This window comes from Centroberyx gerrardi, chromosome 22 (assembly GCF_048128805.1).
Source record: "Centroberyx gerrardi isolate f3 chromosome 22, fCenGer3.hap1.cur.20231027, whole genome shotgun sequence".
NCBI lineage: Eukaryota > Metazoa > Chordata > Actinopteri > Beryciformes > Berycidae > Centroberyx > Centroberyx gerrardi.
In genome coordinates, this window is record NC_136018.1 from 12,813,556 (window position 1) to 12,957,734 (window position 144,179).

Genomic DNA, 144,179 nt, shown 5'->3' on the forward strand with positions numbered 1-144,179 from the left:
TGGTGTACTTTTCCATCTATGCTCTCAAAAACCACATTTACTGTCATAGTTGCATTTAAATCTAAATAAATGTGTCACCTGTCATAACTGTACACAATGGGAGATGAGGCTAAAACATAAAACTCCTTCCTTGCTACATGATAGACCAGCAGGATGGTTCATGCCTGGCCTGAATTTTATTTATTGTATGTTTGTTTATTACCTCCGCCAAGGAGGTTATGTTTTCAGTGCCGTTTGTTTGTTTATTTATTTGTCTGTTAGCAGGATTACGGAAAAACTACTGGCCCGATTTTCATGAAACTTCGTGGAAGGGTGTAGCATGGGCCAAGGAAGAACCCATTAAATTTTGGAGCGGATCCGGATCCGACTCACGAACAAGCAATAATAGTACGAACCTTGGCGGAGGTCTGCGCTCTCCGAGTGCCCTTCTAGTTATACATATTGCACTGAAATATCATCTGATTGTTATACTTCTCTGGTATTATGTGGTTTGTTTTTTTTCTGAATACATTTTCTTCACTTCCATGATAATGTTGGTTTTCCAATGAATTTCCATAGTTCAACCTGCCTAAAGCAGACTGAATGATAAAGGCCTGTGTTATGAGGACCATTCAAATTGAGATTTTTTTTAACTTTTGGTTGAATAAGGACTCCACCCAAGACTGTTATCATTTGGAGAGGAAAATGTTATTCTTTGTGCTTGGTTTTCCACTCTATTAGTCTGTCCACAGCCCGGCTGCTGTGTACAAAGCTCTCCTCAAAGTCATAAATTTAATGATCTGTCAGATCAAAAGGCTAAGCTTATGCAGCATTCACTTGTTTACAGATTGTCGGCTTATGGATGTGCAAATAAATCAAAGTGAGAGATAACGTCAAAGTGATGTATGTCGTGTGCTACTCAATACATCTTTGAAACTTTATGATTCAACAAAAGATTAAAAAAAAAACACATAGGCAGTTGGAAAGTTAAGCTTATTTATATAAGTGCGTGTCATTTAAGCAAGATAGATGTTCTTCCTGAGTCGCTCCCGGACTGGCGACCATTTCAGCAACAACTCATTTAGGGGCTGATACACATAGATGCCACAGGGCTTGTCTGGGGAAACCTGGACTAAACATAGGAAAAGGTATAGCAGTTAATAAAAAAATGATAGTGAATAAATGAAATTGCACCAAAATGGACTGACATTATATAAATTAAATGTTCCCTGGACTGTGTTGAATTCCAGTGATGCAAAATAAGCATCAAAGCACCACAGCAGTTCACTTTTTACTGGATATGTGGATGGAGCCGCATCAGATATTTTCATCAGCTGATCTCAACACATCAGTAATTAGAACCTCAATTGCAGATCTGTTGTTTTGCCCCATTCTGTTTTTAATGCGTGGTACTTTCCTATCCATATATAAGTGGGTATTGTATAGACCTTGGTCAAAGAGTAATACTTCACTGCTTAGAATACTGGGCTGGATGGGCTGGATTTCACATATCTAGACTATTCTGATAGCGTTAGGTAAGTGGTCATTCACAAAAAACAAAATATAGATAGACAGCCTTGTTTTTAGCTAGACCACCATGCATTTTTGAATTTATCCAATGGGGTTTTGAAAGGGCCTCATAAGCCCAGGGGTCAAAGAATTTTCTCTACCCATAGAGGACCATGTAATCCTTGAAGTGACTTTAAAACATGAATATCACCAAAATGAGAGCCATCTAAAAGACAACTAATCTTAAACCACATCTCAAGTGGCATTTCCTGAAAGATCCAAGGACGATTTCGGTATGTGTCTACTGCTGCAAAGTGGTGGTTAAGGGGCAGTGACATATAAAACCAGAAGCAGCAAAGTTCAGGCTCAATGATTCCACCTGACATGTCGTTTGGTCGAGGTCAGATCTATATAACCTGATGATCCCGCCAAAACACCATACTGATTTGATGAGAGGAGGCTCTTTATTGGGGAAACAAACTGAATGTCAGGTACAGCACTGTGGCCAAGCAACAGCATGCATTATTCAGAGGATCGAACATCGCTCCTTTCTACTTCTATTTCGCTTATGCTTGCTGAACCTTTTCCTGAGTCGCCCGAGAAGCAGATTTTCCCACTCTCTTTTTCTCTCAGCCCTGAGGAGTATCTCTTTGAGTGGGAGTAAACCCCTCTTCCAGTCAGAGTCAAACTAGCTCAGGCTTGTGACAGGAAGGTTGTCAGTTTGAATCCCCAGACTGGCTTGGAAAATGTGGGTGGGGAAAGTGAAAGGAGTATAAATAAAGTGTATATATAACTGTTGTCCTGAGAAAACCTCATAACTACAGTTTTGGTGACTTTTAACTTGAGGGATTACATGTTGCACTATGGTTGAGAAAATTCTACAACGTTTGGGCTGTTAAAACCCTTTCAAACCCCTTTGGTTAAACTCAATCAAATCTATAGTGATCAAACTAAAAACTAGACTGTTTTTCTTAGTTCTTGAAGTTTAGTAATTCGTTTAGTAATCCATATTTAAATAAGGAAACAATACTGTAAGTAACATCTATAAGTAACAACTGTAAGTAACATAACGTATGTAAGCAACAATCCAAAGTAAACCAAGTAAACTTTTTTCCATAATACCCGCTCATACAGTCATGATACTATGTGCTGAAATTGTCGGCTGCATATTACTTTTGCTGTTGCAATGACCCAATTTCCATGTTATCACCGGTAGAAGACTGTGGTCGCACTGGGAAGCTCCCAGGTGTGAAAGTGTGTAACTGTATGAATGTGAGCGAAGATGTTGCTGGAAAAGAACAAGCATGCTCAGTCGACTTTCCCTGTTAAAAAGTAAATAAATAAAATAACTAGGATATGGTCTCCATTTCAGTCCCCTAGCTTCCTGTCTAATTATCTCTCCGCACTCCTCTAACTTGCCCCGGATCTCCCAGGCACTACACCACCTTCTTTGAATTATAATATGGCAAAGTTAGGAGTAAGTCTCGTGAGTGTAGACTCAACCAGGCATGCGAGGCGTGAGCATCTTCTCCATTACCCTTTAAAGACAAATCCTTCTGCAGCTCCAATGCCTAGAAGTGGTTCGATAGTTCTTCCAAGAGTGTGTCTCCAGATGGGTAAAATCAATAACCGTTTTTCGCACCACATTCATCTTGATGTTTGCATTTGCCTAATCAGCAATGGAAAAATCACTGGCACTCTGTTCAACCCTCATAGGCACTCAGTAATAATGCTGTGTGCTAATGCTAATCTGTTATTTCATACGCCCTGGTATTTTCTAGTGTGGACTGCCTGTTAATTGGCCATGCTGCCCCAATGTTTGCTTGCTAAAGCCAGCTTCGCTCCTCTGGTCTCTTCTTCATTTCTTTCATTCACAGAGATCCTCTACCACATTCCATAATTTGCATATTCACACATCACATTTATGAGCATCTTAAGATACCACCTATTCAGGCATGAACACTGGAAATACCATGGCTGTCTTAAACAAGAGAAAAATTAATGATATCAAGCCTATCTTCTTGCAATGTACACCTTAACCTTGCTGCCTTTATGCCTTATCACACCTGTTTTGTTTTGTTTTGTTAGTTGCTTTCTTTCTCTATTCGTTCATTGACCCCAGATGGCTCTCCTCGGGTGCAGAAGCATGTATGTGGTAATTACTTTGCTGCAGTATGAAAATGGGGCTTCGGGAATCATATCACAATTGACTGGGAATATGTCAGCTTGCTTCCTACCCAACAACATGCTCTATCTGCCTATTATTAGTTTTTAAATGAACATGATAACAGCACAGCAAACACCAAAATCAGAAAATAAAATCCTCTGCATATGCCTGTTCTTAATTTCCCCAGTTGTATGTGTGTCTTTGCTGAAAATTGGCTATAGATTACATTTTAAAGGGAAGTGTCAGAGAAACCAGCCTCACCAAGACTTGTTGACAACAGGCGAAATTGAACAAGGAGGAAAACATGATTGGAAGCATCAATGCTGCAGACAGAAAAAGAAAAACCATTATCGAGAATGATACTGCAGAATTGTCTGTGCAGCCGAGGATGGAAAACACAAAGCAAAATCATTTGATCCGATGGAGTCGCATGGGCACTGACACTTTTGCATGCTGCTTCAGAAAATATGATTCACATTTTTTTCCCCTTGTTGATCTATGCAAGGATTTACCACTACAGTAAAATCCCCAGTGCTGGAAGAAGAACTCCGTGTGTGCTCAGCCCAGTTTGGAAACATCATATTCCTATCTTCTGAGCTGTTTTGCCACAGTAACATCAGCACCTCCGCCTTTCACTAATGTCAGCACACAGTGGCACTATATTTCAGTTTTCAATCAGCTCTTTATCGTTAAAGTTAGCCATGGACCACAGATCTGTCTCCCTTAGCACCTTGAATGGCTCCACCGGTCACAGAGTCACACATGATCGATGCCTCCAGTTCTGCTCCTGTCGCAGAGGCTGCGCAAGGGTAACGACCAGACCGGGACCCTCTGAAAGACGTTTGCCTTTGTCTTGAAGACCTCCAAATCCCACACACCCTCAAATACACACACTGATACACTCACAGCCACACACACACACACACACACACATGAAAACACATACATGCACAAACACACACCCCTGCCCTCCCGCAAATCTGAGCTGTGAGTCAGCTGTTTGGAATGTGGCAACTAATGCAAGCACTTGATATGCAAGCATCTGCTTTGTGGCTTATCTCCACTGCTCAACTGTGCAGAGCAATCGCTGCTTGGCTGGCCCCACAAAAGCTTTCTCTTTTCTTTTTCTCTCCCTCTTCTCATCACTTTTACCCCGCCTTCCTTCTCAATGTGGTCTTCACTGGTTGCCTAAGGCTTCACTGCTCTTAATTGCTATTTTGGAAAGACATTATTGGAATCATTTCCAATTATGTCAATTGCGATCAAATGGATGATTTAGCACTAATGTGAATGACGGTCCAGTGCCACTCCAAATTGTGCAAGAGCTCAGGCAGCACTACTGATGAGATTGGAGAATGAGGGAAGAATGGAAGGAGAGAAAAGAAAACTCCTTTTGAATTGTAGTCCAACAACAATTAAGACTCCCAAGTAATCTCAGATCAAAAAACTATAAAACAATCCTGATCTTATTTTGCAATCATCTCTATGGCAGAATGTAAGAACCTATGGGCACAAATAACCATTTCTCTATAACAAGGCCATGCAAAACAGTTGATTGAAGGGAAGAGTGGTTATGATAGGGGATGATTACAATCACCTAAAGGTATGTTCAGTATGGATATAAGTATAAATGAATGTAAAAGCACAGTGTCACTAAATTGAATCGTGTGATGAAAATGCCATAAAGCTGTGCTGGTATGCACTAACTAACTTCTTTGCTTTCCATAGTGATGGAAAGTGTGCTGCAACTTCACAGATGAACCAAAGTGCTCAAGTTGAGTTGGTAATAAAGCTTAAAGCATTAAATAAAGCATTGGAATTTGATTTGTTCTGTAGGTCATTTTCAGTCAAATTTATAATGCTACTAAAATTCTAATTCTAAAAACTAGTCTCTGGCTGGCTGGCTGTCCTCGTCATCTGATGGTAAAACCACTAGAGCACCAGGTCTTTCATCCCATTGTGCAGGCAGCAGAGTTGAAATGTCACTGGGAGCGTAAGGAATGATCCAGCTCATGCAGTGGCTCAAATGAGATTTTGAAATATTAAAGTGCTGAAAAAAAAACGTTAAGGTTGAGTGGTGAGTAATGTTAAATGCCCGGGATCTGTTGAAATGGGTCAGGCTATGCATGTTTTAATCTTCTCCAGTTTTGTATAATGCATTCGATCTGATAATTATGAAAGGTCATAAGAATTCAACACCTCTGAGGACCTCTGTGGGGCTTGTGACCCATGTACCGTTTGATCTTTAGGTAGCAGTGGGCCTACATGCATAGGACTAATAACCTTATGTGATGAGGACAGCTGTTGTATTGAATGAGAAGTACATTATATCAAATCAAGAACAGAACAAAAAATTAAAAAGTAATTGTTTTGCACATAACTAGTGGCAACTAAATTGCCATTGGAATGTCACAACCGTATTAGGCAGAATGAGGTCTGGATGAACATATCTATTAAGAGGCAGCAAACAGGCAGCAGTCTGTCAGCACTAAAAGATAAAGAACCATGCTAGCCACCACCTCATTTTCAAGGATAAGATAAGCCAAAGTGGATCGAGCCAAACAACAATTTTGAGAAACCAAGTGCTATCTCTTCATATTACTCGCTGCAATGAGGCTGGAGCAAAAAAAAAACACACACACACATATATATATGTTTCTCTATCATTCAGTGCAAAGAACTCCTGCAGCGAAAGTAGTTAGAAATAAATAATGTCAATCTCAGTGTGTAGGGAGAAGGCGACCAGAGGATTCCTGTCAAAGGTCGACCTTGGGAGCAGAAGATTCAAAGCCCTGCCAGCTCAAATCTGACTTCTCACCTGCAGTATGCAACCCTCCTCTTTCATTACTGTGTAAAAATGGAATAATCAGGTCTATGTTACAGTATGTAGGCAAAAAAAATAGAACATTTATTTGAGTTGACAATTTAAGCCCAATCACAATGAACTCAAATGTCCACAGTGTCGTAGTAAAGTCTACATTTACCTCAGCAAATAAATCTGCTGATTTCCTGAAAGTTGCATTTTAAAATAATAACAAATCTTGTCTTTTTTTTTTTTTTTTCAGAAATATCCCACCCACCTAGTTTAGATGCATCAGCTTATGGTTCAATGTAGGCTGAGAAGCACAATATTTGCTGAGTAAACTGAAAATATTTCTATGCTGTAGCACCTGTATTGAATTTCTTTGCTGTTAAAACGATTACTATGGTTGAATAATTCACCCTGAAGTATGACTGAATTCACCCTGAAGTATGACTAAATAATGCTGATTATTATCATTAAATAGCACTGCAGAATTATTTTTGTTGGGGCTTTCTCAGCTTAACTTCCAACCTGCCTGAGGTGTATCTTTCTCCAGCAAACTCAAAGTGGATTCATTTTATTTTTGCCTGTGTACAGTTTTTGTATAACCTTTAAATACTTTTTTACACCCAGGCTAGCATAACAAGGAGAAACTATAGCAGACAAATGATAAGGACTGTTTGTCAGTTATTCCCAATGCGCAGCCACTGTATGACTTTTTATGAGGGCCTCTGACACCTTTCCTGATGCCCCACATCTATCATTTACGTTTTCTTACGCTCTCCAGCAATAATCTGGGTGCTTGGGCTGTCTGTATTTAGTTCATTCAATGTCATGTAAGGACAGGCAGCAATATTCACAGTGTAAGCATAATGTGAAAGTGGATGCTAAACAAAACTGGTGCCTCTCATGTAGCCCTCAGTATTCACTGTATTAAGGAATGCCCTTATACAGACAAGCATGCTGTCATAGTGTTACTTTCATTTGAAGGCCCTTAATATGCTTCACTCAAGTATGTTCTTAGGTTTCAGTGCAATTTCTTTCAATTATACTCAATTATGTATAACTCATTCTTGACTCAGCCCCCTCCCATGCGTATACCTGTCAGCTTTCTCTCTCTCTCTCTCTCTCTCTCTCTGTGTGTGTGTGTCTCTGTTCAGTGTCACTTAATTGTACTAGTGAGCCATTTGAGCACAGCCACGCCCAGCCTTTGGTTGCTAATTTTGGCCTCATTATAAATGTTTAATGAACAAATACATTCACAAACGCCATTAACTTCTCATACACACCCAAATGTCCCTCTGCTAATTGAAATGAGGCCCAAATTATAGTGGATGGCAATTTACCCCAGTGTCCCTTCCCACTGCTTGCACGGTGCAGCATACTACAATATAGTTATCTAGTGACTGTCAGGCATAGCAGTTGGGCCAGGAAGACAAGTGACACTGAGTACCTCTCTGGAGTCAGACAGAGTGTCTTTAGGGAGACTGTAAGTGTGGTTCAAGTGTGGTGGCTGGCTGATGCTGGCTGATAAATTGTTTGGTGAGATGTGGTCAATATGACTGAGGAGGATGCTGCTGTTCTTAACGGATCACTGTCAATGTTTCACATGGCATCTGCTGAAATAAAAGCAGGCCTTTTAAAAAGCAAAGACACTGACCTCAGAGATTTACTTTTGAAGTCGAATAAGACAATGAGCACAAGCTTCATATCAATCCATCTATGCCACATCCATCCCGTTTGACAATGGTGGCATGAAATACGAGCGCAGTCCAGCAGCGTGCGTGATTGATAATTGCTGTACTGTGGCCGCCTGCCTGCCATCTCCACTGTGGCCTGCCAATTCATCAGGCATCAGAGGCAGATTGGGCTGATGAGTAATGTCTGCGTCTGTGTGTGACAAACCATAGCTACGCATTCATTTCAGCCAGACAGCAGGCTACTTGGAAATCTGCCTTGTTAGTGAGGTGACAGTCCGGCTCTTGAATCTGGCAGCAAATGAGGACGCAAAAGGAAAAGAAATTGTTAAAAGTGTCTTCTACCTCCCCTAGGTCTGTGTCACTGTCTTTGTGACTTGTTTACCCCTCCTGCCACTTCAAACAGAGTCGTAAAGTTTTTTAGCTTCTCTGGATGACACTGGTGTTGCAGAAACACTGGCCTTTAGGGGGGAATACTGCCCAGTCTCAGAATTCACAAACTATTCCCGGGCCATAAACAGGTCAGTGTGTGTTTCTTGACATGAACAAGACTCTCTCAAAGAGGGAAACTAGAGTACTGAGACTCTGCAGTGTCATCAAGATACACTAGCTGGAGCAGCTATATTGACACATAGGATGTTTACTTGAGCTTTTCCACCCATATGAGCATGACAGTGACTCTGAACAAGAAAATGCATTCTACTCGTATATACTACACTTTCAGAAAATGCATTCTACTCGTATATTCTACACTTTGAAACCAACAAATCTTTTCTACCCCCAACAGAAAACTGTATTTTTTAAATGTTTTATGCATCTATTGCCATAAATCAGCAGATCAGCTGCTTTTGACAACCTCTCTAACCCACCAGCCTCTCGCTATACACACCATCCCCTCTGTTAATGAGGCACGGATATGCTCACTCTCTCACTGTTCTTTGCTGATTGACTGCCTATTTCCATTCCTCGTTCTAAGATAGGGTCTGTTATTAAGCAAATGAGTTGCTGCTCCAGTGGGCTTTGCCATCAGATAGCCGTGACTGAAGGTTAATGACAGTGTTGTTCGAGGGGAGAAAGGAGTACGGAGGGACCTCACCAAGCATGACGCCCTGCTGTGTACACGTGCCCTTTGACCCGCTGCCTTTGGGAGGTCACCCGTCGCATGCCCTGCCTCCTGGCTCCCATGGGTGCACGTTCTGTGAGAACAGACAGCACCAGATGCTCGGTGCTAAACAGAAACAACATCATTAATCAGGGTAGATAAAGGTGTCCTTAGTTTACTTTTCACTTCCAGGGTGTACATGGATTGTTTATTACAGTAATGTACACCAAGCAGCCCGGGCTAGCCGTCATACAATAAATTAGCTGGCAGGCAAGGCTAATGCGACTGAGAAGCAGAGCAAGCACAAAACAGTGAGGCTGACTTGAATGTCTGCGCCTAAGGTTGTTTTAAATTGAACACCTTGCTAGACTGCAGTTTGTTATACAATCTCACACTGTAGGTGAGTATGTCCCTGGATTGTATTTCCTGTTAATTCCCATTACAGTGTATGTCAGCAAAAACTGTAAAACTGATTTTTTGTGTAAAGATACTTTGCTGCTGGCAATATGGTAATTGAGTGATATGTAGTGACAGAACTTCATGACCTATGAGACAGAGTTGGGGTTGAAATATCTCTTGTGGGGCTCAAATTAATTGCTTTTCTTCTTTGATTTACTGTTACTGCACTGTATAACTTTCCCTCTTGTATTAATGTGTTGTTTAAAACTAACTACATTTAAGCCCTGTGTTGTTCAAGCCTTTTGCATCCACTCTGTAATTCAGTTTTCTGCTTGCATTCCTTTCTCTGTCAAAGCAAACCAACCAGCGACTAAAGAGTTTAGCTTTTCTTTGTGACAAATCCAAAATCCGTACCAAAAATCTTTTGCCGTAGGTTAATTGCTACGTTTGAAAAGTCGACCTCCTTTGCCAGTCTTGAATGAATCCTTTCTGTGTCTCCTGTGTACCAAACATAAAAAGAAGAAAAATAAATAGCTAGAATCCTTAGGGCTGGTAGTGCCAACAGACATTGTGGTTGGCTTAGTGCCCGGTTTCAAGAGAAGATTCTTTCATTTGCAGCAGGCTTTGCTCCCTCAACAGGGGGATAGAGGGAGGATATGGGGTGGATTTTCCTGTATTACACCAGAAAATCACTCTTTTAATTTGAAATCAGGGTGTTTTGTGTCATCTTTGTCTTCAGTTGAGAAATATGGCAACTGTCTTCAGATGAACAGCAGGATGTACAATGTATTCAATTGGTTACTTTATTAATTATGAGGTATGAAACACTGGTAAAAACCACAATAAGTAAACAGATAGCTAGAGGAAACACATGGATGCAGGACTTAGCACGGAGCAGACCTATTTTACTGTTGTATTGAATCATTTGATTCTATTCATCTCATTGCTTTGGGGATTATAGCTCATGTCCATAGCTAGTAGTGAATCATGCTTTTGTGAAATTACACTCCTGGGGTGAAAATTAAAATTTAAAAAAACATGGCTGATGTTTTAATGTGGAGATTAGTGGTTACACATGGATCATTGCTGCAATTTCTAGGAAAGAGACACTACTCTAGGCAATATTTTTTGATTTTATCAAACTCCATAAACCCTGCCTTAGGTAGGCCTACGCAAACAACTTACAGTAGATAAAGCACATTTAGGGAAGATTACCCTATTTATGGATTGTGAATGTTTGGATTACAAGACATTCTTTGTTCTATAGAAACTATATGCATCACAAATGGAGACCTAATTTCAATAAACATGGGAGAGTTCATGCCAAAATCTGCAGCACTATCTACAGAAGAGTCTTATTTAACAAAACCTCAGACTTCTGAATCTAACCGTCAACTGAATGGACATAATTTGCAGAAAGTACAGTGATGCAAATGTATTGCACTGACTGTGCATTGTTGTTGAAATGTCATTGTTGTTGCCCCACATCAGACTGTATGGAACATTGCAGTGTGAGCAGGACCTAAGCACCTGCATCCCATGTCCAAGTCCAAGTAAGCAGAATGTATCAAACCTAGAATAAGAATCATAATCATAATCAATTTTATTCACTAAGAACGATGGTTGCACAAGTAATTTGACTTGGTTAAGTCTGACATATTAGAAGACAGTTATATAATATGGGATTGACACACTTACAAATCTTATGAAATGCCACAGCGCTGGCCCTGATGCACCAGAACTGCTTTGTGGAAGGTAGTACATCAAACAAGCAGTTTCCCAGGTGGACAAGGTCGCCAGCAATCTTCTTTGCCCTTTTGCTTGCTCCAGCAGTGTGCTGATCAGCCAACAACCCTCCCAGCATTTCAAATGACATGTTGCAGTCTTGCCTTGGAGTGGGAGAAGGCAGACGTAGGAAGAACACCCTCTGTTGTGCCTTCTTGATTAGATTGGAGATGTTTCCGTCCCATTCGAGGGTGTTGTTGCTCCCCAGGAATTTGAAAAAATCTACTGGTTTCACAGTTGATTACCCGGGGGAGCTGAGAGTGTGGGCTCTTGCAGAAATCAGTCCTAATCTCCACCATCTTGAGAGTGTTGCTGTTGGCACACCAAGGCACCTATCCAGCCACCTATCTGTGGTGGATGGACCCGCCGTTGCCTTTGATTAGGCCCACTAATCACAGACTTGAATGTAAAAGCATGTCACATATGCATTTATCACCTACAGTATAAAGGATTGAATAAAACACCTCAACCTTTGTTTGTGTTTTCACAGACATGTTTCAAAACAAAAAGGCGTCAATCACTGATTGGTTCAGTAGCCGACAGTGTGCCAGAGGTACCATACAGTAAATAATGAGGTGCTGAACTGCTCACAGCTCATATCCTCACTCACATTTTGGACACGGTTGCCTTGAACTCCTACTCTGACATCATGTGTCATTATAGCTGACTGTCATTCACTAACCTGATTCATGAATAGAATACCACTGCAGTCAGTTTTAGTAAATTAAATAGCAGATATTGGCAGCTGTTACAGAAATGGATCTCAGATGCCTGGAGTCTGACAAATGAGAGCTATATGATTAAAGTTTGCCGATTGATTGCTTCACCATTTTACTTGATTTTACTCCCCACTTTGCTCTTTTATTACCATCTTATGACTGTTAAATGATACACAAGGGAAGGGCTTCCTCAATTCTCTTCACCTTTTTCAATTAGAAATTAATTATTTAGGGAGCTATCTCGGAAACCTTGCCACTCCGGTGTCTTTCATTGCCCATTCGATTAGTGGCTCATTTGTTCATTGGCTTGATAACGTTTAATAGAAAGCATCCAAAGATAGCTGAGTCTGCAACTCAGAAGTGAGCCTTTTGAGAAACGAAACCCCAAGGGTAACAGTTATGTCACAAGTTATTGCTCTTTTCTCCCTTTCCAGCTTAGTGGAGCTGAGATGGTCTAAACAACATCAGTGCTTTGGCTCACAAGTTCAAACATTTCATCTCCCAGTGAGCAAGAGGAGCAAGCAATTAGACCCATAAATAAGAGTGAAGCCCAAAACCAGAGGGACCCAGGCGGCCTATTTTGTTACTCCACTGGGTTCACAACAAGGTCGAGTGTTAAATATGCTCCAGTCAGTATCCTCCTCCCTGCGCTAACACCATGCTATTATCATCATCCAGAAATAGAGGAATTGTGGTGAGGAGCAAAATGGTAGTTTTCCCAACATGATTCACCAAAACACTGTAGTGTGAGAATACATGTACCAGAGCCATGGCAAGTGTGCACACACACACACACACACACACACCTACACACACCAACAGCAAATTATATTTAATGATTTATGTATAAGTTCCCATGAAAGCATGTTCTTCACTGTCGGCGTTGACCTATTTAGCATGCGCACTGTGGGCAATAAATAGTGTCAGTCTTATATTATTTACAGTGTCTCCAAAGGACAATTGTCAGCCGTTGTAACCCACCATGGTGTGTTGTTCCCAATGCATAATTTATGCTGTACAATTAAGTGGGATCAAGCAAACTATCTTGGCTATTCCAAATGTCTGTGATATTTGGGTTTGCACACTCAGAAGAGAGCATAAATTGGCATTGTTGATTAGGGAAGTTCAAATATGTGGAGTAGGGCATGAAACCTTTGCTTGAAAACACACCACTCTCTCATCCCTGATCAACGTTCAAAGTGAACATATTTCTGTATCTAATTCTCTTCTTATCTCTAAAGCTGTGCTCTTGCTCAGTCTTGTCTAGCATGTATCAAAAAGCAATTTCTTTTACAACTTGCAAGACTAATCAATTGAACCTCTCTTTTGTAATTCTTTTTCAGGTAGTTACTCTGGACTGCTGGCATTGACACCCTATCTGTTTTATCAGCACTCACAGCCCCTCTTATCTGCATCTGCTCAGACAGTGTGACAGCATGCGGTGGGATTTTATGAAGACTTCAGATTAAAGATGAGGTGAAGAAGAAGGTTAAGGTCAGTGCATGTTAGGGACACGTATACTTGTTTCAACATGCCCTACTTCTGACTGACCTTTATGGCCAGGAAGCACCTCTGCGTGTGTGTGTGCGTGTGTGTGTGTGTGTGTGTGTGCGTGTGTGTACAGTATATGTGCGAGTGTGTGCTTTCTGCTCTCTCCCGAAGGCAATGGCCCTTGGGAGACAGATACAGTGTCACAAGGGTCACTGCAGACCAGGAGGACTTCAACAACCCTTTATCATCGGGGATGGGCAAGGACGGACTAGGATATTACAAGGCCTAAAGCATTGTTTTTCTTTTCTCCTCTCTCTCTCTCTCTATCTCTCTCTAGTGTTTGTCATCCTATCCCTCTTTCACTTTGCCTTAAAGTTAGCTCATCTTTGTCCTTTCTGTCTGTCACTTTGACTATTTTTTTGTCTTTGTTTTTCCAGTGTGTGTGTGTGTGTGTGTGTGTGTGTGTATGTGTGCGTGTGTGTGTAGGTGTGCATGTGTGTGTGTGTGTGTGTGTGTGTGTGTGTGTGCGCCTGCGTGTGGTTACTATACTGTATGTCCAATCACATACATGCATGTCACACATGCTCACAAAACTGAACTTCTGCTTGGTCAAAAGGGAGTTGGAACAATCGCTGATGCTGCACAGATTGATAACAATGGTCAGACTGAGATACAGTCTCTGGTTCCTCTGTAACAGAGAGAACAATGGCAGGGCCAGGAGACAGGCAGAATAGAATAGAATAGAATAGAATAGCTAACTAGCCTAACTAGTCACTTGAGGATTAATATCAAAATATGAACCTTGCTAACTTCCACAGAGTGTGTGCAGGCTGGTATGCTTCATAATGTTTTCTTGTAAGTCACATATTTGTATGAAAAATGTGTAGTGCAGGCATTCTCTTGACCCTGCATTATATTAGCTCTCCCCTGCAAAAGTGCCTTTCCCTTCCTTTTCACACTATGTTCAATCCATTAAACTCCACAGATAGTTTCAGGAGATCGCGAACAAAAACATGTACGGCAATTTCATGGCTGTTGTATTTTCTCAGGAATCTCAATTAATTAGAAAGCATTTGAGTGTGAACAATTTCAACAGCATGGCTTGCTAAATACACTTCTAAAGCTGACAATTACTAATTTCGAAAACAAAAATAAAAAATACATGTTTGGATCTTGATCCAAATGTTATTGCTTGGTGGAGCTGTGATAGAAAACAATGGTCAACACAGAATTTATGCTTACCTCATTTCAAACTTTTCTGCTTTTATTTATTTTTTAGCAATGCAGAAAAAAATGACACATGAACAGGTTTCAGCACTCAGGCCTCAGTCTGCAGGATCAGTGGAAAGGATGGGAGGGAAAGTCATGTTTTTCTTCAGCAGAAGTGTGGTCAAGGGGCTCCAGCTTAGAAAGCATAGCTGGATGCCACTTGCGGTTAGCGTGTTGAATGATGAGTTCTATTAGTTAGCCAATTACAGGAACATTTGAATGAACAGCATACGAGTACAGAATGCCATTCATCATTTAGAGCTACAGCAACTCTGTAGGTAATAATGGAAATAACCATTCATCTTATAAGCCCTTGAGGAACAGTCATTTGTGTGTCCAACCTATTTCAACCTGTTGTCACCACTCTGCAATTTGCGATTTCATAGAGGCTTGCATTGAAATGAAATGACTGAGTGCTGTGAGCAGTATGTTAAAGTACAGAGTGACATCCCTTCATTCAGCTTGAAATGTGCACTTACAGGGGCGGATGAAGCATTGTCCATCTCTCAAGGGTTCTGCCTATCTCTGTTTCTTTCATTTTTCTCAAGCAGATTTATCCCATTGATTCCTCGTTGCACAGTGCCTTTCCCTTTCTCTGGTTGTAGTTTGATCTTCTCTGGAGACTTTGGTTGGTAATGAGTTCCTACTCCAAAATAAAATGGTGACTCACCAAACAAAGCTCCACATCTACAGTCTGATTCACTTTCACTGCTGACCCTTTCTGTTCCTGTGAGTGTGTGTAAATGAGTGTGTGTGTGTGTGTGTGTGTGTGTGTGTGTGTGTGTGTGTGTGTGTGTGTGTGTGTGTGTGTGTGTGTGTGTGTGTGTGTGTGGCTAGCGCAAAAGAGGGATGAGGAAAGGCACAGTGAGGTAACTTCAAATATATACTATGAGCCACACAGACATTTGTGGCTTTGTTATACTTCAGTTCAGCACACAGCTCCAACGTCAGCTATGAGTCAGCCATCATAATGACTTCAGACCTTCAAACCTCAAGGCAGGGAGGTATTTGTAACCTAGTTACTAGCAAGGCTACAGTGTATGTCATTTGTCCATGAAACAGTCTGCTCAGGAGGACTTAGTGTCCTTATGAAATGTTGCAGTCAGTCAGTAGAAACGAGAACAAAGTTCAGAGTTAATTTAATGTGTCTGCTTGAATACTATATAATTAACAGTTGTACAATGCATGAACACACACACACACACACACACACACACACACACAGAGAGAGACCAACTCAAGCATTTAATGAAATGCACAGTTACCAGGGATACAAGTAGACGCATACATTTCTCTCTATATTAAACCCACTGAATTTTTGAGTCTACAGAGAGACTTACTGGATCTTAACTAGAACATGGAATAAGCTGTGACACATGGTGGGAGGGTAGAACAATATACCATACAAACAAAAACTATGAGACATGGTATAATACAGAGGGTGCAGGGACAGTGAAGCAAAACTGTGGGAGCAATGCTAAGATCTGGCGTACAGAGAGATGCCAATGTGCAACAAATTAGTGCTTAGAAATACACACTGTGCTCTAGCAGGTGTACAGTCCTAAATACCTCCAAAATGAGGATAGTTTATGGAGCATTCTGGCTTTTAAACTGCATAACTTGTAGCTACTGACTGCCACTACTTTGTGGTGTGAGTGCATGTGTCCATATATGAAATGTGCACGAGTGATTGTGTGTGTGTTTTTGTGAGTGTGTGTGTGTGTGTGTGTGTGTGTGTGTGTGTGTACCTATGTGCATGTAAATTACAAGTGCCCTCACTCCAGGTCCTCTGGCCCCAATAATTTGCATTTGATTGTAGGGCTGCTTCACTCAACACGGAGGTGTTCAGCGGTAATAAATATGGGAGATGGATGGGAACACTCAAACTCAAATGAGTAAATGAAAAAGCCACTCTGCAGCTCCAACTTCTCTCCCACTTCTCTCTCACTTGGCCATAACTATAGTGCACAAGCATTTGCGTTCCTTCAATTGTCTCCTACAGCCAAGCACCTTTAAATGGATGTCAATAAGTCACCTTGTTATTTGAAGCACATTAAAGGATAATTACAGCTATTTTAAACCTGGGCCTTATTTTCCGAGTTTTTGCCATCATGATGATTGATTTTGTTCAAAATTTCATCACTTACTTCACTGTAGAGCTTTAAGTACTCCCAGGTCAGTTACGCTGCTGTCCAATACACACTCAAAGGGCCAAAGCAGTAATCTCCAACAGTTTAACACAAAGCGATTAAAACACGTCCTTTCAACACAATAACACTCACACTGCAATTACACGTTTTAAATAGCTGTGTTCGAACAATTATCACAACATTTCAGTTATAATAGTCCATTTCATACTTTTTTAGATTGCTCACACACTTGTTTACTTTACTGGCTGCCAGTTTTCTGCTGCGTTCAAGTCATATCGGAGGAAGAAGCGGAAGAACAGGACTTTACATGTTTTAATCATTGGAACAGTCACATCCAAATGTATAATTACGAATTTTAAATCAATCATAAGCAAACTATAGCAGATATTTGTCTGTTTTCGTAAGTACGGTTGATTGTATTGGTGTGAATAATTGATAATTTAGATTTTTCATACATTGGACTGCTGACATCACAACACTGCTTTGTTTACCATTTACATTTACACACTTCTGCAATTTGTGATGCCAGGTGGGAGATATCAGAGCCTGCAAAAAAATCTCACATATTCTACTTGTAATTACCACTAGGAGGTTGACGTAAACGGGTTTTCCTATAGTTGCCAGTTCGTATTTATAGAAAATCCACTATGACGTGAACACAGCATCAGAGTACTTCAACAGCGTACTTGTCAACTAGCTCAGGCTCGTTAAAATAACATATCTAATACCGCAATAAAGCAATGGATAATCAGAAATCTGATACAGACAGGTCCCATTGCAGTGTGTGTTATCGTGTTAAAAATATGTGTTTTAACCACTTTTTGGTATTGGAGAGCAGCACTACCAGCAAACTGGACGTATGTAAAGCTCTACAGTGAAGACAGTGGTGAAATTTTGAACACAATCAATCACCATGGAGGCAAAAACTAGGAAAATAAGGCCCAGGATAAAAATTGAAGGAATTATCCTTTAAGTCAAATGTGAAGCCTCCTCATTTCCCCTCTATTCTGTTGACTGAGAAACAGATGGCCGTACCTCTATCATAGCTTGACACAGTAATGGCCTCTTCTGATTCCTGTCATATCTCTGCCTTCATTTAGCAGTAGTCCTCTACCCCGTCAAGTGTTACTTTAAATATGAGATATCAAAGGACCTTTTTCCCTTTCTTTTTTTCGCATTTTTATTCTCCTTTCAATCTTACTATAATCAAATATACCAAATTACTGAATAGAAAATGGAGGACAAAAGCCAGAAAGATTTCTGTGCACTCAATACTGATTATCGTAGCTAATCTCCCCGAGTGCTCTGTGGGTAATATGTGCAATCTCCCGGACATTCACAGTGGCTTATTGGCTGCAAGTGACAGCGGAGTGCTGTTTTTCAAGGCTGTCGGGTCTGGAGATGTGGGGCGCTGTTTAATATGCATGGACTCACTAATTACACCCCCCTCTTACTCTAATGATGTGGCCTTGAGACTGGCATGTAGAGGAATAGGCGCACATATGCATGCATGCCAGTGCACACATATGCACACACATACACACACACTCTCTCTCTCTCTCTGGCTAAGCTTGAATCAATCTGAGTAACCCCTTGAGCAAATCAGTATGTTACCAGAAATTTGAGATGGTAGTGCGTAGGTTGGCACATCACATATGCCATTATAGATAAAACATGATTCCAGTCCATAAAACAAAAAACAACAACAAAAAAAATCATTTAATACTTGTAAATATCAGGAAAAGTACGAGTGTGTCGGTGCCTGTGGTGATCGTGTCAGCGTAACAAAACAAAACACAAGAGAGGTGTGTGAAGCCGAGACTGATTTATGGCATATTGAGCTAAAATAACTGAGGAGATGAGCGCGCCCCAAGAAAATCGTAATGTCAACAGTCACATCGACTGGGAAATCTGGGCTCGGGTACATAAGGTTCTCATGCGGTTACTCCTCCAAATGTTGGCACCGGGACACCGTCCTGGGAGGCCGCCTGGCACACTGTCACCCAGTGTCAGTGAATAATCTGAAGCCTCCCCTCCTACCTCCCTAATCAACCATCCATTACACCGCTGTCTGCAGCTCTCCAGGAATACACCGCCACAGCCCAAACACACAGCACACACTCTCTCTACACACACAATTATTTACCTGTCCATTCCCTCCTCTCCTACACATTCTCTTTCACATACATAGACACAAGCACATGCGCACACTCTCTCACACACTCTCACCTCCCTGTGTACTGCTGTTTCTCTACCTCACTGTCTCTCACACATACACAATAAATGCGCGCATGCACACACACACACACACACAAGTAAACACTCACTTCAATCCTCTCCAAAGGTACTGCGGGAGCTTGCTGTGGCTGAGACATGAAACACATGGAAGCAAAACATCCTGTTTGAGCCAGGGCAGACTGTCACAACACTGCAGCTATATTCTTTGATGAGCGCCCAGCTCAAATGTAGAAAAAAAAAAATGTGTTTCAGCAAAAATACTGCACATTCAGAAGCTTTTATATGGCACAGGAGGTGATTGCCTTGTGTGTGTAAAGTACAAAGCAAGTGAATAATTTACATAAGATGGAAACATTTTCCCCATTTACACATTGCGTTTGCGTTACCATGGATTGTGCTGGATCACCCAATAATGGAACAAGCTTTTTTGGGAGGGTGCAGAGATGCACTGGCAATTCCCCTAAGAGAGCTCAGACTGTAATTGAAAGAATGGCATCCAAATTGTTGCTCAGTCCTCAGCAGGGCTTCTGCTGCTGCACCGCAGAGATTCCAGCGCTGTGTGCCGTCCCGCGCCTAGCAGGGAGGGGAGATTACAGCGTTGCGTATGCTTTCCGAATCCGTATCTTAGCCCGGCTCTGCGGGTGGTTTTCACACCCGCAAAATGGATCAATTATCCAGTCACAGACACCCATCCACACCACTCTCATACAATTAACTCAGCCTGACACATGACAGGAGTAGTGAATGATTTGTGAACAGCTTCCTCAGTCATGAAATTGATATAATTGCATACCACCCACCCAGCCCTGTCCAAAAAGAAAACAAATCTGTTTTTTTCTATTTTAGTCTAGCTCTCCTTCAATTACAATAGAGCCCATCTGCGGATGCCACATGCTGTAAAAGTGGTGGCAGTGCTCCCTTCACTCTGGCATATGTAGGAATGTGCCTACCAAACTGTTTGGACTTAATTAGACACTTGTAAAGCTTCAAGGCTGAGATGCACCGTTGTTTGTACAGTCTCCAGCATTGACCTAATTGGCAAAGTCATATTCGTAACAAAGCGATATGCTCTGAATGTGAACGCCCCCCGTGGCTGTTCACATGATGGTTGACAGAGGAGCATGATGTTGCTTTAATTGCTGTTTTGTTCTGTGCTGAGCTGCAGAGGACGCTCAGCCTGAAATGAGGCAGGCAGGGAGACATTTAATAGACCAATGCCTAGACAGCATTTTTTTTTTTTTTTTGCTTTAGCTTCTCCTGTATGGGCTAAATTAAACTGTTCTCACATGAGGTTTATGCGCTACTGCATACGGAAATAGAAATGAGGTGAAATGCCTTTCAATAACGCTGCCTCGTCAGCTTTTCATATCTGAGATTCACAATAACAAGAGCGGCATTGTGCGCGGGTCCACGCATATGTACAAGCATGCACAAACACACACACACACACACACACACTCATAAACAGACATCCACGCACATACAGAACCACACACACACATAAGCGCATACACACACCACTGATGTATGGCTGTACCTTTCCACCTTGCTTTTGCAGGTAAAGCCGATGTAAAGAGGATACAGCCATCCATCCTGAACAGACCTCCCAGTGAGAGAGTCTGTGTGTGTGTGTGAGTGTGCGTGCGTGTGTGTGTGTGTGTGTGTGTGTGTGTGTGTGTGTGTGTGCAGATAGTAAAAGGAAAGAGAGGTATTGGAGAGAGAGAGAGAGAGAGACTCGGTGAAGGACACAGCTGGCTCAGCACTCTGAAACGCCACTAGCTAACCTCATGGAGCTATCATGGGCCGATCATCACACTGCCCCAAGAAGAAGTGCAAATACAGGAAACGACAATATCGGCTTTACTGCTTTCAACATGCTCCTTAGTATGCATTCATAAATGATATAGTCACATTGCAGCAATTACTTTTGGACAAAGTTTTCAACACAACTCGCATTTCCATTAGCATATGTTCGGCCAGACATTTTATTGCCCTCCTGGATTTTTTTATTGCTCCGGCAGATGTTCTAGTGGCTATCATCAAAGAGATTTATGCAAGCTGAATCCAGCCAAAGAGTCTCCAGAACTGAATAAACATTTCCCATGCCTGAAATGGACCGAGATTCCTTCTGTGGCTAAACAAGGTTTGGAACACTTACTTGATCCTATGATTTTGTCCCAAAAGTAAGAACTGTCTGGTTAAAACTGATGAATAAAACTATAACTGTGCATGCGTAATGCAGTTGAGAGTTCACTGTGTTGCTTAATATCTTAATAATGAACTTATTGACAACACATAAAAACAGGCCAATAATAAATAAGAACAAAGAATGAAGAATCCAAGAATTGTTACAGAAAGCAATTTTCTAAAAATGTGTTTTAAGAAGAGATTTAAAAGACCGAGTTGATTTAGGCAGGTTGTTCCACAGTATAGGGGCTCTGATGGAGAACAAAGGGTGGCTCTGGCCGAGCACCTCAGGGTGCGGTCTGTTTTGTACGGAGTTAAAATGTCAGCAACATAGCTGCGGGTTAAACTATGCTGTGCTTTAAAACTAATCAGTAAAATCTTAAAATCGATTCTAAAACTAACAAGCAGCCATCTGCAGGGAGGTAAGCAATGTATCTGATAATCCTATGCTGTCTCACTCTCTCTGTCTGTCTCTCTCTCCCCTTCCAGTAGATGCAGCATTTGTCTTTCTGTGTGTGTGTCCATGCGTCTCTGTATGCCTATGCGTTTGTCCATATGTTCGATTGTGTCCCGGTGTTCCTGCAGCCAAGATTGCAGTCAGTGATTGTGAACAGTAAGGCCAAGAGAGGCGGCTGACATATCATGCGCTCGTTCCCCCTCTGGGGCCCGCACCACTGAAGGCCATGAATTAAGCAGTAAACAGGTTGTTTGTTTGTGCCTAAACATTTAATTAGAAACCTCTAACTGCAAGCTTCCAAATCATCTCACAGATTCCCCAGTGGCCGACGCGAGTCCCCGGCCCCGCCTGTCTATCAGCATTCACCTATTGGAAGCGTTCGATCTTAAATGACAGCGATTCATTCTAGACAGGCGCGACTGGGGACCACCGAGGCGGCCGCCGCTGCCTCCTGGGGTCCTAATTGGAGCTGTCAATATGAAGCACAGAGAAACAGAGACACTGAGCCCAAGTCAGCAACAGTTACCCTTTTACATTTATTTACAGTCAACTCTCAAGTCAAACTGGAATAATTATTTCTCTCAATTATCAGGAGTATGACTGATTGTGCTTTAACAATCCAATCCAGAGGGAATTATAATATGACTATGAGTAGTAAGGACAATTACAACATCGGCAAACATTCATACGTTTACAATGAGTACAGCAGGACAATCCACAAATGATCTAATTCTCTCCCAAATTCCATGTTTACCTTTATCAATGTCTTTTAATTATAGTGCTGCACGTTCCATGTCTATAATATCCAAATAGTCATCCAACCATTTATAGACTGTAAATGTATTTGGGTCAAGCCTTTTCCAATTCAGGAGTATCATTCGTTTAGCTGCCAGCTATAGAAAAAGTGTAAAAAAAAAAAAAAGTCTATAATCATAGCATAACTATCAGTGAAGTAATACTGCCTGTATGAAGAGCCTTATCTCATGTCACTGCAGTCAGATCTCTATCACTAAGCTGGAGTGATAAGAACTAGACACCTCTCTGTGTGCCGCTTCACTGACAAACAGGGATTTTACTTTGAAATAAAACTGCAGTTTAGAAAAAAACACTTTAGTTATATGTTTAGTTTGTTAGAGTGGTGTGTTGCACCAGTGAGGTAACAGGATTTACTTAGAGATATTAAAAACACAATTAAGCACGTTTTGGTTATTAAACTACCAAGAAGATATTCCTTTACTGTCTGATATGTGAGTTTTACAACATAAAAGTTTTGCTCTCACATCACAGTAACCTCCAAGCAATGGGTATGTTCTATTAGAGAGCAACCATCTTATCTGCTACTGACACAGCACTATCCCCTTCCACTCCCAGGGGGTTCGGCTGCTTTCATGATGAGCTTTGGTTGAACGCTGAAAGGATTGATTAAAACACCAGTATTATGTGTCTCGGAGCACAATTAAGATCATTGATTTTCCCGAGGGCGGCTAGAAGGGATTTCTTCCCTCATTGATCGTTTGTCCATTCCAATTTGTTGATTATTTTAATTGATCTGAAGCATTGCTCTGATGACACTTCACCATGGTAACAGCGCTATTTACATTAGCCTCATCTCATCTGTGGAGGCCCAGGGTGAGAAATCTGAGACAGGATTAACCCACACACAAAAAAACAGAAAAATGAACACACACCCATACACATGCAGTACGCACACATGCACAAATGGCACAAACACACCTGCAGAATGAAACACTGCATCAGTCAGAATCGTGTTTGATTCACACACGCATACACCCATTAATGCTCACGCACACACACACACATACACACACAAACACATACAAACGCACATACAGAGTCAAAGGCTTTGCCTGCATGTTTTGTATTGCTGCAGCACAGTGTTTGTCCATACATACACACACACACACACACACCCACACACACACACACACACACACACACACACACGCACCAGTTGGATTTGAGTTGGTATGGGCCTGTAGAATGCCATCTACTCCCTGTGGTCCGCTGCTGGCTAAGCCTCTGTTAATTTCACTAACCACCTTGGACATCTTCTCCACAGTCATCATTAATCATCTCTCTCTGCTCTCCTCTCCTTCCCTTTCCACTTCTCTCCTCCTCCCTTCTCTCTCCTCCTCCTCCTCCCCTATGTCCCCTCTTCCCGTTTATTTTCCTCTCCTACACTATCTTGCCTTGTGCTCAGGCAGACATTACTAGGATACATTGAGTTGCATAAGAGCTGCACTGATGAGATAACACCAATAAGCCTAATGGTATAGGAATGCAATAAGGCTGGCAAAGAACCTACATATCAACAGCACAAATCTTGTAAAATGTGTTGAACACTGTTAACTGGAAAATACAAGCCATCTACACTTTGTATTTGTTAATGTAGCTGCTACATCAACGGATACAATTTAGGAGAATATACATATTGCCATCATAAAATGAGTTGTAGGCATGTATTGTAGTTGCCCTGTGTGTGCAGTATCATATCCTTGGACTGCAGAAGGTTAAAAAGAGGTCAACTCTTGCACGAAATAGCCTGGTGATAAGTAGCAGTAGGACATACACCTCAAACTAATCATTTACAACAATTTTCCATAACCCATTTTCTGCCTGAGTCACATTATAGAGTTCATTTGGTCTTCGGGTTGAATCTTTTCCTATAATGAAGGTTATTATTCATACTGAATGAATAGATGTGCTACAGTACACGGAATGGAAAAGCAGTTCATTAAGATGAGACAGAACACAGGGAGATAATTCTTATCAGTGTTTCATGAAGTCTACATGGTAGTTATGAGATTAAGGCAATATGGCAAGAGCCCTCTCCGGGATGAATTATTTAACTGCCATATTGCAACATTTGGACCGGCTCGTTACTCACTCATGAATCCATATGCCATCTTGTCCTTGTCATTAGAAAAAACATATTTGAACAAATCCTGATTTCAGTCAATGGGAAAATGGTTTCTTATGACATTTGCCATGATAATGGAAGAGAATGATCATTGTGGGACCATTCTACAGTACATATAGTATTTAATCTTTAAATGCACAGTATGTTACCCTCTGTATAACATGTTACCACTCTATTGGCTTTGGTTACATTGTGATGTCTTGGATTAAACCCATTTTTTTCACCACTTAATTTATTGCCTGAGTTGTTGATAATAGGACTAAATATACCCAATTAAACCATTTAATTCTGTATATTTAGTCTGTTTGTAATGTTTGAAAACACAGGAATAGATAGAAATACTATAAATAGACCTGCATTTTGAGTTATGAAGTAGTCAGACTCTTCAAGAACATATGTGAATATAGCAAAAAATATATCAAGGTCAAAAAAAATATTTTGGAAGACACGTCTGAGTGCGGCTGAACACAAAAGCAAACTTGTGAGATGGAAACCTTCAAAGTTTGTGTGAAACTTTTCTCTTTTACCTAGACAAAATCAGTTCCTCCATTATAGAAATTAACTGCTGTCCTATGTGCCATTGCCCCAGAAAACTGAATTTGTTACACATCAATAGCTTGACTCCACATATCAATGACCAGGTTAGGACTTCTTCACACCATACAGCTTCGACCCCAGTCGTGCCTGTAAGGGAGATGAGAAAGCTCTTGTTGGAGAGCCAAGTCATGTTATATAACCAATTTCTCATATTTCTGCTTCATGTTTGACTCCACTTTTTAGTTTGAATGAAAGCAAAAATGTTAAGGGATGAAATTCTCAAAAATTCCAGTAGTCTATCCCACGTAAAATGTCTCTCTTGTAACATCTATGGGGCTGACTGCAATAAGCCCCAGTTAACGATGGCAGGTCGCATTTAATTTTTGTTAAATCTCGCATGAGTTACGATCCTGCAAAGGCATCTCCTGATTTTTACCTCAGTTTTATTCTTCAGAACCAAAGTCTCCTTTTTCATCCTGGCTTACTTCCCCAAAGAGAGCAAGTACTTTACTATGACATTTTAAAAAGCAATTTCAATGATTGCGGTTCAACTGAGTGAAATGTACCATGCACACACACTGGTGACTGACAATGTGGAAACTCAGTGGGAGTGTTTAAGGGTGAGAGGATCCCAGCAGCCAGGCTCTGTCTCCAATGTTTGGAGGCCAGCGTAAAAGGTCATCTAAAACACATCGGCTCAGCACTACACAGAGCCCACCTGGCATTTCAGCTGAAATGATCTCCCTCCCTGCCATCAGTGTACAGTGGGGCTCCATGCACACAGGATGAGGACAAATAACACTTTTACAGAGCCGCGGTATGGAGTGAGAGAGTGTAAATTCTCAACAACTCTCAAGTATGGGTCACGGTCATCACCAGAAGGACCTCAACATATTGTGTTTGCCATTGCATTTCTAATACATGCAAATGAAATTCTCATTTTCAGTCCATACAATATACAAGCTGATCTACAACAGTGGTTCTCAACATGGGGTCCGGGGACCACCAGGGCTCCTTGAGGGGGTTCAGGGGGGTCCCCAGCAAATTAATGAATTGTTAAACTTTACCATTATTTAATTTATAAGAAGTTAACACAATTAGAGAACGTACAGTAGAAGAATGACTATTTTGATCAAGTTTCACTGTTACAATACAGATAGTCATGGAATTCTGGGCAAAATCATAAATTGGGGGTACTTGATATGAAAATGGTTGGGAATCACTGATCTACAACATTGTTTTGAAATACATTTGGTTAGAACCATGATTTGTTTGTGCACTGTAAATAAACACAGAGTCAACTCTGGGTCTGGCTTCACTCCCTGTACCCCCTGTGGTCGTTCGGTGGTGGGCAGACACTGGTGACTCGAACTCCCCCATCGGGGGTGTTGTGGCCTACAGAGTGACACTCCACAGTCTCCCCGGCACCCCCCACCAAGTGGCTAATGAGGTCAAATGACGAATTACATAGTCAATTTAGCCCAGGGGTCCGGGACTGTACACACAGAACAGATTGCAGAGGGTATAATGTTAGCCAGAATCCAGGACACCTACGAAGCGCCAAGTCACTGTTTCTCTTTTACCTAATCATACGGACAGCAAGAGTGAAGGAAGGGCATGCAGAGGAAAACGAAACAAAAGATCTACTGAAAAATGTTGTGAGTTCTCCCTGTGAGCAGATGTCAAAGGCATGGCCCTGTCATATTGGAAAAAAAGTCTGAAATGCCCTGTAACTAGAGCAGATGTCTGCAGAACAAGCACAGCAATGCAGTAGAAGTTTAGGTTCATAGACAGTGCAGCTGCCCCTCTTGGGCTGAGATTAATTGCTGGATGGATAAAGCCACTGTGATTGACAGATGAGTTGCTGCATTTGAATAGACATGAGAGAGTTGAATGTGGAGCACAGTTTCAAAGTAAAACAAGGGTTTTATACTTCGAAGTTTTAATAGAACTGTATGCTAGAACAAAACATTTTGACTTAGCTCATGAGCAGTCATCGGCCAGCCAGGGGCGGAAATTACGGGGGGGACAGGGGGGTCCGGACCCCCCCTTCCTGGGACTAACAGAGAGTTGTCCCCCTCAATATATCATTGTAAACATAACTATATAATTTTAAATAATATAATAATATGCATTGAAAGCACTTGTGCTAATTATAGACGCAAAACAATGCGTTTTTAAGTTTCGAAAGATTGCGTTCCCCCCTCATACGCCTCACAGTGGTTTGGTCCACTGCCTACCTGCCTCCCCGAACCCCCACACACACACATTAGCCCTCGGTACGAGTGTCTGTGGAGGATCTCTGGAAGTGTGTCAGTGGTGGCTGACCTCCAGTAAGAAGCTACTTTGCAAAGGTTAACTTAAAACAAAGGATGTGTCAGACATTTTTCTTTACTTCTACCACTCAATAGAATAAAACACATTCACAATTGTAACCAGACTACATTTTGTTCGCTCCATTACCTCGCGGTTGAATCTTGTGTGTCAACGTGTTGGTACGGAGCCGCGTCTCCTAATGCATGTGTGTGTATGGAGGCAGGAGGTCTATCCACAATTAAAATCCTCATAACTCACTGAATTTTCGACCGATTTTCAAGCGGTTTGGTTTGTTACAAATGCCAGACATGTATTTATGATACAGGATAGTTGGTTAAATTAAAATGCGGGTTTTCATACCAAAATACTTTATCTTTTGTAGATGGTAACAGTAATATTTCTATAATATAATATTTAAGATTAACTTACCCTATGTAATTAGGTTCTAAGTATATTATTTTTTTCTTACTGCATGTAAAATGGCTGCCACTATGTTATTTTGTTCATAATTTTGGAAATAAATGAAGACTTAATTAATAAAAAAGACATAATTACAACAAACATTATGTTAAATATAAGTAAGTTTCTGGCAGGCTTCATAGCGTTCTGGACTTTTACACATTGACAGCAAAACATTAGAGATTTGCTTTTTCGGGAAAACTAAATCTAATTAGGCATATATTAGCTTTAGTTCAGTTAATGGGTGTTGCATCTCACCTACTACTGTAAATAACCTGCATGCTGTGTGTGTGTGTGTGTGTGTGTGTGTGTGTGTGTCTATTTGTCAGCCAGTCAGTTAAAATGGCAGAGAAAAGAAAAACAGACATCCGATCATTTTTCAGTGCACCGAAACGCCAAGTAGAAAGACCCCAGGAATATCAAAGGCAATTTGATAAAATCTTCATAAGAAAGGAATGAAGTGCTTATGGAAATGTTTCATAATGGACCTCTATATACATTTAATACAACAGTACTTTTGGCGGCACCTTTGGTGTCCCCTTCAGGAATTGCTCTTGAGAAATTTTTCTGTTTATTGTCCCCCCCAACAGTGAAATGAAATATCCGCCCTTGCGGCCAGCATTATACTATACATTCATTTGCAGCAAACCCAGTCTAAAAATCATACTACCAATTTATATAGAAACTACAGCAACAACCCTGATGAAGAATATCATAGGTGTATTGTTGAAGTTCATAGAGAATCTGGTCTTGATCTGGTCTACTATGCATTCATGCTCTACTAAGTGCTCTATTGACAGATCTGAAGGTGTTATCTCCATCTGTAAATTTGATAATGTGAATAGGTAACAATGCATATTTGCCCCTTGGGAAACATTTCTGCACATTTGTTCCATCTTTACAAGTGATAAAGTGAGCAGTGAGCAGTAAGCAATGCACACATGCACGTTTGTTCTGTAAATACATTATTGAGGAGAGCCATTGCTGCACATGTGCACACTTGACATACATACAAACCTATCATCCTCTCAAGAAAATAAATGTGATGCTGTGTCTTTATCTACTAGCTGAATTATCTTCAGTAGGTTCTTTTGTTGTAATTATTTTTGTATTATCTTCAGTATATTCTATTTGTTCTATTCTTATCTACATCCTGTTCTTTGCTGCTGCTTCTTTGCTGATCCCCACAAGGATCATTAAAGTTTCATGTAATCCAATCTAATCTAACAAAATACAATAGCCTACTATTGTGCATGAAAAAAAAATGCCCCCAACCCCCACCCTTTACATAAAAAACCCAGTAACTGGACAATAAAGGGTGGCTAGGCTATAGGAGAAAATAAGAAACGGTAATCTAAGAACTTTGTTTCAAACTGTCTGTCCTGATATGTAATATAGCAAATGACCTTTTATCTGCCATATGAGCCTTGAAGGGAGAGAGACAAACACCTCAAATGCTCTGGATCAGTTTACGCACTGTAGGAAAAAATGCTGACAAAAAGTGTATCAATAACCTGCTGTCCAATTGGGACTCTTATTAACAAAATTGAATGCAGTCCACTCACCGTCAGGATTTTTTATTCTTTATTTAGACAGTGTAGAAGTAGCAAGGGAAAAAGAGTAGCGGAGACACAAGAGAAAGCACTGGCAAGATTCAATCCTAGTCCAGTGAGAGCACACATGTGATTCCATGGACTGGGGATGTAACCATATAACCTTCAATAGAGAAAGATACGGAACAAATTGCATTTGATATCAACTTTTTTTTTCCATAGTCACCTTAGGATTGTTTTCTCAACAGAATATGGGGCTGAACTGAGGGTAGATCCACAGAAGAAGCAATCCTCAAAATATTTAATTTGGCTTGTGACTGTTTTTACGATTAGCAGCTTTTAACATTTTTATGTTCGACTATAATTTCAAGGATAAGCTCTCCTTTGCTCTCAGGGACGCAGTGTACCACTTTTAACTCGAATAAAAAGTATTATGAGGGTATGCGTCACTGTGGCCCTTATATGCATAAAATGTATGATGTTTAGACTAGGTTTTAAAAGACTAGAACACATATGTGCCTAAAGGTGAACATGTTCTACCAGAGTGAAATGTAGCTTTAGGGCAGAGCTCAATGAAACACTAAGAACACTAAACGTTTTGTCACCCTTTCTTCCAAGGTTTTTTTTTATTTATTTAACCTTTATTTAACCAGGAGTGGAGTCTCATTGAGATTAAAAATCTCTTTTTCAAGAGTGTCCTGGCCAAGACAGGCAGCAGCACAGTTACACGGTTGCAGACATAAAACAAACATATAACAATTTAGAATGAAAACAAAGAACACATTTCATCAACATTCAAAACATCTACAGCCAGATGTGTTTGCTTCCAAGTCATTTAGAAACACTTTAAATGCATCCAGTGAGACCAGCTCCCGAAGATTCAGGTAATTTTGCAACTGATTCCAAGCAGAGGGAGCAGCATACCTAAACGCCCTTTTTCCCAGTTCAGTACGGACTTTAGGGACAGTTAGTAGGAATAAGTCCTGGGAGCGAAGACAATAACTTCCCATACTTTTTTGAAGGATGTAGATCCGTAGGTAAGATGGAAGCAGACCAAGAATAGCCTTATAAATAAGGATGTGCCAATGGTTAAGTCTGCGGGTGGACAAGGCAGACCATCCAACCCGAGCATACAAAGAGCAATGGTGAGTAAGGGCTTTAAAATTTGTAATAAATCTCAGTGCTCCATGATAGACAGTATCCAGCGTGTGTAGGCATTGCGAAGATGCATGCATGTATATAACATCGCCATAGTCCAGCACAGACATAAAGGTGGCAGCAACAAGTCTCCTTTTGGCCTCGAAGGAAAAGCAAGACTTGTTTCTAAAATAAAAACCCAATTTCAACTTCAGTTTTTTCACCAGTTGCTGAATGTGAGGCTTAAATGAGAGAGAATCATCAATTACAATTCCTAGATACTTGTATTGAGATACAGACTCAATCTCAGAGCCCTGAAAAGTGGTGATAGATGGGAGGTTCAGTGGCTTGGATTTTGCATTCGAAAACATCATGAGTTTTGATTTGTCGGCATTCAAAACAAGTTTTAAGTCACACAGGGTACGTTGTACAGTATTAAAAGCAAGTTGTAGCTGACAGAGAGCCTGGTTTGGTGTAGACGCAGAGCAGTATATCACAGTATCATCGGCATAAAAGTGGAAATTTGCGTTGGAAACATTTTGAACGAGACTGTTGATATATATAATGAATAGTAGTGGTCCCAGGACCGATCCCTGTGGCACGCCCTTGGATACACCAAGGGAGCTAGAAGTGATACCTTCTGCCTGCACGCACTGAGATCTGCCTGATAGATAATTTTTAAACCAACAGACAGTTTGTTCTGACAGTCCTACACTGATAAGTCTTTGCATCAGTATTGCATGATCCACAGTATCAAAAGCCTTAGATAAATCAATGAAAAGGGCTGCACAATGTTGCTTGTTACAGTCATTGTGATTACAGCTCCAACTATGATGTCACAACTTTTCAACTCTGACACCAATCCTGTCCGGCAAAGATGTTACAGTCATTCTGCTGGATATATATGATGTCATGCAACTGTTTCATTGCATATAACTGCCCATCCACTATACTGTATGATGTCACAGTCATTCCATAAAAAGGACACTTCCAAATGTATCAGGGTAATTTCCTTCGCTACTCCTAACATGGCTTCCATAGAATTTTGATGATGTCATGTAAATGAGCATTGTTCCATGTGACTCAGAAAGTTAGAATGTTTATCACAGCTGCCACTGGAATGTTCCAAATGACGCCGTTGCCATGGTAACACATCAGCTTTCTGAGACGCACACACCAAATTGACACTGATTTCCATGACAACATTATCAAACATTCAGTGGCAGCCATTGTACGTGTACCAGCCAAATGACCTTTCAAGAGGTCCGTTCTATCAATTCATTCTATGGATATAACTGTTTGGTCTACATGAAAGCCACAGTAGTCTTACTGCTATACATTTCCATTATACTTTGAGGACTAAACTGTTCAATTCAGTGCTATTTCATTAGATAGGCAAATGATTGACAGATGTGTTGCATCAGAATCAATCATTCAAATATAATGTCTTTGACCATGTGCCTATCTGACACTTTACACTTTTGATTATACTCCATAAAATAAGACAGTGTAATACATTTTTAATTGAAATTTTGAGAGCACACAGGCTTAGGATGGCATACTGTATTGCATCCTAACAAAAACACCTCAACAAAAAAGAAGCCACAGGTAGTTTATGGGCCGTCATCTGATGGAATTATTTTCCCACTGGCTCCAGGTGCAGGCTGAGGATAAAGGCAGTCGATCACCAGAGACCCAGACAGTTAATGTAGCATAAAGAGCAGCTCAAATATTTGCCCGTGGTCAGAGCGACCCATTCTTGTAAAAGGGTCCTGTTTAATGAACTACAAGGCGCCTTGAATGACAAATAAATGGTGTTTTTTAGGCCAACAAACTGCTCAATGCATCACTAATAAGGTTAATTTGAGTCCCACTGGGCAGAAGGCATTAGCCTAAGTGTTTATCCGCTTTAGCGCTGTCCCCTGTTAGGCTGGCAAAAAAGAAACAGTGCCGCTTGTGTCATTAGAATGACACTGAGTGAAAAGTGAATGCCCAATTTACTCATCAGGTCCAAGCAAAATCAAGATGAGGCAATCAAGGATTACTTGTTCGTTTGTACGTTACATGATAATACACTTGTTGTGGCTGTTCTTGTGTGTATTTCAAGTAAAGTTTATTTGCCTTGATTTTTGGGAAATCAAGTTTGAGTAACCAAAACAATTACATTGCTGCTGCTGAGCATGAAATAGATTTAAAAGACAATAAGCAATCATGAGACTTAATCGAAGATACAACTGCACACAAAGCAATACATTTGTCAGGTATTGATCTATTTACCAGTCTATTTAGTTATGTATGTATATATTTAATGTAAAATGTATGGTTGGCTGCCTGGATGTCCCATTTCCCCAAACTGAATACAATTACAAATTTAGGTGAGGCCGACACAGCACAATGGTTATCTCCGGCCGAACGATAAACTTCCTTAATTAAAAATGGCAGACTTTGAGAGAGCTGTTGAATGAATTATTTCTCTGAGATGCTCCCACTGCCTCTGTGCTATTCAGTCAAACAGACAGTTTATACATGCTGGAGTGCTAAGCTGGAGGCTGCTGTTCAATTCACCAGGGCTACTGTTGCATACAGTGAGCCAGATAAGCCTCATTTGAATAATTCCCATATAGCTCTGCTGCTTTATCTCAGAGTTTACCCATCAGAAACGTGTGGCGTTTTGGTTATAAAGTTGTTAGACGACACGGCGCCACTGTTAATCAATAACAAGCTTTGGGCACTTATATTTTGGTTCAGATATTATGGACATCCCCTCAGACTCTGTAAGATCTATAATAGGCTTTGCCTTTGCGGAGAAATTGGCATTTCGAGTTCTTTTCAGTCACGTCTTTGTTGTGTTTGTGAGAATTTGAAGAGGGCAAAGAGAAATATGCTACACAGTGGGTTGCAGGCTTTATAGGATTTGATTGTACAGTAGCAAGAAAGTGACTGGCTAAGCTTCAGTTCTTGTGTGTTGGGGGGTCTAAATCCCAAGTCCATTAAATCACTCTCTATGACAGATTAGCAGTAGCCTATTAGTTGAATAGAGTTCTGAGATGCCTATTTCCCCCATGTGTTCTCCTCAAAGTGACTGTGGCACCTGAAAAGACTGCATTACGTGCCACGAAACCAAACACTTTTAGTATCTGCTATAGAGGAGTGAGCAACGGGCCAATCTGCGGAACAGGATGTCATTAAGAGGAAGACATTAGAGATGATAGTAAGTCTTTATCTCAGAAATCTCAATAGGGTTGTGTACTGGAGAAAACACACACACACACACACACACACACACAGAGGGAGAGAGAGAGAGAGAGGGAGAGAGAGAGAGAGAGAGAGAGAGAGAGAACTGAGCAGACAAAGTGATTATACTCCGGTCTGATTTCATTCTCAGTCTTGCAAGTAATAGCATGGGCATGGCGTCGGTACGGAGGAGTATCCACCAGCATTCAATATTGGGCTGGTTCATGAACAGTATATCTCAAGCGAATCCAAATCATCCGGTGAATGCTAACCAGCACCATTAACATACACACAGAGGGACCGAGTCCAGCGGAGAGACGGCCTCTGCAGTAAGAGTATCTGAAGATGGATATTGTCTGCTGGGTGCCAAGACTATTTTCGGAGCCGGAGCGTCTGACTTGTCCCTGGGCACCCTCTGATCAGCTTTGTCATCAGGTGTGACAATGACTACACACTCGGCGGATGAGCGCGGATACAACCTGACAGCATCACACAGTACACACACCTCAGAGAAATAATGGCTCCCTCTCTCTCTCTCTTGAGGAAAAATAAATAAATAATAGCACCCTTCTCTGCCTCTTTCACTTGACCTCTCCATACATTTTCCAGAAAACTGAAATATGGAGAGCTATAAGGGGAAGGTCTGAGCTAAATCTGGGCGGATGCCATTCATGCTCACCTTGAAGTGGGTTGGCAGGTCTACTTCATAGTTACACTGCCTATTGCTGTATATAAGGGTAACTGCTGTTACATTATGAGGGAGCATCAGTTATGCCTTTGGAGCACAGCAAGTTCTATAAGATTATACCTCTGTTTATGTGTGTTTGATATATGTTTTTATACTGGTTAATGTTGAGGATAGTTACTTTATGTTCAGTCAACCCTAGCAAAAAAAGAACTATATTAATTCTATAATATATTTTTAAAAGTATACTATAGAAATATCACAGTAAAATGTTAAGTCCCATTATAATACTGTATGAATATTATAGGAGACTTTAAAATATCCATACAAATATCCATAAAGTAGTAGTAGGTCGCTATAAACTTAGCTGAGTACCACAGATAGACTATATGTCCCTATATATTTTGTGCATATAATAGGAATTTTATAGTGATATCATAGGAGATAAATACCATTAAAAAAAAAAATACCATAAAGTAGGACAGGGATATGGTGATTCTTCGTTGGGGGTAAAAGTTATTATAGGCTGTGTTTTTACCAGAACCAAAGGCATGAGTCTCAATGACCAAAAGCAGGATGAAGATGTTTTGATTCGGGTCTCTCTGCTTCAAATCATCAGTATATTTCTCTTCCAATCTGGACCACTGCATATTAACAGTAGAGCTCTGGTGTGTGCTAGTTCATTCTGTAGGTTCTCCGTGTTTGAACGTGCTAATAGCCCTCAGTCAGTCTGTGACATCTATCTGCTTTTGCTTGTTTCTTCCATTTCCTTTCCCATTGCCTTTTTTTCTGCTTACCTTTACATTTTCGTTGCGCGGCGACTGAGAGGAGCTGCTGAATTCTGCAACGTGCTTGCAGAGCGCATTGTTGAAACACACATACACGCGCGCGCACACACACATACACGGACGCACGCGCTCACACGCACGCGCGCACACAACCACCGTCTCCTCCTCTACTTTTTTGAGGTACTTGTTCGTTTGCATGGATGAAGTCGTGTCCTGGAGAAGTTTTCAGTACGTGCGTCAAAAGTGCGTTGAGCATTCGTGGCGCATAGGACTGCTCGCAGTGTTGAATGAACGGAAGGAGGAGGGAGATCATACATTAACTCTTGCTGGCTGCGGGGACTCTTCAGTTGACAGAAGACAAGACAGAGGGATGCTCTCAGAACAGCATTAACTGCTTTTTGAGAAACACAGAAAGGACGGATGAGACCCAAACGAAAATCCACTTAATCTTTTGCCCACCCTGCGATCTCAGGGATTTTTACGCACTGCAAAAGAGTGAAGATAACGCCGCAGAAATGTATGTTGCGTGGTTTTACATGCTTCTGAAGGACCCCCTCTCCTGATAAAGGGACCGAAGAGGAATAAACAAGGCTGTTAAAATATTTTTTTTAAAAGAATATTGCAAAGGTGGAGCGATCAGAGAAGGGCTGATGACGGGACTATTAATCCTTTCAGTGCATCAAAAGCACCAAAGGGTATTAGAAACGTTTGGATGGAAATCGGGCGAGTGTTTAGACCTGTTTTTGGTTTTATATGAAACTGGTGGTTAGTTGTTGTGACATCTCTGCAAGGAATTCCACATTTCTCATTCAAGATTTTACTGAGGAGTGAATTTGCTTTGTCATATTTTTTTTTTCCCCCTGAAAGGTTGTATGGTGTCCAAAAAGCGGTTTCCCGTTGTGCATTTCAGAAACTCTCACCTCAATCGTTTTCTCTTGAAGTATTCCTTAATCTAAATGGAATTAGTTGAGTCTGAAGCCCTTTGTGAAAGGAACAGACATGGTACATGGGCACAGCTTCCTTCACGGTAAGACACCCGTAACCATCAGCTGAAGCCTACTTGGCCAGGGCTTTTATTGCTTGCGTAATTTTACATGTCTTGCCCTTATGAAAAAGTAGAGTAATCCTCTGATGAATTCAGAAGGACAACACAGCAACACTCTAACTCCAACAGGAATATTTTAGTGGTTCCTTGGTACAAAATGGGGAAAAAATACCATAAAGTAAGATAAGTTCAATATACTGCAGCCTGCTGTGAACTCAATTGAGAACCACCGACGCACTATAAGTTCCTATAGGGATCATATTAAATATTAATAATAATAGTGATTTTTTTTTTTTTTGTTGGGAAATACCCACACAGACTTAATAAAACTGTTTGATGACCATATGACAGCCCTCCTCGATGAGATGTTTTGGTTTAGGGTCCATTAATTTATTCTGTAAAAGGCTTAGTTAAGGCTTAGTAAAGGCTTAGTAAAGGCTTAGTTAATATGCAAAATAAGATTCCAGTAATTCAAACAGATAATGTACTTGCACAAAGTTACAGTAGGCCCAGAGGTTATGTAAAAATCCACTGAACTATGTGGAGTTGGCTATCATCATTAGTGACAAGTTTCTGGAGCTCTATTTCCAGTTTGAATGTTTGAACTGTCTTAATTAATAAGGTACTGCTATGAATTGGGACACTTTTATGGATGCTTTGAGGTTACAGCCAGGACATGTATGGTATTTGATAGACTGACGTACATGCAGCAATCCAAAACCTGAAATGTGCTCCATGCTGACTCAACCCTCTCTCAGTTGAAATCAAGCTGTGTTCAAAAACAGAGAGAGAAAAATATGCGCACGTCACAGTTTTCCATCAAAAATGTATTGGTCTCTGTTTTGTTTTTTACAGTTGTTGCAAGTCTTCTCATACTTGGGTTGTCTGGAGCAACAAAGAAGGATACAGCAGGTACTCTAATCTCCTCCACCACCACAACACCTTTTCTTCTCAGGTAACCTCTCCTCCATGCTTCTATCTCTGACCTTTCATTCGCCAACATCTCTTTCAGTGAAGAACAATTCTGGAGTCAAGCCTGCAGGCCAATGTGGAACTTGGGTGAAAGAACCAGAAGGAGGGCTCTTTACTTCTCCCAATTACCCAAACAAATACCCCCCAGACACAGAGTGTGTTTACATCCTTGAAGGTAAATATTCCCTTTAAGCATACCTACATAAAAAAAAAAAAAGAAAGTTTGGTGATCCTGCTGTTTGGTTTCATTCCTCAGGTTATCCTAGGAGGAAAATCACAGCAACTAACTGCTTAGAGCATGATGAGATGTAATAGTTTAGCGGTTATGAAATTAGACAGTGAGTAGCTATTTGAGCCTGTTAATTTTTCACAATGGGAGATGATATTTGATTAATCAGCGCAGAAGATCAGGTTACGCGTAACAAGATTACCAAAATGAAACATGGAAGCTCAACTCTATTGAGAGACTGCCAGCTCTGGAAGTGTGAAACTACCAGGATTGGAGCTCTCTATTGAAGGGGCTGGCGTGCTGAAAATGAAACAAGTCGAATGTTCATCAATGAACGCATGATTAATATTTCACTCCCTGCTTTGTGATAGGTGGTAATTGTTTTTCATCTGATTCTCTGTGTCTCGCAGCCCCCCCAAGGCAGTGTATTGATCTACACTTTGAGGAGAACTATTCGATCGAGTCCTCTTGGGAATGTAAATTTGACAACATCGAGGTTCGGGATGGACCATTTGGCTTCTCCCCAATGCTTGGACGGTATTGCGGTCAGCACAACCCGCCCGATATCAGGAGTAGCGGCCGATATCTGTGGATAAAATTTGTTACAGACGGTGAACTGGAAGCGGTGGGATTTTCGGCAAGTTACAACTTCACTGCAGGTACATTTTTGTCTGTATTATTACTGCTTTTCCTAATTCATTTCTTTTTTTTTTTGTGAAGGTTTTCCATGCCATATGGCTTTAACAGCAAGGCTCTCAATGAATAACAAACATCATCTAGGGAACGCGGCCCTGTGGAGGCCTCTTGCAGTTTTATTGATTGTCTGTCCACACACACACTCATACCAAAAATAAGACTATTTCCATTCACAATGCACGGTTATTGTCTGTGACATACTTGTGGCCAGCTAGGCTGTTATTTCTCTGCTCTATATCTAGAGTGACTTGGAATAGTGACAGATTTCAGAGTTCAGCAGGACAACAGGGTTTGAAGAAGGTGAGGCAGTGTGGCGAACTAATCTGTATTGTCGAACACAATCTGGGCAATTATTGTTGTGTGTAAAACCTCGACTGTCTTAATTTGCCTCACCTTTGGTTGAGATCCCATTACTGAAGCAGTGTGAGGATTGACGACAAGGCATCAGGGCATAACCATGATTTAATATTCCTTCGCCTACCCTTGACTGGGTTTAATAACACTGTCAACTTTTTAGTGTGTTTGAGGCCTGAAAGGCACAGTGCCAGGAAACATGAAAGGTATGCCAATTTGCCTCCACATCTACTGCATATGAACCTCCAGGGGCATTTTCCACTGGAGATTCAATAGTGTGTCATTGTTGATATGATGAACCCTTATACATCGACCTTTCATCCAAAAAAACCCATTGACAGGCTACTGACAATGAAGCTGTTGAGGCGAAGAGTGAATACAGGGACAATGGTTTACCTCTAATGGCCTTGTGTGTGTTGTTATGGAGGAGTCGAAATAGTGAAGCTCTTCAAATATAAAGGGGAAATTATAGGGAAGAAATGCAATCTTTAGAGATGAAATCCAGAGAGGAATAAGGAGGATATCATCCATAACTAGTGAGCAGGGGTGGAAAGAGTTCCTACTCAAGTGGAAGTAGCTGGGAAGTGGAAGTTTAATTACTGGTGTGAAGTAAAAGTAGCTCATTAAATTGTACTTAGAGTAAAAGTTATACTTAAAAAAAAAACGTGTTACATGATCATTCCATTGCAATTCAACACATATTTTAAAGGAGTGTTAGGCATGGTTATGTGCTATGGAGATCGCAGTCAGTTAGCATGAATCTCTCTGTTGAGCATTCCAAAAATACGACTCTGAAATGCATGTCAATATTTGATCTGTGATTTTAAAATAATATATATGAAAATGCCCATCCAGATTAGTCAATAATGCCACTATATTGAGGTTTATTTTGCTATTACTAGGCTAGCAAACCAGGCAAATGCAAACCAATAACACTATACCTGGATAGATAGCTTTTTGGCTCATGTAAACTCAACTATCATGAATAAATGTGAGCCTTTAATATTATAGTCATCCACATGCTTGTGCAAGTTTGATGCAGATCCAGTTCATGATTGGTCAGTTTCTGATGCAATGCTTATGGAGAGTCTATAACCTTTGGTCTTTGTAATGGATTTGATTTAAAAAAGCAAGTATAATGCTTCAGTCAAAACATACTTAAGTAAAAGTAAAATTACTAAAAATACTCAAAATAATACAAGTGCACAAAAAAGCTACTCAATCACAGTACCGAGAGTAAATGTAAGCTATGACTTCCACCCTTGCTAGTCAGTAACATAGAATGTAGACCACATTTTTCTGTAATGTGCTAATGAAATATTGTTTCTTTAGTAAAAGAAACTGCTCAACCCTCTTGGGAGTCTCACTGAAAATTTGCTGAGAGGAAAGAAAAAAGCTCTGCCTCCCGACTTGATAAGAAATATCTGTGGCATATGATTTACATAATTAAAGGAGATAAAAGTCCTGAATTCACTCGACTTGATGCTCCAAAATCTGGCTATGTGAAAAGTGTCTCACATCTGCAGCTGCTCTGCTAACCATGCTAATTCACACAGCCCTCTGATGAATGAGAGGTGAGAGAGGAAAAGAGGAGAGGCAACAAAGGCGACATGAATCAGTTCCTCCGTCATTTTAGGATTGTAGAGATAAAATCCTTTATGAGATCAACCTCTCCTTCAGATTCTGCCAGTGTCCTTTCAGAGCCTCATGGTCGTGATGACTAATGCAGGTAGTACGGCAGCCGGTGAATGAAGAACCAGTGACTGGAATCTCACATTATCCTGTGTCATATCATATTTAGAGGTACTCCAAGGAAGCACAAAAACTCTAGAGGTGTATTCATTCAATTTGTATCTAGCAGCTGGCATCAGAGGAAGTAAGAAAAATAAAATACACCCAGGTGCCTCATAATTGGTTTCTGCTTGCGTCATACAACTTTCACAGCAGTCTTTTCACCACTTGACTTGTTTCTGCAAGGGTATGAAAACTCGATGGGGAGAAGAGTTTGATCAGCTTGATATAGATATATTGGAAAATCATAAGTAGAGCTATTGCAGACATCAGTTTCAACGATAAGACAATCAAAGCAGCTGTGTAGGGATTCTTGCAAGAAAGCTTACCAGGCAGTGGAGTCCATCTGGCAGGCTGCGTGTGTGGCTCACCTTAGTTACCTGACTGAACGAGCGTAGCTTGCACTGCAAACAGGAAATACCCATCTGCTGCCTAACCGTCCGCCTCTTCCTCCCGGGTGAATTACACTCACAGCTCATCCAGCCCCATTATATATTGCTTCTTTTTTTCTTCTGTTTAGAATGTGCCGCCCTCACTCTTTTAACACTGCAGTGGAAAATGATCATCACCACCTTACAATGTACTTGAACCTCAGATCTAAAGCCCAACCGGGAACTAGAGGATTAGGGATTAATTAATTGGGATGGTGAGGTATCAGTGGCATGCCAGTTTATTTTTGGACTAGTGGCAACTCGGACCATTTGAGACCATGAGATGTGTGTGGTATTGAGGCTGCACCATTATCATGGACACCCTACTTTCAGCAATGTGATGACAGTACATTAACAAGCTTCCTATATTTGTAGCACATGCGCAGTCACTTCCGCCACATTTTCATTATTCCTAGAGGACAGCGACAAAGCAAAAATGTTACAATGTAACAAGGAGTCTTATATGAAAAAGCAAGTGGAATACAGCATGCGTACAGGGAAAGTGACTGAGACGAGGAACCCTGGTGTGTGTGTGAGTATGTGTGTGTGTGTGTGTTGTGGGGGGTGGAGGTGGGGGGAGCAGCAGTCAGTGATACATTGCTCTTCAGGTCGTCCTAGGGCGGTATGACCTTTGGACCCTCTGGACTGGTAGATTAAGTGGCGTTTCAGCACAAGCAGCCCACGCCAGGGCAAATAAAAGCTGCGAGTTCTCCCCCTCTTGCTCCTTGCACTCTGATCATTGGCTGTTTGAACAGCCAGGCCTGGTGCTGAGGCAGATGCTGCTACACGGAGACTCAGGGACTGTCTGTGTATTTTCTTGATCCGAGGACTAGTGTGTTGTTTCAATGAAACACGGTGGTGAAATGAAAAAAAAAAAAATACTCTTGTGGCCCGTTTAGCTTTTCAGCTGCTTCTCTACATGCAAAGGAAATCTCTTTTGCGGGTTTGTGGCTGAGTTTACAAAGAAATTATGAAGACCTTTTGGTGATTAGGGGGGATTTTCTGTTGTTTGATGAAAAACGACATACTGAATTTGATCATTTGTAGCAATATGACTGTGAAGTAGAGATATTATTGTGAAATTTAATTTGAGTTTAGTAAGCTATTCAAATGTGTGTCTTCAACATAACAGTGGTTGTAAAGTATGGACTGTAGCAAATGCTTGATGACATTTCTTGGCCCTTTAAGGAAGCATTTTTCATTTCAAATATGAATATTACAGTATGCTAATTGGTGATTAATAGCACAATATAAATACTAATATTAATAATCAGTGTACCCTAGTGGATCATCTTGTTTCTCTTGAGGAATGGAGCAATCTAATGTAAACTGGTCAGCAGTTAAATGCATGGTCAGCATCCGCCACACCACTTCATGCTATGCAGCCTCATATCTATTACCTGCAGTGGCACTGTAATGTTTTCTACTATTAAGAATTCAGGCCATGATTAATGAAACTATAATCTAGATGGGACTTTGATTGATCTAAGTCACTTGCAGCCCTACCAAGCTCTGACTGGACTGAGAATCATTTTCGAATGAAATGAGTCTAATGGCATTTGAGATTATAGCTGGAATAGGATATATGGGCCTATCATAAAGGAGGCAGGTCCATGAGATTGAACTTAGATGGGTTCAAACTGGAAAATTGAAAATTGAACCGAAGGGATCGACTCTTAACTCTTGGTAGGAAGCGACAGAGTCAGTAGCCACTGCTGGGGTTGGACTAAAAGTTCAGTTTCTTCTCAGTTTCACATCTGTCTCTAAAGTCATTTAGCAGTGACGACGCCTGACATTTAAATGGTAGAGTCCCTTTTTGTTCAATTGCATCCTCTAATCTCTCCAAATAAAGTTTCTGAAGACATTGGCATTCACTAGTTTGGCAGAGTGAGAGGGATAATCACTCATGATTATTGCCATTTATTTTGAGACAGAAGTGGATACTCTCAACTCGAGTAATATGATGAGAGAGAAGTGGCAATAGGGAACCTGGCCAAACAATAGACTGAGGTGTGTAGACAGGGAAGGAGCGGCTGAGAGGAAGAATTGGGGCTCTTACTTTGGAGATGCATTTTTATGAACAGTTGAAGACTGAGATGAGCGGAAGAGACAGGAATAGAACAAACAATACACTAGTCTTTGGTTCATTGAATACTACAAGAAAGGATGGTTGACATACTTTTCATTTCAGTCAAGTATTTCATGATTGTCAGTATTTCAATAGTGCTTCATTCCGTACCATGGCATTTACTTTTCAATACACTGGGTGTATTTTTCTTAGAAAAGGAACAAAGAAAGATAGAGAAGGATGATAAAGTAGTGTCACTGTGGTACATGTGGCTCTCTGGTGATTCATCTGGTTGTTTTATTGTGATACATCTCAATTCCACTCTCTCAAACAATACAAATCTTGTCAAAATTGTGTCCCTCAGTGGTAGAGCACCTGAGGCACTGGGACTTAAAATTCATTTTCCAGGGCCCAGCACCGTTACGGCTTCAGATTCACAGAGGAACTCAAGGAGGGGTGGACAAAATTCATGAAGCCTCCTGCTGTACATCTCCTGGTAATTTCAGTGGTGATTTCAGTGAAGGGCACGCTTGCCCTAATGAGCTGCATACACACCATCACTCCTCATAAATCACAAAAACACCAAAAATGATCATCCTCCTAATGTTTTGCTCTAATGCTTATTCAATCTCATTAGTGCCCCCTACTGTGCCAGCCGTCTTGCCTGGGAGTTTTCTCCCCCGATTGTGCAACGCTGCTTACTGTTTCTCTGATTGTTACGGGTGTCTCTTCTCTCTGCTGGGAAAATGTGTAGGTGTCTACTACCCACAGTGTAGGGATGCTCTTCTTTTGTTTTCTCTCTGTGAGTGTTGGGACATGCCGGATGGGCACCTACAAGTTGATTATGTATAAAGAGGATGAACATAGAGTATATATGTATAAAGAGGATGAACATAGAGTATGTATGTATAAAGACGATGAACATAGAGTATGTATGTATAAAGACGATGAACATAGAAGTAATTATTTAATTTGTGTATGATGGACACTGGGGTGGATAGTTGGACTATAAACAGTAAGCTTAGCATGATTAAGCTTAGCAAAGGGGTAGGACCAAATAAGTATTTTACTTCTTGCTACTCCATTTCGGACATGAAATATTTATTTATTTATGTTGTTTATTGAGAATTTGTTGTATACGTTTACTGTTAATTTTATTGGTTATTCTTGTTTTGTTTTCTTATGTATGTGTATATATATATATTTTTTTTTTATTATTTTTTTTATTTTTATTTTTTTTTTTACATGTTCGAAATAAATCTATTCTATTCTATTCTATTCTAGGACTTGGGCAAAGAGAAAATAACGGAGACCCTGTTGGTGTTTGTTTTTCAGATGACTCATTTCAATATAAAAAAATGCTGATAGCAGTCTAGACCTGTGTTTGCAAAACAAGCTCCCTCTTTTGGGTTTCTGAGAACCTGGTCCTGTGCAGCCTCTTCTCTCACCTAGTTGTGTTAGCTGCCCACACCAATCTCATTTCAGAAGAATCCTCTGTGCTTGTATCTGGTGAGGAAGAATGACAGTTGCTGCGTTCGGGCTCGGGCTGAGAACACTCTCCCCTCTCCACCGCCTGTGTTTTAGCGAGACGAGATGGATGGAGCGAGTTAGCATTGCAGGCACACCTCTTGCAGCTGTGGAAGAGGTCGGTCGCACCCTCTCTCTCGCTCTCTGTCTCTTTCTCTCTCGTTTTCCCTCTAACTCTCTCTCCTTACTTCTCTCCCTGCCGTCTCTCTCTCTCTGAGGGCGGCGTATGAATGCAGGCATGCCGTTTGTGTACCATAGCATTCATGTTTTTTACGCTTTCATGATGACCGTACACTTGAAAACTCCAGTACTTGGTGGTGGCGCTGCAGGAAAATTCAGCTATGCAAATGCAGAGCCCCAACCAACAAGAGAAAACTCCCCCCGTAATCAGTCAGCGGTTACGGTTCCTCTTTGTTCAGCCGATCCAACGTAACTGCGATGCCGTCAACGTTGTTTTAAATTTCAGTTGGCGCACGACCACTTTGTCGTTCATTTCCACATTAAGCATGAACCAGGCTTTCTTCTCTTTCTGTCTCTGCCCCACCTCCACTCTCCTCCCATCCCTTCGCTCTCATATCGCCCTTTACTCCCACCTGCTTAGGAGAGAAGGCCCTATGTGCAGCACAGAATGTTCACCGGCTTATCAGGCGGCGAGCCCTCACTCGGGGGACGGCCAATCAGGGTTTATCACCCAGTGCAACTTAACTCACTATCTAGCAGGATGGCTGTTATTTACCTCCTTTGGCTGTGTCTCCCTCCCCGAGCCAATTACCCTGCAGATCAATCAGTGGCTCAGCCGGCCTCCTGCCTCCATCCTCCGTGGCAGTTTGTTAGCCGGGCCTGCTGTTCCACTACAGATGCTATGGGGGTCAGGGCACCGCACTCCGCTGTGGATGGGAGTCTGCAGTAATGTAAACCATGCTGTGTGCGTGGGTTTATTTGTGGCCTGGGGTGGGCGGGTTGTGCGTAAATGGGGGGGGGGGTTGTGTACCTGTGTGTGTAGGTGTATGTGTATCAGTGTAAATATGTGTCAATGCTCGTGTGTTGGCACATGTGTATTTGTGTGTGTCCTAGGCATCCTCCCTCACTGCGTTACCTCACTGTAACAGAATCTTGGCTGCTTTCCTATTCAAACCCCTGTGTCCTTTCCATGCTAGACACACAATGGAGCAATCCATTGTGTTTTCCCGCAGTGTTTGCCACACTCTACACATGATGCATATGGTCTTTGCACTCAGAACTGCATTGGAAATTAGCTGGGTTGTTGTGAGTGTTTTTTCTCCACTCCCTTCTTCTGTAGGCATAACAGCTCGCCCGGGGCTCTTTGTTTCATTAGCCTATCACCGCGGTGGATCCTCGGCTGTCATGCTGAGAGCCTGACTCTCTCCATTATGCCGTATTAGGCGGCAATGAGATTCACCTGTGTGTTTTATCTCTGCACACATTAAGGCCTCGCCCCACAGAATGTGTCTAAGAGAATTATTCTTTTAAGAGCTGATTGAAAAGGTCTGCTAATTTTTGGAAGGTGAATGAGTTTTGTTTTCTCATTGCTTCTGATTGTACCTCTAATTTCAAAGCTGGGACATCACAGAACAGATTGCTTTCCATGCTTGATGAGTTTTGCTTTTGTTTTCATCTTCTCATCAGTGGAATATTTCCATGGGGAGTTGGTGCATTAACATACTGGGATAGAAAGTCTAACAACGGGCTCAAAAGGAGTATGAATGACAAATGACAAATGTTCTTTTTTCATTATCTACACTTTGCCCTCCCATTTTCTTATGTTCACTTTGGCCATGGATTGGTCTCTGCATCCCCAGTTTATCCCCTCAGCGCAAATCTCTGATTCCACAGGAACCTAAATCACATTTGACATCAGGGTAATCTAATAGATAATGGCAAGCTTTTGTTTTGCTGCCGGGCGCATGATATCATCATTCGCCTACAACAATGAAAGACGGCAAGCCCATGATGGGATTATGAAATGGTGTAATCCATACAATGGTCACATTTCATAACAAGACAACAGATGTGGATACAAGTGCATGCCCACAACAATATATATCCCCTTGAAGGAAATGACAGTAAAATGAGTTGATGGTACATTTCATGAACTGAAAGTGCAGCATGGGTCATATACTGGCATTCCCATTTTAAGTACTACGGGGAATGCAATGTTAATGCATATCATTACCATAGGCTCTTGTAAAACCCATGACAATTGTTTTATGGTCTGCAACTGATTGTAATTCTCCAGCTTCTCTCCATCCAGTCCATCATATTTCTCATATTCTAGTGTTCCCCCGATGCAACCAAAGCAGGATCTATATAACACTGCAATATTGGATGCAGTGATAATGGAACAAAAAATGTATAGTGTAGAATAGTGTAGAATATTATTAAAATATGTATAGAATAGAATAGTTTCCTCCTGAATCAAGTGTGTGTCTATGGTGGGTTTAGGCAGGGTGCCGAGGTGAAGCCTGGTTTTGAGATGGAGGTGAATAAGTGTCCACATCTCTTAGCCTTTTTGCAGCTCATTCATAACCATGATGGCAGAATTCCCAGGCAGGTTAAGGCCCTGCTAAATTTTAACCTAGAAGGCCTGCTTGGTACTCATGCCTCCCTTTGCCTCCCCCTGCTTTCGCCCTGTCTGTGTGAGGGATAGCTATTACACCCAGAGGATCTATTATGTGAGCTTGCAGGCTGCTAAACAGCTCTAACAGGAAAGCTCAGGTTAGGTATGAATGCTTACTGTTTGTTGTCCTTAAGGTGTGTGTGACATTTGGTTTCCTAGAGGTGTGATACAGTGAGGGCGATGTTCTGTGCATTTGTTTCAGCTCATGCCATTTTACTGAAGGTGTCAAGCATTTACTTGGCTATTGGGTCTGAAGCTCTCAGTCATGCCGGCTGTGTAACACTGTCAGGATGATGCCGTAACAAATATAAACAGGTTTTTCAGTGAAGTGTTATTAAATTGGTTTCCATCAGCTTTTCTCACACATTCCATCTTCCTTTCAGCCTTCTCAAACCTCAAATTGCTCGTCCATCTGTGATTATTGAGGTGCAGGGGTGTGCAAGAGCACATTTTCATTTCCTCCTCGGCCCAATGACTGTACAGCAAATGGGTCCAGCAAGTCAATTAAGACCATCTTCTTCTATCGGGCATCTGAACTCTTTCTGGCAGATTGCCGAGAGCAAGGACCTGGAAAAGTCAGGAAGTCGATCATGTGTGTTCATCTCTGTTTTTCTCTCAAACAAACACTAAACAGCCTGCTGAACAGCATGGCCTTGCTGGCATTTCATTTTCCATTTGGCAAGCTCGATTAATCACAGCACTCCTATACAATGCGACGCACATCGCCACCCGCCGCTGCTGGCTCTCATTATTCCCCTACCCAGGAAAATGTACAGCTAGGGAAAACGGAGACAGAAAGAGCGAAGGAGAGAAAGAGAGGGAGAGCAAGAGAGCAGGAGGGAATCTGTGGCTATGGTATATGCAGTACTGTATATTTGTATATCAGTAATAAAGATAAATGTAACAGAACTGCATCTGCTTGGTAGGGGGTTTATGAGAAAAAGAAAGATAGAGGTAGAGAGCAAGCTATGGATTGTGGTGTATAGGCTATGGCCATGCAGTTAGGGGAGACTGATAAAAGTTTGGGGCTGCTCCATGTCGCCCCAAGGCTCGGCTTCTATCTGAATATTCATTGAGCTGACACTGGCTTTTCTCGCCACCATTTGTAAAAGGATGCCAATTGGCTTTTCTGATGAGCCTCTGTGCCTCCATACAATATCTAACATGCATACAAACAAATTCTTGACACACATAGACACACAGGTATAGTACACACGCACACACACATAAGCGCGCAGTGTGACGGTGATTCCTTTATTTGTTTCTAAACAATTTGCTCCATGTATGTTAAAATTTGCCTGCATGGAGAACACAATGCTAGATAACTGTTTTTCTGTGACAATCGCTTGGCTTCACATCCCCAGGATTGGAATTGCGACTTGCTGCCTTAGCCGTCTCCCATGCATATCATTGTTTATGCACACAAATATCTCATCTGTTGCTAGGGAATTAACACGTTTTGGGAAATCCTTCAGTTTGTCAAGAGGTAGATTATTTATTCATTTAGCACCATTATGGTTTATGATTCTGTATTTGTTTTTATTTGCTTATGATCTTGGATTGTCAGGTTCACAGAACAGCTTTGCAGTAAACTACAGTCCATATCGTATTATAAAATTTGAGGTCAGAACCAATTTTTGTTGATAATACTGAGCTGAATCTGTTGCTTTCTGCAGAGACAATATCCTGCAACGATCACCCGTGCTGAGCTGCACAGAGTCAAGTGTGTCCATGTTACCAAGGTTACACAAGAGAGGTAACAGCTGAATTAGAGATCACTGTTGTGGAAAGTGTTCAGGTTTCATCTGTGTTCGCTGGTACGCACATGCATGGAGCCGTGCGCACGCAAACACGCTCTAATTTGTGTCCCAATGTGTCGAGAGGGCATTTCTCATCTAAGGCTTGAGTCAAGCTGGATTTTAGCTTGCGGAAACTACTCAAATCTGTATGCTACTCCTAATCCCTACACACACACACACACACACACACATAGATATACACACTAGACCTCCGCTGAGCTGTACAGGGCTACATCTGAACCCTGAGCGCTCAGATCAAAAAATCCTTTTCATTTTATACTCCAGTTTGTTTGTGGGGATGAGCTTGGTTCTGTATTTGTATGCTGAGTACTATATGTTGGAGATGAAGGCAGTAAAAATGTGTTTGTGTGTATGGAGGAGAGAGAAGAGAGTGGGAAAAAAAAAAGTGGAGTTCATACCTGCACTCCAGAGAACCAATATCTCATCCTGTACATCTGGCTCTACCATTAATTATGAGCTCTTGATTATAATACCTGGTGTAGTGCGTGGCCTACAAACTGCGAGGTGTTGTGATAGTCTGCGTAATAGACTGGGAAAATATTGAAATATGTAAAAGCGGCACAGCTAACATCATGTAAAAATACAAAATGCATGTTCAGTTTCGCTTCACCGATGATCCAAAGATACATGGTTTGGATAGGAGTCTTTGAGCAAGGGACAAATGTTTGGCATGTTTTTGCTGCTTAGCCCTTTCTCTCCATGCATATCTAGAGAGATACTGCAGCACACTTCAAACATACTTGTACTACCACTATTCCCTCCATCCACTCAGGACTCCACCAAGGTCCACCTATGACCAAGGTCAATACGCTACCTTCCCCCAACTGCGGGTTAGGAAGGCTTGATCTGTAGCATTTATTATCACTTTGCTAATCCTAGTGTTATAATTTACTAAAAAGATGAGAGCAACGAATGGGAGCCTGAGATTCATGTGAAGGTAATGGATGTGTGTTGGGACGTATCAGTTGATAGAGTGGAATTCATTCAATTTAAATCTTTCCACACACTGCATTTCAGTAAATGTTGACTAGCAGAGATTTATCTCCGTGTCAAAGATAGATGTGATTACTGTGCTTTATCTCTGGCCAGTATTGCACACGCTTTGTTCTGGCCTCAAAATGCTTATTCATAACCTTTCTAAGGGCTTGGCGATTCATCTTGAGGCTTCACCATACATAACTGTCTTACATATTCAGACATAATTCCATGTACAGCTCCTCTGGTAAGATGTAGAACTCAGCTGTGATTGAAATCGCCTTCCCCTCCCTCAATAGCTATGTGGCACAAGGACATAATTTTCTTTTTTGAAATTAGAAAAGATTAGGTTGACTCTGAAGGGCTCGACAGAGAATTTTTTTTCACCCTCTGGGCAACATTTTATTCCATAGTATTTCGAAAGTCTGCCGACTTTACCTTCTGATTCAGTTGATATTTCGCTGTCTCTCTCTAACTCTCTCTGTCTGTGTCTTTCTGTCTGTCTCACACACTCTCTCTCTTAGTCTCTCTCTTACTCTGCACTTACAATCTTAAAAGGTGTGGAAAATATATATGGGTAGTCATCTGTATTGGTGACTCATAACAGAGAAAATAATTTATCTTTGCACATAATGCACTTCTTTTTTCATCTCAAAGACCTTTGACTTGCTTGACTAAAAGACTAAAAGACTCATCGAAACAGCTTCCCTAGCATAGCTATTAATGGCATTTAAAACCACATGCAAAAAGCCATTCCTCCACACACACTGAGGATAATTTCTTGAATTCGTAATCACGCATATTCATGATTTGTTCAGGGGAAACTGATCTCCAGAGCGAGGACATCCATTGCACCAGAGCACAGAGTAAGGTAAGAGGGTCTGAACAGAAGCACAGGGTGATGCATTAGACAGAGAGAAATAAAGAAGTGTGGGAGGTGCAGGTGGGGTGGGTGGGATGGGGTTTGGGCAAAAAAACGTAGCGTGTATTTATAGCTTATAGAAGAGATGGACTCTGATAAGGAGTGAAGTCTGAGTCATTGATTTTATCGTGCTCCACCTCTGAAGAGGCAAGGCTTTGGGGAAATTCTTAGATGGCGGTAGGCTGAGCTCATTGAAAATGCTTTAATGGAGGGAGTGGGGATGGGGGCTTTGGTGCGGCTTAAATATTCATTAGCTGACTGTACTAGTGCAGGAGTAAGGTTTTAGCCCCTAGCTGTGGATATCTCCTGAAGCACTACCTGTCAACCATCTGTGGTTTCTCCCCTTCAGTGGAAGCAAAGGCGATTCACTGAAATCTGGTATATCAGTGTTGAGTTGCGAAACACTTGTCATTCCTAGCAGGGAATTTCACAACACTCTCAAGGCGATGACATCAACGGAGATATCCAATTATAAATACACATTTTCTTGTGAATTGACCTACCTGGTTAAAAAAAAAAGCCCACAGCAGGGATGGAAATTGGCAAATAGGACAAAGTTAATTAGGGATAATGTTGTAAGAATGGTCCTAAAATAATTGTGGTCCTAATTGTTCTTCAAAACTGCTGATCTGCATGGCCTTTGCTGCAATGAGAAGTAATTCATTTTAAAGGTATGGTTGCTCTATATGGCCCAACCATAAGAAAATGTCATAAAAATATATTGGTTTACATCTGTGAGTGATAAATGTTAAGTGTTAATTTTCTGGCACAGCCTGTGCTTTGTCAACACGTGTCTGAATCACGTTTGGCTGTTCTCTGTGCTCTCAAGCATCCTGACTGGGATTCGCTTTTTCATATTATTAAATGCGAGGGGGATTTCATCAGCCAGAGCCAACAGCTAGCCCAGGATTCAGATGTCTGAAGCAGCAGATACGATTGTCTTTTCCTCCTGTAAACTAACAGGTGAGATTATGAAATACACATCAGATAGATACAAAGAGACAAAAGAGTGTTTACGTATGAGAGCATGGAGTTCATCTCTTGTGTCAAAGGATGAGGTCGGAGGAGATGGCTATCAGTACACCTATTATAATAGAGGGATGCCGGGTTATCATTGCAAACCTCATTTTAATCACTTTCTCACCTCTGTGATTGTGCCTTTTTTTTTTTTTTTCTTTTTTTTTTGGCTTTAAGCAATCGGAGCTGAAACTGGGCTGGAATGATTAGCCGCCGCGCCGAAGAAAAGCGTTTCATTACAGTGGAGTGAGATCTTTATTTGATCCTGCTCCTTTAGCACATTTCCCCGTTAATACCCCTTCTGATGTCTGATTAAAACTCCCACAGTAATGCGCCTGCCCCCTCCAAACCCCCACCCCCCTCCCTCCCCACATACACACACACACACACACACACACACACACACTCACTCACTCACACACACTCCATCAGACACAAAAAGCCAATTTGAGAAAATTAAAAATCTTTTAAAAGGATGTAGTTATCTCACCCTTTTCCGACGGACATTTTTATGTAACTCAATTGATGCATGACTGCTTCCATTAACTTCTGATCCCTAGGTTGGTATAAATACTCTTTTCAATTTAGATAGTGGCGAGCGGTGAATGGGGCGTTCCGTTGGCGTGCGTGTAGAGTACCGACCTCCGCCAGACTTCTTGACGAATCATTCATTCTTTTATGATTAAACTGATGTTCACTTGCTGTGGCTCTGCCAGCGGATTCAAAGAAGCAGCTGTCTCCAGTGACAGCCAGTGACGTTACGATACGCATCTCTCAATCTTTTATGGTGACTAAAGTCTGAAATTGCATATCTTAATCTTTTGTAACCGAACCCAGCGTCAGTATCTGATTTTCACACTCTTTCTCAATCAACTCAATCAATTTCGTTTTCCTTTCTTGTCACAGACGCGCTTCATTTATCTTTTTCCCTATTGGCCCTCATCCATTTCTCTGACCCCTCCTCATTCACTTGCCCCAGGTTTTACGCAGTGTGCAAACAACCCTGTATTCTAGTCCTCACACCCTCTCCTTTGAGGTTTCATAGCCTGTGTGTGTGTGTGAAGAGAGAGAGAGAGAGAGAGAGAGAGAGAGAGAGAGAGAGAGAGAGAGAGAGAGACTCTAATGGGGTTTATCAAAGTCAACCTGAATACTCTAACAGTCTGGGCCCGAACATCAAAGCCTAGCCTCCACTCCACTGCCAACTACTCTGGACATCCATCAAACACCCAAACAGGGGAAAGCCCAAATTGACTAAATTGGATGACAGAAACCTTTGTATTATAAGGACAGATACTCTGATGAAGGTCTAGTCCCAACATGTCAGTGTGACTGTGAATAAACTTGGCGTTTTTTGGGCAGTAAGCTCGCCGTGACGCGGGGAGCTCTTTTTCTATTTAAGTTATTGGGAAAAAGTGTGAAAAGGATGAAAAAGCAGCTTGAATCATCCCCAGATTATGTCAGGATACCGCAAGGTCTGCTTTGTGCCGACTCCAACATACTTTATGACATGCTATCGATTCAAGGGAAGATGAAAGGAAATGCTGTGTGATTTGATTTCTCATTCAGGGGTCTTAATTCCCCCTGACACGCATTGAGAAACAGACGGTCCTTTTGATTGCAGTGAATCTGACCAACAGGGTTATTCTCTTTGGGAGATCAGAGTGTTTTTCCCCCACTTTTATTAGACTTCAAAGGTTACATTCAGAAATAAATGCAGTGTATATATATATTCCTCTTTTTGATAGCTGTGGATACACTTTAATACATCATGAATCCTTTATGTGGTTTTGGGGTTATCTTGCTCTGTGTGTGTGTGTGTGTGTGTGTGTGTGTGTGTGTGTGCGTCTCTGTGTGTGTTTGTGGTGGCGTGTGTGTACATGTGCATGCACACTGATGTTTGTATGCTTTCCTGACAGTGATAAATGGAACTCTATTTTTATAATAAAAACACTGAAGCTTTGTGCCATAAACCCATGTAAGGGATGAAAATCCATTATGTGAATTGCACTTTGCATTCTCCACAGGTCACAGAAACCGGTATTTGCATAAGATTGATCACGCTTCACTTTGAATTGCAAAGAGACAGATCATCTTCTGAGCAGCCATATTTTGCCTCTCTTAAAACGAAGCCTGCTTTCCAGTTGGGATTGGGCACCAAGTAGAAATGGATTTTGGTATTACGCTGCTGCTCAGTAAGATTACAACCCCCCTTGTTGAGTGTATTTATGACTCTAATAATGTGAGCGGAGAGGTTAGAGATGAGATGAAGAGAGCATATTGACAATGTGGTTCAGTACGTAGCAGAATTTAGCAGGAAGCTGTGCGGTCTTGATGCGGTCCGCATGCGATTGTGATGTTTATCGCATAAAAATGCCAGGGACTGCTTACAAATCGACATAATTTAAGGGTAGGCATAGCAACAATGCCCCAACAAGAAGAAGAAAGAAGCGTTAACACACCCCTACCCACTAAAAACCACACTAACACACACATTCACATGCACACAGATGCACACACACATATTGGAATACACAATTTGAGCTTCACAACATATTTCTATCGAAATGCAGCTACATAGATGCAGTGTAAGCAAACTACAGTGGCCTATGCACCAATAACACACATCCACACACACACACACACACACACACACACACACCTTAACTGTATAGTTATTGATTGCCCCTCTCTATTTTGCTGAGACAGATGCCGTCTCTCCCTGGATGGTACTAGACCACTTGGCTGGTGGCCCTTCTCCCTCCACCTTCCCTCTGCCTCTCTCTCGCTTCCTGGCTAGAATGCCATCCTTCATAAACAGACACACACCTACACACACACACACACACACACACACACACACACACACACACACACACACACACCTTACCTCGACTCATCACATCACTACTAATCACCTGCCTCTCTCTGCTGAATTTAGACAGCTCGCAGTCCTTCACAGTTGTCTTTTTCTTCCTCTCTCAGGCCCTGTTTTACTGTGACTCTGTCCTCCTCCATTCCCCATCACTCGCTTTCCCATTTCTCACTAGTGTTTTATAGCATGTATTCTTTCACTCTCCTCCTTTTCTCCAACCCCTGCCATTTCTCCACAACCTGTCCTTACCTTATGCTCTTTTCACTCCAAAATATCTCTCTCTCTCTCTCTCTCTGTCTCTCTTTTTCTCTCTCTTTCTCCCTCTCCTTCTCTCTCTCTCTCTCTCCCTCGACAGCCAGTGGCATGTTTTTTTTTGCCCGTGTCAGTCTTTGTGTGTCAGCCTGTTATTCATGCCAGTTTCCTAGTGGACAGGTTGTACCCTGGCTCTGTCTCTTAGCACCATGCTGGGCATATCTTGTCCTGCGCTGGCTTACCACTTACCTTGGTTGGAACTGTCTGTGTCATACTGGACCAGTTTCAATACTAAGCTGCTGCACGGTTAGGCTTTTCTGTTTTTTTTTTGTTTTTTTCTATTGCTACAGTGCCATGAGCATCGAGTGCCAAATTCAGGTCAGTCAATCAGGGGTGAGACACTTCACTCATCTTTACCACACCTCACCACGGTTTACAGCACTTGAAAAAATTATTTCCTACAAATCACGTCAGTTCTTTTTTGAGCAGTATCTAATTATTAAATGGAAGTATGCATTTTATTATTGCCAAAATGTTACTTTAACTATGAATCTTCACACCTTTGTTGCAAATTTTCACACCAACTCCCATAATCCTCTTTGCATATTCAGAAACAACAATACCTTCATCACGACATACAGACAGAAACAGTGGCGTTCCAGTGTGGAAGCAAGGGGAAAGGACAAGACGAAGATGTATTTATTGTCAGAACACAGGGAAAAAAAAGCTTTAGATTGGTGGTAATAGTGAGTCTCCTTATATGGTTCTTTCCGGTCACATCTCTCCCCTCCATTTCTATCTATGCACCATACTGTACAGAATCTGTTGTAGGCTACATGTTAGAACTTGTTTCTAATTCCAAGGTTTTACTGAATAGTCTGTGTCAGTAGTTCTTCTAACAGAAATTAAACCAGGCTGTGAAAATGCTCATTGCTTGGGATGCCTTTGACAAGCACATACAGCGACAGGTGTAGCTTCTGCCTGGCTAAACAGGGTGTGACTGAGAAATATGTGTATGCGATTTGTGTGTTATATTAAACTTAGTTGTGAAAACAGCTTGATGGACTTTGAGCAAATATACATGGACAGTGAAGCTTTTTTTTTATTGGGGCTAATCAATATGTAGCCGGCAGGTATACTGTATGTTTTGAGCTCAGCTGCAGGACAAGGTGAGTGACAACAGCGGTTTGGGTTTTTCAGTCTATTCTGCTGCTTCCAGAGAAATAAGCAGAGAAGGAAATGGGGCTGCACAATTAATCGAAAAGAATATTGAAATTGAAATTGTGACTACTGCACTTTCCAAATCACAGGAGGATGCAGTTGTTTTATTAGAGGGAAATGTGTTTCATGAAATGCAGAAAACCTTCTAAACAAGTGTTCTGGTGCTTTGTCTAGATTTTATGAAAGTCACGCCGTAAACACTGAAAATGCTACTCCAGAATCATTTCACATAGGCAAAAGCTCCCTATTGAAAAAGTTAATTATCCACTCAGCATTCAGGCGCCACTGACGAACTTGACAGCTGATGGAGCGTAGTAAACCCAGTGTTTTAGGCATCAGCCTAGTCACCAGAAGGCTCCCCTGTTTTCTAACAAGTGAACTGTGGCTTGTTGAGTGATTTGGTTGCAGGAACCACAGTTGGAACAGCTTAACCAGCGGTAATCTCTTCATCTGGCACTATCTGCTGTGTCAAGCACAAGTGGGCTTTATTTCACTTACTCGTTGGCAGCCATCAAAAATAGATAGAACTATTTTTAACTTGGCACCTGTGTAATAATGCATGTGAGGACAGGATAATGAATGATCATAGCAGGTGTCAGAAGTATTCTGGTTTTAAGCCCAGGGGCTGAGCGAAAATTGGACAGATCTCGCTATGTTTATTTATTCATGCTCGAATCTGGCAGACATGTAGCCCAAGCTATGTTGCGGTACAGCTTCCCTGCTGCTCAGACCCCAACAGCTAGTGCTGAGAGCTAGTGCTTGGCTAGCAGCCTGTCGCCTTCTTATTGTGCTAGTGGCAGGCAAGAGTCCCTCTGCCAAGTAGGCCTTATCCTGCCTTAAAGCTGCAAAGTATTTGAAAAAAAAAGCACCATTACTGCTGACAAATGAGGTTGGAGACATATATAACTCTCTCAAATTCAAATTGTAGATGTACTGTAACTCTTATGAAAGTCGGATTTTCCTCTTTAAAGTGGATGCAATCCAATGTACAAGTTACAAAATGTAATTGGAATACCTAAAAAGTGGGTGTTGATCTTGTGCAAAGTCTACTGGAATTTGGAATACCTAAAGACATGAAGTATTAAAAAATTAAAAAATTAAAAATAAAATGAATGCAATCAAATGTTTTTGACAGATTACAGACTACATGTCACAGTGCAAGAAATCACCACTGTGCTTGTGTGTGTTCTGTACGCTCTGATGAATTCTGATGGAATGTGTGATTAACATCCAAGAAATCAACACCTCCTACTCCAAATAACGGTTGCTAACAAATTTGAATTTCCAATGACAGTAAGAGGAAAATGTGCCTAATTTGTAATTTATGAATCTTGTTATCCAAATGTTCACGAAGGCCTAAGGAGGAAAAAACAATTCTGTTATGCTTACCCCATCAGCTTTTCTCAACTAGCAAATAACTGCACTTCTTTTTCTGTTAATGCAAGAAATTTGTACATCCCCCTATTCCCCCGACAAACAAACAAGCACATGTGCTCTTCCTCACTAAAACACACAAACACACAGGGAGGAGAGTCTGTTCTGGCAGGAGCAGGTATTTGCAGAGCTTGTGTTCATAATAAAGTCTGTGTTTCTCTCAGTAGAGAGAGTCATAAATGTGTTTAACTTCAAATGAGGAGGGGATTTTCCCTGAAATCTCTCCGGTTTAGTTATGACTCTCCTCTATGGAGGCAAGGGGAGCTGGAAACACATCTAAACTCACATACATGAGCTAATTCACACACACACACACACACACATATATTCAGACACACACACACACACACACACACACATATAAACACAAACGTAATGCAGCAATGTTCACAAATGTACCCTCATAAAGCCTAATGCAAACTCATAAACACTAATATAAAGTTAGTGATTTACATGCTGTGCTACTCTCGGTGATGAACATTTCATTAAGTGAAAAAGTTCTACTTATATTTTTGGGTGTCATATCTGGATGTGTAGTTGGGTTTTATTGGTCCGTGGCTTGTAGTACAGCAGCAGCAAATAATTCTTAGCGTTTTAAACTGCTTGGTGCACCAGATGGGGTTTACCATATCAGGACACTAAGGAAAGTGTCAGTTAAGTTAACACTCACACAGATTCTAAATTGACTTTAAATTTCATTTTGACGATTTGCTGAACTCTCTGGCAAACCCCAGGCATCTGGTACCTACAAGCAGGATCAACCCATTCGATAAAAAACAACCCAAAAAGTTTTCTGACTTTGCCTCTGAAGGCGGGATACAATTGGCCTTAGAGGTTGTTTGGAAACCTTGTTGTTGAGATATTCTGCTGAGCAATTTTGACTGGTCCAGCTGTATTGAACGTCGTCTTAATCTCTCCAAATACCTTTGGCAGTGTGAAGTGGGGGGGCATGAACAAAAACACTGCTGAAAATACAATAAGTAAAACTGAAGCCGACATTTTACCTGTTAAACTGTAGTCATGATGTCATTTCACATCCAAATTGGAGTTTGTACCCAAAACCCAAAAGTGTGTTATTATCCATAAACTTATAGAGCTTATTGTATATTGACGGTGAGAGGCATGGAGTAATAAAACCACTCATATACTAAGCCCTTATGCTTAAACAATGTCCTTAATACACTGTTATACCTACTGCCCGGAATAGGTACTTCTGACATGACTGAAGTATTTTATTCAATTCAAGTGCAGCCCTAAAAATTAACAGATTTCCTGTTTTGGCATGGTACTTGAAAATATATTCATGAGTCATTATCTGCCCAAGGTTTGTGAATGGCCCCTTTTAAGCTCAAATCTAAAAAGCATTAGTGTGAATTATGTGAGGAAACGTCCACTTTTACTGCAAGTGCCACATCTCATTGTGCTCGCTACTCTTACTGCATGTCTAAAAATAGAAGTCACTCAACTAAAAGGTGTAAATACTTTAGAAATGACTTGAAGAAGTGAAAGTACAGGCTTTTAAATGTGCTGAGAAAAACAGAAAGGACAAATCTACTCCTACAGTTGAGTAGTTGTAATCAGTTACTTTCCCCTCTGCATGTGCAGGCCATTGAAAGTAAGCCATGACATCTTTTGAAACCATTGCTGATGATTAATTCTGCTGCTGGCAAGAACGCGCCTTTGATGTCATCTCAACGTCAATTTCAGTGCACACACATTAACTTCAGTACACTCAGCGGATGAAGTCGCCATAGAATGAGCAATTATCAGTAAACACTGGATGGACCGTAATGAGTGTGTGTGTATGTAATGAGGAAGGGAAGAGCTGCCCAGTTAATGGCTGGAGTCACTGCTTTCTAATTTTTCCTCATACGCATACTAACACATGGACATACACACACAGACACGTGCACATACTGTGAGAATAATGATTCGTATGAGAAGGTAGTATATGTGAATGTGTGTGTACATACAAGCAATGTGTGTCCCTGTGTGTGACAGTGTGTGTGTGTGTGTGTGGTTCCTCTACTGTGATGGCATCATCAAGAGACACATTTTAGTTTAATGATGTTGTGAGATTGCACCTGCGAGAGCTGTGTATTTTCCCTCTTTATTTACAATGAAAGAAGTGTGTATTACAAAGGAAAACCCATAAGAGCTTCCATTAATGGAGCTGGCTGAGAAGTGTGAGAGAAAGATCCGAGACAGTTGAGCAACAAGCCTTTCAGAGCCTGGGAGTGCCCACAATTCAGCCACTTAACATAATTAAATGTATTTTGTGGTAACAGCATTAACTTGTGTGCACAACATGCTGTTGTGTGCACAATGTATAAAATGTATGCTCGAATTGCATAAACAAGTTGCTAAAATGTGTCCTCTTAATATGCTTTCTTGTTACCTCTACATAGAGCTAATAAGTACATTTACAGAGCAAGTGGAACTGCACCAATTGATTTTCTGAAACTTGGTGTTGGAGATCTGCATTGTCATTATGTCTTAATAGCTCATTCCCCAAATGAAGCAAAACTTTTCTATCTTCAAATCTCTGTAGATTATACCTTATGAAAAGCATAATTCAAGTAAATATATTAATGCTGTCAAATGCACATATTGTAACTACTGATGTGTGATTGCATGCATACACATATGACTAAACCATTGAAGGATGACCATTGCAACCTTGTATGGCACACTGACATCTTTTCCTATCAAATAGAGTCTGACACAGAAGTCCCCGATGCCATGTGATTGTAGGCATGTGTGTGAAATGTAAAAAACAAAATAAATCTCTAGGTGGTGTCTGTGTGGTTGGGTTGACACACACAGTCCAATAAGTCCAGTGACCTTAGAGCCTCACAATGACAGCAACACACAGACACCAAAGACCCAGAGGCCTGTGCTGCTGTACTGTAGCTGTTTACATGTCACACACATGAACTCACACATGTGGCGCTGGGATGTTAAATAGCATCCTGTTTAAAATAGAACACTTTTGTTGGACACTCTACTTGACGGGTGGAAGTGTTGACAGTGTGCCATGCGACGTTGCAATGACTGTCTGTTTGACATTTCCAACTCAAGAATGATGGGCAAAGGCAGAAAGATGGAGAACGAGAGGGAGGGAAAGAGAGAGAGGCTTCTCTAACCCTTCTCTGTTCTGCACCATGGGATAGAGAGTAAAAGCGAGGAGAAGTTGACAGGACAGGAGAAAGAAAGGCTGTCACTTTGACAGCTGCACACTCTCTCTTTTTCTCTCACTCACACACACATGAATGCTCCCTCTCTCTCTCTCTTTCTCTCTCATACACACACACACACACACACATACACACGCATGCATATGTATACACAAGCAGGATAGGGGCTGATTTCAATACAAATAAGACACAGATGTATGAGGTATTACTCCATCTCCTTTCAGAGTTCAAGAGTATGGCTCCTTGCATCATAATTTGTTAAAAAACGTAGGCACTTTGTCAACAGTATCACCTTGACAAGTGAACTATAAAGTTTCCGGATATATTTGGTGTGCCAGCAGCTCCCTAAAGAGCATTGTTAAAGTCTCTTAGCAGGATGATAACATTAAAACTGTACTGTAGGAACTGATAGAGGGCAAACCCATAAACTCTAAAAGTATGCAGAGCCCAGAGAGAGGATTTGGCAAGGATTAATTATTTTTTATTGTTGTTTTACAGATTAAAATCAACAAACCACTGCTCTGATGTTTTGGATGATGAAGGAACATTTTACACATGTTGTCTGTGGTTGATAATGGTTTTAAAGAAATTCAAAACAAAAATCCAACTTAAGGTATTTTTACATAAGAATGTATGGTTTGTGTATTGTCCTAGCATGAACTGCCTTCACATTATCTCATAGTAAAAATTCTGCAATCTTCATATATCTGCACAAAAAGATAACTGTATCCATGTGCAATCAGAGAGGCACTGGAACACAGTTTCTCTCCATTTGTCCATAAAAGATACAAAAGAAGCGGATATTTCAATGTGGTGCTGTGGGGTTTAGTGTGTAGTGTGATTGAAAAAAGAGAGATAGAGCCAGAAGAAGAGGAAGATGAAAAAAGAAACAGGATATGAATACGGTCCAAAAGAGGCTCAGTTCCAATTCAGTCGTTAGACCTTTCCCCTTACTCTCAAGCCCTTGAATCCTCCGAGTGTCCAGGCTTGGCATGGCTACATTTCATGGATATCCTAAGCACTGGGGACACATATAGATTAGCCCTCAAGGGCGGTCTCACACTGAGCCCATTGGTACTGACTGATTATAGATTCAGCTTGACTGTTCTGCTCCTGCCTCTACTAAGGATATCAGTACAAGGGGACAATGCACAATGGCACTGGTTACTTAGCTTCTTAAAGTCACAGTCAGGATTACAGTAAATTAGATATTGCCCCAAATACTATTATCAGTGTCCTGCAGAAACGTTATTTCACAATTTGCCCTTTTTAACCTCTATTTATCCAGGGAAGGTTTGGCTTTTTCAATAACGCCCTTCTTCACATTCATACAGTTACAAACATTCCCACCTAGCTGCTCAGTACAAGCACCAGCTCCACTGGTGCAGTCTAAGGTTAGGTACCGTGCAAAGTAGTTGTTGAGGTAATGAAAGTGTTATCCATTCACTTTCTCCTCCCAGATTTGAACCAGCGGCCCTCTGATCACAAGCAGGCTTCTCTAACCTTTAGACCAGCATCACCCATTATATCTAACATTGTTTCCAAGGTAAAGAACATTTTACATCCAGGGAATAAACCAACATCAGAAGTCCATGGCGGTGAATGGGAAAATCAATCAGCTTTTCTCCATTTCATTGAAGATGACTTTTTTAAAATGTATTTGTATTTATTTATTTATTCTCTTTTCCTTTCCCCCTCTGCAGGGAGGTCAGAGTGCAGGGTCAGCTGCTAGAGATTCTGCATCTTGGTCAATATCACTTCAGTAGGGCGGATTCTTGCTGACACAGGGGCTTAAACCTCTCTATTCTAGTTGAAAAACCGACTCCCTGCTCATCACACCATCCTTCTGCCCTAATAGATATGAGGTTTCTGCACAAGACTGACAATGTGCGAAATGGAATGAAAGTTCACATGGATCACTGTTGCAACATTTAGTGAAAATGGGTTTGTATGAGTGGGAATTGCATTGGCAGTATGTGGAGATTGATCTGGGATGGGTGTGATTGTCCATGGGTTGTTACAGTGCGTACTTTGGCAGCAGTCCAGTCTTATTAGAAGAGGTCTCAGTGGCCTTTACTTGCTGAAATGATGAGGCCGTCACTCCAGATGTGTCCATATTGAAGCATGTCGAGGCAGCCATAAAGGCAATGCAGCATGCAGTATGACAAAGTGGAACATCTGCACACTCAAAGCCAAGCGTGTATGCACAAATGATGAATCTACAAAGCCACATGATCGGATGTATGCACAAATGTATGCACGCGCATGGCGTACTCGCACGCATCACATAGCCTACATGTTCGCACATGCACACACGTGCGCACGTACTGTACAGACCAATACAGTGTCCCGCATGAACTCTCACATCCACTCTCACTCCGGGATCATTCTCCCATGATCGACCGCCACCCCATAACCATCTATCTCTCACCCCACTCCTAATGAAATCCGTTGGCGCTGACAACGATCAGTCATGTGCCAGGGCGAGGGTGTAATGAAATTTGTCGTGTGGCGCTTAAACATATCTGCTCCAACATTGTGATGGTGAGAGTGGAGGATGAGGAGGAAAGATGAACAGAGGGGTGGTGGAGGGGAGTGTAAGGTCAGTTTGGAGTTTATCAGGAGCTAAATGTGCATGCCAATATCTGCTGCCGTGCCAACAGGGACTTCATAAAGTGTCACTGAATGAGTGGGGTGAGAGTGTATTTATGTGTGTCTACTTATGTGTGCATGGGTAGGTAGGGGGTTTAAGATGATATTTAAGTATAGTGAGGAAATCTCACAAGTGTTCTCGACTGTAAGGTTGGGGATATAATGAAGAGATTACCCTTTGCTTTACTGTAGATGAGATCTAATTAGTCACCAGTGCAACTTATTGTCTAATGGTAAAAATACATATGCACATGCAGCAGGTATGTGTCTCTTTGCTGTAGCTTACAAACCTAAAGCCAATCAGATACACATTCAGGTCTTGCATACTTTGACCTTTCCATCTGTCAAATATAATTTACATGTAATGACCCTGAGGTATGTCATCGTCTAATTACTCAAGGTGTGTGCGTGTGTGTGTGCATGTGTGTGTGTGTGTGTGTGTGTGCACTGGCCTTGGAGCTCTGCTGAGGTCTGAACACTGGGTTATTGATGTCAGCTGCCAGTCCCATCAATAAGTGAGATGGCAGTCTAGGTAGATGAAAGCAGAGTAGCTCTGCCTGTAGAAATACAGAGCTGCTGAGCTTTTGACTTGGATCAGTATCATACATTAATTGACATTTTATCCTCGGGAATGACATTCAAACATTCTGGTCTGCTCTGGTCCGGTGTGACTCAGGAGTAGCCACTGTAGAAGACCTCCCACTCCGCATTTATCCCTCAGAAACACTGCAGGATTTTCCATACAGTTCCTCTTGGGGGTCGAGCTACAGCTCAGCAAGCAAGCGAAATGCTGGACTTCTACCGTGGCTACTTACAGGAATCCACTTTATAGTTTCTGTCAGGAAACATTGCCTACTTGGTGCAAGGTGTTAAGTGAATGGACTCTCAATGGACATTCAGCACATATTTATCCCAAATACTCCGGGTGAATGTTTGATCTGATCTGCTGGCTGCAGGCTGAAGCTATTTGAGCATTGCTGTTTTTGCAGCTGCCCTCAGCCTGTTACCCTGCCTTTCAAGCAAGTTGAAATGAGATTAGGCAAGCAAGCACACAGGCTTATCTGACCCATCCTGTTGTCAAATATTTTTCCCTGCCAAAACTCATATCACCCAAATAAAGGAATAAAATACAAAGATTGGAGGGGGAACAGATTAAAGAAAATAAAATAAAAAATGTGGATTTGTAAAGCTAACCCTATTTCAAATTGCTGTTCAGGCGTTTCAGCTGTTTCATTGTTCCCAATAGCTGGCAAAATGAAGTCCAGCACAGTGGTCACCCTCCATTACCTGCTACCCTGCTCTGTTGGGAGTTGTTTTGGAAAGGAAAACCTGAAGTAGCAAGTGTAAATGCCTGTTTTTTGTGTAATCGTGTTTTGGAGGCAGATAGCAATTTGATTTCTGTGTGTATCACACTACAGAACCCTCTTACCCGCCAACATTACTCTCTGCCGTTGATTGCACTTACTCATTTCAGTGTAATGGCATACAATTATGGGCCTGTGGCTTGAGAATATGTTACAGTGCAAGGAAAGCACTCAGCCTGCATATGCTATCATTATGTTTAACCACTCTGGGTGATTGCTTACCTGATAGGACTTGGCAATTCCATACCTGCCGTTTTCATACTTGATGTGACAGTTTGGAAGAATTGACAGACTCTTTGATTTACCCACAGTGAATTTTCTTTTCATTAAATAACCTGCAGTAAAATTAACTTTCCGGTGGGAGTGAAGTCAGATTTGACTGCTCATTGCCAGTCACTCTGTTGCGTAGTCTCTCCAAGAATAATTTGCTGACTAGGATAAATATTTTCTGCCTGTTACGGCCCTAATGCACAATCAGGATTGGCTGGCTAAATTTAGCAGGCTAAAGTGTTTTGGAAAGAGACTGCGTAGAGAGAGCCAGCGAGGTTGAGAGAGAGAGAGACAGAGCAAGACAGAGAGAGAGAGAGAGAGAGAGAGAGACAGAGATAAGAGACGCATATACTCCTGGAACAATGAGTAGATTACTCTTATGTGCTAATGATTATGTGTTTTGCAAGCAAGTAAGACATGAATCCACTTCAATCTGATCAAGTGGTCACACTGGAATGAATCAACAAGACGGTCAATAATGGCCTCTTAAAGCTGCTGTTTGCAAGGTTGAAGAGACACCGGCCCTGCATGGATTATCCTCAGTCAGACCTAACACACAGGTAGACCACCACTGAATATTTACTTTTTGATTCAACCAAATTAACACCCGGTGTATTCCAAGAGGCAGGGGTCAAATGAAGAAGACAGGAGATCGAAGCCACTGGGCTCTGCAGCTTGACTTCATCACGTCCCGTGGCAAGCACACCTGCTCTAGTTAACCTATCTGTGTGGCCACAGGGGCCATGAGACATGCCGATACTGTGGTGTGAAAAGGAGCGGCATCTCCATGGTGATGGCAGAAAGCAATGATTAGCTGACATCTGCATTGAAAGCGTGGTAATCATTATACTTGTGAGCCGTCAGAGGCATTGGGGGGGTTGATGTTCTAGTTGAAAAAATCAATGAGGATGTGTTGCTGCTGCAGGACTCCATTCATTTACAACACTCTTGAATTTATTCAAATATGATTTTTGCTCATTATTTTAATTTTCATGCATATATATGTTTCCCTTGTCATCTTATCACCGGTGAAAAAATCTTAGAATAATGTAGTCGTAAAAGTGGCTTTAAACAGCTTAAACAGCCACTCTCCCGGGCCTCTAATCAAATAATCTCATTCTTTATTATACAAAAATGGCAAATTCACAATTCTACAACTGGGTAACATTTACTGTGTTCTCAAAAGCTCCATGTACAAAGTGTTTACTCTCTTAGATTACTTCCCAAATGAGATGTGTCACACTGTAAATGCCCCCCCATCCCTTAAAACTGTCACAGTGTACCAGTAAACAGGGTTCCATATGGCCAGCCCTGTTTCTAGAGACGGATATTAGAAGTGGCTGCTGCCCATGTGTCGTTGGGATTATGTTCTCAAAGGGGACATGAATGTTGTAAATGCGACTAGCACAACTGGCAGTTCTGATTGTTACCAGAACTGTGGGTTTTATTGCTGTGGCTGCCTCTGGTCTAATGAGCAGCTCCCTTCAGAGCCGCCTGGCGTCTTGTCAGGCTACAGAGCTGCACTGGTGGTGTAATATTCTTAATGCAGCTGTAAATCCTATTACTGTTCTTTTCAACAATTTGTCAATCACTTTGGTGATGGAGAAGTCTAAGAAACCGGTGAGCCGGTAATCGCAGGCCAAAGTTTCTCTCTGTTTCTGTCTGTCTGTCTGTCTGTCTGTCTCTCTCTCTCTCTCTCTCTCTCGCTCGCTCTCTCTCTCGCTCTCTCTCTCGCTCTCTCTCTGTCTCTCTCTCGCTCTCTCTCTCGCTCTCTCTCTCTCTCTGTCTCTCTCTCACTCTCTCTCTCTCTCTCGCTCTCTCTCTGTCTCTCTCTTGCTCTCTCTCTCTCGCTCTCTCTCTGTCTCTCTGTCTCTCTCTCTCTGCCCCTTAATCTCTCCATCTTAATCTCTTTCCGTCTCCCTCAATCTCTCCATCTCTCTCTCTCAGACAAATACACAGATTCCACAACCAGTCTTAAACGCTCTCTCTCACATACTCTCTCTCTTTTCCTTCACTGTCCTTTCTTTTTCCACTGCTCAGTGGTTCAGTGTTTATTTGAGGTCTAATATTGCACTTTATTTCACCTTGAAATCACATTATTCCTTATCTAAAAAGTTACCATAACTGTTACTGCCACTAATGTGGCCAAAAAATATTCTGCGTTTCTCCCTTAAATTCACTTGTGTTTGTATTGGCTACTAGCTAAAGTGTGTTTGGCTGCAGTTTATAACCCCACAGGGTCAAATTGTACCCTGTTGTTGGCATACAAATGTCTGCGAGCCATTGATTCCCCCCTGGGGCCGCTGGAACAGATGCAGAGCGGCAGTGAAAATTTAAACAGGAGTCTGGTATCTCTCATAATTCCGTGACAGTGAAATTAAACACTATCTCAAGAATGCAATCAGACTCTCAAATTACCTTTCTTGGGGGGCATTGTTTGCAGATCAACAGATCTCTCCTCTCTCTCTCTCTCTCTCTCTCTCTCTCTCTCTCTCTCTCTCTCTCTCTCTGTGCAGTAATGAGTGGCAGAGTGGCGATGTTGTGTTGATTTATTGCATGGTTGCCCAAATGGAACCTGGATGGAATGTGTCTGTCAGTGGGGCGTCGCTTAGATAGAAACACCTGTGATGCCTAGGGACAACTAACTGCTCCATCAGGAATGGGTTCCCGCCTGAGCCATCAGCGCATCACACACACACATACACCCACACACACCCACAAACACACACTGCAATGCGCAGACACACAAAACACATACACAGAGCACACACACAAACACGCACACAAACTTGCATGTTTGTGATCACACATACGTACATGCACGCTAACATGCATGCAAGTGACACGCACGCACACACACACACACACACACACACACACACACACACACATAAGGTGGAGGACGTGGTTAGCGAAGTGGTGGAGCTGAGTGCTGTTGTTTCACGATCAGGCTCCTGTCCCTGTCAGTGGTTCCCTGGGGCAATCTGAGAGGACAGGAGGAGAGGAGGAGGAAGGCAGTTAAGAGCTTGATCAATGGAAGAGACGGAGAAACACACACACACACACGGAGAGACACCGAGACACACAGACACACACTCATAAACAGATTTCTCAAATCCATCCACTGTGAATAAAGGTGCGGAATGAAGTGAGAGCCCATTCCAACGACCCAATTCCCAGTATCTGCTGTCTTTCTCAGAGCAAAAATAACCCGTCTTATGGTCTTATGCCATTTGATGGACACTTTTACCCGATGTGGTTTATAGACCATGAGTGCATGGGTGGCTACAGTAGGAATCAAAGCCCTAACTGTAGATGTGTTAGCGTCACCAACTGAAGCTATAGTAGATATGGAGAAATATGGAGGGATGTGGGGACAGAGAGATGGATGGATGGACAGATGGATTTACCAATCTCAATGAACAATCAAAAGGTCCAGGTTCTCTCCTTCACTGACAATTTCAGCTGAGAGACAAGTATTACATCTCAGCCAATGAAATCAAAGCTGATTAGAAAAAATAAATGCACAAAACACACATTAACAGACACATTTCTTCACATCAGTGTATTAGTATACTGCTAAACGTTATGGCGGCTCAGTGGTTAGAGAGACCGCCCTTCAACCGGATGATCCTGGTTCATGCCCTGGGTGCGGGTGTTCGCCCCGCTGAAGTGTCCTTGAGCATGACACTAAATCCCTACCAGCTCCGAGGGCTGCTGCTCTGTAGCCGATTCCCTATGGAGATCAATAACGTATCACATGAATCATTGTTTTGCACAAGGCCAGAGATCGCACAGTGATTGTAATCTATATGCTTATACCTCTGACAGAGTGTCCTCCAAGCTCTGACAGATGATCTCATTTTGTTGAGCTGATATTGTTGGCCAGTGAGCAGCTCTCTCTCTCCACTGGAGCAATTTGGGGTTAAGTGCCTTGCTCAAGGGCACCTCAACCACAGAGAGCTGAGAGAGGGGAGAGCATGACTCATTTACTTTTCCCCACTGAGCTCTCTAACCATTAGGATGCTGCAGCCCACATTTTACATTCAGTGCACTGGTTTTGATGGTTCTTGTGATAATTCCCGGTCGAGGGCTTGGTCAGTGCCAGCCTGCCTGTATGAATGTGAAGCAGGGGGAGTTAAGCTTCCCTGGATAAATAAAAGTACAAGAAAGAAAATCAGGGTTTTTTTGTCATCTTGTGCACCATAGGAAAGAGGCTGATTCTGTGGGTGTGTGAGTGTTGTAGCCGGTGTTGCTTGCGGCATGGCATGGGGGTACACACCACTGCTAATCGCTGTTCGGGGCACAGACCCAGCTCACTGGCCATGACACCCAGGGTGTGGTGAATCCTATCACTCCCTGACAGATCCTGTGGCCTCTAATTCGCGGACGCTGTTCTGCAGTTGGACTGTCATCCGCGGGGTCAACAAAGCCCTGTCGGGTGGGTATTAGCAGTATAGCTCTCTACGGTACTGTTTGATCTAAAGGGATTTCACAATAGCCTTTTGTTTGTTCAGGCATCAGTAGCAGTGTTTTTGAAAACCCCAGTATGTAACATGCATGTTTGTGCTGCTGGGAGTCGAATTCTGGGTGCACCGGTAGATTGAAGACCGCAGAGTCGATTCAGGACTCAGTGCAGTCCTTGGAAACTGTGGGAGTATGACAGGGACAATCACCTCTATCACAATTGTTCTTTAGTTCTGATTGAAAGGGTTGGAAGTCATCAAACTGGGGGAAATCTCTCTCTCTCTCTCTCTCTCTCTCTCTCTCTCTCTCTCTCCCTCTCTCTCTCTCTCTCTCTCTCTCTCTGCTTCCACAGCTGTGGCTGGTGTGATTAATGGCAGCCATTCATTAGCTTGATCAACCACTTTAGCATCTCGGGGAGATTATTAATCAGATGCTTATTTAAATGTCACCGCTGAGCAGCTGAGAGGAAATGAGGCCGCTGGGAAATTGAGTCTTTGTGTGTGGGCTGTTTATGTATGTGTGTGTGTGTGTGTGTGTGTGCCTATATACATATGCACATATTGATAACCACATAGTCTCATTCTTATGCTGTGTTACATTCATTTGGCTGAACAGTTAATACTAAAGGGATATGTAGCAATGCAGCCTAATGCACTATTTTAAATGAGACATATTGTGTCTCATTAATAAAACATAGTGTTGTGAATGTATTACGAAGAGTAATACAACGCCTTTGGGAATGTACAGTTATTAGAAATTTACATCTCCTGACAGTTCTGAAATGTTCTGCTCCATTTGTGTGTATGTGTGTGTGTGTGTGTGTGTGTATGTGTGTGTGTGTGTGTGTGTGTGTGTGTATCTCAATAAAGGACATTTCCCACACAGCCAACCAGGGCTAATCAGGGCCCACTCATTTGTTTCTGGATTTCCCCTAAAACAAATTTTCTATGATCGTTTTTGTGCCTGGCTGCCAAACTGTATTACTATCGCTGCATTCCTAGGATTATAAACATGTTTTTGAAGCAATATGATGAACAGTTTGAGTTGCAAGCTGCTCATGATTGCTTGTGTGGGGATTTGCACATATCTCCTGTATATTTCTTTGTGTCTCTGTCAGCCTTTCTGTCTGCCTGACTATTTTTGCCAGTGATTCCCAGTGCCAGTTTGTTCATATATAAGCCGACATAGGTGTGAATGTGTGTTGTTGTCCTCATTACACACAGGTGGTGGTGTGTGTTTGTGTGTGTGTGTGTGAACGGTGAGCAGAGCTGCGGGGCAACATAATGTCTGTGGCCCGCGCTTTAAAGTGAGCATTTTCTGTGTTGCAAAGGGTAAATACAGTAAGCCCCAGAAGATTACGCTCTTATAGAGAGGAGGGGCTGTGGCCATGTGTGGATGTGCTCTGAATTCAGCTCACTCAAGCAAAGGCATTTATACAATGCAGTGGAGAGAGCGGGCACCATAGAGAAGCTGCAGCCTTCATACAATGTCAGAACCAAACACAGATCATTCCAAGGGCGTGTATTGAGATGAAAGTCCTATTTGTTTGCTCGCGGTCATTTCTTCTTCTTGTCTCCCATTGTAGCAACATACAGAGTGATGTGTTTGAGGTTGGTCATGCACTCTGTCATCAGACATTATAGTGTGACTGAACCGAGTTTACACAAGAGGCAATTGCCTTATAAATGATAGGGCCAAGTGTGTATTTAAAAGTCCAAAAGAAATAGTATACAAAAGCAGTTCATCAATCATTTTTATCAATCTATTCAATTGATGTACCAATCAATTAATCAAGGAGGGCAGAGAGGGAGAGGAGGTGATTGATTACTGTAAGGATGGAGCGCACCTGATTGAAATTCAGGAGCTGGAGTCTTAAAAGGTCAAGGGTCGCAGGAGAGGCATTTATAGGCATAGGAGCATCTGAGTGGGACCTTTATTACCATGGTAAGGATAGTTACTTACAAAAGTGCGTGCATGTATGTGTGTGTGTGTGTGTGTGTGTGTGTGTGTGTGTGTGTGTGTGTGTGCGTGTGTGTGTGTGTGTGTGTAGGTGTGTGTGTGTGTGTGTGTGTACATGCGTGTACTCCCCGGTGGTTGCTTGGCCTTGTGATCGCCGTAGGTTAAGTAATGCCAAAGCCCAATAATAAATCTCGGCCGTAACCAGCACAGCTGACCTGAAGGTCGCTGTTTCATTAACTGTCTTCCACTTTGATTTTGTCATCCCTCTTGCCTCTCTGCTTCCCTGCCTGCCTACCTGTCTGTCCCCTCTACACATGCAACAACAACATCCCATGCAAGGCAACTGGACATAGATAAAGATGGAGGAAGCTTTGCAAGCTCAAAAAAAAATAAAACTAAAAACTGAGGATTTGACTCAGTTCTGTGCAAAATAATGGAGGAGGAATGGGGGGAAATGTGTGTCTTATTCTCTTGAAAATGGAATATCACTAAATTTAAGCCCAGAAATATACTATTCCTCTGTCCACTATCACTGATGGCGAGCTGGCTATGGTTGGCCATGAGGCTGGATTTATTGGCTCTGTGCAAACAAAGCAACGCTGTCCCTAAAAGACGGAAAGAGCTGTTCATGTTCACAAACACTTAACTGTCCAAGGTCAGAGAAGCCGCTTTTATTTTTATACTGCATGGTATTCCCCGTTCAGCTTTGTTAGAGATCGGATGATTCGAGCCTTAGCTGAAAGCAACAATTAATCAGGAGGGAAATGTAGTGAAAGCCTTGGGAAAAGCTCTGGAGGAGAGTCTAAGCACCTCTCCTAACTGCTTTTGTGTTCACCTGAATGCCGTAGTGTGTCCCAATTGGTATTGAAAGTGCAAAAGAGAGAGGGTTTTCTGCGGCTTTGCCTAGAATTGTCATTGGTATCCGCTGGGCTTTCCCTCTTTTCACCATAAGAGGAGGTGCACCTCATCTGAATCTCCCCTGGAACACAGCTCAAATCAGGCCAAGGATCTCTCCTTTGATCATGGGTCTTATCCAGCTAGTGTCATCATCACACACATTGAATCCCCCACCCCCCCCCCCCCACCCCACCCAACCACACACACACACACACACACACACACCCCACCATCACATTCACATTTTTTCTCTAGTGCTCTGTCACTGGCCACTTAGTGTTGCCAGGTGCAGGACCTGTTCCTTATGTCCAGCTCACACACTGAAGCTCTGACTCATGTCTAGACAGGGAAATTAGGACATACATACACACAAAAAATAGTGACATTTAAGAAGGGTGTTCACGCTGTGCAATCAGCCCTCGTTTTCTGCACAGAGCTCAGTCAGTGGTAGCCCTGTCTCGATTTGGCAAGGAACAATCAGATTTAATGTGAAGCCTTTTTTGCGTTTCCTATTTCCGCAGGCTCTGTCCTCAAATGAATGCAGCCTGGAGCTCACAGCTAACGGCATATCTTTGAAGGCACAACTGCTCTGTCACCAGGCGAGAATAAAATGGAAACAGCATCAGTGTATCTAATGCAATTCAGTCTTTTTTTGATTTCAAAGACAATATATCATGGCATGGTGACAAGGCAGCTTGTAGTGCCATCATAGCAGGTTGCCTCAGAAATGGCTCAGATTCTTAAAACCTCTGTGACTTTATTTTAATGGTTTTTTGTATATATTTTGTTATGTTTATATGTGTTATGTTTTTATGCACCCCCAGTATAAGGCATGGGTCACTTCCAAATTAATTTGAAACTGAGAAAGGATTATTTGGAATACATTTCAAATGAATGACAGGAAGGTTCACCGTAGTAGTGAAACCTATTTCCTTTGTCTTTGTAGAAGTAAACGGCCATTAAAATTCCTATTAACTTGAAAGTTATTTCATCTTTAGAAGGTGGAATATTTTTCTTAGAGTATCTGAGTATCTGATCGTGTGAGGTGGGTAACAGCCTGAAAAAAAACCCACATGCACACAAACGTGCATGCACACACAGCACAGCACGCACTGAAATCAAATGGAAAGAAAGGTGGAGATTGCTCAAGAGTCAATTTCTGTCTTCTGTGAAGTCAACTGAGGAGTAATATTGAATCTTGGGGGATGGAGAAACTGTGATGTTTCCCTAGCAAGAGCAGGTAATGCACTGCAGTGACGCTGGGCTTGTTGATGTAATTTATTGTAACATTATACAGAAAACTACTTAAAACCTTTAGCTTCAAGCTGACTTTCACAAGTTAACCAGAAGCTTCTGTTAACTTATAATGAGCATAGTACTTTGGCCAGTGTGACACAACATAACCTCAAATGTCATATCTCCAAAATACAGCACTAGCATGCATGATTAAATGATCATGTTAATGGTGACACAATGGGACAATAGCAACTTATACTATGTATATTGAGCAAGAGCACAATGCTTTGGCTGCTGGGTAAAAGTTTGTTTTTACCCTGACTGTATAAAAGTTTGGTTGGAGATTAGATTTATAGTTCTCGACGGTCTGCTAAACCTTTCTGAGACCTTTCTTAAAGGACATTTTTAATGTTTTTGCTCTTCCATTTATCCATGTTAAGTCCCATTTTAGTTCTGTTTTGTTCTGAAGCTCCAAAGTAGAACAAAAATCAGACTTAACAAACTTGTTTGCTGAGCTCAAAGGTGTTTTAAATCACATTTACTATGTCAACCCTAGCAAAAATCACAATTTCATCCCTATAATATCCCTAATGGGACCTATAGGGTGTCAGTGGTACTGTAAGTCAATAGTGACTTTATAATGGCCTTATTGTAGAGTATTTTATCACCTATGGTATCACTATAATATTCCTATATTGTTCCTGGACTGTAGTTCTTTTTTGTAAGGGAACATGTTAAAATTTAAATTGTATTTACCCTGGAAAACATAAGTTCTCAACTGGTTTTCTGGGTTTCAAAATGTAACCATGGTGTTTCTAGCCACTCTCTTCTAAAAATGTTTCTGCTCTCCCCTTCAGTCTGGGCTCACTCTGCAAGACCTCTTTAACCCAATTAAGGCTCAAAGTTGCTGTCAGATACCACTGCTGCAAACTTTTAAGGATTAGTATGTTAGGAGAAAGCCCAAGAGAACTACTATTACATAAAAGTTTGACCTTGATCTTCTAAATTTGTGTGGGATGCCTTAATTGCAGATAAATGTGGTTAAATCAACGTTTTGACCAAATGCAGCTCTAATTAGTGCATTGCACACAATCTTAGAAGAGTGAAGATAGTGTGGTGAACTGTTCTTAATTTGTTCAACACGTGACCTTCTACAGTTTCATGTGGTATTCTGGACAAAAATTAGTTATTCATATAATGCACTGTTGCTCTACAGACATGTCTTTGCATGTGGCTGGAGTTAGATTTTTGAAAATATATATTTAAAAAAGCGCAAACTAAAAGGTTACAGATTTAATTACTTTTGCTCCATGGGATATGAGAATTTAAATGCTCATCATCTCAAAACTACTCACAACGCAGATTAAACCTAACAATCTCAAGCAACACAGTAGATTCCTTGTGACTGGCTTTGTTACAGATACTTTTGTCTGATGACATGGGTGACAATTAAAATGTCAACAGTATTGTTTTTGGTTCCTGCAGGTGTGTGTAAGTGAGTGAGTGAGTGAGTGAGTGGGGGGCGTTTAAGGACGCCAGTATAAATTATGAGTGAGGGCAGCAATTTGTAGTTTTCCTCAATACATTATAATACCTGGTTGTTTTTGCCTCTGTGGAGATCCTGATTTTGTAGTCATGCATTAAAAATGAATGTCCCCCCTCTTCTTTTTCTCTCTCCTCAGATCCGGACTTTGCAGACTTGGGAGTACCCCCACCTCTGCCCTGTAGGTATACTCTCTCTCTCTCTCTCTCTCTCTCTCTCTCTCTCTCTCTCTCTCTCTCTCTCTCTCTCTCTCTCACACACACTCTCTCTCTCTCTCTCTCTCTCTCTCTCTCTCTCTCCTCTCTCTCTCTCTCTCTCTCTCTCTCTCTCTCTCTCTCTCTCTCTCTCTCCTCTCTCTCTCTCTCTCTCTCTCTCTCTCTCTCTCTCTCTCTCTCCCTCTCTCTCTCTCTCTCTTTTGTCTCTCTCCTCTCTTCATTCTCACTTTACAGTTCTTTTTGTCTCACCCTCTTTATACTGTAACTCTTACAGTTGTATTGCATTGTTTTTGTCTCAGTTCATTTCATACATCCAGTGTTTCAAGTGCTTGTCTGATGTGTGTGTGTGTGTGGTGTGTGTGTGTGTGTGTGTGTGTGTGTGTGCGCGCGTCCATGTGTGTTTGTTGTGAACGCACATTTGTATATGCGTGCGTGCACATGTATGGGTTTGTGTGCATGTATGTCTATGTGCGTGGATGTGTGTGTGTGTGTGTGTGTGTTCCAGCCTGTCAGTATGACATGAGTGGTCCGGAGGGGATCGTTGAGTCTCATCAGATCACCAGAGACGGGAAGGCCGGCGCCGCTGAGGCTGTCGACTGTAAATGGTACATCCGCGCTCCGCCGCGCTCCAAGGTTAGTGACACCAGCTACGTCTCCATCCAACTGTCAAGCTCATTTTAAGCACAAATTTTAAATGTGGCAAAAAATAAAATGCAAATGAGATGTGTTGGCATCAGCCGGGTTGAAGCGAATAAGGAAGATCACTGAACGCAGAACGTAGCTACGTCAGAAAACACATCCACGAGAAAAATAGCATCTTGCTGAATGAATAAATAATGCAACATCATTATTTATTTGGTAAATGTGTCACCATCAGTGTTTATTGCGTAATTTCTTTATCAACAACAAACTTTTCAGCCTCAAGCGAGTGTCAAACGTTTTTTTTTTTTTAGAAATTGAGGACATTTTATTGAAATTTGCTGTTTCCATTCAGCATGTCTCCCTTCTTTATTTCACAATTTGCATAAAAATACTTGTAAGGAAACCCAGCTACAGACATAGAGACACATGTGGGACGTTCGGGGTGGGAGGGTTGCGTCAGGCAGCTGCGATACTGTATGTGGGTTTTGTCTGCATCTGTCAGCAGAATCCCAATGCGTGTGTTGGTGGCTACGGGGGGCTTGTTCCCCTGCTAGGGTCAGACAGAAAGGCAGAAGGGTTTACTTGGGGTCAGGCCCATTTTTTTTAATCAGCGAGTGGTTGCCAAGAGGAAGAGAGGGATGGAAGGGGAAAGGGAGAGAGGGAGGGGAGGGGAGGAGAGGAGAGGCTGGACAGAGAGAGTGAGTGTTAGTGCTGATGAAATAGTGTTGCCATGCAGTTTGACCCTGAGGCCTGCAACAACCCGCATTTGTTTTCTCTGCCAGTGTTCCCTGCGCAGCCCATACAAACATAGACGAGCATGCACACACACACACTCACACACACACACACACACTCACACACACGCATATCTGCCAGTGGTACCCATCCTGCATTAGTGCCACAGGATTATCCAAATTTGTCTTGGGGGTGGAGCAACAGTGCAGCAAAAGGACAGATTTTACGATTTAAGAGAATATAAGGCATGACTATAATGTACATATACCAGGCCCAATCTGACATGCAGTAAACCCCCTGCTGAAACACTGTCGCCGTCAGCGCACTTCATACAAGGGCAGATAGTATTATGAAGCTTGTATTTTGAGGCTCTAAAAGGTTTGAACAGTGAAAAGTAAAATAGACCTGTACCTTAAGCAGGGCCGGATTAACCAACCACAGGGCCCCTGGGCACACATGTCCTATTGGGCCCCCCACCTCTCGGTACCTAGACCCCCCTGCCCCACCAGTATATAATTAGTGCTCTGCATCTTAGCTGGATGATACTCACTAAATGCACTGCTCATAAAGAAAAAGGAGACTTACAGGGAATTCTTCACACAAATATTGCAATTATTTCCTATCAGACATTGTTGGACAAAATGGACTACTTGGACAGCTTAACTCTATTCATATACATGTATTATTTTTTACTGATTTTCTGAACTCAGCCACACAATTTCTCTAATTTCTCTGAGTTGTTCGTCGCTTTCATCCCGGTGCAGCTGGACCGGCTGGAGGCTTGGCGCCGTGTTTATGCTTCAAGGCTGTTAGACAACATTTAGGCCTATATCTCTCTCACACACACACACACACACAAACACACACCTACCTAAGAAGCATGTGACATCCAATTGCACATAAATTTTGATTTATTTTCCATCCATTCGTCTTGAAAAGTTTGACTTGTAAATGCATGCATCTATAAGAAGTAAAGTTCTACGTAATAGGCTAAATATCATTTCAAATAATCCAAACTCATTTCGGGCATTCAATCGGAACCAATCAGAACATGGCTTCGCTTCGCCATTCTAATCGATTATGACATCATTGGATGGAGCTGGACTGTGCTCTACCAATCAGAGCCTGTTTCAGCTGCACTGATGACATCACAATCAGAATTCTGAGTGTTTGGTCACAGCAGCTCAGGGCATAAAAGGCCGTGCTCGAGGTCTTGAGCTTCAGACCTTACCACGGTAAGGTCTGCTCCCCTGGGCGCTGGTAAAGATGATGCTTAGACCGCGACAAGAGGCTCTTGTTGGACTTTCTCTTTTTATTTTTTTTTGTAGTTAATTTTGATAGTTTGGACCAGGTGGTGTGGCAGCTAGTGAACGCGGTTTGTTGAAGAGGTGGTGGTGGATACGCAGAGGCGCTGTTTGCGTCCCGCTGAAGCCAACCTGCCAGCCGCTCCAAAGGTGCGGTCTGGCGGTTAGCGATGGCGGTATCGTTGAAGAGGTGGTGGTTGGTACGAACAGACGCGGTTCGCCTCCTGCTGAAGCTAGCCTGCCAGCCAGGAGCCTACAAAAGGTGGTCTGGCGGTCGCGATTGAGGTGCGGTTCGCGTCCCGCTGAAGCCAACCTGCCAGCCGCTCTAAAGGAGTGGTCTGGCAGTTAGCGATGGCGGTTCGTTGAAGAGCTGGTGGTTGGTACGAAGAGACCCGGTTCGCTGAAGAGCTGGTTCTTAGTACAAAGAGACGCAAACCCACCACCCAGTCCAAACTATCAAAATTAACTAGAAAAAAATAAAAACTAATAAAAGTAGCTTCACCAGCTACTTTTCCTGAATTTCCCCAATGGCATTAGTGCTATCTTATGTTATAGGGTTGTAGGCCCTTGTCAAAGTCAACAGTAAGAGCTTTACCAGGGGTAAAGGGTGTGGGTGCCGCTGCTGCTCCTGCTGCTGCAGCAGTAACGTTAAGCCAGGTGGTAGCTAGTCAGTAGTGGCAAGCAACAACACTGCTGCTGCTGCTGCTACTACTACAGCTGCTGCAGCAGTATGGGCCTAGAAGTGGTAGTTCCAGTAGCCTAGTTCTCATTACAGATATCTGAAATATTTTAAAGTAGCATTTTCACTAGTCATAATGTAATGAGAGATATTGTAAATTAACATTTAAGATATCTCTCATTACATTATGACAAACCAAAATGCTAATTTAAGATATCTCTAATTACATTATAACTAGTCAAAATGCTAATTGAAGATATATTTTATTACATTATGACTAGTCAAAATGACGAGTCCAGTTTGGGATGAGGTTGGGATATGATTGGCATGCTTGGTGATTGATGTCGTGTGGTTTCGATAGTGAATCTCCCGTATCACAAATAAACTGAATGAGATTGAAAATTAGATCCATTTTGTTTTGTATTGTCCACATTACCACGATTTAAGAATGAGACTGTTAAGTTATGAAGGGTTTAGGATGTTCATAAAAGCTTGTCTCCATTTTCCATTCATATCAAACTTTTTAAGAACATACCCACTGAGCAATTAGCTGTTTAAAAGACATCTAGGCTAAAATGAGGTTACATCGTGTTTTAAAGTGAAAGTTTAGTAAATGTCTATGTCTTAGAATACGTTTTCTAGGATAAATGACAAAAATAAAGTATTATCTTAGACGTCCCTGGTGCATAGTTTTGATATTTACAGCTGTTTATGCATTGTTTAAATATGTAATAATGTATTTACTGCTTGATCTAAAACTGGGCTACACATTCCTACACAAAGGATCCTGGGCTATATGAGAGCTAAAGCATAGACACAATGTTGAAATGATGTCTATTGCTCAATAGGTATGAGAATATATCCAAAATTTAGATAGCTAATAAAGTCTGAATTACTTTACACGTGCACGCAGACATACAAATTAGTAAAGCCTCTCCTAAGCATAATACTGTTCATATCCTATTACACACAAATTAGCATCAATACAGTTAGCATAGTGGGTTGACTTATGCGTTCTGATTAGTGCGGTTCGTTTCTCTGAATGTGTGCATTGTCCCATGTGCTCCTGGGAGTGAGATAAGGCAGCTGCAACGTCGGCTTAACCATGTCTCTATTTGTTTCACTAATTCAGTGCCTGTTAATGTTGCAAGATGCTATCCATCCCTTCTGTGGCCGTCGTAGAGATCTTCTCAGAGTCACAGACATTAAGGACTGAAGCGTGTGCCATCACTGATGAAAAGGATTGCTTGGCTTCTGATACTTATGAGCCGATCCAGGAAGAGCTCTTAAAGCGTTTTTCATACAGTGCTGCGGGCTCTTGTACTGTACCATACATGTGTACACACACACACACACATACACACACACACTTATGATATGACCGGCCGATAATATTTGCGCGAGCTGTGATTCATGGCCACAGCGATTGGTTTGGGTCTTATCTGACATATTCTCCGGATCACAAATCTCCAGCTAATGCCCTTGTTTCTCTTCAGAAATGTCCTTCGGATTCGACTATTAAAAACCCCAAGGCCACTGCAACTATAAGACCGCATCATTCAGCCGGAGCCGATCTCTTTATGATCACCTCTCATGTGGAACCATAGGTGTTGCAGAGGAACAGGTTTTAGGAAGGACTTTGGCCCCTCTTAAATGTTATGGTCGATTCAATGAGACAGCATTGATCCCTCTAAGTGGAGTGGGTAAGTCTGCCAGTACAGTGGAGTACTACAGTACAGAGGGCCATAAGTCAACTGTGTGTTTGTGCGTGTGTGTGTGTGTGTGTGTGTGTCGCATGCATGCATTCGTGTGCGGGGAGGCTAAGGCTGTGTATGTCTATGTGCGAAGAGTGTGAAAAAGACAGAGAGAGTGAGTGAGTGAGACTGGCAGCATGATGTATTTTACTTGGTCTGAATTAGTGTCATATTTCGCCCCGCAGGAGTGTCTTACAAGACAAGTCATGGGCCGAAAGCTGACAGTCATTGGCACTGATGGACAAGCTCCCAAAAATCTGTTTTAGTACAAATCTATCTTCAGCCACACACAGTCCTCACCTCACCTCCATCACCACCCACACACTGCTCACAGTCAGTTACTCATAAAATACGCAAAAGTTTCATCCCTAATCTCTCTTTGTCTCCTTTGGTCTCTCACTTTCTCTCCCTCTCTCTCGCTCTCTCTCTCTCTCTCTCTCTCTCTCTCTTTCTCAAACACACACACACACACAAGCAATGAAGGAGATGCAGAAGGTGCCATCCTCCCCATCAGTGTGTACGCGCGTGTGTGTGTGTATGTGTGTGTGTGTGTGTGTGTGTGTGCATGCGTGCACGAGCGTGTGCTGTGTGCAGGGCAGACGCTTCCAGTTCCCTATGCTGATACAGTGCTGCACTGTACCCAGTGTGCCAGAAACAGCAGAGAGATAATGGCATCCTATACCGGAGGCTCTAATTAGACTGCACCGGAGCGCTCCAACACACACAAGAGGAGGGGAGGGAGGGAGGGAGGGAGGGAGAGAGGAAGAGAGGGCGAGAAGAGGAGGGGAAAAAACAGGAAAGGCGGATAAGGGAAAGATATACTTAATAATGTGCTTTATCGAAGATCTAAATGTATAGGGGTGGAATTTGGGGGTGAGAAAGGCAGATGGGGAGAGGGAGAAAGAGGAGGAAAGGAGGAAGGGAAAGGAGGGGAGACAGGAGGAGGAAAGGGGAAAAGAGGAGGAATGAAGGAAAGATATACAGTATAAGTAAACAATAATGACCGTGTTGTTGCCAGAAATACCAAGTGACAGTATTCTGCCAATTTTAATGCCTCAAGGTGATTGCTTTACACCAACACCTGTCATTTTAATTTCAGTTTTTCCTATAGAAAAACTTCCTCCTAAACCAAATGAACTAGCTAATGGTAAACTACATCTTGTGTTATCACTGTTGCTGGTAAGCCTACGCAACACCTTTCAAATGTGTGTGTGCTATGAGCATCTGACATTGACAGCCTATAAAAACTAATGCGGCGTTTGAAACATTGATGCAGAGAGAGAAGATCAATGTTTCAATGAAAGGAAATGGATGACAGTATTTCTCTTCGAGTAGGTTGTGCAAGATAACCACTCACTTTACAGTGGTTTTGTAGAAACATCACTTAAGGGTTTTTCTGTTTGGACAGCTGTTAAAATTCAATGACAGCTATTAGTTGTAGTGGAATATTATCAGTTGCCTCTTAGCCAAGAAGGCACAGTTTGAATGTTTTTTTAATATACTGTATCATAGAGATAAATGTACAGTGAGGTAAAGAATAGTCAATGCAGTATGTGCATTTTCACTCATAACTGTATGTATGTACTCTGTATTTTCCATGGTCATCATTTGTGATCTGTCTATTTTATACAATTTGGATTTTTCCACAGCACCTGCCTATGCTGTCAAAGACCTTCCATGTCTTTTCATGAAGATAATGACTAAAATATGGACACTCATTCTGACTGTGATGAACAGAACGAACGCTGTTACAGGCACCTCTTAGCGACAGGGAGAACATATTCTTCTCCGGTCAGTGATGGATTCTGCGTCATTATTGGACGCTGCAGAATCAATGAGGAGGCGGCCTATTTCCCCCGCTGGAGCCAATTCTCTCGGCTCACACATTGGTGATCGTATCTATCTGATCCATTGCCTTCATTTGCCTTTATGATGCCATCTGCACACTAATTTGTCATCACCATTGGTCAGTTAGAAGATTTCGCCAACAGGAGCCTCAGAAACAAAACATCAAAAGCTATTATTTATGTGTCTGTGGGTTTGTGCATGTCTTTGTGTATAGGGACTATATCAGTCGAATAATGAAGCCTTCTTAATGGCCTTTGCAGTCGGTGCAAATTACAGTCAGCGGTATCTGTCAGAGTCTATTTTAGTGAATGCAAACGTTAGACCAAGGAGTTAACGTCATTGAAATGAAGTATTCCAGTTATTTTTCCGTGGATAATGCTCAGCAGGATACACATGAATGAAATAGAAAAGGTTGCACACTATGATACCATTTCATTTCCACCGCTTCATGTAATAAAAAAGATGCATTTTCGATTCAAGACAGTAAGGCTGCTTTCTTTTACAGCATAAAATGCTGTATGCGGCTGCATGGTGTGAAGGCTATTTTATTCCTTTATCAATGTGCTGCACCCCCCAGCCAAGCAACAAAATTGAAGGTGCCTTTGTTTCTTTGTTCTTTAAACTTTGGCCAGCATCAATCAGCCTTCTCTTTTTATGGTAAACACTTACAATGGTAGCCATGTGCAGAAGCCCCCATTGTGTTGATCCTGCATTGGTGTTGCAGGATTTACCAAATGGTTCCTACTGGAAGTGGAGCAACAGCATTGGGATTTGTACCCTGACTACATCTGGAGGGCAGCACCCGATAAATAGATTCAATGAAGTGTGTGGTGTTCCCATATCTCCCCACTGAAGAGCAAGGCTGGTTCACTGTGCAGTCATAGATCATAGATGATCATCTGGCTGTCCTCTTATCCAAGAGAGACACCGACACGCCCATACTATTTAAACCTCCCCTGATGGAGGCCGTAAATCTGGAGAATCCTCTGTGGGAATATCCCGAAAGTTAGACTCGTGAAGGACAAACCCCTAAGCTACAGCATGGGGGGCACAGCTACAGCGTTGGAATAAGAATGAGCAAGTCATATTCTCAAAGTACATTGTAAATCATGTCCTCAAAGTACATTGCCCTGCAAAAACCTCGACTTTTTGGCATATTTGTCTTAGTGTAAGTGATTGCTGATAGTGTCCCCCACATCTAGTAGGGGGGGGACTGTTTTCCTCTATTCTTGAAAAGTTGATTTGTTGATGCCATTTATTGTTGTTTGTTTGTTTTTAAAACACTGTCAATTTACAGATAATAGGATTTTGTCAGCGAACTGAGGTTGACAAAGCTAAACAGACTCAACAGTGTCTAAACAGTTTGTACAAATGTATATCCAATATATGAGGATACCACTGACCAATGCATTGGGGTGACTATGCATAATGATAGACATAACAGCAGCAGTTTATGTTGATGTCTGATAAGGTGGAGGGTCCGGGGCTTCCTGAACTGGCTCCTCGCAATGCAGCAGCTCGACTCCCAGTTCCTCCCAGATCACTGAGCTCCTCACTGTGTCACGGAGAGTAATGCCGGCCACGCTGCAGAGAAACCTCATTTTGGCCGCTTGTATCCGCAATCTCACTCCTTTAGTCACAATCCAAAGGCGCTGTTCCGGAAATCCACGCCGTATTGAAGCACCATTTCAACCACAACACCCCGACAACGCTTCCTAACTACCTCAGTGACCTCTGCCAAGGAAATGGGTTTAGTTAGAACCTCTTCAATCTTCCAGCCCTGCCTCCTGAACAGAAGGCATCCCGAGCATCACACATCAATATCAATACAATTTTATGCAGTGTGTGTGACATGTTAACTGTAAGAGAGGTATGCAGTCCCCAGAGGTATACATCTATATGCAACCTGCAGCCAGGCAGTGACATTCTGCAGCATACCGCTTCATTTCAGCATCACAGAATGGCGGACAAAGAACCTGCACCCTGTGTCTTGTGACAAAGCTAGTATAGCCAACAGAGTGGTGGAATATGACAAATTCTTATTAGACGGAAGATTATTGACACCAATATGAGACCCCAGAGGAGTTGGTGAAGTTGTTTTCCCCCTCCGATCCATTCCACTTGTCATGTTGTTGAAGCCAAGCTGACATTGCAAGGTCCATTAGCCTGCTCCATCTGCAGCGTTCGTCTTAAGCATTTAAAGCGTCACATTTCCCTGTCACAGTGCGGGAGCGGTCCACTCATTAACTGTAACGATGGTGAGTGCTGCGCGCAGCGGACCGGAACCGTAGCTGTGATTGGGCGATCTCCGCCTGATGAACGAGTGACAGGCAGTGATGCAGGGGCAGTCAGGAAGTGTCAGTTTCACCTAGAGTAGCTGCTGTGAAAAGAGTCAAGGTGGATAGCAAGGTGGATATTTCACTCAAGCTTAGGGATTGCTAAGATGGCTAAAATAATTATATGTGTCTTGATTTAAATGCTTCGTGATTATTTAGAAAGAAGGGAAGCCTTTGTTATTTAGATAAGGCTGTCTGAAGTGTCAATATGTGGCACAGACTAAGATGAGACAGTTTTGTCATGTTTTCTGGAATGGATTGTTCTAAAAGTTTAGTCAGCATTTCAAAGAAAGTCGTCTCTGTGAAATGTAGGTGGGTGAGGTTTTCTCTCTTGAACAGTCAAGGTTTGCTTCAGAATGTCTAAGGTCTCCTGGTATTTTAAAGTTTAAAGAGGTTCCAGGTTTTGCGCAATGCTTTATCTCCACAGATATGGATAGTAGGGGTGTGCTGAGATGCTACTGTTTGTATTTGTTTGTGTATTTGTTCAACCAACCAAATTATTGTACCAGATGAAACCCCAAATTCTTAGTTTTTTTCCATTGCCATTGCTATTGTTGAGATGTTAAAGCATTAAACTTGTGTTTTTACAGTGACCTATCAATAATAATGAAGTATACAGTTTGCTTTTTAAAGTTTTTTAAGTAGATGTTATGTAATCGTAAACACAGGCTTTGTGTATGCTAGTATGAGCTGCATGAACAGTGGGGGCACAACACTTAATTATAAACTATCTTTAAAATGTCTTTAAGAATCAAAATACATTACCTCATTCTCACTCTGAACTACTCTATGCACACACACACACACACACACACACACACACACACACTAACTAACTAACTGGGAGACACTGAACAGGCAATTATAAACATCTTCATTATGAACTACCTTATGCTATGAACTGCAAAAATGAATAGTGAGTCTAAAGCTAATAGACTCTCTGCCTGTTTCTGCCTGAGTCCTCATTTAACATGCGTATGTAATGACTTTGTACAAGCTGCAGTCTGTCAATCTTATTTCATTACAAGACCTTCTCTTAAACTGTTGTATCAGGCATTGAAATAATGAGGAAGATGCACAGCCACACCAGAAAGACTAGGAATTCTTTCTGTCCCTCACCTCTTTATCTGTCATGTCCGCATGTTGTACTGCTGTTTAAATTTCCTCACTTGATTACTTCTTTTTCTATTTTCGCTCCTCTCCTCCTCCTTATATTGTGCAGATCTACCTGCGTTTCCTCGACTATGAGATGGCCAATTCCAATGAATGCAAGCGCAACTTTGTGGCGGTGTATGACGGTGGCAGGTGTGACCTTCTGACATTTTCTGACATCTTTTTTGATATACAGCATGAATTATTGAGCAAATCTCTCATCTCATCTCACCTTCTCTGATCTCAGTTCGGTGGAGGACCTGAAGAGCAAGTTCTGCTCCACGGTGGCCAACGACATCATGCTGGTCTCCACGCTGGGCGTCATCCGCATGTGGGCCGACGAGGCCAGCCGCAAAAGCCGCTTCCGCATCCTTTTCACAACCTACCAAGAACGTAAGGCGCTGCTCAAAAACGCAGACACGTACACCCGCAGCCACACACATGCCCTGTTTGAGAGGCCCGCCATAAAGAGGTTTATTGCAACATGACCCACCTAGTGAAGGGTACTGATTAGCTACAGTAAAATTGCTTCCCGCTCATCTTAATCAGACCACCACCCAATGACAGCGACATTGAAGCCAAAATAAAAGCGGTCTAGTCTTTAGTGGTAGCCATTAAAGGAAGGTGGGAGCACAGTCAATTCATCGGTGACCGAGTTTATGGCTTGGTATATCAGATGCCGTCCATAGGAAAGGTGCAGTCAGAGGTTCCCATTTAATTTTATGACCATTTAAACAGCAACCAGGAAGCTAGGGAGTTGGATTTCCATTAGAGAGAATATTGCCTGGGGGCTCATGTGAGTATTAGCCAGTCTAGCCATGCTGCTTGACAGTGTTGGTGGGTTTGAGTTCAACTCTGCACTAACACTACCACAGGGGGGAGATTTGTAGCAGCCAAGCTCTTACTGTCCAAATGCACAACTAGGCCACAACTGTTTCCCCCAATAGTTTCTCCTTTCAAATCAGAACTGCGTACAGACAGCATGTAGGAATGATACACCAAGGTGAGAGAAGGATAGATAGATAGATAGATAGATAGATAGATAGATAGATAGATAGATAGATAGATAGATAGATAGATAGATAGAGAAGCAGAGACAGAGAATCAAGAATCAGAAAAAAAGTCATGCACTGCCTTTTAATGCCACAAACACACACACACACACAGATATGATCACCTATATACTATTGAACATTGCATCTGCATTTGAGTATTTCTCTTCAAGTTCCTGCAATTTGTTTGCATGTATGCAATAGTGCACACAGGGTGTAGAGAAAATTAAAACAATAAAGCATAAGAAAACAGGGGCACACCCAGCGTGGCGCTAGTTAATGAGTTATACTAGCATTAATATTTAAAAAGGCCACACAATCATCCCTTAGTTATGTGATATGCATTGAGATTTCTGAGGGTCTCAATAGACGTGTGTACTGGGATTTTTTATTTTTTGTGCATCTGTCTCCTAAAGGGCAAAGTCAAGAATACTCACTAGTAACTAAAGGACTTTGAGTAATCAAATGCTGTAGATGCATATGGGCCATCGTGCTTCTTGTATGGTACAGCCAACAGGTAAAAAATGCTACCATTCTCTCTTTATGTCTGTTAGCATTACAAAGTTATATTTTATCTTGTTTCCAGTGGAAAAAGTCAAATATGTAAAAGACTAACAACAAAAATACAAAATAGATGTTATGAATTGGTTCACTTATGATCTAAAAAATACTGTCTGAATGGGAATCTACGTGTGCACCATAGTAATGTGTTTTTTTCCTATTTTTCTGCTCGGCTCCACCTCTCTGTGTATTGATCCATTTTTACAATGGCAGAAGGAAACACCATGCCAGAACCTATTTCAGAATGTCCCACAAACGCTCTATTGGGGTCATATTGGATCATATTGGGGTCATGGGTATTGAGAAGGCTTCGGTGTATGGCTAATGGCTAATATTGTCATAGTTATACAAACCGATGCTTTGTCGTCAGTGTCCTTCTCATTTGGCAAGACATCACTCCTATTAAGAAATAAATGCATCTTTGGATAAAGGCGACTACCTAGAATGGTTATTTAGCAGTGAATTGAATTTGCTTTGCCTTCATGCTGCAGGGTTGATTGGATTGATTGAATGTCAGGAAATGTACTCACACCAATAAAGAACCATCAGACCCCGGGGGACAATCTGTTGGTGTTCCTTGTATACTCTGTACGACATCTTTGTATTGTGTGTGTGTGTGTGTGTGTGTGTGTGCGCGTGTTTATAGTGGTATAGCTAGTCTAGTGACTAGCTTTTACAGAATAGGCGACAGCAGCAGCAGTGGATTTGTTTGTGTTGAAGTCGGTGTCCCCTTTGTAAGGCCTTTCCACCAAGCAGAGCCAGGATGTGCTGTTGCCGGGGCAACGCTGCTGCCTAAGTCACTCAGGCGATCCCCAGCCAGACCTCAGCCTTTAGAGCAGCATTCACTACTGCTCAGCAGCACTGCACCAACCCTGTCAACAGTCAACGGCCAGGTGTATAGAGCGCTGGACAGAGTATCCGGTCATCTAGTCTTAAAATCTTACTTGTTTCCAACGCAGATAAACATGTTTCAAGAATTTTCCTGAATCAAGTGAGAGTATCTTAATACTAGTGCAGGGATGCGCCTCATTTCAAGATATTGTCACTTGTTTCAAGAAAATTCTCAAAACAGGTAAAACTGCGATGGAAACAAATGAAATTAAATCATCCCATTGCCTGACCTTTAAACTTTTTTTTAAGGAAAAATCCACCCTAAACAATTAAACACTGTTAAAAAAAACAGCTATTGGTGATGTACCTTACATGTCTGGGCCCATTTTGTTGTTTGGTGGTGGATTTTTCTTATTCTTGTGGATGAGTTTAATAGCAGAAAAATGTTCATCTATCTAAAATGTCAATGGTAGACTGTGTCCCTAACCCTAGCCCCTCAGAATCAAAGAAAAGGTTGTTTTTTTTTTAGACTTGCCACTTTTCTCCTCATCGACGGCATGTCATGTCGCTGTGACATTGTTCTCTCTCTTTCTCTCTCTTTCTCTCACTTTTTTTCAACCACAAAAACTACGCTATCACTAGCGCTATTTTTCTCTCCACTTACATGTGTACAGCACAGAGAATGTATTAAATCTCTAACTGAAGCAGAGGGAGACGAGGCAGGTTGAGGGAAAGTAGGTACCAAAAAGTAAACACTTGCAACACTTCATCACAAAATAAATCCTGGAATACATTCAACATCACAAATTGCTGATAAGAGTGTAAGAGTATCTGAGGGGGAAATTTTCCTTCAAGGGATCCTCAAAGGAGATGGCAATACCAGGGCACATGGAGGGTACCAAGAGATTTGAATGTGATGAGTTTAACAGAAGCCAGTACACTCAGCATTTGTGCATGGACAGGACCTCAATCATTGGGCGGTGCTGATGATTTGTACAGCCAGATCCCACAGCCGACATCCCTCTCGTGTTACTCCAGGTAACATGCACCCTTTCCATCTTGGCGACAGGTGCTGTGTCAGCTGGACAGGATGTCCGGGGATGTTGTGGGGATATTTCAGCCTGCTGTCTCCCGCTCCCTTTTGCAGTTGGTAATGGAAATGAGCAGACACACCATAGAATATATTGACAATGGCACGCAAAAATGCACAATCAAGGACACATTCCATCGTGTTGCTTTCCAAACATCTTAGGGTGAATGCCCATTGAACGGCAAAGTTTGCAGGTGTGGCGAGGCTCCCTATTCATTTGAATGAGAGCATTATGAGAATGTGAACGTCAAAAAATTCCATGCATAGTGGCGAGAGGGTGTAGAGCACAAGTTTACTTTCTGCAAATTTGAGGCATCTGCAGCAAGCGTTAACAAAAAGAATGACAAGTGCATGTTTGAGTGAATTTCATTAGTTTCTTACAGGCAAAAATACGGAAAAAGGAAGTGGGGAGGGAGTAGGAGGAGGAGGGTTGCAGATGGAAAGCGAGGTATATTCACACTGTGTACCAAGGAACTACAGTAGGAAGGTGTACTTTACTGTCTCTCTTTAGGTGATAACACTATAAATAAGGATTTTATGTAAGTGCTGTATGTACAAGTGAGTATTTGTACAGTGTTACAGAAGCACTAGCTGGACTTGCAGCTTACAGAGCGGTTTTCACAATAAGTGATCCCCAGCTACATCCTAAGCCTTCAGAGTGGTGTTCACAGCCACTGGTTCCCAGAGGGACCAACAGCTTTTAGAACAGCATTCACAGCCGCTGATTCCCAGCGAGATGCTCAGATGGGGAGAGCAGTGTTTGCAAAAAGCAGATACCCACCTTGATTCCCTGTCCTTAAAGCAGCGTTCACACCTGCTGATACTACTGATCTCCTTCTGTTTCTCAGGCACCGAGACACATGCTCACGCACCCGCATTCCTCTGATATGCAGAGCTACACAGTGTAAGATTACGAATGTGAAGCCTAAGAAAGTGAAGCCTATCATTACCCAAGCAGCAATTATGTTCTAGGTGATAAATGTGTTTGAGTGACATCTCAGCTGTCAGCATTGTTACGCCTCGTCAACAGAGACTCGTCTCTGGGGTTGCAGATGGAAATTCTCTCTGGCTTCACTACACCTGTCACTTTTGGATTCTTACAAAGCTTCTTTACTGTATGCATGAGGGCTTTTTGCAACAGCACAGTATGCTAACGCGTGCCAACATATGGATCTTTGCTAGGTCTTAGATCGGATTATGTCATGTCTCCACACTCGTTATCTTATTGGCTTTGGGTTTAGAACAGAATAGTGTGTGGATGTTAGCTTGTAGCATTGTACAGAAACATACAGTAAGATAGCATGTGCAGTACAGTATGAATGTATGGATGGATGGATGATTGGCTCTTGCAATATTCAGGGTTTGGGACTAAACTAAGCTAAGTGTGTAATGCAATCACAAAAATAGTAATTGCAAACCACTTCATTTTTGGCACTTTTGGCTCAGACAAACTGAACTGGAAACAAGCATCATTTTACACATCTCACATTAATTATTGATAATGATTGTAGTCGATGGTGACAGGGCTATAAAAATAAGTGTAAATTAAGGAGGATATTGTTTGTCTGTGTTTGTCTGTGTAAAAAATAACTGAAAGTTGAGCTATGTCAGTGATTTTGAGTCAGCCAGTGGATTACATTACTGCTTAGGCCTACTTAAACCTGGTAATCAGTAATGCATAACAGGTTATGTTTTGAAAGTAACCTTGCAAATTAGATTAGATGAAACTTTGACCATTCCCATGGGGAAGTTGGGTCATTGCAGCTGCAGAGACAAACAGATAACAAAAACAGATAATTACAGCAAAAAGATTAGAACAACTTATCATATTGAAAAGAACACAGGAAATAAATAAATAGGGATACAGATACAGCATCTTCATCTCCAATAAATATATTTACGCCATGACTACACTGAACAAGGCAAGACTCTACAGTGACTGCTAGATATGTAGTAGGAGAACCATGTGTTGCTTCACTGCAGAAGACTGCCTGTTCTTGGAGCCCCTGTGCAGAGAGACACCCAGACTATTTCATCAGCCACTCATTTAGGAGTTAATTTATGCTTCCAGCAGTGAGCGGGGACGCTTGTGTGTGGGCAAAAGGGCACTTTTATTACAAAATGTCTTGAAATTAATTTCGCAGGAGATTAGTGTGGATCGGGCTCTTAATAATGTCTGGTCTCGCCCTGTGGTGTGTGGAAGAGAGAGGGGATTCAGCGGCAGACTGAGAAAGGGCTGGGCTCCCTCTGGTGGTTGTTAACAAAACTGGTGCAGCTTCGGTGTGAGAGAGAGAGAGAGAGAGTGAGAGAGAGAGAGAGAGAGAGAGAGAGAGAGAGAGAAGAGAGAGAAAGAGAGAAAGAGAAAGAAAGTGTGAAGGGGGAGACAGAGAGAGCCAGGAAACGCTGGCAAAAGCCCAGACAGGAAGGGATACAGAAAGAGATAGAGATAAGTCACTCTAATTTGGTCTGTTATTATTCATTTGGGATGAGTGCCGGGATGAAAACAGCCATACATCACTGTGGTAACACTGTCAAATAGTTCCCAGCTCTGCCATACCACTGGCAAGCTGTTTTAGTGCCCAGTGCCTGCTTTGTGTGTGTGTGATGGAGAGAGAGCGAGAGGTAGAGAGAGAGATGGGATGAGAGAGAAAAAGAGGTAGAGATAAAAAAAGAGAGAATGAGAGACAGATAAAGGGAGAGAGGGAAGGCATCTCCTCCGCTACTAAATAACCAGCAGCTAAACAGAGCCATCCATTATTTTCACCTATCAGTGACATAGTAAATTCTTTCAGGACATTCAGAAGTGTGAAGTATTCTCAAAATACTTTTTCCCCTCACACTCTTTTCCACCAGGTTGTGAGCATATAGTGGATATTATGTATACTAATAGATACTAGTGGATACTAACAATACTTGGGTTAGGGTTATTCTACCATCATGTGTTACTGTACATTTCTAACAGTGAAATTACCCTGAATAGGTTGAATAGGAGAAACTTTTTTTTAGGTTGGCTTTTGTTATGGGACTGCACTTCACCATGATTGACAGTGGGAGGCAGCGGATTGGCCAGTCAGTTGACTCATGCATTAGTATGATTGGTTGTTAAGAGCAAGATGTCTTTGAAGGGCACCTTGGCTTTTAATTGTCTATCTGATGATGGAGCCCTTTACATTATCACAGTGATTTTAATAGCGTGTCTTCCTGATGGGCGGCTCTGCCCCCGCATGTCTCACTTTTATCGCCGCCATCGCAGAAAGGCGCAGACATGTGATGGCAACGTTATGCTTCGGACAGGCTGCACTGGGAGGTCAGTTGTCATGACGCATCATCAATATTTGAGGACAAGGCCATGTTTATTGGCTGGTTTAGATGTGTGTTGACAAGGGTTGTGCGGCCTGGACAAACAAACAACATCTTGCATAAATAGGAAGGATTTGTTTGGGGCTTGTTCGCGTGTGTAATCAGATGATTCTAAAATGTCATGGCCATCTCTACAGACCCCACCACACACACACACACACATACACACACACACACTCCAAGAGATCCATATCCATAAGTTGCCTCTGCAAATGTTTGAAGATGAGGATGAGGATGAAAATTCATGAAGAACAGATGGGTTCAGGGGGAACAACTCTGATTTGAGTAATGCACTTCCAGATTTATTTCCTCCAAAGCTGGCACACTGGAACTTCTCTTCAGCTGTACCTCAAATACTGATTTGTGTTGCTGCATATATTAATGTCTTGCAGATTTTTTTTTTTTTTGTTAATGATGGGAAATTCACTGGAAAATGTTTGCCTCATCTTGAGGTGTTTGGCGTTTTATTCAAAAGCAAAGTCTCCATTGATTATGATGAGACCGCAAGTAAAGGAAAATATTTCAGTGGGGCAATAAACACTTGTCACCACTAAGCACTTGATGCCTGTAATCTCTTCACTGTCAGTATGGTAAGCTCTATCACTGTGATGCTTATTGTGATCGCCTGCTCTCTCCTCTTCCAGCTCCATGCGATGCAGATGCCTTCTTCTGCCACAGTAACATGTGCATAAACAACACGCTGGTGTGCAACGGCATGCAGAACTGCGTCTACCCCTGGGATGAGAACCACTGTAAAGGTGAGATGTCCGATCCTAGCTGTCCAATCCTAGCTCCAGTCACATGACACCCGGGGTCTGTCTCACGAAGCAAGATTAGTGGGTTAGCGAGCTAACTTTGGGCTTAACCCTGTTTTTTCTGTCTCACGACAGTGACTCACCTTTAAGCAGGATGCATCGCCATGGTAACTACGCTGCACGGCTTAGCTTATGTTCAGTCTATCTGATCCAAACATATAAAATCTCCTCACCAACCAACTCTCTGGAAATGATAGGAACATTTCTAGAGGATCCCGTGGACTTTTACAGACCATTATTGTGAAAATTACATTTATACAACCAGATAATACAAACCATTGCTGTCAAATGAACGAGACAAGTAATAAAAAGAACTGTACAAGGGTATACTATTGAATTAACAGATAGTAAGAATGGCTCTTCACAGGGAACCCCTGTCCTTTCCCTGGTGATTTATTACATCAGCGATATAATAAATGTTTGTAGCGTTTCCAGGCCATTTGCCCACTCTGGCTATAAAAGAGGGATTCTATCAAATAGCAGGTAGCTTACTTTATTTGACCATAGTTATCATTAATGAATGAAATTTACTGTTGCATATTAAGTGCGCTGAAACTCTTTAGATTCCCGAGAGCAGCTGTGGGGAACACAAGGCCAACTTTGTGAATAGAAAATCTTTTCACCACCTCAGTGTGATGACACAACATTGTATCAATGAAAAGTGTAAACACTGTGCCTTAATGATTTGGCAGAGATGAGTCTATTTACTTACGCATTTACACTATCTGCAATTTTCCTTGATTAATCCTGACTTGGCAGCAGCAACTGTGTTGCCTTTTGTTGTTGTAATGTTTTTGTATTGCTCATATATATTCATTATGATAGTTTGTTCTTACTGAGAGAAGAAAATAAACGTTAGCAAATTCTTTCTTATTCTTCCGACTTTTACAGTCTACTTAACGTGTTGAAGTTGTCGACAGCATATATTCACATAACCCCACAATTGTTTATAGTCTACTACATCGCTTTTATTGTTCTCTTTTCTGCTATTTGTATTGCTTATTTTTATATTCTAGTTGTGTGTTTATATTATTTTTTCCTTTTCCCTGCTAAATCCTATTACTTTCTGCTGCTGCAAAGTCCTAATTTCCCCATGGGGATCAATACGCTGCTCTGGATCTGTCCATGTTGCATGTGATTGGTTACAAACCCTGCCCCTTTTATTTGAGCGCGCTCATAGCTGGACTGTAAAATCCTGAGTTGACAAAGCGAGTTGATTATCACCTTTGTGAGACCAGCTATTACAAAGATACACTGACTGTTGAACAGGTTTCATGAGACAATTCCTACATAACCCTCTACTGATCCTGTTCTCGATCTGTTTATTGCCCTGGATTCTCATGGAAGTGTCTTGCTCTATTTCTTTGACACACTCCTTTACTGTATACACTCTTTATTATCCATGTTACTTCATCATATCTCCACCCCTTAAAGCAGGAAAGATCCTGGGTAGTCCCCGACCCTGAGATCCTATCAATCTTTTTGTTTCCTCTGTACTTCGATCCTCCACTCCTCTCAGAATTTTAAAGCCTCTCGATCTATACATTGATCCAGAGTAGTCCCCAGTGTTGTTATTGGCAGCTCCGTGCTTCATCTACACCTTCCCAGTGAGATATCCTTATTCCAGTGATTCCATATTTGATAGCATGTCAATAACTTGGTGAGATGTGTGAAGACTCTGTGGATAAGCCAGTTTTGCTCTATATTCCCTGCTAATTAGTCAGCTGTTTCTTGACCTTTCCTGCCCATTCACATTTTTGCAAGTATATCTGCTTTAGATCTATACTGTGGCTCTGCTGCACCTTCTTGCATTGCAGCTCCCAAGTCGATCAATGTTTCTGATGCTTATTACATGGTTGTGTCTGATTGTTTTGACTGATTGTTGTACAAGCTCAGAGTATGGCTCGCAGCTAATTGTGTCCTTTTGTTTTCCAATGTTTCCAGTGTTATTTCAGCGTTAGCGCAGATGCTGTTTCTGTGTTGTGCTATAATTTAAATGTTGTAGGAACCCAACCAGAAATATATCCTGTCATCTACCCCTTCCTTTCTCTATGTAGTAGTAACTTGTCAGGAGGTAAACTTCTAGCCACCCTCTTGCTTTATATCAGATCAGAAGACATGTAGAGAAGATGCATCAGTATTTTGGATGTCTGTAACTCTCTGAAGCCCTAAGTAGAGCCGATGATAAATTGCATCAATTAAGTAAATCCTGCGTGGCCTAATTCCTCACCCAGCCTAAGCTACCTTTCCACTCTTCTGTCTGAGCTTGAAAATGTGCAGCAGTCAGCAAGAAATAGCCATGTTTTTCTGCCTGTTACTCCGTTTTCTGCCTACTCTCCGCTCTGGTAATGTATAGGGCCACTGCAGAGCCCACATCTGTCCTCATTAGTGGTAAAATGTCAAGTTTTATTCCTTCCCTCCTTTACGCTTCTGAATGTAACCATTTACTGGAAGGGTGTGTCATTGAAGCGCAGTGTGCTGTGCTACAAGTTCACCCCAGCATTTAAATGTCAGAGATCTCCCCACAGTCTGCTTCTCTACACACTGTTAGTCTGTTCTGCTCTTTGTGGTTTCCCTGGTGATAAATTGGCTGTAGCTGTAACTCAATATGACCTTTTTGTCCATCTGTTTGATAGCTCATTGAAAGTCTTTCCCTTAATGTGGTACATGATAAGGTCCATTTGTTCGGAATTGTATTTACATGTGAACTTTGGTTTCTCCATCTGCTTAAGAATGATCTTTTGAGCTTTCATCTGCTTAGGAATGATCCTCGTTTTTTATGGTGCAGACACACAGAATATCTGCGGTAATCGTTTTGTCAGATTAGAATGTAATCCTGGGAGTGCAGATCCCTTTCAAACGGATTTTATCTTCTCATTCAAATGGTGATCTTCACAAGTAATGCAGGATATCATGAAGGTCCATATCAATTATGTTTTCTCACATCTTCTCTCTCTGTTGTGCTCTCTCCCTAACCCGCTATACAGAGAAGAGGAAAGCCAACATCCTGGACAACCTGAACAACACCAACGGAACCATAATCGGTGTCACCTGTTGCATTGTCCTCCTCCTCCTCATCGTCTCTGTCATTGTCCAGATCAAGCAGCCGCGTAAGAAGTACATCCTGCGGCGCGAGGACTTTGACCCCACCATGTTCCAAGAGGTCTTTGAGCCGCCTCACTACGAGCTGTGCACGCTACGGAGCGCCACCACAGCCGCGGCGGCCTCGGCGGACTTAGTCGACCTGGCGGAGGACTTCGAGAACTACCATGCCTTGCGCCGTGCCTCCTCGCGCTGCGTCCACGATCACCACTGTGGCTCCACCTCCAACTCCGGCTCCGCCCACTTATCCCAACTGTCGCTCAGTGGGCGCGGGAGCCGTGGGAACTTGAGCGCGCGCGACGCAGCGGCCGCCGCCCTGCTCACGGACCTTCCCCCGCAGCAGCCCATGGCGGTGCGGCCCTTGCTACCAGCCACCGGAAACCGCCGGAGCATCTTGGTCATGAAGCACAGCTACTCGCAAGAGGCAGCGGACAATGGATGTGACCTGGACGATGACCTGGAAGAAGTTCCCACCACCAGCCACCGGCTATCACGCCACGAAAAGGCAGTACAGCGGTCAGTATCCATAGATTTCTGATGAGGGAAGAACAACAACCCTAGAGATTTCTATGGGGATGTTGGAAATTTGGGGGGGGGGGGGGGGGGGGGGGGGGTTGACATTTCTTTTTGTTTTCCTCTTCTTTTAGCTTTTTTCTCCCTCCTCCTCCTCTCATTCTTTTTTTAAGATTATGATAATAAGCTTCTTTTTTGCGTTGACCCTTGTTCTTTCTCCTCTTCCTATCATTAAAAACTTTTGCAATCTTTCACAAAGGGCTATATTATGATAGAGAGACTTGCCCCCTCTTGCATGCTCATCCTTGAACATGGCAAGCCCCCTGTTAGGTTTCCTCGAATATTGATTTATATATCGTACAACTATAGACTCTGCTGTACATTGAGGTTTGTCAGAGCTCTTTAAACAAAACCAGACCTCCTTTTAGCAGATGTTAAATCTGTAATCAGTCTGATTTTGACTGTTAACATAAGGGCTTGTATCGGTGCCTGATATTCATACAGATTACTGACTTTATTGACATGAATGCAAATTATCATAACGAAACATGCATTTGTATTCTTAACTGTGATACTGAAAAATATTATTTCCATTCAATATAGTTCAACATTTTGGCATGAACAAGATTTTCTATGAAAAAAAAAAGTATTTTACTGTGTACTTGCACCTTGACTGCTTGAAAAGTAACTGTATATGTTTACAAGAACACTGTGTGGAGGTGTTAAATTATATTTCTGGAGAAAATACATTCAACATGCAACTTTCTCCTGCATGCACTTTCTATGTGCTCTGTCCAGAGTGTACTTGACTGTTCATTAATTTTCTACAAGTCTGCATGCAAGACTCTCAGACGCTAGCAAAGCACTAATGAAATTTATCGCTGTTATGTAGCACATTATGCATTCTGACCTCTCTATGCAAAAGGAGTTTGATATTAAATGAAAGAGCCATGACATTTCAGGTTCTGCCTCATTGGCTCTTTGAGCAAACATGAATCAGAGTACAACACAACTAGGGTCTAAGAGACAATCTCAAGGTAAGCACCCCTATCCAACCAATCAACATCTTTATATGTTGTTGTGTAGTCATCATTTGCCCATGGAAATCAGTATATACTTTTATGTAATTTATTTTTCCTTTTCTGTGAATTTTGCGCGGGTTTTTATTTTAAGTTTGTTTTAAATTGTTCATTTTCACCAAGATGGTTTTCCTGCTTGCAGCCATCTTGCCCTCCTGGTGAGTTTGTTTGAAGTCTCTGTGATGCTGAAGTTATGTCCTCTTCCCCCGAGGACATACGTGTATCACTCAATGTGTATTCATTAGCATGGACTTTTTCAATCATCTTTAGTTGAAGCCGTTATCAATGAATATGTCTAACCTTTGCACTTTCCCCCCCCCCAATAGGCCTACAGCAAAAAATTTGTATCTATAATGTGTACCAAACATGTTAAATCCACATCAAAGCACATATTTAAAAGCAGGCACAATCCCAGATGTTTCTTTAAGTCACATCATTGGGAGTTTTGCAGTACATTCAGCGTTGCACTTCACCAATACATTCAGATCATTTAAATCTCGTATCAATCTCCTGCGATTTATCCAGGAATCTACTGATCTTTACTGATCACACACATACAGAATTCCTCTGTAGTTTTGCATGATTTATGTCACTTGTATTTGATTTTGTGTTTGGTTAGTTGTGAAGCACATTATTTATGCCTTTGTGTAGCAGTTCATGTGTGTGCTCCACAGTTTTGCTTTCATGATGTTGCTATAAGCATAACATATAGGATGACATGACACTAGATGCACAGATTTGGGATGAAATTATGAGAGTTTTTCTTGATCGTTCATCAAGAGGTTTCACTTGGCAGCAGTGCAATGCGGAGCTCTACAGGATCATGCTTATTGCAGCTTTATGCGCGCATTATCATGGAGCAGTCACATAAAGTGCTACCCATTGTTTCGTCTTTTAGTGTGAAAAATGTGCTGTCCTGTTGTGTGTGTGTGTCTGCTTATGTTCTACATTATGTTGCATTGTTTCCATCATGTAGACTTCTTGAGAATAGTGCAATCCTGGATCAATACGAACGGGCATCAATGAAATATGAAAATGCGGAGCGGAGATTTACACCAGCATGATGCTGATGGTGATGAAGGGACACTTTGACGAAAGGATATTGAATTCGTGTGCAAATGTGAACACAAAGAACTAGATGGAAATACTGTAGCTGCAATGCTGTGAGACCGGGAAAGTTTTGAACCTTGAATATCAGTAGGCTATGTGCTCTACGTACTGTAGTCATGCCAGATTTTTTAGTCTCACTGGAAAGATATGGACCTTTAGAATGAACATGATTATTGAACTTTAAATTTGGGACATTAGTCAGAAGCATATCTGTTTCATTGTCACAGATTCTTCATTGATAACAAAATTAAAGTGATCAAACATATTCAATTTAATTTTTGAGCATGCATTTTTCAAATTTGTAGGATACATATGATTTCAATAGCAAATTACAAATGTTGTCAAATTTAGGAAGATGATGTGTTTTATTCGTGACAATTGGAAATAAACTTAGTTAATTACTAACCTCATTCAAATGTAATACTTTTGGAATAGCCAAAATCAGATTAATTTTAATGACAATACAATACTCAATTGTATGGCTTGTGCATGCTTTTTCTATCCATCAAAACATTAACATACTAACATTGAAATCTGAAAGGCATCCACTAATACATAAATCATAAGGAGAGTAACAAAAGCAATGGAAACAAGACATTCAAATATTAATTGATTGCATGCTATAGCTTAGCTAAACTGATAGGTGAAGAGCACTGCACAAAAATTTCAACATTTTCATTTTAACGCAAATTCCCTTTCAAAAATGTTGACTGACTTTTTTGACAGGCATATTTATTTTTAACAAATAGTACTTGTTTTCTGGCAAACGTATTTACTTGAAGTCTGTCTCTAACTCTCTTCTACTGTAGAAGCTTCAAATCTTTGTATTAAAACAGACTTTTATACTAAGGCAAAGTCACAGGACGACAGTTTTTAAAGTTACACAAATTATCTTTCAGGGCTGATTTTACTGATGCTTTGTAAAATAAATAACAATAAAGCTTCACCACTTTTTTTCTTTGTTTTATTGGCTTTTAGTCAGTGTTCCTTCTGTCCCTCAGTGTGTCCTCAAACTTTCAGTACACAATGCCATCCACATCTCACAGTCATAAGAGCTGTCATCATAAGAGCTGTCAGATGTCCTTCTACTTGTTGTGGCTGGTTCGCTGTAGAAGTAAAAACAAAGAGCAGAGCCAAATTGTATTCTTAAACACCTTCTATGGTTTGTTTTAGCCTGGATAGTGCCAGGAGAGTGTGTTTCACCAAACAGGACAACACTGTGGGTGCCAGAAAGTTTAAATAACCACAGGAAAGTATAAAGTTAATATACTTTTTTCTGTGACTGGCAACATATTTGAAATTATCTAAAATGTCCTGGTGAGATTAACCCCCCTCGTCTAGTAATTGCAGGCCGGTTAAAGCAAATGTAAGGAATTATTTGCTACTACTCTAGGACTTCTTATTACATTTCAGACAAAGGCAATGAAAGGTTGCTTGAGGCTGGTGTGACAACACCAGGTAGCCACTGTTAAAAACTGTCAGCCTCACACACTGCTAACACTCACTGATGGCAGGCTGATTTACTAGGGAGAACTGAAAAGAGGCTCCTTCATAAGGGAGAGTGAAAAGAGTGGATCAGTTGTGAGCACAATGACATAGACACACACACACATAGACACACACAATCGCACATGACACATACAGTCTCTCTTTCTTCTCTTTCTCTCTCTCTTTGCCCAAGTACCTTTTGTCGTTACATAGTGTTTGCTGTGTCAATTTTACAGTATTTGCTATATATGTGTACATCATATTACTGTATTTAATGCCATGTATGTGTACATTATTTATATCCATGCTCTCTCTCTCTCTCTCTCCCTCTCTCTCTTTCCCCTCCATATACACACTCCTACACAGATCCATATTCCTACAGACATCGAATAAATATTTTTCTTTTCCATATGTGCCGACTTGTTTTGTGTGTTGTCTGTCTTGCAGTATGTGTTAACACTGCTGTTGACGATATTGAAAATTGTTGAAAGCAACTCACACATACACACACCCTTCCATCTCTCTCTCTCTGTCCCTCTCCTCTCTCTCTCTCTCTCTCTCTCTTACATACACACACACACCCACCCACAAACTCATCTGCCAGTATAGATGGAGGCAGACACCTCAGTAATCAAGCAAGTCGGAACCAATTCGATCACAAGAAGACCAGGCAGTAGATGAGAAAAATGTAGGGCCCAGAACAGACGTAAAGTAATAGTGTTTTCATTTCTCTGCAGATACATCAGACAGATGCATCATTCCTCTGCATCTTGCCAAGTTTGACAGCTTACGGAACTAACGTTTCTCTCCCTTGTGCATCTTGAGTGAACTGTTGCCCTGAGCAACTTTACCAATGTAGAGTGTTGTGATGAGAAAATAAAAAAAAAGTTTTTGGTGTATGCGTCAAGTTTTTTTTTTGTTTTTTTTTTGCTTTGGATCACAGAGGTGCATTCCCCCTACCTGTGCTCCACAAGTGGCTAGGATTGACAAGCCATGGAACACTGATAATTTCAGATACGGGACTGAAACTCTTTTGTGAAAAAGAAATACCTTTAATGTACATTTGTTCATGGAATGAAAACCAGAATCAGGTTTTTTAAATCGTTTTTTTTGTTTCTCCATGTTTTTCATGTTGCCATCATAAATATGAAATCCCATATATCAGCTGCTGAATTCACATTATATTTCTTACTTTGATGTCATGTTTTTACAGTAGAGCTTCAGGTTGTTTTTATATTCACAGTTATAGCCCTGTTGAAAAGACAAGAGAGCAGGATGTATGAAATAAAGTGATATTAACCCACATATATGGGCTCATACATGATTCTACTGAGTCACCATCTAGCCTACATTTCCTTCCCACTCCAACAGCTATCCAAACATGTTATTTTATTTTTTTTTATTTCATGGCACTGTAGTGTTCTCAATCCATTTGCATCTATTATTTATTTGATAACACATTAAGAAAATGCTGGAAGAATGTTTTCAATAAACTAACATTTACTGATTTTGTTGTGATGGTTTATTCTGTCTGTAACTGTGAATCCGATATTCTATTCTATTCGCTATTGAAAGATGGAGGCCATAGTCTTAAAAAAAAGGTGAATAAAGGATGACTTCCATTGGTTGGTCATTTGAGGCAAACGACCACGAGTATAGGCTAAACAAAAATAAATTATATTTACATAAAAGCATGTTTATGCTTTGTCTTTATATAACTTGCATCCGTTTTATACTAAAAACGACGATGAATACTATGAATTAACTGTTTTCCGCAAATAGGTGGGTGAGTTGAGTGTCGGTGGGTTTGGCTCGTGATTAGCTAGTCCGTATTAAAAACTCAATCTCCCATGATTCCCGATAAGCGTGCGTTACGACGACAAAAGTAGGCGCCTCTGGAGCAAGCAGGACGATTGGACAGGCGCATATGAGCACTGCTGTGTACCACAGTGTGCTCATGTTGATTAAGTCAAAGTTGTAGTTTGGTTTATTATTATTATACGGCGGGTGAGGCAGTAAAGTTTTCACTCATGCTACAGGTTTATTGACCGTGCTAGCTAGAAAGCACCTCAACTCTGCCTGCTGGCTAACGTCAGAGTTCAAGCTAACGTCTGCCTCCGAGAGGACATGACCATGTATTCTTTGATATTTAAAGCTGTGCATCGACATTTGCAACAGACGGCGACACGGTGTGCCGTGAAAACATCCAGACTCACTCAGGTTAGCTTGCTCTTTCACACGCAGAGGACTTTATCCACAGCACCGAGACTGACCTTTCACAGGAGAACTGAGGCTCCTTCATCTGTCGCCGCCTGGTTCATACAGGCACAGAGACGAGGGATTTCTCTCCACTTTACAGCTAGGAATAAAAGCAAACCCGAGGACAGAGAGGCGTCAGTTTCCAGGTATCAAAGTGGGACCCCGAAGCCCTCAGCTGCTCAAAAAGGTAAATCCAGCCACTGACACTGTTGGATGATCATGACCCCGTCAATAAATCTGACCTATGAGTGAAACTCTCTCTCTCTCTCTCTCTCTCTCTCTCTCTCTCTCTCTCTCTCTCTCTCTCTCTCTCTCTCTCTCTCTCTCTCTCTCTCTCTCTCTCGCAGCAAAGGAAGCAGGCAGAGACTTCACCTACTTGATAGTTGTACTCATTGGGCTTGGAGTGACAGGTGACTTCACTATCAAAATATCAAGTGTTGCCATCACAACCAAAAAAAAACTACAATTGTAGCCTCGTTAAAAAGATGAGGTGTGGTTTGCCTCACAAGGTTGGCAGCCCCTTATGTTAGGCGCTAAAATGCTTTGCTCTGTTTGTGTGTGTGTGTTTCAGGTGGGTTGCTATATGTGGTGTTCCAGGAGCTGTTCTCTTCATCAAGTCCAAATAAAATCTATGGGAAAGCTTTTGACAAAGTTAGGTTACACCCAGAGGTAAGAAAATGAAAGCACATCCTGCCTCTTGCGTTTAACTATTCGTTAATTTTGCATACTTTAACTTTTTTTTTTTTTAAGTTAATTGCATTTTATTTTGAAAATCTAGGTGATTGGTGCGTTTGGGGAGCCAATCAAGTGTTATGGTGAGACTACCCGTCGAGGAAGGAGGCAGCAAGTCAGGTGAGAATGTCGTTACTGTGTCACCCTCAGTCTCAGTGAGTATCCTATTATGTAAAAAACCAATGTGGATAAAGAGCTCACATCCAAACAAGCTGTTGAGGTTAAATAAATGAAAAAGATGAAAGTTGCTCATTTCTGTCCATTTTTGGCTTTTTGACACTTTTAGCTATCATATGGCTGCTACTCTTATCAATAAGTCAGTCAATTAATTTTAGGATAAATCAATCAAATCGAAAGTAGTAGTAGGGGAGAAATTATAGATTGGGGTTTTAAACAGAATACACTACACATAATTACTCATGATGGTGGTGGTAGAACTGAGGTAATACAACTGCAGTAGACATTGTCTGTGTGATATTTATTTTTATCCGGCTGTGTGTGCATGTGTGTGTTTTCACCTCAGTCATTTGGAGTACCTGAAGGACGGCCTGAAGTATATGAGACTGAAGTTTTACATCGAGGGCTCGGAGCCAGGCCTCAAAGGAACTGTTCATTCAGAGTCAAAAGAGGTTAGATTTTTCCAGTGTTTTTTTTTTTTTTTCCTATTTAAATGGCAATTTGTTTGATAGAAAAGATATGACATACCAAAGTCTGGAAAGAACAGCACTTTTCCTCTATATCCATATGCTTGAAAAAAAATGTATGCATTCATAAAAGTGCAGAAGTGTCCACCAAAAGCCTCATGTAACGCAATATGTGGCAGAAAAGACTAAATGGACCCCCACAGACGTGACTATTAAGCATTGTAAATCCAAAATGCTAATTTACTTGTTGTCCTTTTACAGAGTGCTGAAACTGGGAAGTATGAGTTTCGTTACATATTTGTGGACGTAGACACCTACCCAAGACGCACCATTGTTGTGGAGGATAACAGATAAGAAAGACAATGGACTCAACCAGTCAGAGGTGATACTGACAAAATGCAGGGGAAATGTAAAGAATTTGTCACTAAAAGACAGGTTTGTGTTGTTGGCCAAATAGATCACAACAATAATATAATTGAACTTCTAGTTATTACTAGAAGCAATGATGTTAAATAACTTAGAAAGATCATGCAGCCTAATTTAAATGATGTTGACATAACAATATACCAGTCAACATTTGGTGAAAAAAATTTTGCAAAGCATATGGCTTTAATATTAAAAGCTATTTTTTCTCAGCTGTCAGAAATATTTTATGTTATGTGTGATTTTTGAGTTTTATAAATCAGACAGATTTGCTACAAATAGGCTTTACAGTGGTGAATATCTAGGGTATAAGCAAGTCTTGGCATGGGTTAAGGATGATCTGATTCTAAAATTCTGAAGTGACTTGAAATTGAAGATGGTTTGTAAAATTATGATTTGTTTAGCAATACCTTTAAATTGTAATAAACAAATTGACATATTTTGTTTTCTTCATTTGTACAAAAGCAGATTTAAAAAGTATGAGCAAAAATAATACAAATATTTTCTAAGAAGGTTGTAGCCGTCAGCTTTGTTGAATTGTGTGTGTATAGTTCAATCAGGGTGTCTCCAGTCGTGTCATTCTTAAATAAATTTTAATGTTGTGTTAAGTTTTACGTAAATGCCATTTATTTGTGTTTCTCTCGAGGGTTCCTACCCTAACCCTCTCTTGAGAAATCATCCCAATCACACTGACCTTCAGTTTATTCTGAGAGGTCTGCATTTGTTTTCATTTTCATGTTTATTTTAGTTGTCAACTTGGTCTGATTTCATTCTAGCTGTCATTTAAAAGGTCTTAAAAGTCTAAAAGGTATATTTACTGCTATCTCCAGTGGGTAGGATGTACAGTATATTTAATGGCAGGGTGCGATATACTACACTGACCACCAGATGGAGGCAAAGACTCGGCCAAGGCGAGGTTACGTTGTATCAGTAACCTGATACGACCTGGCTTGCGATGTTTTTTTTTTTGTTTTTTTTAGAATATCTTTTCATCTCCTATTATTCATTTACGTCTTTCGTCTATTTCTCATCATTATTTGAAAACGTTTTTTTGATACACGCAACACTGTTTGCCTTGCATTTTCTTTGACTATTTTGAACGTGTTACATCACAGAAAGATTTTAAACAGAGATGATCCGATTTGCTCCTGGAGTGAGATTATAATAAATAATGAATATTTTTATGGCTATGTTTCTGAAACGATTCCGCATTTGGTGCCATGTTTTACCCATGGAGGTATTACATCTTTTATACCTGACCGAGCTATGCTACCTTAACGGGCTGTCGGAAAGATCGTAATTAATGTTCATTTGCATGACAACATTATTAAAATTTTATGGAAACCATGTTAGGTAACCTCTAGTAAAGTAAATTGCCATGATACAATAGGAAGTGTATTTATCTTTCAAGTTCTGTGGCTTGAACGTGTTGGTATTTATGACTTTAGTTCTGGCAAGCAGGAGCTTACGAGGAGCACCTGAAGGCAACGTGGACACTTTCCATATCGGAACGCCGCCCACTGTCGAGCCAACGGTAGCGGTGACTGAACATGCAACGAAGAGGAGCATTGAGGAAATGCTGTGCTAGGTTAGTTAGCTAAAAACTCTGTAGGACTGAACAGTTTCATTGTTCTTATAATGTTAAGTTAACGAGTAGCTTGCCCAGTCACTAGTGTCATCTTCTATAATACCAAGTAGGTGTATTCGTGAATTGTGTCCATTTGAATGCTCGCTGTTTTGTTCGCGGCGTGTGTCAAGAGGGGAGCGGTTGTTGTTGTTGTGGCCTGCTAAACGATAGCTCAGCTAGCTAGCTCTAGCTTCAGCTGGTTCCTGAAGCTCTGCTGGCATCAAAAAACCGAAACGAAAGGGAAATGACACACCTTGCAAGTTAACTCAGAAGGCCGGCTTAGCTTGTCGCCACAGTAAGTTAACCGTCCTCTGTTCCGGTTTGAGCTAGCCTAAGTTCGGTAACGTAACGTGAAGTATGGAGCTGTTATGCTTGCCATAAATTAAGATGAAGTCGAGCTTTTTACAGTCCGCTTAAGCCAGTGAGTAGATGTTGGGTTTATAAAGGTTAAATAGTATTCATATTAGTGTACAGTAACATTAGTACATGTGACATAAGTTACTTACTGATGAAATAAAGCATGCTAGTTGGTGTTAAAAACTAATTGTTAAAAAATAATGTTTGTTTCCAGGACAAGTTGTTTTTCAGGACAGGGATAAGCCAGTTTTTTGCTTCACTATGACTTCCTGTTGTCAGTGATTGGCATCTCACAAACATGGAGTTGTACTGGTACATGTAAGTATAGTTGCATAATCACATTTCTCTAAACAAAAATGTACTTTGGAATTGATGTATCTAGCTGCACATACCTCTCTCTCATTCTCCCTCTTTCCCTTTCCTCCCTCCTCTTAGAGTTGTCATCATATTCATCATCATCAAGATATTCTTCTATGTTTGCTGGTATCGTTCAAGACAGAGGCAACTGGCAGCTTACCTGAGCAACCCACGCAATGCTCAGATAGTCATTGTTGGAGGAAGGGCATACCTCCATCAGATGTGTGAGAGACAGAGTGTAAGACACAGACACACACACACATACACTAATTTGTCTAACATTTGGGGTGAAACAATGTAGCTGTCAACCACGGAAGTGGTTTTGTGCTTCCAGGATATGACTTTATTATTACCAGAGATAAGTAGTTTATATGCATTAAGGGTTTTTATTAATAATAAATAGAGTCAGGCCTTATTTGAACCTGTTTATGTGGAGCCAGGCAGAGAGAGCGAGTACTAAGTAAAGAGAGAGCGAGAGAATCTCAAGTATGGTCACAGTTCTGTTAAATTTCTGCAAAGGGGTTGTTTGCTCTCTTGAGAACGCTTGCGGTTTTCAGTGAGTCACTTTCGCTCTTACTGGAATGAGCAATCTGCCTTTGGTTAAACTTGCACCAGGTAGATGTGTTATTACTGGACAGACAGGCCACATTTCAGTTTCAGTGAAATGCAGAGCAAGTTTGTGGAAGTGCATTGAGAGGTGCTTACAGGTACTTGTGTGCTTGCGTTTTTCTTTAGGTTTGTTTGACCTTGTTGACATCAGAGTTCTGGCAGGTCACAGCTTTGAGAGTTTAAGTAAGAAAGCTGTGGTGGGGTTAGACTTTTTTTTTTTTAAACTGGAGTGGTATCAAGTAAGTTTGTAAAATTTCACCCAAGCATGTGAAAGTTTTTGTGCAGAGAGGATCAGAAAAGACAGACAGCAATACAGGAGTAGACTTGCTGAAAGCAACCTATACCACTTCCAAGATATTAGAATTCCTACATTTGAATAGTGGTTTTGTGCAGTCACTTTCAGTCTTTTGTGTACTACAAGCTATTATTTCCCCAATCATACTCTTGCTATCACTTGTCCCTTGTAGTATCCAATCTCTACAAATGTTTCCATCTGCTTGAGATTGTGTTTAGTTTATGGAGCTCCCTGCCGCCCCTTAAGAGCCGTTTGATCACAGATGTTCGATCACTGATGTGTTCATGTTTTCTTCATGTTTGTCTTTCTGTTTGGTTTGTAACTCCCTATATTTGGCTGAAAAGCACATGGATATTTTTTCATAAATTTATTGAAAGCATCTATTGATTACACGCTTCTCTTTCTGGTTCTAGTAAAAAGTTGGTTGAACGTAGTTTCACATGTGTTGATGTTTTCATTGACACATCTGGAATAGGGACACCTCTCCTCCCCATCAGGCTGGATGGAGTCTTTTCTGTAGGCTATGCTCACAGGTTTAGAGAGTCATCGTCATCATGCTTCCTCCAGGGCCATTGTGTTTTACTGCCTCCCTCTGAAACACCTGGAAGCAATCTCCATGATTCAAAACCTTCCCAAATATGCTTGGGGGATCATATAAAACCGGTTTCTCTGCCTCTTTTCTAACCCATTTCTAACCCTGACCTGTATGTCTTCGACTGAGTGAGTAAAGAGGGTATTGGCGTTGCAAAAGTGTATGAATGACAAAGTTATAAACCCACCCTTTTCCAGGAATTGGACTCATAACTCAAGTGGCAGTCCTTCTTAAGAAGTTAATTTGTAGTACTTTGCTTTGTTAACCCCCACCCTGCCCCAGCTTTTGAGTGACTTTTCTCCTCAGTTATTAGAGGTAAAGATCCCAAACTAAGGTTTATTTTTAGCATTGTTTGGAATTCTTGTGCAACAGGAAATACCTCAATCTTAAAAAAATAAATGAAGCAGTTGCAAATGGGAGATTCCTGTCAAGGGCTTTTGACTCAGGCTTCCCCCAGTACAATTATACTATCACATGTAGTATTTCAAATGTTTCAAATAAGTTTGAAATCATGACGGACAAAATTGTCTCTGCCAATCTGTTTAACCTTAGCAGTCCATTATGGTTTAATTTGATACAGTAACTCATTGTGTATAAGCACCCTAATGCACCTGGCTGTTTTAAATAAAGTAGCTAATCAGTCCAGCTTTACTTTGTTGTTCTCTCTACACCTGGTTCTTCTCAACCACACCCTGCCCAGTTACAGGTCCAGTAATGGTTTTAATGACCTGTTGCTCCCCACAACAGACCCAGAATTGATTTAGTAACCGAAGCCCTCCCACCTCCTTCTTTCACTCCTCTTTCTCCTCTTGCTTTTCCCCTTCCTCCTCTTCCCCCTCTAAAGTCTCCTCCACTCCTTTGTCTTTCTTCCTCCTGCTCTTACTCCATCCGCTCCCACTTTCCTCTCCTACATCCCATTCATTTTGAGTATTCTGATTATATACTATCAAAGCACTTTGTAAACTCTGTTTTTACAGGTGCTATATAAATAAAGTTATTATTAGTATTAGTATATTATTACATTCTTCTCCTATCTCTCTTCTCTTTTTGCTGTTCTTCTTCCTCTCCCCGTTCTCCCTCTTCTCCTTTCTGCAGTCCCTGGTGTATAATGTTCCCTGTTTAGATTTTAATGGAATGTGCAGCAGGGAGGCCCCATGGTCATCCATAACCCGGCACCCTGAAAGTTTTCTGGAGAGGCGCCAAGACCACTCTACTCTTGGGCTCATATGAATCAAACTTAGTAGAAAAAGGAGTCTTGATGTAGTATCACTCACTAAGCCCCTTGGACAATCTTATTCATGGTTACCTGGAAAGACAAAGTGATCCCAAAAGAGCTTTGAGATAAAGTTTTGATACATATAGACCCTGGAGAGAGATAGAATAGATGAATAGTTTATTTGGCTTCAGCTTAATTGGTTTTGGTCCAGTTTCTTTAGTCATACATAAATAATGGTTCTGTTTTTTGCAGTGTGTTATTGTTTTTCTCTTTTTGCCTTATCTTAGAATTTTGTATAGCTTTTATATTGTTTTTATGCCTCATTTGCAGCAGGAGGCACTGAAAATGAGCACTTTTATCTCAAAGAGATTTCCCTATTAAATAAGGATTAAAAAGAGTAAGTAGCACAAGAACAATGGCTATCATGAGGATTCACTAGGCCTAGTTCATCTTTTGTTTTCTGTGTGGGCCCATCATTTATTTACAAGCCCAAAATAGTGTAGGGCTAATCAGCCAATTGATTAAACTGAATATTACTGCAACTCCACCCAAACTCCTTCCCCCAGGATATAGCCCGGCTGTTTGCTTAGCGATGTTTGTGCTTCTCTGTGTTTAGATTTGTGCATGTCGATCTAGGCCTGAAGCAAAGAGTTGAGAGGAAAGCTCACTGCAGGAGTAGTAACACGCATTTCCGTGTCAGTATATCCTAGTAGTGTTAGCAGTGTTGATGTTGGTACTGCTGACTTTAACTGATACATTTATGACTGTGGAAGCTTCCTCTTTCTCTTGTGTCTGTACGTGCACTTGTGTATGTACTGTATGCATGATCTTCTCTGTTTGCTTGTGTGTGTCAGTGACTCTCTGTCTTGTTCTTTCCCTCTGTAGCAAACATCCATCTGGCCCAGTTGGTACGGTGTCCAGGATGACCCGTCGATAGAGGAGCCCTCCACATCCCTTCCACCAGCCGCATCCTTCTCTCACTTGGACATGCCTCCGCCATATGAGGCAGTCTCTGGAGGTAGCGCACACACACATGAACACGCATTATATATATATCATGCACCCCCTGCCTTCCTCTTTGTGAGCTCATACGCGTGCCTGCGCACGCACACACAGTGTACTTTGTTCCCCCTTTAAAGTCTGGATTTGGTTATGAACTATATATGGCAGGAACCTGATCATAATGAAACTTCCCCATGACGGCTTGAACCTTTTTTATCTACACCACTGCCTGCACCTTGACAGTTGGTTAAGTTCACATTCTCCCTCATTTCCTAATTTTACTCACTTTAAATTGCATTTAACTGATTGTAATGCATTGGCTATGCGTAATGCACATGTATTAGTATTACTAAGGACTTAAGTAAACTCATTCACTCTCCCCTAGAGAAGCTGTACATTTAGCTGTGCTGGCAGAAGCAACGCTATAGTGAGAAACAAAATACTGCGCTCTGCCTCTTCACACAAAGAAAGGCCCGTGTCCCTCAGCACAATACTGGTGCTTGGCGAGCTGTCAGATCTGCCTGCTTGCCAAGTTTCCTGTCGGATTGCCCCCCACCCCCCATTCCTTTTTTTTAAATACCCCTAACCACACTGCTCTCCCTTCTTTTTATCAGCAATGTTTAAAAAGGAGAAGAAAGTCCCAGCCAAAATGCTCTCATTATACTTGACCTTCTGCATTTCTCACATGACAAGAGATTTATCTGTTTCTTAACTTGCGCTGGAGTTGTGGGAAATTGTTTTTCCTACAGGGCACAAGCTAGTCAGGCCAGTCGCTAAATCTTTGTGACAAACTTCAGACTTCATCTTTTACAAGTGCCTTCTTGGTCAGTTTCCATAGTGGTTGTTATTTTCTGAGTCTCATCTTTTCAGTGGTTGTTTAATCAAGCCTATAGACATCAGGATATGGTTATCGAGGATGGAAGTGGTGACCTCAGCTCTGATTTAATGTCACCTGTCATTTAATGCCATTTCATCATGTTCTGGCCTCATTAATCTTTTTTCACATTACAAATACCAATGGTTCCAATCATTGTTTCGGGACATTTTTTGGTTTCCAAGCAGTTGCGTGGAATTATTTTAATTCTGAGGAAGGTGAATTTGTCATGAATATATAGGTCTTGCAGCCATCCAAGATTGTTTTAGGAGCTTGCTGCCATTTTCTTTATCTTGAAACTTTTGTTAAACCTCATGCATACATTTTCCAAGAGAGGTCAAGGAAGACTTATGAGGAAAGGAAGAGTTTTAGACAATTTGAGCACAGCTATTTTATAGATTGTCTTCCCTTATGGTATACTGATTGGCATCTCTGCTCTCTCCTAACAGCGGATGATCTGAAGCCCCCTCCCTACAGCGAGTGTGCCCAGAGTGACGAGGCCGATGCCCCTCGACCCTCCCATCACACCCCGCTCCTTTCTGAGGGAGGAGACTCAATTAGTATAAACGAAGCCCCGCCCCCTTACACGCCTTCCCCCTCCGCACCAGCCGATCAACAAGAAGGCCCTGTAAGCCACAGTGAGTCACACGCAGAGAACAGGCCCACCTAATCAATCCCTGACGCCAATTTGCCTTTCCATGCGCTGCCTTCCTCCATTCAACCTCAGTGATCTTTGCCAGCCTAGCTCTCGTCACATGAGAGCAGACTTATTTGTGTGTATGTGTATGCGTGCGTGCGTGTGTGTTCAGTGGTTTTAGAACCAAGTTGTTTTTCTACTTTGTATTGTTTAAAAAGTGGTCATCTGATGAGTTTGATGATAACAGATGACATCAGCGAGCCTGTGTGCCTCAGTCAGGACCACAGAAGCTGCTTCCCAGCTGGACGAGGGTAATGCCCTCGACCTCAAAGCCCAAAGGGAATCAGTGAGATAAAGATGAGCGGAGGGAGAGACTTCAAGTGTGTTGTGTTTTATAAAGTTGCTCCCTGCTATTTGCCCTCAGCCGCTTCCTTTCACAGATCTAAAAGGATTGGCTGAGTCTAAAACCATGATTGGGGGGGAAACAAGGAGACGCTTGCCAGTTTTTCTGTCCCGCCAACATTGTACATGGTATGTTGGACATTATGTCGTCATCGTGGCGTCTGTCTGTCTGTGTAGAAAACATTCTTGTGAACACAATAACTCCAGAATAATACATGACAGAAACTTCATACTTACCACCATAGAGTAGATCTGATTACATTTTGGAGAACCTTGTTGCATAAATTTGCAGCAAAAATGATTTTGTTGAAACTACTACAACTCCATAATTCTTTAAGATACAGAGTTCATATTAATACCGCCCATGTGTTGTATATTGACATAGAAATATTTGCCAATTAATGCATTCATTAGCTTAATTGATGGCCTCATTAGTATAACTGGCTATATTTATTACATTGTGGTGATTATGGCAAAGCATTAAGCAGCTCAAGTGCCTCTTGTTATACCTGTGAATGGAAGCCAGCAAAGCAGAAGAAGGGAGCAAGTTGATTAAATAAATGCACACTTGGTTACATAACAGACTTTATGGCAGCAGACAAGAGATTGTTCTCTGTTGATGATGGCCTTTGCTGCTGGGCTTTGTCCATTGCTGCTCTACATTACCACTTATATGCCAGAATACAAGGTTTCTGTGCAGGTCTTGAAAAGTATAAACAAAAAATGAATTTTGTAATTTCCAACTCTTAAAAAGTTTTGAAATTGGACAAAAAGTCTTCAGAAGTATGGAATAAAATTGTTAAGTCCCTGAAGAGATGACTACATATTTTATGCAGTTGTAGACCCCACTGTCATTTCACAAAATTTGTTATGAAGAATAATCTTGAGCTGAAGAGTGATATGGTCTTGTTGATAGTCATTTTGTCCGGCTATTATCAGAAAACAGCATGTCGACCACCAACAAAATACTTGATATCCAGTCAAGATATAGGGTCTGGAAAAAGTATGGAATTTTGAAATGGAAAATGTGTAAGAACCCCGAAAATACTCACAGGGCTGTGTGCTGAGGCTCAAAACATTTTTTCCTTTGTCTAATAAAATATGTTTGGAGCTGAAGGCAGTGGTGAATGCAGTTGCTATGAAATCATTGATCAAACTCAGTTAAGAATGTGTGTTTTTTGCATGATAATTATTGTAAAATGAAGACTAACCAAAAAATGTTTCTAACATCAGCCTCAGTTCCTCTTAATCTCCATATTAACTCTGCTGTCACAGGCTGGTACAGGTCATCTGGTTTTGTGTATTTCTTCTATTGTATTTTCTGGTATGGTATTGCTTTTTGGGATGGGATATTCCTGTGCTATTTGCCTTTTGTGTCACTGCATTTCAGATAACCTCATAGTAACATTGTAAGATGCTTCCAAATGATCCATTTCCCATTGTTGTTAAAGGAATGATCCAGTCTTTGTTTAATCAGTATATGTACAGAGTTTGAAGTTTATATGAAAAAAGAAACAAAAGCAGTGCAGTATAAATGTGCATTGGGGGTGTGGGAAAGTAAATAAGGGAGTCTTGATTGAAGAATCATTCTAAACAACTGTCAAAGTTGAAAAGAGAGGCCATAAGTTAAATTGCCTTTTGTCTTTTATTGATAATCCTCCGTGTTGTGATGACAAATCATAGAGCATCTGTCACGGATGCCTTACCTTTCCCAAATTGATTTTATACGTTCTTTGAGTTCTAGCAGAAGTCTGAAGGATACGATGAAGAAGCGGCAAGGCTCAAGGTCAAGTCTGAACGCAGCTTTGAACTCAGTTGACGTGACTAATATAGCAGCAGGATGACGACTGACCGACCACCTAAACCGTAGTGTTACAGGATTCTGCTGTACTTCACGTCTTGTTATCTTCATGTTCATTCCCATGGGTTTCAAGTGGTTGACATATCAAATCTCTCCAGTTAAGTAGCCTTGTGAGTTAAGGGGATTTAACTTTTTTTTCTGATTTGGGGGAAATAATTATTCTGTAATAAACAGTTGTTCATAATCAAGTCTCATTTTCTCTCTTTGCCTTGTGCCTGAAGTCACCTCTGTACTAATTCAAAACAGTCTAGGGCCACAATAGCTTCACTCTGCTTCCAAAGCTGCCTTATTTATTATATCAATATATACAGTATATACACAGACATCATTTTTTATTTTTTTCCATTGACTGCCATATCCATCCTTTATTGATTATTTCCAGTGCTGAATTACCTTTTGGCGTATATCAATTTTGGCAGTACACATGCAAACAGGTAGAACACAACTTTCACAACTTTCACTTGGTCTTATGTTAACAAACAGCACAAATGTAAATAAACCATTCTTAGCTGAAAAGGCATACAAAACCTGCATCCTATGAGCCTGTTAACATGGATTTGGATTTGTTTGTATTTTGGATTGTGTAGCCATTGAAGTTGCATGGCAAGTAACAACTAAACCATGCATACCAGTTTTACCTGGTTCTTAGACAACTGTAAGACTAAAGGACTGTATGAGCGATCTTAAAATCCATTGCCTGTCTGGTGACCCCCTTTGTTATACTCATTGCAGCTCACAGGTCAGATTCAGCTGCTGTAGTTTGTTTATTTCAGGCTGATGTGCCACTAGAGAGCAGTCTTGCACCATGGATGATTTCCACCACAATAACTGAGCTGTTTCTCTTCACAATCTGCACCTGTTGCTGAGCTAGGAGCAAACTGCTGTTGGTTGAATTAATCTGAGTTGCTATAGATTGATGCCATTTTTGTTTCATATTCCACATGGCAGCTAAAGAAAAATGGCATTGACTTTTGTTCCAAAGTTTTATACTTCAGATGGAGAAAATAATTGGGCTTGCAAAGCCTCAATCAAGATCAATGCTACAGTCCTCTGGTGGAATGTCTAGGGGTCTGGGTACTCAAGGACATTCATTTTTCATATCTTAGCTCCTCAACTCCGAAATCACTAAGGTGCATACAAATAAGTTCAGACTGAACAATCCATGTCTCTGCACAATTGATGATAGACTAGGTAAGCAAAAACTTTATGTAACAGAATCTAACAATAATCTGAAAAATAGTAATTTGTTACAACAGAGATACTTTAGAAAAATTAAAACATACAAAAAATGGGTACTCATCCTTGTGTCTGTAGATGATGATAGCAATCATATATAATGATATGTATTAATTAGTAATTATATAGCAATTATACACATATTTACTTATTTTCTTCTACTTTTCTGTAGGTTTTGGAGGCAGTTATCTAGAAATACTGTAGGTGAAAATAATCAAATGATAATATTGTAATCCACTGGATTACATTCCTTATTACAATTTTTAATCAGGAAATCAAGGCTTACATGCATGTATGTGCAAGTGTGTGTGAGGGAGAGAGAGTATCTTGTGTCAAGGTAAAATATAGTTAGATAAGCAGGCTGTGTTTGTCATTCCTGTACCGCAGACCACTGATTCTGCTATGAGTAATTGATGTTTTCAGGGGAAATATTTGCATTTTGAGGAACCAGGCTGCAATCCATCTTGTAACCCTCATTATTAATCATTACATCGCGGCATAAACAGCTATATAATAGCTACAGCACAAAACAGTCTCCTCAAGGATATTCCCTGAACTCATTTTACGATTATTGGGGTCTTCAAGGTCATCTGAGAAACACAATAGAATAAAAGCTGGCCGGGTTCAATTACTGTCTGTTGTCTGTCAAGGTGTTACGGCGCTTCCACGCCATGCTCATAGGTGCATATCCAATGACAAGTGGAGTGGTATGCAGTGGCCATGGAAAACGCCACACCTTGTGTTTTTGAATTCAGCAAGAGAGCACATTCCAGGCATGGGTGAGGATGGATAAGATGTCGAGAGATTTCTGTTATTGATTTTCCCCCTTAAAATCGTTTGAGGTGGGGACACCCATCGGTGGCACGACTAAAGATGTTATTTTAAACAGTTTAAGATGTTATCTTGCTTCAAATTCATATTATGTCCTTGTGCAACAACAATATAACATTTCACTTCTCACAACATGCTGAAAGAGTCGTGTTCAGATCAGATAACTGCTTACAGATTTCCACTTTTCCCTCTCTGCAGTGTTCTACTGTTTAATTTCAGGTTATCTATGATGATTTAGTCCAAATTGGTGTAGCCTGATGTCCAGTGATTGACAGTTTGGAATATGCACCAACAGTATATAAAACAATAAGAGATGTTGACCCCTTCTACTGAGGTTACATATGGCAGACTGACGGTGGCTGAAAAGCTTCAATCATATTTGTCTCTAAAAATCGAGTTGGCGGCTATAATAGTGAAAGTGGCTTGTGAATTTTGGGATTTACCAGCTACTGTGGCCTGTTGACAGAGAGGGTAATTTCCTGCCATGCATCTGTCCCACAGTGCAAAGCGTCCAAACGTTAACATCTGCTCAAATATTGTCAAAGATCAGAAACCCTAGGATGGGCTGGGAGGGCTGAATCATGTCAACACAGGAGCATGACATCTTTATGCACTTGGCCCTTCCTTCCATCTTTGGGTGCATGATGTAGAAAGCATATAGAGCACATTTTTAGGCTAAAAGCACATAGAGTATGTTTTTAGGCAATATCTGTCACAAGTCTGAACTCCACTGTTCTGCAGTTGCTACGGAACTGTCAGATGAACATCAAAATATATGTTTTTAAGATATTTTTTCCAAACTGTTCCTCTGGCATTTCAGCGGCACACAAAAATGATTTTACCACATGATGTCTACTTTGCTTCCAGCATAAGAAAGAAATTTGAGCAATGGAAAAAAACAAGCTGTCTGTCATGGGTTGTTTTGGGATTTGTCTGAGGTTCTCTAGAGGCCACCATCATTCAGTGATGGGAATTAGTTGTTTCATGTGTGGTTGGATAATCCTTATTAGGGAGATACTGTGTGTTGAGGCATTGAGGGAGGGAATTCGGTGATTGGTCAAGGGACAAATCAGAAAGTATAATGTTACGCGAAAGAGAATACGTTTACAAGAGAGCCGGAATATGTTTTCGGTTGCTTAAATGGACTGTGAGTTTGTGGTTTGCTTCTAGAGCAAAGCTAGCAGGCAGTATCAGCATAAAAGACTGCAAACACACACAGATAGACACACACATTTTAAAATCCTGCAGTCCAACGAGGGATCTCACAGACCTCTGAAGGAAGTGTTGAAAGCATGATAAGCAGGTTCAACATTTCCCCTTAACCAGCCACAATAGATATAATGTGGAGGGCAGGGGCACGGCCGCTCCTCTGTGTGTGATGACAGGATAAGTGAGGATGTCTGCGTGTCAGGGAGGAGGGATGAGCACCTGGAGCAGACAAGCAGTTGTTTGGGCACAATGACGTGGCAGTCAAGACGAAGACAGGGTATTTAATTTCAAGTATGAATTTATTATTCGCTGCTGGATATAATCAACATTCATTTTCCTCAGGGTCTACCTTGTGCCACAGAATAGGCCTTGTATTGTGCAAGCAATGCGTCTTCCCAGAAGCAATTTGTTGGTCACTGGAGTCAATATGTTTTGCATTTTTAATCCCAAAGCATTTCCCCAAATGGAAAGTTGTCACCCGAGCAAGTGGGTTTGTGACTTATATCCGCCGCCGGCTTAATCTGAATGATGAAAGGTGAAAATTAGAAAGTCTCTCCCGGAGGGCCTGGAACTCACTTCAGCAGCGGCCTCTGAGGCGAGCCATTCATCTGCTCCGCCGCCATTCCCTCTGCACTGTCAGAAAGCAGGTTAGAGTTAGTGCAAAAACTGTTTGGAAATATTTCTGATACATCGTGCACAAATACAATAATTCTTGTCTGGATTCAGTGTTCCAATGTATTGCGTTTGCCCTTCAGACTTAGCACTGAGTTTGGCGTGATGTGCATTGCTAACTTTTTGGAAAGTATCGTGAGTTGAAGAAGTGCTGTCAGCTCAGATCTCACTCTATTTGTGCAGTTTTTAGACAAACTTCAAGGTGAAGGTGAAGGTTTGAGTTTTTCTTCTTCAGCAGGCTGGATGAAGACCTGTTGTTGCCAGAGAAGCAGTCAGGCAAACAGCAGAGACCAAAACCACACTGCAAAAAAATGTCCATCTTAACAAGTTATTTAGTGTCATATTCAGCCTTCAAATCTGAGTTTTCTTAAACCAAGAGACAAATTCTGCCAGTGAAGTGAGATAACTCCACTTGTTTCCAATGCAGTTTCACGTCTTTGAGGAATTCTCTAGAAATGTCAATATCTTGAAACAAGGCAGAAAAAGGCAGATCACTGCACTACTACACTTGATTCTACAAAATACTTGAAACAAAATGATTTGCATTGGAAATAAGTGAAATTATCTAACGCCATTTGCAGATTTTTTTTCACTTATTTTAAGAAAATTGCAATTTTAGGACTCAATAACAGACTAAATGACTTGTTAAGATGGAGTTTTTTTGCAGTGCAGCCCGCTAATCCTTCAAGGCTGGCATATTGGATGGTGAGACGCCTGAATCCCAGTGACCTCCGACCTTATGCTAATTTAACCTTTGCCTGCCAGGCTTCATTGCTCACCTGCTCCCCCCCAAAACAACAACTTCCAACACTGAGTGTAAAACACACTTCCTGTCCCGCTGCCCAAGGAACTGAAAGGGCTGTTGTTCTCGTTTATCAGCTTAGCGTGAATTTACATTTTAATTGAATCCCGATGTTTGAGCACAACCATACTCGCTGAGTAACTGGAGCCCCTTCAGAGAAAGAAGAACTTATAGACTTGAAGTGTGAGTCGACTGAAGATGACAGGCAGTCAGGCCCGTTCACATTGACTGTGCAGAATTCAACCTCATGTGCCAAGATTACTCACGCTGCCACCATCACCAGGGATATCCTTGGATTGTGTGTGTTGGGATATCGCGGAACTACAGCTGGGCTTTCTTTGGAGTGTGTGTGCGTGCATGTATTTACTCATCGGCTTGTATGTATTTTAATGAGTTTGAATGTGCCAAGGTTTTCATGCTGCCATTGCCAGGGAAATGTTTGGAACTTGTGTGTAAGGACACTGGGGAATTAGACTCAAGGTGCGTGTGTGTGTGTTTGTGTCTGTGTTCCCAGATCACTCTCAAAGATCAGTGCTCTATCACACTAATTAGAGTGGAAGCGTGGAAGCGTCCACTCCCACAGTTCCTTTGATGTGGCCGACTCTGCTGATGTGAGAGATTCTGTCTAATAAGATATGAGACGAGATAAAAAGATGTGATTCGTCAGCACCTGTGTCCGGCTCCGTTCAGTTGACCTCTTATATTTATCTGGAGCAACCCATCAGATAATATGAGGGTGCATACTGTGGGTGAGGGCTCCCAGTTGATTTCGCAGTGCCTTATGTTGGGGTGTCAGTTGACTTTCCTTGGATTATTAGACTTGTTCTGTCTTAAAGGAGATCTGTTCGGTTTACACTGGTGTTAGGTGGTAAAGTTCATTTATGTTTGTTTTTTAAATCCCACCTAAATCTGGAAATAATTCCCCCTTGACAACTGTCCTTCAAACAAAACAAAAAAATGGATGCAGCATTATCTCTTTATGTCTTTTTAAAGCCCCCCACACACTTTCCTTCCAGCATCGGATTTTCAACACTAAGAAGATTATCTTTTATCGCAGGTCTAATCACAAAGAAAAACTTAAATCTTACACTTGCTCTCCTCCCTCCTCTGTCTCAAAACACTTTTAAAGGGGAAGAGCCGAGTTTCGTCTCTATATCCCAATGTGTCCTAACAGTGAGAGAAGAAGAAAGGAAAATGAAGGAACAAAAACTTCCTTATTAAACTCTTCAGTGCCTCAAGATCTCTGCTCTCGCAAAGCACTATATAACCTGTCTCACAGACTTGAAACCAGTTAATATAACGAATAAAGCTTCTGGAAACAAAGTTTACCCCTGCTGCTAGGATTGAATCCAACCACAGCCCTCTCACTCTCTTAAATCTCCCTCTCAGTCTTCCTACTCTCATAAGACAAAAATCACCAAGAAGACTCCCATCTTTCCTAAAAAAAAAAAACATGGTAGGATTTTTTATATTTAATGGTCTGTGGTTTTGGGAACATAAGAGAAATACGTACAGTGCTATACTTATTCTAAGTCTCATTTACGCCAGTATGGATGAGAGCACACCACATTATAGCGCAATTACAAAGCATTAATGTAGTAATTTCGACTGTAATTATTACATTACTTCTAGACTGTGGCACCTGCAGCCTCCACACTGGTGCTGTATCGTGTAACAAGATAGTGTTGCCAAGTAGAATGTGCAGTAATTAGCTTCTGCATTATCGCACTGATAAAGAGCAACTGAAAAGTCAAGAGCATAAATTGAACGACAGACTGCCTCAGCCAGTTTCCGAAGGAAAGTCATTAGGATTCTCACTAAGTACGTCTGGCCTGACCTTCCATTCTCATTGCTTCAGCCTGAACAAATAGGTGTTCTTCTCTCGGCTTTTACCTCCTGCATATGAAAATGAAAATAAACTTGTGGTATTAAATGGCAGGAGTAATGCTGTACCTTAAGCAGATTATGGTTTGGTGTCACACTGAAAGGTGTTATTATTATAGCTGCAAAGCAGATAGCAGTTAATTAACTGATAATGGCATTCCATTCACCCAGATGAAAGTCGGTGAATAGGACTGAAAGGGTGGGAATGAGAGAGGAAAATGGACATTCTGTAGATCTCAAAGGAAAGGAGATAAATTAAATCCTCCTGATTAAGTTTCACATTGTGATGGCATGAATGCCAAGAATGCTGAGTAATCTTCAACACCGCTGCCACAACAATGACCTAAACTAGGGGTGTGAATTTCATTGTGTCTACTTCTATACAAATTGCATGATGAGGTTCCTGGAGAAAACGCTGTACCTGTCACATCAGAGCCTTTGATCTCTTGATGATGACCTCTTTCATTCACTCCTACTCTATCTCCAAAACCCAGTGAAAGACAGCAGGACAAATCAATAGCAACAGCACCAGGAAAACCAAAGATGTTCTATTTTGGAGAACGCAAACTCAACAAGAGGGAGAGAAAAACACAATTCTTCCTTCCTGTATGCGAGGCTTTTGATCAACTTTCCAGCCAGGCAAGTCGGGGGCTTTATCGGCTCTATCCCCCTCTCTCACAGATGAGAAACAATGTGCTTTATTCCATTACACTGTAAATCCAATCTCATGCTTCACGGTCTGTAGAAGAGTAGCAGAAAGAGGGAATGAATGAGATGGCAGAGCAGGGGAAAATGTTGACACAAATCCCACAATCCCTAAGGCGACACCAGTCGGTCATTGGGGTACAGTTCAGGGATTCTGGGCAATTAACCAATCAATTAAGGGGTTGATGGGGCCCTGTGTAGCTATTAGGGTAATACATGTGTTGCTGAAGTGAGAAGTTGGCACAACAAAGCACCAAAGTGAGGCTGTTTATTCATTTTGTTGAGGTCACATTGGGGAAACCAAGGCCCTTCCTGAGGGAGGATTTTCAAGTACACCGTTAAGAAATAAGAAGGTTTTCGCTGCATAAAACCTAGACTTGCACAGACAAATTAATGTTACAGCTATACAGGACAGAACACATTGAGATTTTATAGAAGCAGTTCATATTAGTTGAACAATTCTGAAATAACCAACCTGAGAATGACTGTCACTATGGGCCTTCCATTACTGCTGTTGACTCTCCCAGAAATCTGATGAACACCTAAATTAATAATGGATTGGATGGAAATGAATATTTAATTCTTTAAATCTGTTGCAAACAGCTTGTAATATTCACTGATCTACCCGTGCACGGTTCATAAGGCAGGATAATACCTTAATATGGCCCAGAAGCTATATGCCTCTCCATTTCATGAAGAGCAAAACAACATTCAGCATCAGTAAACAAAATGCCTTGCATATGGAACAGTCACCATTAAGTGTTGAACACTGTGGAGAATGGAAATACTGAGCAAGCTGGTGTATGACTAATTGCTGTAGAAGCTGGAATAGTACTGGCCATACAAAACCTGCTCAACATCTCGTAGGGATTATTACACCATAAAACCTGCTCTATTCACTGTGGGCTGCAAACATCATCCAACATAATCGACATCTAAACTGATTGATTCCACTTTCCTGGCTCCAGGCTTTAACCTGTAGTTTGGATTTTACAGTTAATAGTGTAGACTGCGGGTTGAAATGTCTCTTCTGTGATTTGACGCAGTAATCATATTCCTTTATGACACTTCCAAGTATAAAAGGCGTCTAGAACCAATTATCAGAATATGTATTAGTTGACTGTGTGTCATTTTGGCAGTGCATAATTCTCACTTTCGCAGTCACACCCCTGTAGACGCTAACGTACTTATAATCTGATGTTGTTACTATATTGGAGAAAAGCAGGCAGGTGGAATTTGCAGTCTGGCCAATACTAAACCATTCTAAGCTGTCGGTGGTCTCTTGTCCTCTTTTGAATTCTTGCTTTTAGTCATAGAGCCTCTTCACTTCACATGAGTTTTCTCTAGACAGTTTGTCTAGCATATCCTGACTGAAGTGTTCAGAGATTTGCTTTCATCCTGTCCAAAGGCATGCCTCAAAGATGGATAAGGTGAAAGTGACTCCAGGAGAGAAAAAAATAGCAAGTTCAAAGTCAAAGCAAAAAAAAGTCTCCTCCTTTTTGCCAAATGGCCTAAATTTCCTGAAAACAAGCAGGTGTTTCCATCAGATAATGGCATTTTGTCTGTTCCAGTTCTGCTGCGTGAAGACAGCTAGCCTCTCCTGAACTCACTCTTCCAGTCAGCCGGCAGAGTGGCCCTCAAGACGGCTTCAGAGAGGAGTCTGACAAAATACACTTGCAGGACAGTCACCGTCTCAGTGTGGAGTTATGTCTTCTTTGAGAGAGATAACTGTCAGACTCTTTCTATACCTCCTCCCCTCCTCCACCAGTGTCCAGTGACTTCCAACCTCCAAGTGGAGAGCTGCCAGTAATTGAAATTCATTAACTTGTCCGAAGCGAGGCAAAAACAATTACCCAAGCACACACTTGCTTGTCAACAAAGTTCTTTTCTCAGGAGAGGAATGGGTGGCTTGTTAAAGTGCTTTGCAGTTGGCCCTGCAGGAGACCTGCAGAGATGATGGATGTCTGTGTTTCAGATGGCGCCTTGTTTGTAATGAGTTCCTCTGCCATATTGCTGGCTCATTATAAAAAAACAGGAACTGCATTACTGAGAATGATAAGAAATGATAATATCCCGGTAATGACTATGATTATTATCAGTTAATGCAAGTTTCAGTATTGTTGTTGTTGGCCTTGTTTATGTTATTAGTTTTGGTTATTTGCCTTTCTTTAATGGGGTGGTCTATGAAAGTCAATGTTATTTGAAAGATGCAGAAATCAGCTCTGTTTCATACAAGGACAGTGTCGCGGTACATTTACCAAGAGCATACATATTTTAATGTAAGTTAAACATTTCTTCCAAAGCTATTCAATTTCTTCAGTCTGCATATTCCCGTTAGACTACCAAACTGTGAAAAGCTCCTTAGATTTTTGACATTTTTCTTTTCCTCAGCAGACCTAAAAAACACACATAAATCAAGGTTTCCAAAACTCTGGAGATAGAAATGCAGTGTAGCGAGAAGACCAATCTTGATTTGCTGTGCACACCTGCTTAGAGTGCATCACGGTTCACGCACATACAAACTCCCTCTGCTTGCATCTGTGGCTATAAGTGTGTTTGTGTGTGTGTGAGAGAGAGAGAGACACAGAGAGAGAGAGAGGCACATATACACGTGTGCGTCTGCATATGTGTGTCTGGGTGTTTATGTGTGTGCATTAGAGTGTATGTACAGTAGTGTGAGTCAGTGAGGACACAGGATGTGTGGAAGCAACGCAATAAGATCCAGTGAGAGAACAGACAGTGCCATGCGGCAAGAGGCCAGGGAAGTCACCCTGAAACGCAAGATGGTGTTGAAGGAAACAAATTGCCTTCTGCTGTGTTAGAAATTGGAGGATGAATGGAGAGTATCCACTGTGTCCTTGTTACATGAGGATAACAAAACATTTAAAGGTGAATACTGCCAAATTTCAGCATTAAAATGATTTATTCCCATGTCTTAAGACAGTTTGGTCAGTGTTTGTGAACAATCCCTACAGTCTCCTGGGAGCCTGGAACAGCACTGAGCACTTTATCCCACTGCCTAATCTGTGATGTTGCGTCGATGTAAACCTCCGTAAAGAATGAAGTGGGAAAGGCAGAAAAGTGGCTGTTATCATTACCAGCATGATTTTCTGCAGATAAGGTTTTCAACTGATAGCATTGCCACGATAATACAAAATCCACTTTAAAGATACATTTTTAAGTTGACACACACGCACACAATAGGCATCAATAAACAGTTGGTTCTCTCGTTTCCAGTTTTGCGAGAGAGTACTGACTGGACATTTTTAGACCATATGAACAAGATATCAAAATTCTTTAATTGTGGTATTCCCCTTTAACTCCGGGTCTGTCTTCAGAAGATTACAATGCACAGGAGATGGTGGTAGACTTCCCTACTGTGGATTATAAGCGCCTTGAGCACTTACATAAGTGGCTTTATTTTTCTATCCATTTAGCCATGGGTAGCTTTTGCGTACGGTATCTTCCTTAAATTGCTTTTGGCTTCTCAAAAATACTGACTGGGAATAAAATATCTTCTTAACACATTTCAGTAGACTCTGCGCTCTTTACTGTGAATGGCTCACATCATGCCCAACAGTCACATACATAATTGTCCTCTACAGCTTTAGCCCCTCCGTTTTGACATTAATTAATTTGAAGCAATCTCAAAACTGCCCATGGGGCTGGGACCTCACGCCTCCAAACCTTCAATTCCCATGATTGAATTTCACAGAGTTCATCTTTCCAGCCCTTAACTTTTCCACTTCGCTAATGCTGATCGAAAAAAGAAGACACTAAAAAAAAAAAACCCCAACCATCAGCCATATTCTTTTTGCTATCCATCATGGGCCATAGAGGGGAGGACAAAGACAAATACAGCCAGCCAGAATCTCGGCAGAAAGCGAGAAAGATGACCCCCCTGGTCTCCGCCGCTGCATTTCATTATCTTACTCCGTCCATTCATTCACTGCCTGTGGACGGACCGGGCTCTCAACCCCACTCTATCATACCTTTACACTGCAGTCCAGTGTGCTGACGTGGACTGGCCACCCTGGACAGACCCCAAGGATAAGATGAAGATGGATTAAAGATCCGTGATGATGTTATGAGCGAGAACAGGACGTGTACACTCCAATCAGTACGGTACAATAGTCTGAACGAGTCTGACCCTGTGTTACGTGTTGGTCATGTGTGTAACTGTCCCACTCCGTAAAGTCTCACCGTCATCATTCTCATCTCAGATCTTTAGCTGATACAGCCAACAGGAACTTAAATCTCTTGGTCATTTTGCTGAGCCTGGCACATCCAGAGCCCAGACGCCCGCCGCTGAGCCAGAGGAACTGCTCTCTCCGTTCGCTTCCGCTCATTCCGCCCGCCGCCGCAGACATACTTCCTGCAACACTGTGACAGTTACGGCATCATTGCCCAATCCTTCCTCCCGTGGAGCGTGGCGGCGAGAGTGGACTTTGCCGAGGCCTGGCGCTACAGGGCCCTCTATCCTGCCGCCGCGGGGGCACAGTAAGGCTGAGTAAGTGTGAGGAATCGCGCGGCTTTGGCCCCGCCGCAGAGCGGGACGGCTCATTGAGTCTGCAGGTATGGAACTCAGAGTGAGGAATGACTGCAGTGTTTCACAGCTAGCCAGCCTCTCTCTCTCTCTCGCTATCTCTCTCTCTCTCTTTCTCTAAAGCCCTTTCTTCCTCCCTCTACCCCCGTTCGTCCCCTCTGTATTCCCCAGCTCTCCTCCTCCGGGGAAATGACCAATACACTCTCCTCCCTCTCACTCACCTGCATCATCTGCTCTCACTTCTACCAGCCACTCATACGTACAGTCAGAAATTCTCGCAGTCAAGCACGCATGCACGCAAATGTATGTGTGTGTGCATGCTTATTTGAGTGTGTCACCTGTCACCTGCCTGTATCTGAGCCTCCATGCACGTAAGTATATTGTATGTGTGTGTGTGTGTACGTGTATTTTCTCCCTGTGGCTGGCTGGCTGGCTATATCTTTGCAAGGTGTGAGCTGACCTGGGGCTCTGCATGACAGATGGCTGGTTGGAGAGAGGGATTTTGGGGCTCTGCTACGGTCAACTGAGGTTTGGCACCAAAGCGAGGGCTTGGCCTGCTGTTACTATCTCTCTCCTTCCACACACACACACACGGGAATCAATAGAAACACACCCCAGGAAGAAGAAAACACATTGATGAATACACACTGGCAGGACATGTGCAAGGGAATATTCTCAAATGAATATGTTGCCTCCTTTGTATGCCAATTTTTAGATGCAGATAAAAGAGGGCCTTCAATTTCTTTCATCATGACATTACTTTGAAAATATTATTTGGTCACTTGACTGAACAGACTACAAAACTATGAATCCCCGTTTCTTCAAAAAGCCAAGAGATGAAACACGATACAAACACACACACACACACACACACACACACACACACACACACAGAAAGAAAAAACACACACGTCCCCTGCTGAGAACTTACACAGTTGGACCAGGTGAAGCATAGGAGGTTCCTTCTGAAACAGAATTTTTCTGTTGGTTGCCTGGCAACTTGAGTTCATTTGCCTGACATCAAAATTCAGGGATGCCGAGCAACAAAGGTGGCCACACACACACACACACACACACACCAGAGGACACTTGAATGCTACTGCAGGCCGGCTTCATGCTCTGTCTCTGGCCTCCCATCATGATCTAATGTACTCACAACCATCCGTCACTGAGCCTTTTTCACTGATGACTCATTCAAGGCACTGCATTGTTTCTACTAATGAATCGCACTCAACGCTGAGAACGCTGAAGCCTCGCCTGAGAGTTCGGCTGGAGCACTGGAGGTTAAGCTTGAGGCAGTGAGCAACTAAAAGCATCTACTGAGAAGAGTAAAGCAAACTGTGCCGAATAAGAGAGAGTCTGAAACTCCTGAAGCAGAGCGGAAGGCTTTGTAAATAGGATGTGGAGGTCACAGCACAGTCAGCGGATGAAACAAATCTTTGATCCCTGGTTTCCTTGCTACTCTTTGACTGACATAGCGCAAAGACAGTTTACTATATCAATAATCAGTCTATCAGTCTTTTGTTTGCACATTATATTTATCAACCACCGTCACCAACTTTGGCACCCCACGTCTTCATCGAGTCTGTTCTGATATTTTAAGAGAGCAGACCTGCTTCCTTTGCGTCTGCGGAAAAGGTTACCCATGCATTTCCCAGATCAATGCCGAGAGAGTTGGAGGGAGGCCACTTGAAATGTAAATCTCAGCTTTACTTTCCCCCCATTGTGGGTAGCTGCATTTTTATGAAAAGTACCTGATTTGAATTTAGATGTGGGTATACAGGAGCCGAGGCATTCAGCTCCGGCACGTTCCTGAAAAGGCAGAGGCGTATTAGCAGCCTATTGTTGACTTGACTAAATGTGTCCGTCAAAAAGACAGACACACACTCTCTGTCATACCCCCCAAAGCTGTATGAATGTCACTGTTTGGGCTTTGGAGCCTGACAGAGAGGCTGGGTTCATTTGCTGAGGGATAAATAGGTGATTGAACTGTGGATGTCACCATCAAAGTATACAAAGCCATGCGCACAGAAACACAACGCTCTCGCACTCTTTCTTGCTCTCTCTCTCTGTCTCCCACATACTCACACGCACACTCATATTTGACATGATGTGATATTTACTTTTTTTCTTTTAATTTCCCTGGTGTTCTAAATAGAGCTGATAGCAATAATAATGGCAAAAGGAACCTTGAATTTCCTTTCTTCTTACATTTTTGTTTTCTGTTGCTTCTCATTTTCCCCACTCGTGAAAACAACCCAGACGGTTTTTGTCTTAAATATTAATTATTGCAATAAAAACACATCAATGCTCTGTCCAGGATATATGGGGCGGCCGTCTCAGCAAGCATCCACCCTGCTGGAAGTGTCCTTGAGCAAGACACTGAATCCCTACCAGCTCCACGGGGGCTGTTCTGTATCTGACCCTGACCTCTGACCTCCCTGGAGAAGAGAATGACCCTACTGAGATCAATAGAGTACATTATTACCACATTGTCAGTCTTTCAGGGTGTCAAAAAAGCTTAAACGGTCCAAAGCCCAGCTACAGACATCCCGCCTGTCTTTCCAGCAGCGTGGTTTAGCGAGCTATTCTTCTGCTCCACCTGCAGGACAGCTGTGCGCCGCTGCCACGTCTCTCCTCGCTGCTGGAGTGGACGCGCAAAGTGGGGGCGCACTCTTCAGCCATCAAAAACCCTGCCAATGCGATGCGCAGCACTGAGTGAGCGCAGCATTGGACACATCACCCACCTCCACTCCGCTCGGCTTCACTGCGTGCACCCGGCATGAAGTGATTTAGTTGAAAGAAAGTTTTTTTTTTTTCCGGGCACGGTTCGCTTATTCGCACCCGCGCTCCCCCACCCGCCCCCTTCCCATAGAGCGGAGGCATATTGTCTGTGGCGCAGCGCGACAGTGCGGTGTCCGGTTTCAAACCGTGCGCCGAGGAGCCACCGGGACAGAGCGCTTCTCTGTGGGGGCAGAAATAGCACATACGGCTCCGGAGGGACAAGACAGCGCAGAGAAATCTCTACTGACACCGACAGAGCAGGAGTTTTACGGAGATTGTTTTCGGGCTAGAGACAGACACAAGTGAGGATATTTCATCTTCAGCTTACCTTTATTTTTGTTTTTCCTCCACACTCTTCTCACCGGACAAGACCCGCAGCTTCGGTCCCTACTAGATGAACGGGAGTTGGGCACCTCACTTGGTAAGGCATCTTATGAAATGTGCACTGGTTTTCATTATTCTTATTCAGATTTGCTATAGGCCACTGCAATCATTCATTTTCCAAGTGTGAGGGCATTTTTTCTCTTGGACAAAAACGGGTCACTATTAAGTCTTGATTCTCATATTTAAAAAGTGTGTCTGACAAAAATAGCTGATGGAAATATGCCAGTATGCTGCGGAAATTATACACTCATACAATCTCATAAATGAACGTAAATAATCAGTTTCAGAAGTTTTTGCATGATGATGTTTTGCGATGTTTTGCCACTTGGTGGTGCTGGCACAGAGTGTGACCATCACCAGGTCCTAGGAGAGCTTTCATCAAATCTTTATATTTAAAAAAAAAAAAAAAATTCTATTTGTTTAGTTTTTCTCTCGTTCAATATCTTATGCCAGTTGGTTTTGGTCAAGCCTCTTAAGCTGTAACACTGATAACTAACGACCCCACTGCATTCACTGCAGCAAGTGCACAAACGAATACATCTTGTGTGGGGCATGAAAGAAATATTGGTATTGATTCCAAAACAATTTCAGTCTACCAAATAACAGTGCGTCCCTCCTCCAAATGTCAATGCCTTGACAGCCTAAATGCAATTTTAACTCATGAGGCATTTTCAGGAGGCATTCAGCTGTTTTCCTGGCTAATTTTGTTTGTATTTTCCCCATTTTCACAATTTCTTGTTCTTGTAACAACTGCAGTGTTTTATTAGTTGAATAGTGGCCATTGCCTTTGCTTTTATGTGTGACCTTTAAGGCGTTGTTACTATCTAATGCCTGCTTTATGTGTTTTTTTTCTGATAGTGTGTAGGCAATGCCAAAGATTCTCACTTCCTTTTACTCTTGGCAAAATCGTGTCGCTGCTTTGAATCAGTTGCACAAAAGACATGAAAACAGTGGCTCAACTTATGTGACCTTTTTGAGACAGTCTGTGAGTCTCATTGTGTGCACTAAATTAGTAGTATTATTCATCAGATGTACCAGATAGTTCTTTTATTTCCGTAGTTCCATTTGAAAATGGGTTCAGACCTTCCAGCTACACTTCAAACTTTTAACCTCCCACTTCTGCAGTGCCAATGCCGAGTCCTTGAAGGTTTCTTCCAATGGTTTTACTTTGCTGTAAAAAGAAAGAGCTCCATTTGGAGCTCCAACAAGGAGTCCAACTCAAACCTAGCATTACGCTTCCACAAAAGAATGAGATCACATATCACAGAGATAGTATGTACTACTTGTAAAGAAGCTGAGAGAAGATGACGAAACTAAGGGTAAATTAAATATGAGCAGTATAGAAGGATAAAAACTCTGACTGTGCTGTTGGTGAAAAACAACCTGCCAGTCATGTGAGTGAGGTAACACAGGTTCAGGTGCTACACGAGTTCACATCCTCAGACACCCTAAGGCCCTGTCCTTGGCATCAGCATTTAATTGGGTGGGTTTTGATGAATGCTAATCCCCAGCCTTGATCACACTGATTAGTGTACGATTAACCGGACATAATTGTTCACTAAGTCACTTATTCACCAGTGTTTTTCCATGCCCGAGGCAAGCTTTTTAGAAAAACGTGGTCATGCAGATTTCCACCCAGTTGTGTATAGTGTGTACCCTCTCTTTTCCAAATCATTGGTATTCATATAGGCTTGTGGTTGTTTTGGTCTTGCTAGCTTTTGGGACTTGAAAGCAGCAGTTCTGATAAACAGCGTCAGCTTCCTCTGATCTTGTGGCCTCAGACCCATGAGGCCACTGCGGCTCTGCTGTTCTGTCATACTGTGCACACCAATGGAAAAAAGTGACCCTTATCCAGATGGCAGAATTACTTTAGACTCACGGTGTTCACCCCTTTATTAGGCTCCGGATGCTAAAATCCCCCAGGACAAGAGAGAGATGGAGAGAGGGAGAGAGAGGGAGAAAGAGATGGAAAATAAATACGGGATGAGAGAGGGAGGGATGATGAGAAAGTGCTGAATCGAGAAATCATCTGACATGATGCCTTTCGGCAAAAGTTGCCAGTTTATATTGCAGTTGAACTGCTAGAGTAACGTTTACTGCATAGGGAAAAAACAACAACTATAGAACAGACCGAAAATAAAACTTAAATCCCTGCCCTATAGAGTCATAACAGAGATCAGCACCAGAGGGATTTTGTAAACAGATGAATGCATATGATGTAAAGCAGCCACATGCTCTCCCCTCTCACACATTCCACTGCCTGTGAAGAGCAGCATATGATTAGTGTGATTGATATTTGGCGCTGTGTTGGGAATTTGCCCGTGCGGTGACACAGAACACCAGCACAAACACAGCAATTAGTCCCAGCCTGGAGAATTCCAGGATGAAAGTGACCCCGGCGGCCCCCGCGAGCTCTGCGGTCACCATGGAAACAGATTGAATGACAAGCCCATTGTTGACGACCTTTGTGATTCTGCATCTCACGGGGGTCGAACCCTGTTGGGAGTGAAAGTGAAAGGCATTATCATGCGCGTGTAAACTAAACAGCAATTACCCTCTGGCCCCTTGGTGCTCTTAAAAACCCTTTGGTTACTTATTTAACTGACACAAGCAAGAAGGGGCTTTGGGATTGTTTGTCCCTGTACACCAAACCCCACAAAAGATATCAGAATTTATTGGTTGTGAGTTGCGTGGAAGCCAGATTTTACATGTTCTCCGCACTCGCTGATTTACTGCTCTCATGGAAGTAAACTTGGAAACTCAAACAAATGGTGCAGCGGTTTGCTGTTCTTCCCCGCTGTGCTTTGTCCTCTCACTACCACAGGCTATTTATACACAACCACTTTGCCATTATCTCGTCCCCAACTTGCTCCTCCTGCCACTTCTGATTTCAAGACTCTAATAGCTCTAGAGAATCCTCCCACACGTTACAAGACACTGAGCAAAATATTTATGTTCTCTTTAGGGTTCTTTGGGGGTTTGTGGTTATTTGTGCCAACAGCGATGTGTACTTTGCTGACCTTAAAGAATGCATTTTCCATCCCCCATATAACAGAGAAAGTTGTCATGGTATTGAGTAAGTAGGTGTTTCTCTTCCTTTCTCCTCTTCTCCTCTTCTCGTTCATTTGGTGAGACGGTGCTACGTTGCTATGGCTACTCCTAGGTTTCCTGCAGGGGATTGGAGTGTCCGTCAGTCACAAAGCAAATGGAAATGTTGCCAAAATGAAACTTTATCATCCACACCGCGCTGCTGTTCTTTAAAGGCCAAAGTGTCAAGATGGTTGCCATAGAGATGGGGTTAAAGCTATGGAGTGGAAAGCAGAATGCAACCCCGTGGCATCTGTTGTCGATCCTCATAAATATCTGTATGACAACTATGTAGCTGCCATACAGAGAGAATGGAGTTACAATTCTTTCCATCAAGGTCAGATCAGAATGGTTTGTTGCCTGAAAAGCCAATCGTTTCACAACGTGTGCCAGCTCTTTTCACGACTCTTCATAGAGAAACATAGTAAAGATTGGTATATAAAGAGAGCTGGGATGAAGCGAGTTAAAGTGGATGCGGCACACACACATACACACACACACACACACGATAAAGGCTGATATATGAAAAGAACTGGAGTTAAGTAAGGTAATAGTGGATGTGGGCATGCATAGGCACACACTCACCAATTCTCTAATGGGACAGATCCTTGTAAAACACGCAGGGGAAGCTGTTGTAATTTCACACTGCATGCTAAACAGCAGAAACCGAACAGGGGCAGGTGTAGAAATAAGGCATTTGAAATCATTTCACTACACAGTCGAGTAGTGGAGCGCAGGGATTTGATAATAATTCTGGATGCGCTGTTATTTCTACCGCTGCTTGGATCCCAGAATAAATGTCTGCGGTTTGCGTGAAACATCCAGTTTCATGTCCACACGTCAAGCGGCATTAGGACGGCTAAACCAGTGTTGTGTTACCAACACTGATACACTACATTAGCTCTGTCCCTCTCTCCACTACAACCTCAAACCCCACTCAAATAGCAGAGCAATCTGTCTTTAAACCATGATGGCAGTACAGGAAAAGGAGGAAGAGTCTATTTAGGTCAGGATTAAATAATCCCCAAAGCCTCTTTCTCCGTGGGGATCATGCCAAGGGGGGTGTTTGAAAGGTTGAATAAAGATGGATCCAAACTTCCATGACAACAGGACAAGTGATTATTGTAAACTTATTTAAGTTTGGAGTTTGCTGTACTTTTCTCTCACACTTGACTTGGCATGCGGCTGGTGAGAGAGAGAGAGAGAGAGAGAGAGAGAGAGAAGACGGAGAGAGAAGAGAGAGGCTGAGAGACTGAGGCTGAGAGACATTTAGGTGAGGAGAGAAAGACGGGAGAGAGGGGAGAGGGGCGAGCGGCGGAGAGGGTATGACGAGGTGTAATGAGTCAGGGGAAAAGAGGTGAAAAGAGGATTTAAAAATGAAAGATCGAGGAAGAAAGAGTAAAGAGGCTTTGCTGGTCTTTGTTTATTGACTGATTGAGTGCCAGAGGGCCATTTGAAGGGTGAAATGAGTCATGAGTTGTCATCACACACAAAAAAACACACACACACACACACACACACACACGCGCGCGCACAGTCACACACACACACTGGGCTGTCACCCAGCTGTATTTCTCCGGAAGATGAATGACTTTGAGGCATGAATGAGAGGATCATTTGATAGCGGCGCTCAGGTCGTATATTTCTCTTTTATAGGAGCGTCTTCTTTCAGGCTGCAGCATGTGCCTCTAAGGTGGGAGCAAAACTGGACTGCCTCCTGTGAGACTTTGACACCGTTTGCTATGTATAGTCACAGCTAAATTAGCAGCATACACCTATTAAAGCAGGTGCATGGGTGTGTGCGTTTCTATGTTTGTCAGCACGCGTACAGCGTCTGTGTGTCGCGCCTGCTTGTGTATGATATATGTTTTTACATGAACAGGAGGAGGTAAATATAGCGAGAATCTTTCGTGGGCTTTCTCATGATTTCCCCCCCCCCCCCCCCCCTCACGGGACACGCATCGCTCTGGTTTATCTTGATAGAGCATATCATTATACGATAAGAAGCTCTTTTGATGTGATGTGTTTAGAACTATCGGAGCTTCATCTATCGCACGGCTGCAAACAGCCAGAGAAGCTTTAATTTGATCAGCGAGAGGATATAAATACAGAGAATCCTTTAATCTTCGGCAAATGAAAACATTTATCTCTACTTTGAAATCATTACGAAGGGCTAATCAGAGCAATATCCTCGAAAAAAAAAAAAAAACATGTATCTGAAGTCGCGTTGGGGATGGGCGGTGGATACTTTCCTCAGTAGATGAATGAGAAAAAGAAATTATAGAGCGTGGTATATTCTTTTTATCCGACCTTATATGAAAGTTTGCGATAACATCTAAAAGATAAAGCGCCCCGCTACTTGTAGTTGGGCCGCGCAGGAAAAATGGGAACGGAAGGGAGATGCGGAGGGAGATTAGAGGAGAGATAGAGAGAGAAAGGGAGATGGGACAGTGCAGATAAAGGTGAAAAGATAAGAACTTAAGTTTCCCAGACAAAAGAGGGGAGGTGCCTGCTTTTTGAAAGGAAAAAGAAAGGGCAACGGAGAGAATAAAGAAGAGGAATACTGGGAGCGATTGAGGGGGTGATAGAGAGATAGAAGAGCAGACAGGCAGGCCTGGCGGGTTTGAGGGGGATTGTTAAATATACAAGGAAGTGTTTCCCTCCAGAGGCAGTGGCCCGGTCCGTCCCATGATGCATCTGCCTGCAGACTTCATCTGTCAATGCCAGAGGTCCTGAGAGAGGGATGAAGAGAAAGACCGGGAGAGACAGCAAGGGAAAGGAGAAGGAAGGAAAGGAAAGGAACAGAAAGGAAAGGAAAGGAAAGGAAAGGAAAGGAAAGGAAAGGAAAGGAAAGGAAAGGAACAGAAAGGAAAGGAATGGAAAGGAAAGAGAGAAAGGGGAGAATGAGAAAGAGGAGAGGAAGAGAGGAAGGGAGAGTGAAACTGAGAGGGGGAGAGAGCAATAGGTGAAATAAGTTGTCATCACACACGCACACACACACACGCATGCACACACACACAGATGGAGAGAGAAAGGGAAAGGGGGAAATGGAGAGAGGGATGGAGGAAAGGAGGGAGTTAAAGAGAGAGAAACTAGAAAAAGAAAACAGAATTAGATGGTGGTAATGGCAGACCGCTCCTGCACACACACGCTCATTGTTGTCCAAAAGCTTGCCGGCACACACTACACTCTATACACACGCTCCAGACATGAAGCTCTCATGAGTCATGCCCTTTACTGGTCTGTCTGCAGCGTGTGTGTGTGTAAGAGAGAGGGAGAGAGAGTGTGTGCGCGTGTGCATGTGTGTGTGTGAAGACTAGCCAGTCGCAGACACAATGCTGTCTCAGTTCTAAAGGTGAAACCACACACAGGATGTGTGGTCTGGTCTCAACCACTGGCAGTGAATAACAAACCACTTATTACTCATTCTGAATACCATTTTATTCTTCCTTGAATAAACCATCATGCAGGGAGAATGAGCCCTCAGTCAGAACCCCATGTGCCTGGCTGCCCGGCCGCCTGGCCTCCTGCCGGTGGCAAACACCTTATTTTGTTGAATGCACATCTATGCTAAGTCAACCTGGCTTTCCTGTAGTAAGCTGCGTGCATGCAAAGTGGTCAGTTGGACTTGAATACTATTGTGCGAGTGCGGGAGTTAAGTTTCAGGGGGTATTTTGTCATGGAACATTAAGTTTGTCTCACAAGTCTATTAAAAGTCTAGCCAGGTGCTGGGCTTCAGAGATAAAGATATCAGTTGCCGCGAAAGACAATGGAGTAATTCTAGAGTTATTGCCAGGAGTGTCCCTTTTTTTCCACAGACACTGTTGGTTGGCTAATACAGTGGTCTGATTATACTGTTCGTGAAACAAGAGAATGTTTCTATTCTCCTGCTCCGGCTCTATTGTGTTACTGAATTCCCTTGAGAACCGAGTAACGTTCAAGAGTTGCGCTGACTCTCTGCTTGTGCTTCTTCCTCTGCGCTGCCCCGGTGGGACTGAGGGGGATTGTTTAAAGATTCTCTGGGAAGAGAAGTGTTTTTCCTCCCGAGCCTTGCATAAGTTGTTGTCAGACGCAGACAAGCACAGGCAAGGACATACACACACACACACACACACACACATACAAGTAAACACAAAAGCGCATAAAAACACACATCCCAATGTACAGGCAGACGTAAGGTGGGACAGTGTGCTATTGTGTGTCTTAACAGCGGGAAGAGCATCAAACCCCCCAATGTCATAAGATCTGGGCAGAGATTTGATGAGAGAGCGCGAGAGAGAGAGAGAGAGAGAGAGAGAGAGAGACAGGCAAGCGGTCAAAGAGATGGAGAGATGGATATCAACAAAGAAATACCCACGGAATGAGAAAAGCAGAATGAGCGAAAGAGAGAGACAAGGAGCACTAAGGACAAGAGGCATGGAGATGAAGAATATTAATAGCGGAGCTGTTTGTTTCACATGCAGCTCTGTTCTCGTGAGTGTGTGTGCGTGTGTGTGTCAGGCCTCCAGAGGTCATCAGGGTGGCTGGAAGGAAAGGCTCCAGTTTCACTTTCTCAGAGATCTGGGTCTGCTCTCGAGAGCCGAGCACTGATCCTCCTCCGTTGACCCCAGCTGGACCTGACCTCACCCTCACCCTCACCCTGACCCTGAACCCCCTCTGCTGCTCATACAAATAGACGTGCGTATAGATATGCAAAATAGCTGCACAGTCACACGAAATCATACAATCAGTCAATTCCTTGCAGTTTATATCCTCTCTGCAGGGGTCTAAGAGAAGAAAAGACAATTCTCTGACTTTCTGTACTGAAGATGAAGGGGAAAGACAGCCAGCTCAAGCGCACATTTCATTAGATGTGAAGGATACAATGGATTCCATCTCAGAACATCTTGGTAGTTGTTTTCAGTGAAAATATTGTAGCGCCTGTAAGTCAGGCACAGCGAGGGAGGAACTCCTACGCAGAGGATGAATTTCCTCTCAACTCGCTGTATCACAATGCTTTGTTTCAATGCTGTTGTTGTCACTAAAAATAGACCCCCCCCCCCCCCCCCCCCGCCACAGAGTAGACCTGTGCCCTTCTGAAGCAAGGCCCTGTAGCATCCTGATCTATTTTGTGCTCCGCGCTGTTCCCAAAAGACTTTCTGGGTATAGAAGTACTCCCTTGAATCCTGCAGTTAAGGGCAAAGGGTTTTTTTTTTCCCTTAGGGTTGACATCTTTTTATTGACTTTAGCAAAGCAGACAAAGAGAAAGTGTATCGTACTGTGCAAGAGGAAGCTGTTGCTGAACCATCAAGCAGCATCAATTTTTTTTTTCTTTCCTCTTATGGTGTTACATGATCCTGAAGTGTGTTGTTGGAGATCTTTACAAGCCGTTCTGAATTTAAAGGTCTGGACATAAAGGATACCCCAACTCCATCTTTGCCTCCCGCCCTCGCTCTCATTTTCTCCTTTTCTTCAGTTCGTTTCTCTCGTTCTGTTGGGAAAACCATATGAATGTGATACTTCATCCTCGGAGGGAAATTTCTCTTTCCACTTGCCCCCTCCCCATACAGGGAGGTCAGATATCGTGGAGATTAGAACAGAGCTGAGAGGGAGGCAGTGACTTGATCAAGGACCCTCGTGTTTAGTTTAGTGAGCAACATTGTGCATGGAACAACAGCGCTGCCTGCTTCCTGGAACAGTTTCAGTTCAAACACCCACCAGGCCATGACAGGTCTCTCCCCGCACAGTGAGACGCGCTGTAACCTGTCATTGTCATCAGTGGGGCTCCACACCCACGCTGCCTCCCCCTCTCCCCTGGGCCCCATACATCCTAATTAATACTTTCTCATTCCATCAAATATAGCTTTCTTTTTGGCCTGATCCCAAAAAAAAGAGGTGGAAGGAACATTCACACTTGTGGATAATTGATAGCTTAGGCTGTATGTGTGTTCATGTGTGTGTGCAATGTGCGTGAGTGCATGCATGCTTGAGTCTTATGTGTGATATCTCACCCTCCCAGATATCCAAGGTTCATGAGTTTTAGCTGAAGTAATTATTGTAATTGGCAGGTTTCCCCTCACATTTTTTCATTCCTTCGTGCTCCTCGGTAGTTTGCTGATTGCACTCGTGCTCCTCTCTCGCAGTGTGAGTCAGTGGCTTTCAGACTTCTCACTCGACTCTTGAGATGAAATTCTGCATTTCAAAAGATGTAGCGACAAAAGCCAGTGAGTTGTTGGCAAAAAAATGTAAAAAATCTCCTCGGCAGAAGTGGCTAAGCATTGAAAAGTGTTTCTAATAGGTGGAGCACTCACGCATGCACACCCACACATGCACACCCACTCTCTTAATCATAGCAGCAGAGCTAAGCAGCATGATTAACATGAAGGAGGTAAAGGTTGTTAATTGGGGTGTGTGTTCGTAAGACTTGCTGCCATTGTTCTAAAGCAGCGGTGGCAGAACGTACCCATAAGAACCAATTTCAAGAGACGTTTCGTTATTTCTGCCTCAGCAGTCGGACCACATTCTGGAGCAGCACGTCTGATTCTGCGTCTGGTTCTAGTCTTACACCCTCACATTCTCTCATACTCAAATTATCTGTTTCACACACACACACTTCTCACTGTCAGTATAGAATGTAACTCGACGGGATGATTAATGCCGTTACTCTCGGATCACCCAGATGTATCATTCTCTTGAGAAACGAAAGCGCTTTGCGTATTACATGTTTCTGCAATTGCACCAAGACCAATGCTCACAAAAGAGAGGAAAAAGGTACGGATGGATATACGGGACCAGTGGGATAATAAAATAAGAACAAAATAAAGATTGACGTACCCCCGGCGAGTTGGGGGGGTTAAGACACAGGAGTTAGAGAGATGGAGTTCAGCACACCTGGAGGCCACATGTGGATTACTCCGCCCGCCCCCACCGCCGTCCCGGGTGGAAAACTCCATCGTCATCATTATAGCAAAGGGTGGAGGGGCTCATTAAGTCATTATTTATGTGCTTTCTGCTGTTTTATCACCTCCAGACACACTCACAATGCAGACGCCCACACTCACAGCCCCCGAAGAATAACTTATTGTATCGGCCAGGGGGTCCCCTCTAATAGAAAAAGTGCAGACACTAACAGTCTGGGCCAGGTGTAGACACCTCCGTCCCTCATATATTTCCTCCCAGGCTCGTTTACACCTGGTGTTGTTTATGTTTATTTACAGCGCTGCTCCCAGAACGAACCCTCGCTTCCAAATTTCTCCAGTTTGAGGGTATAACGCATGAGGTAGCAGCAAGTTTTTACAGGCAATTTCCTCTTTACAATGGCTGCTGTTTGCTTGATAAGCCTGGATAAAAACCCATTGAAAACCAAGCACTTTGAGCTCCCTCGCACCCAATTTGGGGTTTTTCCCCCCATGACGTTTTTCGGGCCTATAAACGTGGCTGGGTTGTTAAGTATTTTTCATCAGAACTGGCTTATTTCGGGCTCGGCCCATCTTAGGGGGGTTGTTTGAATCAATTTACCCATTCTGTCATTATTCCACACAGTGATGGATGATTACAGTTACATGATTGCAGCTTCAAAAGACAAAAAAACAAAGAAAAGACCTTGTTGTGTTTGCGAAAATGGAAACACAATAGGTAGAGATGTTCTGAAAGAAATGGAATTGGAATAGAATTGGATCTTAAACAGAGCGGCGGCGCCTCGCTCCTGGAGCTGCGGCCCCTGTGAGCAGCCATGTAGAGTCAGCTCTTTGGGCACCGCAGTCCCAGGCTATTCCAAATACCACCGCTTCCCCCGGTGTTTCCTCTCCCCCGAGTGTAGAGGGAGGAACTCTTGCTTTTCCAGCTGCGCCTGTCCACCTCACCCCGAATCTGTTCCCCTGTTGTTTTCCTGTCCTGATTCAATTACCTCTGTGGGACCACTCTGCTGACACATGACACACACACACACACACACACTAGGGAGAGATGTGAGGGACTGCAGTTTTATGGCATGTGGTGTGTGTTATTTATGGAGATCCCAGGCACTTTTTATAGCAAGGCCACACTTTCCACCTCTGCTCCCCTTTCCCCTTTTCCCGTTCTTTCCTCCTCTCTTTCCTCTGAACTCGCTCTATGCTCTTCCTCACCTCCTCATCCCTTTCTGTCTTCTCATCTAAACTCTCTCTATTTTCTCCCTCACTCGCTGCTCCTTTTGTTCTTCTCTAACCTCTTTAACGTCCTTCTCCTCTCCCTTCGTCCCTCCTCTCCCCTTGTCTCGTCCTCTCCGCTCCCCTGATTTCATCTCATCTCACCTCTCTACTCTCCACCCTCTCCCGCTTCTCCCTCATCCTTTGTTCCTCTATTCCTCTCATTATCACCAGCCTCTTCCCGCTAATCTACCTCAAGTGACCCTAGTCGCCTTTTCTCCTCTCTTCAGTCTCTTCCTTCCCCCTACACCGCTTTTTGCTTCACTCCCTTTTCTCTCATTACATTTTGGAGAGCAGGTCAGTGCGCGTCTGTAAGCCATTACTCCGTCTAATATCAGTCTTCTCAGGCAAGCCGAGCAGCCCGGTACCTCCTAGAATGAACCCACTGGCAGACACACATGCACATAACATACACACACACACACACACACACACAAATACAGACTGCCAGACACTCAGCAGAGTGTTCAGCTGGAGCATGTAAATCACAGTACAGATGTAAGACATGGTCATGCACATGCATGCAGAAATCTGTTCTCTGTCTTACTCCACTGACTGCACACATTCCAACAATGCAACTCAGTAATAATTCTGTTTTGGATCTGTATGGAAGTGTGGTGCGCTGTGGCAGTGTTGTACTCAAAACCACCTAAGGCGAGACCGAGTCAAGACCAAGTCCAGAACAATGTGAGTCCAGTTCAAGATCATGATTGCAATTCTGCCATCATAGTGAGGGGGGTTCTCAAAATTGACATCAGTTTCTGTGTTAATATTTCAAAACAAAAGGGATTATTAAAGGGATTTCTTATTTAGTATCACTGTTGAGTACTATGTTCATCATCCACCAAGATTTGAGCATTCCTGACATTAAGTAACTGTAATAACTGGCTTTTTAGTAAAAAAAAAAAACAATTGTACATATAATAGGGGTTACTACATGACAGTAGGCAATTTGTTAAGCAGAATTAAGTAGAAGTGTGTCAAAGACTTAAGTGCTGCTAACAAATCTGCCTGTCATTTGTTGCCATTGTTTGGCTACATCCAATCACAGTAAAAAGAAAAACAAATTAGTCTCAGATGGTGCAAACGAGGGTGATTCTGATGACTCTACAGTTGTGTATTTGTGTCTTGAAATCAATTTACGAGTCAAGACAGGAAAAATGCCGTCAATTCTGAGACGAGACCAAGACCCCTTTTGAGATCGAGACCAATCTCAAGTACTACAACACTACGCTACGGTATAGTGCATACCATACACACACACACACACACACACACTTCAGGGTTAAAAGCATATGGCATAGGACATTTTCACACACATAAAAACACAAGCATGCACATACTGTGTAAACACATGGAGGAAGAGGCATGTAAACAGCAGTAGATACACTCGGATCAGGTAAGACAGCTGTGCTCAACACACTTAGAACTGTTAAAATTATGCAAGGAGACGCAGATGCATGCAAACACGCACACACACACACGCCCACACACACGGAGGAACATGCAAGTAAACATAAATTGATACTAGTGGGTCATGTAGACTCTGCACAAATACACACGCACATACACTCGCACTGACAAAGAGGCATGTCACCAGTAATAGATACATATGGGTCAGGTAGACAGCTGTGCACACATGTACACACACTCTTTAGGGTTGTTAAGGAACGCTGCACACACACACACACACACACACACACACAAGGCAGGAACATCTGTTTTTGGCCTACAATCAAGCCCAGATGGACCTCGGGGCTGGTGCGTCAACAACGGCGGAGACCACACATTAAATAGGCCCAGTATCCTTGAGACTGGCTCCTGGGGATTTCAAGTGGTGAAGGGTTATTAACCGGGGCCGCAACCTATAATTGTTATCATCACGGCGCAGGAAGTCGTTCCCAAATTAATATGTGGCATAATTTCGGGAAATTTAGGTCAGTCGAACAGAATCGGTAGAGCGGAAGATTCTTGTGAGGCTTGAGACTCTCTTAGGTGTTGTAAGTGTGTAAACACCACATGAATATGCATTGTGAGGGCAAATTGCCTTTTTTTTTTTCCTTTTTCTCATCTCCGCAGCAATATGGGGCAGGGCCTAAAGATAGAAAGTGAATTAATATATTGGAGTTAAAAGTGATGGCATCCGGCTTTTGATGTCGAGCCATCAAAGGCACAGTGTAACTGAATGGGTCAGAAGGGCTGCATCGCCCTGTATATTTAGCTGTGGGCTTAAATTAGACCTGCCGAAACTGTAGACACATGCCATACCGGCTTGTGCGCCTCTTCATCTGTTGATGCTGTTGATGTAGCTGCTGTTGTTCGATGAGAAGGTGTTGTTTTGTTCTCTTTTTGGGGAGGGGTGGTGGGGACTGGTGGCATGTGTGCATGTGTATGAGTGGGTTAGGGTTAGAAAGAAAGAAAGAAAGAAAGAAAGAAAGAAAGAAAGAAAGGCACAAAGAAAGAAACAGTTTCTACAGTGTGTGTGGGCGCGTGCGTGCATTTGTGTGTGTGTGTGTGTGTGTGTGTGTGTGTCAGCATGTCCTTGTGTGAGCCTTCATTTCAGTGCAGTGGAGACAGTGAGGAGAGGGCACACAGCACCTGGCCTCTACCTGCCTAATCAAGTTAGCAGGAGAGCCTGCAGCCATGAAGGCTGGGAGAGTTAATGTTGGCCCGGGCGCAAATAGAGACTATGGCTTCGTGCTTTTATCCCGGAACCTTGGAGTTTCCCCCCACACACACACTCATTAAACACTGACACAAAGCCTGAAGCTGCTCAGTGCGCTCACTTACACACATATCCACACACACACACACACACACACACAAACACACCTGGTGTCTTCCTCTCCCTGCACTGCTGTATACCTGCT

At 42.0% G+C, this 144,179-nt stretch overlaps 3 protein-coding genes across 4 annotated transcripts; all 3 read left to right on the top strand.

The window, feature by feature from the left end:
- Positions 1-36,538: 36,538 nt before the first annotated feature.
- neto1l (neuropilin (NRP) and tolloid (TLL)-like 1, like) lies at positions 36,539-99,604 on the top strand. The gene is made up of 12 exons (XM_071894392.2): positions 36,539-36,629; positions 37,503-37,559; positions 37,660-37,794; positions 38,259-38,507; positions 75,591-75,632; positions 76,172-76,299; positions 86,187-86,269; positions 86,364-86,509; positions 93,655-93,768; positions 96,813-97,443; positions 98,403-98,477; positions 99,496-99,604. The coding sequence occupies exons 1-11, from the start codon at positions 36,602-36,604 to the stop codon at positions 98,461-98,463; spliced, it is 1,674 nt and encodes a 557-aa protein (XP_071750493.1). The 5' UTR covers positions 36,539-36,601; the 3' UTR covers positions 98,464-98,477; positions 99,496-99,604.
- A 3,426-nt stretch (positions 99,605-103,030) lies between these two features.
- timm21 (translocase of inner mitochondrial membrane 21) lies at positions 103,031-105,691 on the top strand. The gene is made up of 6 exons (XM_071894393.2): positions 103,031-103,563; positions 103,724-103,786; positions 103,948-104,045; positions 104,155-104,228; positions 104,632-104,737; positions 105,014-105,691. The coding sequence occupies exons 1-6, from the start codon at positions 103,245-103,247 to the stop codon at positions 105,104-105,106; spliced, it is 753 nt and encodes a 250-aa protein (XP_071750494.1). The 5' UTR covers positions 103,031-103,244; the 3' UTR covers positions 105,107-105,691.
- Positions 105,692-106,717: 1,026 nt separating this feature from the next.
- Positions 106,718-115,188, top strand: LOC139907886 (uncharacterized). Of its 2 annotated transcripts, none has more exons than XM_078291441.1 (5): positions 106,718-106,763; positions 107,374-107,477; positions 107,595-107,754; positions 111,114-111,246; positions 112,554-115,188. In XM_078291441.1, exons 2-5 carry the CDS (start codon positions 107,458-107,460, stop codon positions 112,772-112,774), a joined length of 534 nt encoding a protein of 177 aa, XP_078147567.1. In that variant the 5' UTR covers positions 106,718-106,763; positions 107,374-107,457; the 3' UTR covers positions 112,775-115,188. The 2 variants fall into 2 exon arrangements, with proteins under 2 accessions (XP_078147567.1, XP_071750490.1); XM_071894389.2 differs by having other exon boundaries at positions 106,725-107,101; positions 107,380-107,477.
- Positions 115,189-144,179: the final 28,991 nt, after the last annotated feature.

Excerpts from the sequence above, each read along its gene's own strand:
- LOC139907886 (XM_078291441.1), top strand. The coding sequence starts at position 107,458 with ATGGAGTTGTACTGGTACAT. Across the intron at positions 107,755-111,113 it reads AGATGTGTGAGAGACAGAGT|CAAACATCCATCTGGCCCAG; the intron begins GTAAGACACAGA and ends TTCCCTCTGTAG. Across the intron at positions 111,247-112,553 it reads ATATGAGGCAGTCTCTGGAG|CGGATGATCTGAAGCCCCCT; the intron begins GTAGCGCACACA and ends CTCTCCTAACAG.
- timm21 (XM_071894393.2), top strand. The coding sequence starts at position 103,245 with ATGACCATGTATTCTTTGATATTTAAAGCTGTGCATCGACATTTGCAA. Across the intron at positions 103,564-103,723 it reads GCCCTCAGCTGCTCAAAAAG|CAAAGGAAGCAGGCAGAGAC; the intron begins GTAAATCCAGCC and ends TCTCTCTCGCAG. Across the intron at positions 104,046-104,154 it reads AAGTTAGGTTACACCCAGAG|GTGATTGGTGCGTTTGGGGA; the intron begins GTAAGAAAATGA and ends TTGAAAATCTAG.
- neto1l (XM_071894392.2), top strand. The coding sequence starts at position 36,602 with ATGGTACATGGGCACAGCTTCCTTCACG. Across the intron at positions 38,508-75,590 it reads AAGTTACAACTTCACTGCAG|ATCCGGACTTTGCAGACTTG; the intron begins GTACATTTTTGT and ends CTCTCTCCTCAG. Across the intron at positions 75,633-76,171 it reads AGTACCCCCACCTCTGCCCT|CCTGTCAGTATGACATGAGT; the intron begins GTAGGTATACTC and ends TGTGTGTTCCAG.